The sequence below is a fragment of the Lagenorhynchus albirostris genome, chromosome 1 (genome assembly GCF_949774975.1).
Source record: "Lagenorhynchus albirostris chromosome 1, mLagAlb1.1, whole genome shotgun sequence".
Lineage (NCBI taxonomy): Eukaryota > Metazoa > Chordata > Mammalia > Artiodactyla > Delphinidae > Lagenorhynchus > Lagenorhynchus albirostris.
The window spans coordinates 8,083,752-8,227,753 of NC_083095.1; the positions used below are offsets into that span (position 1 = coordinate 8,083,752).

General features: G+C 40.7%; 1 protein-coding gene across 7 annotated transcripts; it reads right to left on the reverse strand.

The window, feature by feature from the left end:
- Nucleotides 1-28,207: 28,207 nt before the first annotated feature.
- VRK1 (VRK serine/threonine kinase 1) lies at nucleotides 28,208-106,263 on the reverse strand. Of its 7 annotated transcripts, XM_060165421.1 has the most exons (16): nucleotides 106,190-106,259; nucleotides 80,473-80,589; nucleotides 79,025-79,230; nucleotides 73,424-73,588; nucleotides 68,592-68,647; nucleotides 60,538-60,607; nucleotides 59,522-59,609; nucleotides 59,308-59,382; nucleotides 54,946-55,054; nucleotides 54,734-54,826; nucleotides 52,156-52,288; nucleotides 51,242-51,362; nucleotides 50,888-50,946; nucleotides 46,952-47,130; nucleotides 33,958-34,048; nucleotides 28,210-28,851 (listed from the first exon to the last, which is right to left on the reverse strand). In XM_060165421.1, the coding sequence occupies exons 4-16, from the start codon at nucleotides 73,581-73,583 to the stop codon at nucleotides 28,820-28,822; spliced, it is 1,266 nt and encodes a 421-aa protein (XP_060021404.1). In that variant the 5' UTR covers nucleotides 73,584-73,588; nucleotides 79,025-79,230; nucleotides 80,473-80,589; nucleotides 106,190-106,259; the 3' UTR covers nucleotides 28,210-28,819. The 7 variants fall into 7 exon arrangements, with proteins under 7 accessions (XP_060021420.1, XP_060021404.1, XP_060021395.1 ...); XM_060165437.1 differs by lacking the exon at nucleotides 79,025-79,230 and having other exon boundaries at nucleotides 28,208-28,851; nucleotides 33,958-34,045; XM_060165412.1 differs by lacking the exon at nucleotides 79,025-79,230.
- Between the last annotated feature and the right edge of the window lie 37,739 nt (nucleotides 106,264-144,002).

The window sequence follows — 144,002 nt, forward strand, 5'->3', positions numbered from 1 at the left end:
ATGTAGGTGTGCATGTTATAAACCATCTCGTACATAAAAATTGCCTAATTACTGGGAAGATATGGAAGAGCACATACTACTCTGAACAGCGAAGCTTCGGGGCTGTGCAGGAGGGGAGAGCATCTTGGGATGTTGAGAACTTTAGACTTCCTCCAGCCGCAGAGAAGATGCCAAAATTCTTTATGCCCCCACCCCACTCCCACATTATTACATATAAAGCAACCTCTGTACAAATAGCAGGGAAACGTCATGTATATTTGAATCTTTTGTATTCATTTCATACTTAAGTGATGTGACTAATCATTGCTTCTTACTCTTTGCTCTTGGATTTTCATTATGAAGATTCAAAAGGTATAAATTTCATATATTAGGTTTTGGAAGCATGTATAGCATGATACTTGGATGACTTACATTTTGTTGACTTCTGTCTATTTCAATCAGATTTTGAAATAAAATGGGTGAACACAGTGTTCCCCATCTCCTTTTATTTTGCTGGGTACCCAATCTCTCTGTGACCCAACTCAGCAAATATGGGTTCTTTACCATTCAATGATCAAATCCCTTCTGAAGCAATACAATTCTTCTTTTAAAAATAACTTCATAATTCATTTATCCCACCAAAAAATCATTTATTAAGTGTCTCTTATGTTCTAGACATTGGGCATCGTTCCAGTATTTCTGTGAACTTTTTGGAAAAAGACAACATATAGATACGTAATTATAAAAATAGTTGTTTATAAATGTAAAGCAGGGAGCAAATAGTAGGGACATCTAAGCCAGGTTGATGGGATCAGGAAAGGCTCCCTGGAGGAAGTGAAGCCAGACTCTTAAAGAATTAATAGGAATCAGTTAATTGCAAAAGACGAGAAAGGGCTTTGGGGGCAGCAGGAGTGTCCCATGCAAAGACACGGAGGTTAATGGCAGAGTAGAAGGACGTGCTCTCACTGCCTCTTGTGAGAACACCAGAATCACAACTAGCTGCTGGACAATCATCAACAGGAAGACACTGGAACTCACCAAAAAAGATACCCCACATCCAAAGACAAAGGAGAAGCCACAATGAGAGGGTAGGAGGGGCGCAATCACAGTAAAATCAAATCCCATAACTGCTTGGTGGGTGACTCACAGACTGGAGATCAATTATACCACAGAAGTCCACCCACTGGAGTGAAGGTTCTCAGCCCCACGTCAGACTTCCCAACTTAGGGGTCTGGCAATGGGAGGAGGAATTCCTAGAGAATCAGACTTTGAAGCCTAGTGGGATTTGATTGCAGGACTTTGACAGGACTGGGGGAAACAGAGACTCCACTCTTGGAGGGCACACACGAAGCAGTGTGTGCATCGGGACCCAGGGGAAGGAGCAGTGACCCCAGGGGAGACTGAACCAGACCTACCTGTTGGAGGGTCTCCTGCAGAGGCAAGAGGTGGCTGTGGCTCACTGTGGGAACAAGGACACTGGCAGCAGAAGTTCTGGGACGTGCTCCTTGGCATGAGCCCTCCCAGAGTCTGTCATTAGCCCCACCAAAGAGCCCAGGTAGGCTCCAGTGTTGGGTCACCTCAGGCCAAACAACCAACAGGGAGGGAACCCAGACCCACCCATCAGCAGTCAAGCAGATTAAAGTTTTACTGAGCTCTGCCCACCAGAGCAACAGTCAGCTCTACCCACCACCAGTACCTCCCATCAAGCCTCTTAGATAGCCTCATCCACAAGAGGGCAGACAGCAGAAGCAAGAAGAACTACAATCCTGCAGCCTGTGGAACAAAAACCACATTCACAGAAAGACAGACAAGATGAAAAGGCAGAGGGCTATGTACCAGATGAAGGAACAAGATAAAACCCCAGAAAAACAACTAAATGAAGTGGAGATAGGAAACCTTCCAGAAAAATAATTCAGAATAATGATAGTAAAGATGATCCAGGACCTTGGAAAAAGAATGGAGGCAAAGATCGAGAAGATGCAAGTAATGTTTAACAAACACCTAGAAGAATTAAAGAACAAACAGAGATGAACAATACAATAACTGAAATGAAAACTACACTAGAAGGAGTCAATAGGAGAATAACTGAGGCAGAAGAATGCATAAGTGACCTGGAAGACAGAAAGGTGGAATTCACTGCTGCGGAACAGACTAAAGAAAAAAGAATGAAAAGAAATGAGGACAGCCTAAGAGACCTTAAACGCAACAACAGTCACATTATAGGGGTCCCAGAAGGAGAAGAGAGAGAGAAAGGACCCGAAAAAATATTTGTAGAGATTATAGTTGAAAACTTCCCTAACATGGGAAAGGAAATAGCCACCCAAGTCTAGGAAGCACAGCGAGTCCCATACAGGATAAACCCTAGGAGAAACACGCTGAGACACATAGTAATCAAACTGGCAAAAATTAAAGACAAAGAAAAATTATTGAAAGCAGCAAGGGAAAAACGACAAATAACATACAAGGGAACTCCCATAAGGTTAACAGCTGATTTCTCAGCAGAAACTCTACAAGCCAGAAGGGAGTGGCATGATATACTTAAAGTGATGAAAGGGAAGAACCTACAACCAAGATTACTCTACCCAGCAAGGATCTCATTCAGATTTGATGGAGAAATCAAAAGCTTTACAGACAAGCAAAAGCTAAGAGAATTCAGCACCACCAAACCAGCTCTACAACAAATGCTAAAGGAATTTCTCTAAGTGGGAAACACAAGAGAAGAAAAGGACCTACAAAAACAAACCCAAAACAATTAAGAAAATGGTCATAGGAACATACATATCAATAATTACCTTAAACGTGAATGGATTAAATGCTCCAACCAAAAGACACAAGCTTGCTGAATGGATACAAAAACAAGACCCATATATATGCCTGTCTACAAGAGACCCACTTCAGACCTAGGGACACATACAGACTGAAAGTGAGGGGATGGAAAAAGATATTCCATGCAAATGGAAATCAAAAGAAACCTGGAGTAGCAATATTCACATCAGATAAAATAGACTTTAAAATAAAGAATGTTACAAGAGACAAAGAAGGACACTACATAATGATCAAGGGATCAATCCAAGAAAAAGATATAACAATTATAAATATATATGCACCCAACATAGGAGCACCTCAATACATAAGGCAACTACTAACAGCTATAGAAGAGGAAATCGATAGTAACACAATAATAGTGGGGGAATTTAACACCTCAATTACACCAATGGACAGATCATCCAAAATGAAAATAAATAAGAAAACACAAGTTTTAAATGACAAAATAGACCAGATAGATTTAATGATATTTATAGGACATTCCATCCAACAACAGCAGATTACACTTTCTTCTCAAGTGCGCACGGAACATTCTCCAGAATAGATCACATCTTGGGTCACAAATCAAGCCTCAGTAAATTTAAGAAAATTAAAATCATATCAAGCATCTTTTCTGACCACAACGATATGAGATTAAAAATGAATTACAGGGAAAAAAACGTAAAAAACACAAACACATGAAGGCTAAACAACACGTTGCTAAATAACCAAGAGATCACTGAAGAAATCAAAGAGGAAATCAAAAAATACCTACAGACAAATGACAATGAAAACACGACGATCCAAAACCTATGGGATGCGGCAAAAGCAGTTCTAAGAGGGAAGTTTATAGCTATACAAGCCTACCTCAAGAAACAAGAAACATCTCAAATAAACAATCTAACCTTACACCTAAAGGAACTAGAGAAAGAAGAACAAACAAAACCCAACGTTAGCAGAAGGAAAGAAATCATAAAGATCAGAGCAGAAATAAATGAAATAGAAACAAAGAAAACAATAGCAAAGATCAATAAAACTAAAAGCTGGTGCTTTGAGAAGATAAACAAAATTGATAAACCATTAGCCAGACTCATCAAGAAAAAGAGGGAGAGGACTCAAATCAATAAAATTAGAAATGAAAAAGGAGTAGTTACAACAGACACTGCAGAAATACAAAGCATCCTAAGAGACTACTACAAGCAACTCTATGCCACTAAAATGGACAACCTGGAAGAAATGGACAAATTCTTAGAAAGGCATAAGCTTCCAAGATTGAACCAGGAAGAAATAGAAGATATGAACAGACCAATCACAAGTAATGAAACTGAAACTGTGATTAAAATTCTTCCAACAAACTAAAGTCCAGGACCAGAATTCACAGGTGAATTCTATCAAACATTTAGAGAAGCGCTAACACCCATCCTTCTCAAACTCTTCCAAAAAATTTCAGAGGAAGGAACACTCCCAAACTCATCCTATGAGGCCACCATACCCTGATACCAAAACCAGACAAAGATACTACAAAAAAGGAAAATTACAGACCAATATCACTGATGAATATAAATGCAAAAATCCTGAACAAAATACTAGCAAACAGAATCCAACAACACATTAAAAGGATCATACACCATGATCAAGTGGGATTTATCCCAGGGATGCAAGGATTCTTCAATATATGCAAATCAACCAATGTGATACACCATATTAACAAATTGAAGAATAAAAGCCATATGATCATCTCAATAGATGCAGGAAAAGCTTTTGACAAAATTCACCACCATTTATGATAAAAACTCTCCAGAAAGTGGGCATAGAGGGAAACTACCTCAACATAATAAAGGCCATATACTACAAACCCACAGCAAACATCATTCTCAATGGTGAAAAACTGAAAGCATTTCCTCTAATATCAGGAACAAGACAAGGTTGCCCACTCTCGCCACTATTATTCAACATAGTTTTGGAAGTCCTAGCCACAGCAATCAGAGAAGAAAAAGAAATAAAAGGAATACAAATTGGAAAAGAAGAAGTAAAACTGTAACTGTTTGCAGATGACATGGTACTATACATAGAGAATCCTAAGGATGCCACCAGAAAACTACTAGAGCTAATCAATGAATAGTAAAGTATCAGGATACAAAATTAATGCACAGAAATCTCTTCATTCCTATACACTAAGGATGAAAAATCTGAAAGAGAAATTAAGGAAACACTCCCATTTACCCCTGCAACAGAAAGAATAAAATACCTAGGAATAAACCTACCTAGGGAGACAAAAGACCTGTATGCAGAAAACTATAAGACACTGATGAAAGAAATTAAAGATGATACCAACAGATGGAGAGATATACCATGTTCTTGGATTGGAAGAATCAATATTGTGAAAATGACTATACTACCCAAAGCAATCTACAGATTCAATGCAATCCCTATCAAATTACCAATGGCATTTTTTACAGAACTAGAACAAAAAATCTTAAAATTTGTATGGAGACACAAAAGACCCCGAATAGCCAAAGCAGTCTTGAGGGGAAAAAACAGAGTGGGAGGAATCAGACTCCCTGACTTCAGACTATACTACAAAGCTACAGTAATTAAGACAATATGGTACTGGCACAAAAACAGAAACATAGATCAATGGAACAAGATAGAAAGCCCAGAGATAAACCCATGCATCTATGGTGAACTAATCTATGACAAAGGAGGCAAGGATATACAATGTAGAAAAGATAGTCTCTTCAATAAGTGGTGCTGGGGAAACTGGACAGCTACATGTAAAAGAATGAAATTAGAACACTCCCTAACACCATACACAAAAATAAACTCAAAATGGATTCGAGACCTAAATTTAAGACTGGACACTGTAAAACTCTTAGAGGAAAACATATGAAGAACACCCTTTGACATAAATCACAGCAAGATCTTTTTTGATCCGCCTCCTAGAGTAATGGAAATAAAAATAAACAAATGGGACCTAATGAAACTTAAAAGCTTTTGCACAGCAAAGGAAACCATAAACAAGACGAAAAGACAACCCTCAAAATGGGAGAAAATATTTGCAAATGAGTCAACGGACAAAGGATTAATCTCCAAAATATATAAACAGCTCATGCAGCTCAATATTAAAGAAACAAATAACCTAATCCAAAAATTGGTAGAAGACCTAAATAGACATTTCCTCAAAGAAGACATACAGATGGCCAAGAAGCACATGAAAAGCTGCTCAACATCACTAATTATTAGAGAAATGCAAATCAAAACTACAATGAGGTATCACCTCACACAAGTTAGAATGGGAATCACCAGAAAATCTACAAACAACAAATGCTGGAGAGGGTGTGGAGAAAAGGGAACCCTCTTGCACCGTTGGTGGGAATGTAAATTGATACAGCCACTATGGAGAACAGTATGGAGGTTCCTTAAAAAACTAAAAATAGAATGGGCTTCCCTGGTGGCGCAGTGGTTGAGAGTCTGCCTGCCGATGCAGGGGACACGGGTTCGTGCCCCGGTCCGGGAAGATCCCACGTGCCGTGGAGCGGCTAGGCCCGTGACCCATGGCTGCTGAGCCTGCACGTCTGGAGCCTGTGCTCTGCAACAGGAGAGGCCACAACAGTGAGAGGCCCGCGTACTGCAAAAACAAAAAACAAAAAACAAAAAACAAAACTAAAAATATAATTACTATAAAATCCAGCAATCCCACTACTGGGCATATACCCAGAGAAAACCATAATTCAAAAGGACACATGCACCCCAATGTTCATTGCAGCACTATTTACAATAGCCAGGTCATGGAAGCAACCTAAATGTCCATCGAGAGATGAATGGATAAAGAAGTTGTGGTACATATATACAATGGAATATTACCCAGCCATAAAAAGGAACAAAATTGGGTCATTTGTTGAGACGTGGATGGATTTAGAGACTGTCATACAAAGTGAAGTGAGTCAGAAAGAGAAAAACAAATATCGTATATTAACGCATGTATGTGGAACCCAGAAAAATGGTACAGATGAACCAGTTTGCAGGGCAGAAGTTGAGACACAGATGTAGAGAACAAACGTATGTACACCAAGCGGGGAAAGCCGCGGGGGCATGGGGATGGTGGTATGATGAATTGGGCGATTGGGATTGACATGTATACACTGATGTGTATAAAACTGATGACTAATAAGAACCTGTTGTATAAAAAAATAAAATTAAAAAAATTTTTAAAAAGACACGGAGGTTAGATGGAGCAGCTCATTTGAAGAACTGCTAGCCATTTAAAATGCATGACATCACCATGAACTATGAGTGGGAAGCCCTTTCTGGTTAGTTTTTCCTGTGCAATAAATAGAGCTCCTTCTTGAGTCTTTTTTCTTCTTCCCCTCAGGGTGTGATGATGAATCAGTGTCAAAAGTCTATACCATTTTTTAGGAAATAGCCACTATTAGAGAGAATACATAAGCCAGGGTAACAGAGATTTCTAGGGAGATGGATGGGATTTAGAGGACAAAGGGAAATGGGAAGCTCTTGGAAGAAGGGCTGGTGAAATGAGAATCCAGAGGCCACAGGAAGCGACCCCCTGACCATCACAGGAAAAATGGCAGATGCAAAATCCACCATGAAAAGGAGCTGGGTTCTGCAATCCCATCTCCCCAACATGTGTGAACACACACACACACACACACACACACACACATCTAGGGGTCACCTGGGATGGCTCTTGGGCCATTTGTTCAGGTAGAGGGTTGATTAGACCAGCAAAAGTGATTGTGTGCTTGGGGAAGGAACCCCAGAAATGAGGGCTACTCTGTCAGAAAGGAACACTTGCAGAGCAGAGACTGAGTTGTATACATGCCAGGACTCACCAGGATCCTAGTCACAGTATCAAGGGTATCCCCAAGATCCTATCTGTCCACTCAGGAATGAAAGTGTCGTGGCTATGGGTGAAGGGGACAACTTGACCTCTTGAGGACTTCTGGAAATGTTGACTCTATGTGATGCCCACCCACAGACCATGTCTTGCAAATACCATCCAAGGCTTTCCATTCACTGGAACTTCTTAACCTGGTGGTGACTTTGAGCTGTTTTCTTTTTTTTTTAAATAAATTTATTTATTTTATTTTTATTTATTTTTGGCTGTGTTGGGTCTTTGTTGCTGCGCATGAGCTTTCTCTAGGTGCGGCAAGCTACTCTTCGTTGCAATGCGCAGGCTTCTCATTGCGGTGGCTTCTCTTGTTGCAGAGCACGGGCTCTAGAGCGCAGGCTCAGTAGTTGTGGCGCAGGGGCTTAGTTGCTCCGCGGCATGTGGGATCTTCCCGGACTAGGGCTCGAACCCGTGTCCCCTGCATTGGCAGACGGATTCTTAACCACTGCGCCACCAGGGAAGACCTGAACTGTTTTCTTAATTTCTAATATTCCCATTTACCCAAAGCAAAGGGAAGTATCACAACCAGAACTCTTCTGAAAGGTCAATCTAGCCGAGGGAAATTCCTTATCAAATGTTATCAATTACGCCTACACCCCACTCAAACCATCTCTCTCAGTGATGAGTGCTGGCGATGCTGCCTGCTGTGCGGATCACAGGAGAAACAGAGGGCCTGGGTCTGGTGCAAATGAACTCATCATCCCGGGTGGGGAAATGGGCTTTCACATAGGAAACAGCAACACACAACACAATGCAGACAAGAGCCTGAGATGTGTGCTGAACTGGAGCCGTGGTCATCAGACCTTTACTGAAAGTTCACTTGATCACTGGTTCATTCAACTCTCCATTATCTGATGTTTGCCAAGCATCTTCCAGGTGCCAAGAACCATGGGGGATGCAAGGGTGAAGCAGAGTGAACTGCTTCTTGCTGATGAGGGGCAACAAGTGAGAAGACTTGCCCACCCCGCAGGATGGGGGCTTAGGACAGCTGCACCCCCCATGCTGTGGAAACTTAGAGGAAGGAGAGCACCAGCCCGCCCACACCCCAGGCAACCCACGTCTAATGACAGGGTGACACGGGGAAGGGCATACAGGGGAGCACAAAGGTTCGGGCCTCAGCCCCTTTGGGACTACCCTGCAGGGTAGGCCAGCTTCCCGGAGCTGCTGGGACCTTTGTGTGACCGCAGCATTGTCTAACCTTACCCTCCGCCTCGCCTGGTTCCTTCACTCCCCACGGGCGCTGATGTGCTGGGGCTGATCCTGGGCACCTCTTCCCAAGTCTGCATCCAGTCACATCAGGGCGACAGCTGGAAATCGGCCATGGGGGTAAATTTACACCATGGGAATTAGCAAGCTGCAGATCACGATCCCTTCCCACCAGAAAGTTGTGGTTAAACTTGTACCTGCACATGTGCCCGACTGTCAGCCCCCACTCAGTGAACTTCCTGCAGCAAGACCCCAGTTCAGCTCAGGATCCCTTCCCCAGAGACCCGGCTTAAGTCACCAGGTGACCTTAGGTGGGGCAGCTGTGCAACCCAAACCTGACTCAACACAGGGACTTCAGGCATTTCACCTAATCACACTGAGCCTTCTTTCTGCTTCTCCAATGAGAGGCTCGGCCTAGATGGGTGCGTTTTAGGCTGTGTTACATGGAGCACGGGATGCCCAGTGTGTCTGCAAGGCGGTGGAAAGGACACCTAATCCCAGCGAGGCCTACCCCTAAGCCCCAGCGTCCCCATCTAGTAAATGGGGACGAGGCCCTCGGCTTGTTACAACAAATGGAGAAGACCAGCGCCCAGCCCAGGAGCGTCTCCCTGCACAGGAATGAAAGGCTCCCGGACAGTGCTCCCATGAGGATGGAATTCGTTATTCTCCCAGAACCCAGTGGCTCAAAAACATGCCAAGTGAGATGAAATAGCCGAGGCCCCTTCTCTGCAATGCAGCCCACAGCATAGAGAGAAACGGTAACCAACCAGTCCAAACGCAAGACTTTCACTCCCAACTTTTTCTTCTCTGTTGCCACTGTAAACAGAAGACAGAATTCTAGGAGAGGCTTTTAATGGCCAAAGAGGTCAATAAAACCATCCCTTTAGAAACACTCTGGTTTGCTTCTCACTGTCAGGCTACTGGCTAGTGCAGTGGAAAGGCCTGTCTTGGGCTTTGGCAATCACACTCTTGCTTCGGAGAGGGGATTCGTTTTACCCCATTTATACGCATCCAGCTATAGTTGAGGGTTCATTGTTACCTTGCAGCGTGTTTGCTGCTGTGGTTCTCTTCCTGTGGAGGGTAATCAAGAGGATTTCTAGTAACCCAAGACGCAGTATCAGGCCTTCCTTGGAAGCAGATGAAAGCCATTTGTCTTTGGCATTCCGTTGTGCACCTGATTCCCAAATGATGTGTTTGGGAAGATGGTCTGAGACGTTGCTTCCATGTGGCTGTTTGGCAGTGTGCCTTCCCAAGCTCTGTCTCACATAATTTGAAAATTAGCAGCAGTTGCATTTCAGGTGGGGTGTAGCAGAAACACAAGACACCCAGTTTCATTGGAACTTCAGATAAATAAGGAATCATGTTTTTTGGAGAAGCACGTCCCAGGCAGTACTGGGGAGATATTTACACTAAGCAGTTATGTGTTATCTGAAATTCAAATATAACTGGGCATCTTGTATTTTATCTGGAAATCCTCATGTTAGGGAACTTTCAGAAATCAAAAAGAGTAAGAGAAATCTGTGAGCTTCAACTTGACACAGCTGCAGCCAGTTTTCTGATTCCAGGTTATGGAAGATGTGCTTCATGTCCATTGTCTCCCCTGGCCAACGCTAACTCCTTGTATGCAGTAGCTAGAGGAGGGCCATCTATGAGAGAAGGTGGAGCATGGCAACATTCTCATGACCTGAAATGAGAACCTCCTAACTTAGAAACATCATGAACTTTAGAGGTATTGCTGGAGTAGTAGGGAGAAAGCAGAGGAAAGAGTCCTCCAGACTCCACACACGTTGAACATGGCTTTGGCCATATGGAGTGTCTTCTAAGTGATTTTAATTACTGCCCTGTGAGCAATTCCCGCCACTCTGTCCATCATTGCCATGTTCTTCCGGAAACAGAGGGGAGCTATGAGTTAAGAACCTCTGCCCTTTTCTAAGTTGGTTTATTTCTGGATTTGGTACTTGATTTCCAAACAAGGACAGTGTACCACGTTATACCTGAGAAGTCAGCAGTGGGGTAGGGGGTGGGAGGAAGGGGTAGAGGAGAGTGAGAGCCAGAGCTAGAGAGATGGAGAGGGAAAGAGAGACAGAGGGGGGAGTGCAGAGAGAGATCTGAAACTGTGTGTAGCACAGGACTTGCCCTCAGCTATGGACAGAAGATGCTTGATGGATTCCCACCTGTATTCCTGGACCAACTACCAGAAGAGATGGCGGGGGGCATCCAAAAGCTTCTATACTTCTGTTGACTACAGAAGCAGTGCTATCGTGGCTCACTTCTGCCACCAAGCCTTGCACCCAAGGAAGTTAATGACTGAGGCCGTTCTTGCAGCCCATTGGTAATTATAAAATAACAAAATCACTTTCCATAAGCTACAAGGAAATTCAAGTCTCATTACTTAACATTGTTACCATTTAGGCCATGATCTGACACCAATAATTTGTTATTTTCAACTTCCTCCTGCTTAGGTATGAAAGCCATTCATGTTCCTCACCAAGTATTCCCAGTTCTTCTTCCCATTGCAACCTGGGTCATGGAACCTGGAAAAGAACAACAACAACAAAACTGTGGTTTTTAAGCCACTGAGATTTTAGAACTGTTTAGAGTTGTTTGTTACCTGGCCCACACTAACTGATACAATCAGGGTTGAAAATATTTTGGAGGTGTGAGGGCCAGGTTGCAATGGCTGAGCACAGCACCGAGTTACCCTCAGAGATTGTGGCCACAGGGTACAGTGGCAAAAAGGGTGGCTCGGGAGGCAGACAAGTTTGGGCTCATATCATGTTGTATAACTCATTAACTGTGTGACTTTAGGCAAGTCATTTGACCTCTAAGCATCAGATTCCTGGAAAATCAGAGCAGCCTGATTTTCACTATGGTCACTTGTCACAAGGTCACTATGAAGATGAAATGAGATAATACATATAAAAGAGCACCATGCCTAGAACATAGTAAGCACTCAATAAATTAATAGTAAAATTTTATATTTATTATTACAAGATGGAGGCTCTAGGATAAGAACCCCACAACGATATTATTTAACAATCTCTCTCTCTCTCTCTTTTTGGCTGCAACACACAGCTTGTGGGATCTTAGTTCCCTGAAGAGGGATCTAACCCAGGCCCCCTGAAGTGAAAGGGCCAAGTCCTAACCACTGGACCGCTAGGGAAGTCCCATATTTAGCAATCTCTGCTTGAAGCTTCCAGAGGTGAGGCGTTTACTGCCTCACTAGGGCTGCTGGCTCCCTTTGGATCTGAGAGCTATCAGTCGCTTCTCTGTGTGGTGCCGTCTCCCTTTAACTTCCACCTCATCTGGCCTGGTTCTGTCTTCTCCAGGGACTGCAGTGACTCTTATTCTTCTTCCACACGACAGATTTTCAAATATTTTAGACACCAACCTTCTCCACCACACTCCCCACACTCTTCTCCAAAATAAATCATCCCAGTTTTTTCAGTGTTTCCTGGTGTGACATGGTTTCTTAAGCATTCTCCACCCTTCCCACCCTCTTTGGAAGCACCTCACGTTGTCCAGGTCCATGCAAATGGGGCACCAAGATGTGGTCTGTTGTGTGCAGAGTGAATCAGCCGAGCAGCCTCGGTGTGGACATCACCTTCCTGGCCCAGAAGATGGTCATCAGCTCAAGCCTCCTTCCTTTCCCCATGACCTGCTGCTGGGCCATGTCTTCATCCTATTCTTGGGTAACCGATTTTTTTTCCCGAATATTAACACTTGGAGGATTAATTTCATTTCCCAGTTTTCCTCATCCTCTAGCCAGTCATTCATTCATTCAGCAAATATTTATCCCACATCAACCACGTGCCAGATGCTGCGCTTATTACTGAGGCTCAAAGACCAAGACAAGAGGTTCACAGGCTGCTGAGGGAGACTGATGATCAGAAAGACGACCAGACTCTCCTGACTCTTGCTATCATCCAAAGTATAAGCTGCTACGGCTAGTAAATTATTTCATCTGTAGACATGATTAGCAGGTTTCTATGTCTTTATATAAAAGACAATGGAAATGTGGACAGAAGGACTGAGCATGACAGCAGGACAGAAGGGACTCCTCTGGGGGACCTCTGCCAGCCAGCTATGACACCACCTGATTATACAATGCCCACCTTTCTTTTTTTTTTTTTAACAGGAACATAAACATTTAATCATATATATACTACAGAGCTTTTTAGGATACCCATATATACAAATATTTACTTCAAATGTACCCTTTTCTTTTGGGAGTGTGAATAGGTAACACATTTCTTTTTCTTATATGTGGCACATATATATTTTTATGAATAACTAAACATATTCATAATCTTAGACCTAAATTGTATATATATATTTTTAAATTTTATTTATTTTTTATACAGCAGGTTCTTCTTAGTCATCCATTTTATACACATCAGCGTATACATGTCAATCCCAATTGCCCAATTCATCACACCACCATCCCCACCCCCCAACGGCTTACCCCCCTTGGTATACATACGTTTGTTCTCTACATCTGTGTCTCAACTTCTACCCTGCAAACCGGTTCATCTGTACCATTTTTCTAGGTTCCACATATATGCGTTAATATACAATATTTGTTTTTCTCTTTCTGACTTACGTCACTCTGTATGAGTCTCTAGATCCATCCACGTCTCAACAAATGACCCAATTTTGTTCCATTTTATGGCTGAGTAATATTCCATTGTACATATGTACCACAACTTCTTTATCCATTCGTCTGTCAATGGACATTTAGGTTGCTTCCATGACCTGGCTATTGTAAATAGTGCTACAATGAACATCAGGGTGCATGTGTCTTTTTGAATTATGGTTTTCTCAGGGTATATGCCCAGTAGTGGGATTGCTGGGTCGTATGGTAATTCTATTTTTAGTTTTTTAAGGAACCTCCATACTGTTCTCCATAGTGGCTGTATCAATTTACATTCCCACCAACAATGCAAGAGGGTTCCCTTTTCTCCACACCCTCTCTAGCATTTGTTGTTTGTAGGTTTTCTGACGATGCCCATTCTAATTGGTGTGAGGTGATACCTCATTGTAGTTTTGATTTGCATTTCTCTAATAATTAGTGATGTTGAGCAGCTTTTCATGTGCTTCTTGAATGCCCACATTTCTGCACATTCTCCAGGACCCTTTGCCTTAAAATAAAGTTTCACTCTTTTTATTCCTTCTAACTATTGGCAAAGTAAATATACAAGGGAGGGAGGGAGGGAGGGGGAAAGAAGGAAGGAAGGGAGGGAGGGAAGGGAGGAAGGAGGAGGAAGGAAAACTCAAAAATTTTAAAAAAAAAGGTTTAGGTTAGCATCATTTGTTTAAATAACTAAATCCAGAATATGGTGACAAATATGACATTTGAAGATTTGCCCATTCCCGGTCACTGGCATTTTTTACTTTTTTCATGATTACTCAAAAATCATTTCCACTACCCATGCCAGCACATTCTGGTGTCCCCTAGGGTGCAGGAGGTCAGTGCTTGGACACCTGGATTCATATGCCGTGTACAACTATTCCTCCCAACTCCACACTTCTCTTGAGCTTTGAGCATCCCTTAGAGAAGTATTTTTCCTTTAATAGTTCTGCTTGTCCTTTTATCTGCCAACACTTACACAGTGCCTGGCAGACAGTGGGTACCCACTGACCTAGCAGAGCAGAGGAAGCCCCTGAAGGGCTTCCCTGAGCAGCACAGGGCTCCAGGTTCCTCGGGGAACTGGAGAGAGAGCTGCAGGGGCTGAAAACAAGGTAGCCCACTTGGACCCTAGCCTTCCTTCCCCACTCAGCATGGCCTAAATCATTTAAAATCATCTCTAAAAATGTTTAAGGATAAAATGAAGGAAACATCCCCAAAACTGGGATGAAATACATAAAGAAAAAACAGGAGAGGTCCAACAAGTAACTGCTAAGAGGTCCAAAAACATAAAACAGAGAAATTGGAGGGAAGGACATAATCAAAGAATACTTCTCAGAACTGAGAAACAAAGTCTTCTGGTAGGAAAGGGGCACAGAGCCCAAGCCACATCATGTGAAAATCTGAAACAGCTTCCTCAGTGGTCACCGCTGGTTTCTACTCTTGTTCCTCTGCAGCCTGTTCTCCCAGAACAGCTCAGGTGGTCTTTTAAAAGGGGAAAGTGGAGCCTATCACTCCTCTGTGTGTAACTTTCCAAGCGCTTCTCATTTCAAGTAGAATAAAATCCCGACTCCTTTCTATAGCCCTGTGTGATGTGGTATGGCTTCTGCTGAACTGTCCAACTTCATTTTTGCGTCTTTTGTCCACCACTCCAGCCACACTCTACCCCCTGCACCTCAGACACACTGAGCTCAGGACCTTTACTCTTCCATTTGCCTCTATCTAGAACCGTCTTCTCCAGGTGGCCCCCTCCTTCTTGCCCTCCATGTCTCAACTCTGACATCATCTCGTCAGAGGGATCTTCCCTGGTCACCCTGACTAACATAGCACCCGCTGTCCAACAGACTTTCTCCAAATTCATTTTTCTCTTGTATATTCTTCACTGTACTGTCATAATCTGAAATTATTGTAGTTATTTGTATATTTCTTATCTTTTTTTTCCCTACAAGATTATAAACTCTGGAAAACCTCATCTGTCTTATTCACGCAGAACCTTCAGAGTTTTGAACAGTGCCTGGAACAAACTGAATGTTCAATATTTGACAAATAATTGAGTTCCCAGTACAGCAAATGACAAGAAGCCTCGCCAAGGTATGAAATATTATAACGGCAAGGGGGGTAAAGAGAAGATCCTAAGAGTCTGAAAGAGAAAAGGGAATCAGAATTCATTGGAATTCCCCTAAGCAACACTAAATGCCAGGAGACAGTAGTGCAACATTTTAAAATATGGAAGGAAAAGACTTTTCAACCTAGGCTTCTATACCTAGCCAAACTATCAGATGTAAAGAGACATTAAAGGTATCTATTTTCAGACATGCAAGGATTAAAAAAATTAATAATAACCTCCATCACATGTTTTTAAAGAAGCTTCTGGAGGATGTACTAGTGCAAAGAGAGAAAATCAAGAAAGAAGCTATAGAAACCAGGAACAAGAGATTCAATACAACAAAGTGGTAGAGAAGTTCAGTATTACAATGAGGGGGAGCCCTAGGTGAAGAGCTCTGCAGGAACTCGGGGACTAACTAGTATTCAACGGAGTGAGAAGGAAGGCTCCAGGAAGCAGGCCTCTAATTAGAAAAAGAAAGAATTTGATAGATTTTTTTGATATGATTGAAATAAACAATACCTACCTAATTGAAATAATATAAACACTGACTACCAATTTATCTAAAAACATATAATTTTATTGAGATGATAGGAAAGAGTAGAAGAAAGCAAAGATCTCTCATTTTTTTAACCATAACAAGAACACAATACTTGAGTTTTAAAATTGATAACTAGTAAGTTCATTGATGTCACAAGATTCAAGATCAACACAAAAAACTTAATTACATTTCTTTATACTAACAATGAACCTGTGGAAACCAAAATTAAAAACACAACACCATTTACAATTGCTCCAGAGGAAATAAAATACTTAGGTATACACTTAACAAAATATGTAGAGGATCTGCATACTGAAACTTAAATACTGATGAAAGAAATCAAAGACCTAAATAAATGGAGAGACATACTGTGTTCACAGGTAGGACGACTCAACATAGTAAAGATGTTGATCCTCCCAAAATTAATCAAAGTTTTAATGTCACTTCTATTAAAATTCCAGCAAATTTTTTTCATAGACATGAGTTTATTCTAAAATTTATTATAGAAAGGCAAAGGTTCTAGAATAATTAAAACAACCTTGGGCTTCCCTGGTGGCGCAGTGGTTGAGAGTCCGCCTGCCGGTGCAGGGGACACGGGTTTGTGCCCCGGTCCAGGAGGATCCCACATGCTGCGGAGCGGCTGGGCCTGTGAGCCGTGGCCGCTGGGCCTGCGCGTCCAGAGCCTGTGCTCCATGGCGGGAGAGGCCACAACAGTGAGAGGCCCGTGTACCACAAAAAAAAAAAAAAAAAAAAAATCTTAAAAATGCACAAAGTGGGAGGAATCATTCTACCTAACATTAAGGCTTACTATATCTTACAATAATCAAAACAGCACATTGTATTGACAGAAGGATGAACACAGAGATCAATGGAACAGAAAAGAAAATCCACAGATACACCCACTTAAAATATGTCCAACTAATTTTTGACAAAGGTGCAAAAGCAATTCAACAGAGGAGGGGCAGTCTTTTCAAGAAATGGTTCTGGAACAACTGGATATCTATAGGCAAAAAAACTGAATCTTGACTTAAAACTCAGACTTTACACAAAAATTAACTCAGAATGGATGACAGACAAATGTGAAACACAAAAATAAAACTTTAGGGAAAAGTAGAAAATCTAGGGCTAGGCTGAGTTCTTAGTCTTGATACCAAAAGCACAATCCATACAAGGCAAAATCCACAGTGGATGGGTGTTATAGAATGTTTGCATTCCCCCAACTTCATTATGTTCAATTCATACCCTCAATATGATGGCATTAGGAGGTGGGACCTTGGGAAGGTAGTTAGGGTTAGATGAAGTCATGAGGATGGAGCCCTCATAAATAGGATTAGTGCCCTTATAAGAGTCCAAGGAAACTCACTTCCCCTCTCTGCTCTCCTCAATGTGAGGATAGAAGCAGCTGGTAGTCTGCAACCCAGAAGAGGGCCTTCATCAGAACCAGACCATGCTGGCACTCTGACCTCAGACTTCTAATCTATTTCTCCAGAACTCTGAGAAATAAGCCACCCAGTCTATGGTATCTTTATTATAAGCAGCCCAAGCTAAGACAATGGAGATCTCTTAAGTTTAGCATTCATAATTCAACTCTCTGGGCAAAAGAAACTTCTCTATGGAAATGGACTAGTCCAAGCAGAAAAAACCTTAGGATAATCACATGGTAGTGCATTGCTTCAAATCCTCTCTCATTCCAGCCCAAGCTGCAGTGACAGACTCCACACAGGCTTCCACCAGCTCGTGAGTGTAACCTGATGGCCTCTCTTATATTTCCTTCTTTGGGATTTGTATGAGATGCCTGCCAGGAAGAGCGGACCTTCCACATGTGCAACTCAGAAGTGTGGGAAGCTTCACACCCAAAGGAAGAGAGATGGGTTGGAGATTGTGAGAGGCATTGCAATGGGCTCTTTGGAAGGTTCTGCAGGATGTGAGTGTCAGTCACTCTCAGGCGTAGCCAACTTGATGATGCATCCCTGTAACTGTGCTCCCTCCTTCCCTGTTTCCATTCCCTTGTCCCTCACCTCTGCTCCCTGGGACCACATTCACAAATAAATTACCTTCACATAAGCCTTCATCTCAGGTGCAGTTTTCTGAAGGTCTCAGGGTAAGGATGGGGTTCTTCTAAAAATGGCCGATTCAAGTCGCTCTCCATGGAAGCCCCAAAATGCCAGCTCTAAGCCCCTCCCCCTCACACACACAGACTCGGAACTCCCATTCACCTTTTAATGGCTTGCACTTATATATAAATAGACAGCCAAGGAAGTGCCAGACATTCGAAGAAACCATCTAAAATAAAGTACAGGAACTTCCCTCGTGGTGCAGTGGTTGAGAATCCGCCTGCAAATGCAGGGCACACGGGTTCGAGCCCTGGTCCAGGAAGATCCTACATGCTGTTGAGCAACTAAGCCCATGTGCCACAACTACTGAGCCTGTGCTCTAGAGCCCATGAGTCACAACTACTGAGCCTGAGTGCCACAACTACTGAAGCCCGCATGCCTAGAGCCTGAGCTCTGCAACGAGAAGCCACCGCAATGAGAAACCCACACACCACAAGGAAGAGTAAGCTGCACTCACCGCAACTAGAGAAAGTCCTTGCGCAGCAACAAAGACCCAACAACAAAGACCCAATGTAGCCATAAATTAATTAAATAGATAAAATAAAATAAAGGACAAAGATCCAAACAAGATGGGGGAGTGGGAATGCAATTTGTAGAAACAGAGACTATGTAGGAACAAAAAAGCTTCCAAATACTCTAATGAAAATCCTCAGCCATATAAGGAGATCCTGCACGCATGAGAAAGGACACTTGGAGAACAAAAAGCTCTTGGAAATTAAAAATATGACAGCAGAAATTTTTAAAAATCCTAAGAGTTAGAAGAAAATATTGAGGAAACCTCCCAGGAAGTAGAGGGAAAAAGACAAAAGAGACAGAAAGTAAGTGGGGGGAGAAGGAAGAAAGCTTAGAAGATCAGCCTATGATTCCCAATATCTGAACAGAAGCTCCAGAAAGAGAGAACAGAGTAGCTTCAAGTGCGCTCAACAGCAACTCTGGAACTAGAAGGTTATCAGAGTAATGCCTTCGAAACGTTGAAGAAAAATTATTTCCAATCCATAATTCTGTACAAGTCAAACTATCAGCCAAGAGGAAAGGTAGAACAAAGACATCCTCAGACATGCAAAAATTCAAAAAACTTACCTCCCACACACCTTTTTCTCAGGGAACTAATGGAGGATGTGCTCCTCCCGATAAGAGGGGTAAACCAAGGAGAAACACACTGGGCCAGGTAACAGGTGATCCAACACGAAAGAGATGCAAAGAGGAAACCCCAGGGTCAGCGGGGAAGAAGCGACCCAGGAAGACTGCTGCGCAGGTGGGTGAAGCTTTGAAAACCTGGGCCCCAGGCCTGCACTGGGTTCTAGAGCCAGCCACTTGCCTTCAGCATAGACAGGCAAAGCTGCAGTCTCTTCTACTGATGGAATCACTAAGAGATCTTCAAAAAGGATAATATAAAACCGACTGAATGAGATGATATACGCCCATTGTGAGCAGTTACATTAAAATAGGTGTTTGACCTCATAGCTTGGCTAGAGCCTTTATCCCAATAAATTGCAATATAGAAAAAATAAGAGTTTGCATTCTTTCTTTCCCCTTCCCCATCCCGCCCCCCTCCATTAATGGATATGCAGATTGTGGCTTTGGAAGGCTATCCAAACCTGTAACAGTTTTTATTTCTGGGGCGGGAACCTAGGGCTACGGAAAAGGAAAGGTTCTTAATTTTTTTGTCATGGATTCTTTCAGTTTTTCATGAAACAAAAACAGGATTATCTTCTATCCAGATTCCTTGGTGGTCCATAATCTTAAATTTAAGACTTCACCATTTACCTTTTTTGAATGAAAGTACTTTTATATATTCTTGATGCTGGAAGTTAATTTTTAGCATATATATTTAATATACATAATAGGTTCCCATATGTGATATGGTATGCTATTTTAAAATTTCTGCCAATTACTTTCTTTTTTCCCATCATCCTCTCTAGTTTTTTTTTTGCAGTTGATGTAAAATACTATATGTTACAGGTGTACAATATAATCACTATTTACCTTTGTTCCTACTGATTTTTGTATCATGTACCATACATGTATTACCTATGAGTATCTCCTAAAAATTAGTTTAAAATAAAGTATGGGTAGGTGAGGTCTAACATATATTGTAGACATTATCACTTAAAGCCCACAAAGGCCATCCATCAACAGCTAGAGGGTCCCCTGAAAAAACCACGGTAGGGCTGTTCCTGCCTTCAGTCTTCATGGGAGAAACCACCAACCCTGACCTCTTAAGAGAGTCTGTGACCCGATTTTCACAGCCAGTTCTATCTTTATCAAAGGCCAACTCGTTACCTATACATTTTTAATAGTATATCAATTTCACTGCATATCATCTAACACTGGATAAAATGATCTTGACCTCTTCCATCAGCTTCTGACAGAGGACAAAAACCACCAGAGAGGCCCTCCAGCATTTCTGGTCCTTTGTTAAGACAGGTGAAGCTCTTCATCTCTGTCAAGGAGGCCACACTCTCACTGATGGCAACCCAGCCATTCAGCCAAAGGCTAGAGAAGCAAATCCAGACAAAAGATCATATGTGAATGTGAGCCACTAAACATATTTAAAATGGAAATATAATTATAACGAACCCTTGGGTTTCACTAGAATTTGTCTGCCAGGTGGCCTTCGGTAGGGAGGATAGCACCACCAAAGCTTACAGCTTGACAGCAGTTCTGAGTAAGAGAAAAGCTAACCAGAAGAATGGCCAGACACTGGGGCGTGGAAAGTATTCCAACCTGCCGCTTACTGCTTTAAAAATTAAGATTAAACTACAATTCCTAATATCTTCTGAATGGGGAAATAGAAAAAGCCACCATTTGGAGTTTAAGAAAAAAAAAAAAAAGCCTGTATATTTTTGAGGCAGATAAACTCTTCATTTTAAAAGAGGACATCGGCAAATTCAACAGACTGGGGGTGGAGACGTTCTTCAGAGGCACTCAGCTGAGTCAGGGTGACAGGACCTATTTGCCTAGTAGTTTCTCTCCACATCTTCATTCCCGGGGTCCTGATGATTCAGAGAAAAAACGTCAACTGAACGTGCCTGCACCCGTCTAATTTCTTTTGACAGCCTGCTTCACAAATTCTAAAAAATTTTGAAATCAAGGATCTTTGAAAATGGAAAACAGACCCACTGTCCCAATATGGAGGGAGTGGGCACTCAATGAAGAAAGTAAAGTCTTGGCAAACCAATTTGCAAAGGGTTGGGGTGGGTGTGCGTGTCAGAGTTAGAAATGATCTGAATTAAAAACCACGAACAATGGGGACTATCAGTTAGGCACGAGGTCTGAGCCTATGTGCTGGCTCGTCTACAAATTTTTTTTTTTTTTAACGTCTGGCAGAATGTTTTACAGACTTAAACCCAGCAAGACTACAATTCCACCAGAAGGTGCCTCAGATGGTTTTGCTAATAATTTTGATCAGCTGAAATGGAGAAAAACATCATTTCAATTATTCACTTTTCAAACCCGTCAACTTTAAGTTGGAATATTAAATGCCCCTCTTCCTCCCTGTACCGCCATCAACCAAATAAAACCAAACCCCAAAGAACCCTCACGGAGAGGAAAAGGCAGTTGGCAGTGACAGTTTTGGATATGTTCATGTACTAAAAATCTTGTTGATGTTAATTTCTTGCCCCTCAGGAAGTTGAGTTCAGCTTATGTGTAACTCTGGGGAGAGAAAGTTCCTTTAGAGAACTAGGGGGGAGGCTGGCATTGCTCCTGCTGCAAAGATGCAAGTGCGAACCACCATATATTGGCTTTTGTTTTAATAGCCTTTTAACCAACTTTGTTAATGGACTGAGTGCAATTTAGATATGGAACTTGGCTAAAACGTAGCTTCAACTGGCTATTAAAATTTAAGAGCCAACTAAGATAGCTAATTACAAAAAAGCTCCAGTGATAATGCTAAGCAGAATTAGTGATAGCAAATGACAGTCTGTCTGGTCTTATTCCCATAGGGAAAGAAACTCTTAACTGAAGTCAACCAGACACTGTGCAGCCAACCTAATTGCATTACTGGTATTATGGGATACAAATCCGGCAGCTCGCTGGGACAAAACAGAGAGGGAAGTCTGTCAGGCTCGAGGCAGAAAGCAACTGACCCTCTTTTCCATACCAGTTACAGCAGGTTCCGGGAAATTTTATTTTTATTCACAGTTGATGGGGAAGTGTTCTTTCCTGAGGAAACTCCCTGTAAAACCCTAGGGAGGAGTGAGGACGACAGGAAACAGACTCCAAAAAGCAGTTCAAAAGGAAAAGATCCTTCACCGACACAGGATGAGATTCTCCTGTTAGATATTTAGGTCTGAAAAAGACAACAATAAATATCAGACTGCTAAAAAGTTGAGCTTGTGGGGGGAAAATGTTTCACTCCTTTGCTTCATTACAGATACCCTCATTATGGTATCAGTGGAAGTGCAGGCTAGCTCTCCTGTGAAGATTTATCATGTGTGGTGGCCACTTTGAATCGGAGGTGCCGGAGTCTTTAACATTCCCTAGTCAAGTGTCTCCCTGCTGTGCCTGTAAATGTCAGTCCAGTTTCTTCACGGCTGTGCGCACAGATTAGAAACAGCAGGAGAGCTGGGGAGTATGACTACACCAGTCAGGACACTTGTCTTCGTGGCACTGCTCAAGTGATTCTTGGAATGCAGGACCCTGCTGTTTTCTAATATTTACACACAACTGGAGTCATCAAGAGCAGTAAATGCGGTCTAAAGGCATCTTGCTTCTTTTGTTAGGGACTATACATTCAAATAGGGATATCAACAATAATACCACAAAAAAAAAAAAAACCCGCGGTTTTAAAAAGTTTCATATTCCTCCCCCCACCTCCAATTTTGCTGCTAAAAGACCAACCAGGTATTATCATGACTGTTCATTTAGCTCTTCTGTGTACATCACACAGTTCATTGGGAACAGCAGGGGTTCCGGATTCCTGACCTCAAATTGTGATTCTGCAGGCTGTGGCTCCTCTGACCTCCACAGGAACAGACAGGGCCTTGGGAACCATTTTGATATAATTTCAGCCACCTCTGCTTTCTGAACACTTTGCATGACAAATCAAAGACTTATTTTGGGCCTGTAGCACCTGGAATACAGATGACTTCTTTTTCAAAAGCATAGTTAGGAAGTTTAACAAAAGGTGTGTCGGTGGGAAGCCCACTGTGACTGCATGTGTATCTTAAGAAATGTCTAAATGATCCTTCCTATTTTTTTTTTTCTTTTTTTTGCGGTACGCGGGCCTCTCACTGCTGTGGCCTCTCCCGTTGCCGAGCACAGGCTCAGCGGCCATGGCTCACGGGCCCAGCCGCTCCGCAGCACGCGGGATCCTCCCGGACCGGGGCACGAACCCGCGTCCCCTGCATCGGCAGGTGGACTCTCAACCACTGCGCCACCAGGGAAGCCCTAAATGATCCTTCTTTAAATTATAAATTATAGGGTAAGTTACATATTTGTCTTAAGTTCTTAAACATCTGCCAAGGACTTTTACAGAAATTTGAGGGGTGCTATTCACCTTATTAAACCTATACAGTGATGTTTGTCAATTATTTCTCAATAAAACTGGAAAAAAAAAACTTCAGGGGGCTGGTAGGAGGTGATGGGGTGTTACACAGGGACCACATCACACACCTTTGCAACCAGTGTTAAGCAGGTTAGGATGTGCACAATACTTCTCCGGCTGGAGTGACTCATGCATCAGCCCCAAAATGTTCTACAAGAGTTAATGAAATAAACGAAGACAAAAAAACAAAAGCTCTTTTTTGGGGGGTTGGGGGGGAGAACTAAAATGTTTAGAACATGAAAGTTTTCTTAAGGATCTTAAAGGAACATTCCTCTATCTAGAAAAGTTCAAGACGGAAACCATGACTCTCTTGGCCAGGCAATCTAACAGAATCAACATGTACTTCCAATTGTAACCTTCCCTGGACACATACTGCCCTAGAACTCTCCAGCGTTCAGGCTTAGCAGACCCTTCAGTCGTTCAGAACTCTTTTAAGTTCATATCCGACCCTTATAAGGAAAGTGTGAGGTATCTCTCACATCTGAGAATTATACCGAGAAGGCGCACCATGAACTTCTGTACTGCGCTTTTTATGTCAAGGTCAGAAAAAATATTAAATACAGCAATTTTTTAGTTATTAAACAACCTGTAGTCCAGGTGTTATAAGGTCTTCATTTACATCACTGTGATCACTTTTCACTTGCTTCTAAAAGATACCAGAAGCAGAAAGACAACCTACAGAAAAATGGAAACAGATTTCAGACTACTGTCCCACTTCCTCCCCAGCCCCCCACCCAAGGCGGGATCCGTGCCTTTAATATTCCTTCCTGCCTCTGTACTCCAGGCACAAAGATTATCTTATAGACCAACTCCACTGATAACTCAGACCCTTAAAAAACGGTTGACTTAACCAAGCCAAAAAGAGGAAAGAGTGTCCTGAAGATCCTCTGCAGTGGTTCATAAATAAAACTGTACTTGCTTAATGGAGAAATTTTACAGGTAACTTCATGACGAGTCAAAATTACAAAAATTCAGGAACACTACTCATAAATTGCAAAATACTACTGCTATAATAAAACTCACCAATATATGAATAACACATTCTTAGTACAATGAAAATAGTAAGCATTTTATTTGTAAAGTAACACCCAAGTGATAAAGAGAGCTACCTAAACCATCTGGTCAGCAGTATACTGCATAGAATCACTTCTTCAGTGCGTCTTGTATTCTTTATACCAGTAGAGCTTAATGAATCAGGGGTATATACAGAATAAACTGTGGAACTTTAAAAGACACACACACACAAAAGTTCACCAATGCAACTATTACAACTAGGAAAAATTATGTAAGCATGAAACAGGACTGAAAAATAACACAGCCAAAGGACAAGCGTTTGATTTTTGTGGTGGTGGTGAGATCATAAATGAATTTTCTCTTTCATTTTGATTTCTGTTAATGTGGTTTGGGCAGTAAATAAGAATTAATAAGTTAAATGGCACTAATTAAATCAGTGTGGTGCTGGCATAAGAACAGACAGACAGATCAATGAAATTGAACTGACAGAAACAGACCCTGGTATAAGAACTTAATCTGTAATAAAACAGGCAACACAAACCAGGATGGAAAGGGGCTGAGGAAGAGAATTTATTTAACAAATGGTAATGGAGCTACTGGTTAGCTATTTGGAAAAAAATCCACTGTGATTCTTACTTCATGGCATACATACACCACATTAAATTTCATATGGATTAAAAATTCAGAAGCATTAAAACACAAATCCTAGAAAAAGCCCTGGTAAATATTTCTGATATCAGGATGGGAAACATTTTAAAACAGTAGCAGAAATTACAGTGAAAGACATCAACAGATTAAAGCGATAAGAATTAAATCGTCAACAAAAAATAAACTGGAAGAAGTCAGCAGCAAACATGACAGAGGTTAAGATCATTACTATACAAACAGTACAAACACACACATCAAAAAGCAAATAGAATGATTTGTTTAAAAATAAAAAATTGCTCAGGTTCACTAGCAATTAAAAAAAATTTACCTTATCAAATTATAAAAATTAGTAGCACTCAAGGTTGACAAAAATGTAAGCTGAGCACTGATTTCTGGGTAAAGTGTTAACTGACGGAGTTTTGCAAAGCAAGTTGATAATGTGCACCAATAACCTTCCATTTTCATAGTCTTTCACCCAATGGTTCCCTTTTGAAAATCTAAGGAAATATTTGTACATGTAGACAAAGACTTATGCCCAATTTTATTCAAGAATATTGTTTATAATATCCCAATACTGAAAACAACTTAAACCTCCAACATTAGGTAAATGGTCATGAAAGTATCACGAATCCATAGGAAAAAATATTATAGAAACATAAAAACTATATTTATGAAGTATTTGTAATAACATGGAAAGTATTTAATGTTCACTTTAAAGAGCAGAATATAAAGCTTTTATAAAGTATGATATTTAAAGATAAAAATGCATAGAGAAGGCTGGAAAAAAACATGTCAAAATGTTAACAGTGGTTGTCTGTGGGTGGTAGTAATATGGCTAGTGTGTCTTTTGACACTTTTCTGCATATTCTAAATTTTCTACAGTGATCAAGTACTATTGATACACTTTGATGACCAGATGAATATAGTTTTAAAGGATAAACAAGCACACATGCACACAAATACATATAATGTATTTATATTTCCACCACTAATTCATTGCTACACAACTTAGCTCTTGATATGCACATTTAAGTTAGTAATTCAAAGAAATAATTGGGGTTTTGTTACCCTGGCCTATTAGCGTTTGATTTGTCTTAAAAGATCACTATTGAAGAACACCCAGAAGATATTTTACATCAGGGCTTAGATGGTTATCAAAGACTTACCAGCTGCTGTCTAGAAAATATAGCACACATGTAGCTCCCATTGTCTGAAGGACAGGAGCCTGCACAGGGGTGGGTCCTTAACAGACTAGAAACCCTCACTAAGGTTTCTGTCACTAAGGACATAAGAAAATGGCAGAGAAGGCAGGACACATGGGGCCAGGAACACGTCCATAAGGATGTTGGATTGTGAAGGGAGAATAAAGAAAAGCAAACCCACTGGATGCAGGGATTGGAAAGAAAACAAAAACAACACAAGATAAAAAACAGTAAGTATGGAACTGAAAAAGGCAAGGGAAAAAGCATAACTCTGGCGGACAAGGAGGTTATTAAACCACTTCTTTGAAATAAGGGGGGGGGGGGTAAGAAAAACCAGAGTAAGGTAGGGAACAGAACAGCAGAACAAGGGGATAAGGGGATGCAGCCGATGAATCAAACTGGCTACTATGGCTATTAGTTTTTCATTTCTGCAGCCCTGCCAATAGAGCAACATTTGAGAAAATGCCAGCACTTATTAAAAACAATATGTGAGGAAATGTTTGTTTTCTTAATATTTAACCAACAGGTTTTGCTATGTTTTTGTGTTTTGAAAAATAAAAAAGGCTAAGGCACATACACAAAAACACACCACACACATTTTATCCTATTTTAAGCATCAATGTGTTTGAAACAGAACTTGAGAGTTGATTTAGATGTTACAAATAAACTTGGGACCATAACACTGATGAGGACTAAAATCCAACATTCTACAGAAAACAGGAGGAGGCTCTGCCCAAAATCTAGTTCTCTATTCTGTAAAGTCACAGTGCCCTAGAACTTCAGGAGGCATTTAAAAGATTAACCTTCAAAGGAAAGTCGGCAGATGTGCTTTGCGTTTTTCAGTATCCGACCACTGCAGTGATAAATGCTTCGTGTGACAACTAAATACCACATCAGAGAGCCAAAAGGTAAAGTGTGTTGGTTCAGAGTTGCTCAAAATTGGTACAACTCTGACAGTTTCTGACATGTCTACATCCACCTGTACTATTATTTACTTAGTATTTTCTTCAAATCAACTTGCTTTTCTAAAAACTGAAATACCTACTTTAGGCTTGTCCTAAGCAATAGAGAAATCTCCAGTTTAATGTGCTATTTATATTCTAAATACATATTAAATAAATGCTTACATATTTAAATAAAAGTGTACCTATACACCATCTAAAAACATTGTACAGGCTACAAGTGGTAAGGTGTACCACCCCTAGAAAATCCAATCCAATCCCAATTTCTCTAACAAAGTAAATCTTGAAATTGTTCATGTTGAAATTCCAAGCTTTTGTTCCCAAGGCAACTATATAGTCTATATTTTAAAATTTCTAATCACTAAAACTCTAAAGTGCTTGGTTTACTGTACAAATATTATACCATACCAAAAAAAAAACTTGGAAGAAAAATAATCTCTTGTGAATGAATAAGCCAAATATATATATTTGACGGTATTTCCTTAAAGGAAGCCAGTCTAAAACAATCTTTGATCTGGCCACCACTTGATAATTGCCTGTTTTCTTACCATACAGCTTGCATACTTACATAATTCTCAAGTAATCTTTCAAATACATGTATTTCATCTCTCACAGATAAACTTACTACTCCATTTCTTCTTTCATAATCTTTTCTCTTCTTTGTACCTCTCATTTCCTAGACCAGGTGCTTAACAAATGCTTGTGGAACTGAGCAAGATCAATACAAAACAAATCTTATGCCCACAACAAATTTGTATCAAGCAAAAAGAGACCTTTATTTTAAGTTGTGTATTTCCTTAAAAGGATTTTGCCAAACATTTTATGCACTGAAGGAAATATACAACGATTAGAAAAGTGCATGTCATAGTAATATTTCTTATATGTACCCCAGAACCTCAAACACACAGCATGGGACAGCTTCAAGGGTATAACCTTAATACTGTGAAATTTTATAAATTAGGCTTTAGTAAATTCTACAAAGTATTTAATAAAAAAAAGTCTGCTTTTCAAAGACATAGGTACTTCATTGTTTCCCCCACTCCACAAGACTCACATGAAAATAAAACACTTAATACAGAAAAAGAGGAAAAGTCAAATGAAAGAAGGAAAGAGTCAAATGAAAGGAAGAAAAGAAAAACTGGTTCACAGTATTTGATTTACTTCTGGACTCTCTTCCTGGTTCTTGAACCTTGAAGAGAAAACAAAGAGATTTAAATCACTAGTCATTAACTTACAAAAGCAAAAGAACAGAAATATAAGTATTTCCATATATGGTTATTAATATTTAAAAATCTAATTGACTATGATGATTTGTGGAGACGAAACTGATACACAAGTTATAACTGTTAATACCCTAAAAATCTTAGGAAATTGTGTTAATTTTTTAGTGTGTCAAAAAATATGCTAACAAAGCCGACCTTCCAGTTTGAAGTTATACAGAATGCATCCACTGGTAAAAACATACCCCATTTACACTGGTCCTGAACTATTTCTCCCCCAAATTTTTATTGTACAATTAAAAACATTATCTCCTAATGTAAACTATAGCAACAAGATAGGTACTCCATAAGCAACAAGGACCTACTGTATAGCACAGGGAAGTCTGTTCAATATCATGGGAAAAATATTTGAAAAAGAATAGATATCTGTATATGTATATATACAGATCACTTTTCTGTACACCTGAAACTAACACAATGTTGTTAATTACACTCCAATATAAAATAAAAAGTTAAAACAAACAAAGATAGGTATTCCTTGGGGGGAAGCACTGAGAATATGCATATTATGAAAAGCAAGGCATTTTTTCTAAATGTGTTGCTTTTTAAAGCCTGATCCCTCTACTCTTTAGGCAGAAGAGCACTGGGCTAATCCAAAATGCAAAGTCTTGTCCACTAGGGATTAAACAGACCCCAGCTAAGTCGCCTTCTAGAAAAGTATCACATCTGATACTGGCCTAAGTGCCTTATGACAGTTCCTCTCCAACTATTCCTGCGCTGGAAGAATGCAGTGCTTCTCTACCGGGAGCATGTGGATCCGCCTCCCCGAGGAGACTTTGTCTCCCACCCCACCCCAGGCCACCTCCACCGCGAGCACAGCAGAGTCAGAAGGACAAGCTTAGGCCCGATCACAACTGCCTGTGGTGGCAAGAGGAGTGTGTCTTCCATGGCCTCGGCTTCCCTCTGCCAGGAGAGAGCAATGGTACCACGGTGAGGGCAGCGTGGGGCCCACGATCAATCAATAAACACACTGAACAGCAAAGAGATCAGTACTTCTCTTCTGAAACATACAAAACATTCTTTGAATCTAGGACAAAATATCTACCACACATGTCTAATCATAAACAGTTTCTAAAGGCTTTCTGACTACAGGTTTATTTAGGTACTTAATTGGAAGATCAGTTTGTTTGTTATTTTTCCAAGTTCTAGTTTTTATTCAATTGCCATACATTTCAATTCATGCAAACTTCAAAGTTATATGAGTATCTTCTTTTCTCTGCCACTCATAGTGCATGGCCTACACTATGGTGGGTTTAAACTTTTGAGTTTTTTCTTCAATTTTTGTGATATAGCCTTCTTTTAAAAATATTCCATGGTAGATTTTTAGGTTTTTACTTCAACAATTTTGAAATTAATTTTCCATAGAAAACTGAGAACGCTGTGATTGTCTGAAATTGGAATAACAGGATATCGCAAGATCAAGGTCTATAATCAATACTATAGTACATCTCCCTTTCAATAAAATTCGAATCTATAGTCACATTAAAAAGGACACTAGGGCTTCCCTGGTGGCGCAGTGGTTGAGAGTCCTTCTGCCGATGCAGGGGACGTGAGTTCGTGCCCCGGTCCGGGAAGATCCCACATGCCGCGGAGCGGCTGGGCCCATGAGCCATGGCCGCTGAGCCTGCGCGTCCGGAGCCTGTGCTCCGCAACGGGAGAGGCCGCAACAGTGAGAGGCCCGCGTACCGCAAAAAAAAAAAAAAAAAAAAAGAAAAAAAAAAGGACACTAAAGTCAACGATTATCGCTATATTCTCATTAATGTCCTAATTTGACATTTTACTCTTAGATTAAATTCCGTTACTGCTTATCCCCATTCAATCTAGATTTAAAGTTTTTCATTGCAACTAAGAATGCCATCACCACCTGCAACTTATTATATAATCATATTATGCAACTTAGAGACTTTATCAGTTCAGTATTTTTCCTAATAATCAATTCTGACTGTTGCAGAAAAAAATCTATTTCTCCTCCCGTCCCATATATACTCATTTTCATAATACTTTACTAGTAAATATATACTCATTTTCATAATACTTTACTAGTGGTAAAAGGCCCAATCAAAAGACTAATGTGTAAAACTTAATACTTGAAAAATAAAATATACAAGGTTGGGATACTCTTCTATGATTTTATAATGCAGAAGGAAAAAAACAAGTGGGAAATTTCTTTGTAGGGTGCCTTAAAAATATCTCTTTCTTGACTAGACCGTAACTATTCAAGGGGTAAACATAAGTCACGCTTTCCTCAAAGAATCCTCAAGAATGGTCCAAAATCCAAGGTACTTCAAAAACACCACCAAGAGTAGGCTGTTGAGTTCTGTCTGTTGTATGAACGGTAGGGACAAAGTATACTGGCCATAAATATCATGGCTGTATTAACTAATTTTTAGTACAGTTCTGAAATATTGGCCTGGTTTTGAAATGCCAGAATATGTGTAGTTTTTAAAGGTTTATCATTTTGTGGGGAAAAAATTACTTGGAGCAAATTACCAAATTTTCTCAATTGGTAAAAATCATGCCTTGCTTAAAACTACAAGGATTAGAGGCCTCTGTTCTTCTTGAAAACGACCCCTCACCCCTCTCTTTCTTTGAGAAAACCTACACAAGACACATTAGAAAGCTTTCAGAATGTGTTCTTACACAATAGACGCCCAGCTACTCAAAATGAGTTTAGGTGTATCGAGAAAATTTTACACGTTTTTTAAATGGTCTAAATAGATATTAAAGGAAAGTTGTCCCCATTTTGCTAGGCACAGCATTCTGAGAGATCACACCGTGAGAAAAATCTCTTACCATATGTAAACCATAAATCGTGTTTGAAAATAAAATTGTTAATGAAGAAACTGACATTTCTAAAGCAGCTGTTAGAGGTGACCATTCATGAAACATGTTTGACGCAAAATCTTAAAGCTCTAAAACACAGAATTCACTGAATTATATATTTCTTTAAAAAACTTCAAATGTAATAATGTGCCTTCTCATTCAGGTTACTTTAAACTGATGAATACATAAACATACATTTTCATGAACCCTTGGATCGCTTTAGTTTTCTTTGCTAGAAGCAATAACATTTTACTATCTCAGGTAATATTTCTCTCATTTATGAATATTTAGATAGTAAAATACCTTAACTAGCCTTATACTTTAGGGGGGGAAAAAGAATTACAATTGGAACGGTATTTAATTAAAGCAATTTAGAGTTTATATGAATAAAAGAGAATTTGATTATTTTTTATCTTCATTTTTTAATATCAAAAAGAAATCTGGATTATTCTCCTTAAATTAGTGATGGGGTCTACTCTCTTCTTTTGTCATTAATAAATAAAACAAAAATACTAATATATTTTCTCACAGTAAAAACCATCAGTATAAGGACCTTAAATTAAAATTTTAGGTATAAGAAACAGTTTTCGTAATTACAGTCAAATTTAAAATCACGTATGTATCAAAACAAATACCTCTGATGCTCACTAAGCAAAGTTCGGATAACAAATGACCTCTAGGCATGAGGAGACGCATGAGTCTTCCCTATGCACAGCTGGAAACTGGCTTTGGTCTAAATGGGTATCAACCTTACTATAACAACGTAAGCCCTTTCCTAAACTAAAATCTCCCGTTTTAAAATGTAAGGGATTTGAGTAAGAATATTACTCTATCTTCATAAGCGCTCCTTAACTTTGCTCCCACTCACTGCCACAGCCGCTGCTGCTGCCTCTGGCAGAGACATGCTTTGATGTGCTGCTCCTTGGGACTCCCCACCTCCTAGTAACAGAATGAACAAGACAGGGGAGGAAGGGGAAAAAAAACAAAAACAGGAGGGAATGGAAGATGGCAGCAGAAAAGTAAGAGGGACTATTTCAAAACCTTTAGCTTCCAGAGTGACGTTATACACTCGCTCTTCAGTTATCCCAAGGATTCTCTTGGGTAAATTCAGATAAACCTAAGGACGTACTATCCATAATATATAATGAAGAAAATGTTAATAAAAGCAGGGTGAAGATGATTCTCTTTGAAAGTCAATTTTTGCCTTCCGCAAACATGCATGGCTATCACTGTCAAAGGGAAGGTAAAAATACATCACTGGCCTAACTCTACTGGGCACTTACACTTTGATGAAATTTTTACCAAAAATAAGCCTCTTCTATTAGAAATCAGAAATATTTCAGTACCAATAAACTAATAAATAAATAAAAGGCAGACAGATAGAAGAGATATCTGGCAGGGGGTGGAAGTGGTACTGTAGCCAGCTCTGAATCTCTCCTCACTGAGGCAAGTAAACCATCTCTCATGAAACCTGGAACACATTTTCCCATCTTCTGAGCCCCACAGGTGTGCCTATACACCACAGACTGGCCATTTATTAACCAGACCAAAGTCCAACCTAGTCTTGCCCTTTGCAGATGCTGCCTTTGCTAATGTCACTTCTGGAACTACTCCATACTAAAAGTGCCTTCAGCACCAGTACATAAGCCATTGAAGAAATGACTTTATACCTTGCTTTTTGCTTTAAGACCTTTGGGAAGTGATGATTCGAAGCTTTAATTCCTTGCATCCCAACTTGCTGAGAGAAAAGAAGAGTTGGCAGACTCTGCAGTAAGCCACGTACTAACCACCTGACTCCTGACATTCCCTCTCACGCCCAGAGTTCGGCGGTAAGTGTGGAGAACCAGAGAGACAGTAGCCTGAGAGGTAAGAGTTCTGGTCTCTACGTCTAACCCTTTCACAACAGTTCTGTCATTTAAATGCTCTGTGTCTTGGGCTCCATATCTGCAAAATGAGAGTAACTCCTGGTCTCAACTTCATGATTATAGACATGATTATAGTAAATAACACAATGTGAACAAAGGACATTGTGATACATACTGTATAAATATTAGATCTTCTCCTACATTTTTTAAATTATAAAATGAGAATGTTATGACCCAAATAGTTAAACCCTTATTCAGTGGGAGGAAATGAAATTTGTGTTTATTATACATAAGAAAAGAGCTAAGAGGCAAGACTGTTCAACTTACGGGTTTGTGTGGCCTCTTCTGTCTGTGTATCTGAGCATTCCATATCTTCGACACCAGGTTGTGTGCTCTGCTCTATTTCTTTCTTTCTCTTCTTACATATAAAAATTAAACAAAAAAAAAAAAAAGAAAAAGATGTGGCATGATGGTCAATTAAGAAAATATACAGGGCTTCCCAGGTGGTGCAGTGGTTGAGAGTCTGCCTGCCGATGTAGGGGACATGGGTTCGTGTCCTGGTCCGGGAAGATCCCACGTGCCGCGGAGCGGCTGGGCCCGTGAGCCATGGCCACTGAGCCTGCACATCCGGAGTCTGTGCTCCGCCACGGGAGAGGCCACAACAGTGAGAGGCCCGGGTACCGCAAAAAAAAAAAAAGAAAATATACAAACTTATCAGATATTAGCATATATATATGAATCTATACAGGTGTGGGTATGTCAAAACATACAGGAAGAATACACACAACTTCCTGGTGGGGGTCACCTAAGGAAAGGGGCGGGGGGTGAAAGAAAAGGGGATTAAGGGAACCTTCAACTATACAGTTAGTCTGGAAGTGGGTATATTTCTTATATCCACCTCTAACTTTTTATGCCTCATATAATTTATTATTGAAAGCCATGTTTTAACCATCAGGACTGATCATACAGAAACTCTCTTTGAAAGCTGATACTTGCTCAGGCCAATGATACTTATTTTCCCCATTTTACGCTGCATGTGTGGGGTGGGGTAAATGTACTTGATAAATAGGAAAATATGTGCCTGGCCCATGTATCGCATCAGTGGTTATGCCCTCTAAACTGATGGGGAAATTCTGTGGATCAATAATGGCAAACTTCCAATAAATGTTTTATAATTTAAAGTTTAAGAGGGCCATAAACCTTACTGTAAAAGAAGAGTCTTAAAAGTACAAAGCGCTCCTAAAATCTCAAAAACAGGTTGGATTTTCCACCACTCTCTCAGGCCTTTCCTATTTTCTACATATTTTTTAGTTGAGTGTTACTTAGGAGTTAATGCCTACGTTCTGTCACCATTCATTCTTCCCAAATGTTCATACAATTTCTTTTTCTTACTTTCTATCACTACATTTCCTAACTAGCTCAGTCCTGTGTAAAGTTTTAAAATACTTAACATCTCTATACATAGGTATAACTATAGAAGGACATTAGTAAGGAATTGAAAACTTTGCACTTTTCATGCAACTTTATCCCATGTAATCTCAAATTTAAATGTGTTAAAATCTACATCAGAATTCATTACTTCTGTAGGTTGCCTAAAATAAGTCTGTAGCATTCAGGAAATCATCTGATACTTCCCAAATTTCACAGATTCACGACACATCAGAATGTCCTCTTATATATTTTCCTAACAATATTAAGTTAAACTTTGCCTAAGAATTTTCCTCACTTCAGGCCATTTTGTGTACAGCTATAAAAGGGTATAATGTCTGCTGACAGGACATTGTTCTTTTGCCTAATGGCAACCATGGGTTCTGTTCCAAAGAGAACTACATGGGAAAGCACAACTCTACTCAAGCCACGTTATGTTAAAACCTCCGAATGGTCAGAACTGTTATTATCTATGTATTACAGTTAATCCCGCTGTTTCAAAATATTCTTAACGGTGGCTGTGGAAAGATTAAACCTCAGAGATTCCCATCATGGTCCTGAAGAAAATGCTTCACATATATGAACATAACATCTTGACTAAACCTTAAAAAACTTTCAAAGGCATTCATTTAGCAGATTTGTACATGGAGGTATTCCTTCTCAAAAATAGCTGGAAGAGTGGCTGTAACTTCATATAACTGATGAGAGAAGGGGAGAGTGCCTTACATCTTTCTTTTCCAAAGTGTTGCTTCATGATTACTAGCTGACCCCTGCTGGGCTGAACAGATTGGTTCGATAATTACATACAATAACTGCAGTGGGCAGGTAACCCTCAGCTGGCACAGGGCAGCTCCCCTGTGAGAACTTCCATATGCAAACTGCACTGATGGAGTGCATTAGGTACATCTTTCCTGCCGGTGCACAGGCCTGATTAACGCCAGCCAAGACTCCAAGGTTAGCATGTCAGCAGATTTGTGATGCATTAGGCAGGAATAAACACAGACACTTTTGTTCGTTCGGACCAAAATTAAGGAGGAATATTTCAGTACTATATTGCTTTCCATACAGGAGAGAATGCATTTTCCAGCTTTGGGAGGGCAGATTTTTAAATGCTCATTATAAAGGGAGCGATCCAATATGTTCTACCTAAGAGCCTAGTGCATTCATCTTGTTTTCAAGCTTATTTAATAAAAAGGAGCTTTCTTAATCTCCGTGCAGGTAAATTACATAGGAATGAAAATCAGACAGTATTCAACCAACAAAAGAAACACCTGTATTTCAGCAGTATGTACTGGGGAAAGCACTGAATTTCATTAATCCACACTTCAACTGGGTATCTCTTGCCCAACTTTTCTGACAATGTATATATCAATAGTTTGGATAGAAAGGACCAACAGTCTACAGACTAAGATCAATTAACAACAACCTTCAAGTTAAAGAATATCTAAGTCTGTTATTCATTGCATAAGGCGATGAGTAAAATTCCAAACAATTTGCTGCCAGCTTCTTTCTACTGATATCACCAAATGCTTCATTTTGTTATTTGTCAACTTCTTAGGCTTCAAATAGTACAGTTTGGTTCTCTTTAAACAGAAAATGGCTTCACAAAGTGCATTAATCTCTGATTTTGTCATATGCCATACCAGGTCTCACAGGTGCCTTTATTTACATTTATAAATGAAATCAAAATATTGCATGACACACAAGAATAATTCATAAAGTTAGGACAGAGTTTTCTTTTAATTCAGCATGGCTAAAATATCTTTAAAAACTAGGTTTATTTTAAAGGGCATTAGTGTATATATTACACATTGTATTTTTGCAGTGCTCAGACTGCTAGGCTAAAACTTAGTTAAATTAGCAGCTTCTCACTTCCAATTTAGAAACAGGAAGACAAATCAGCGAGATGCATCAGAGATTAGTTATAGACTTAAAGCTGTTTTAATGGAAAAGAGAATAGAAGTCTTCAGAGACAAAAACCAAAGACAATTCTTTACATCCCAACTCAAACATCCAAAGATACCCTCTAAATGCTTTCAACAGCATCTAAGAGAAGCCAATCAGATTCATGCTTGCATCAAAGGAGATGGGTACTGAAGAACTGTTGTTGGTTTTTCCCCCCTTATTACAAAAGTCATGAATGTTCATTATAGAAACTTAGAAGGTACAGCCTAAAATGTTTAAATGGTACTGCACGTGTGTGTGTCAAAGAACAAAGAACTCCAAACACAAACATGAGACTGCAATACACAGTTAATCTTATTGGACTCATTTGATTAAGGCCACTGAAATCATCATGCAAATGTATACCCTTTAAAAATTACTATTACGTTCCTTAATAGTAAGCAAAAATAGAATATGTTACTCAGTGTTAACTAAAAAGAAAAAGGACATATATTCTATGAAGGTAAAGAAACGTATGTGTTACACCACAATATTTACAAAACCAGTGGATTTTAGTTAAACTGCCCTATGTAGACAGAAAAAACTGAGGCTGGGGACAAAAGAAAGCTGGGAGAAGCCGCTCAGTGTTTCTAGCTGGTGGTGGTGAGAAGACAAGAGCTAAGGGTTCTTGGTTCTTATCAGAACTTCTTTCCACAGAACCACGCTGCCCCCCACGGGACTTTTCGGTGTGAAGTGGCAGTTTCCAGCCGTGGTGCTTTCGTTGTAACAGATCCCTTCCTAGAGAGCTAGCGCAAACATACATACGTGTGTACTTGGCAAGCCCAGGGTCACACTCTACTTTTCGTCTCTCCCACCCTGGACACTCCTGGAGGGCAAGGACTGGGGTTCTCCCCACACGCTATTATGTACCTTACACACACACAAATATCTAGGTCTGCACTGCTGAGCAACTAGTCCACTACTATTGTAGTAATAAAGAGCTGACTACGTGTTTTACCAAAAGCCCCTCAAAAACTGTGTAATGTTTAAATGGACATTAAGTAATTACAGAAATGTTTTGAGAAAAAGCAGGAAAAGGTCAGACACAACTGAAAAGAGAACAGATGAAAAGATGGGAAGTGGGTCAGAAAGTGAGTAAGTGACTTAAATGAGAGATGAATTTGAAGAATGGTCTAAAAAACTGTTATGATACACTGAAGTGATTTATTATTTTAAACAAGTTTCCATGGTAAAGGCTGCGATAAGAATAACGCACACTACAATTTCCTTCCACAGTAACCCTGATTCTATCGGAACAGAGGTAGGAATCCCATCATGTATTTTCTAAGCACCTACTGTGTGCTGGGCACTGTTTCAGGCTTCATTCTCATGGAGAAAAACAGACACTAACAAATCGTTAAAGCAAAAGAGTAATTTTAGCTTTTATAAAAACATTAAGCACACACAAGTTACATTTCTAAAACTATTTGCATTTATGTAAGCCCTATAAGAAGTCATTTCAGAGTTCCGTAAATGAGTCTTTTTGAGTAAGTGACCAATGTAATCCCACACACATGGGATTTCACTCTGTGAAATATCAGTCCATCTGTAAATGTAACACAGGCATGAGCGCATGGCCAAACCCTGATTTTTTTTTTTGTTTAAATTTAGATATCTCTCCTGTCCACATATTTAATTATCTATTCTGAAGGCAGTTAATAATTAACATATTACTCAAGCAATTTTATCATTTATTAGCAGGTCTGGGGGTTTAGCAAAAAAAAAAGCATGACTAACAAAATGTGGAATACCTGTGTCCTTCACCAGTTCAAGCTTTCCCACTCTTATGCCATGAAGAATGAAGAATTTGCTGTAATTATCTGAAAATGGTGCACCAAAGATTATTGCTAACTCATGAGTTAGCAAATGATACCGATGCATTTGTATACTCTGTCAGAATAAATAAACAAATGAAAAAACTGCACCTAGGTGGCAAGCAGAATTGACTGCTTGCTCCATGGGCAGCACACTTTTAGCAAAAGCACTGCTTTCACAAAGTACGCGTATTTGTCTACTTGCTTATCTGGAGCGAATGTGTGTCCCTTCTGAAGTTGGGCCTACTGAGGATCTAGAAACAAGCTGCTTCACAGCCCTACCGTCACCCATCCTCCTAGAAAAAACACAGCCACTGAGGAGATAATGAGCTGAAAGAAAAGTTGAACCTGGTCACATGATCTTCAGGAGCACTACATGACTGAGAACTGACTCTCATCGAATTTTCATGTAATAATGGCAATCACAAACTGGAACGGTCTCCCAACAGCACTTCTGAAAACAGTAAATCCACCTTCCAAAGTTGGCAACAATGGCCTTTCGTGACTCTAATATCATTCATATCACAAGGACCACGAAACTTCCAATACGATCAAACCTGTAGTCACTTAACAACTGAGAGATGTTTCCAGAGATTCAATAAACAAAGGTCTAAAGACTAATGGGTCACTGCATTCTCTTCTATGTTGGAATTAATATGACACTTCTTCATGCTTATTTTCCTCTGAAGGTTCCATGACCTGCACCATTAATATCAAACTTTTTAGCAAAGTTAAGGTATTTCAAGGGCAACTTATGGGGAGAGGCAAATGGGTAGCTAGTTATGGTTTAATTGTCTTTAATATTTTATACCTAAAATCACTAGGAAATTTTTAAGTGCCTTGAGCTCCTCTGAGGAAAAAAGCTATGTAAATGCGTAATAATAATTAATGGTTGCATGGCCCTGGACAAGTCATCTAACCTCTTCTGAATTTCACTTTCATCATTTGTAAGCAGATGTATCTCATTCAGTGCTGTAAAGTATATGTAAAATAATTTAATATTGACAGATTACAAAATACTATCAATACATAAATGTTCAATGATAACCTAAAGTAAAGGGTTGATATTCTATTACCAGCACCGAGCACCATCAAGTCCCCTGGAGAATTTTCAAACTTAAGAATTAAAAGCACAAGACTCTGAAGCTATAACACTGCAAAATGAAGAGGCCAGTATTTATAAAACTACATATTTCAATGAAAACGAAACCCTATGTATGTACTAGTGGGGAATTAAATGCTCTCAAGCCACACTTGAGCAAGTTTCTTACAAAATAAACCAAGCTACATTAGAGTTCCTATTAAAAACAGACTGCCTGACCTCCCCCCAATAAGGCTATGTCCACAAAATACATACTTCCTAAACTCATAGGGAGAAAACAGTGAACACAGAATTCTCTGGCACTCAGAAGTCCTCTGCTTTATGTCAACTACCTATGGTCCTTTAGTATCAATCAACAGCTTCAATGAAAAAAGTTAACTTCAAACTCATTAATGTGATTTGTCCATTTTTAATATGAGTAAGTTATGGAGCTGCATTTTGGAACCTTTATTTCACAGTAATTACCATCTTGTCTTTGTTGCAAAATCAACTTTTACCAATTCCCCATCATTTACTATTCAAAACAATCAATTTGAACACACATACTCACCAAGTGAATGTAAGCCAGTCTTCATTCACATCTGCCCAATATACTCTATTTCATAAACTGAATTTTTAAGGATGTATGATATTAGTTCAAAAGATTCAAATGAAAATGTTCTGCTATTTTCTTGACATCAAGAAACCAGAAAGACTTGAGAAAATGTAAAGTCAGTGAAACAACAGCATTAACAATAATATTGCAGTTAACATTTACTGATTACTTATATGTGTTCAGCACTGTTCTAAGCACTTTCTAAATCTCATTTAACCCACACAACAATCTTATGAGCAAGATAGATAACATTATTTCCACAGAAAGACAGCTTTAAAAAAATGTATCCCTTATTAAACAGAAACTCACACAAATGTTTAACATAATTCCTAAAAACTAGTCATGATATCAAAGAAAAAGGGAATCCTGCTCTAATACTGTCCTTTGTGATCTAAGTTTTGAACATATCTTATAAGCATATCTTTTTGTTATGTCAAAAATAAATTCCCCTGGGTACCATTCAAGGCATTTATATGACGCCAAATTTCCTTCTATATCTCTTACAATAAAGATCTCAACATGGCATGTGTGAATAATTGCCTACATACATACATTGGTCATGTGGCTGATAAGTACTATTATTTAAAGTCTTTTAGACTTAAATGCCCAATATCTGCTTTGCCTATTTGCAAAAGGGTTGTTTCCTACATAGAAGCTAGAATTCCAAAGTAACTCAAATTTTGGTTTGCAGTGGTTCTCAACGATGTCTGTACAACGTAATCACCTAAAAATCCTGAGGCTCAGGTCCACCCCCAAAGTTTTTGATTTAATTGGTCTGGGGTGCAATCCAGACAATGGGATTTATAAAAGCTCCCAGGTGATTTTAATATGCAGCCAAGGATGCCGCCCCTGCCTTTCATCTACATTAGAATCACCTGAGGCACTTGGGGTATGGTGCCCTCCCAGATCATAACATGCAAAAAATAGCTGAAGACTCCACTCTGAAAGAAAACACAGTCCTCCCCTCAAAAAGAAAATTTTATAAAATGCATTGGAGGCTTAAAAAAAAGATTTAAAAAATTGAGGAAATGAGAAATGATAATTTTTAAAAACCCAGAATAAACAAGGAAATGCAGAGCTAATAAATAGAAAAATAATCATTATAGAACTTACAAGTATACTAGAAACACTGAAAAACAGCAGACTGAGCTGACAACTAAATGACATGAAGGAAACGTGTGGGATGATTACAGATGATAAAAAGAAATTGACTAAGAATTAAGCAGTTAGACATGGAAGATGTATATGATCTCTATATAGTCAGAGACAACTACAAACATCACTGAGATAAATGAAAGAACCTATATAAATATAGGGGTATACCATATTCATGGAACAGAAAAGAATACTGTGAAGATGTCAGTTTTTCCCAAAACGACAGTCAGTACAATCTCAATCAAAATCCCAGAAGAATTTTTGTGGAAATTAATAAGCTGATTCTAAAATTTATATGTCAAGTCAAAGAGCCAAAAACAACAAAGACAATCTTAAAGAAGAATAAAGTTGGAGAACTTACACTATCAAATATCATTATGAAGCCAGTAGTTCAAACAGTGTGGCACTGACCCAAATACAGATGAGCAGGCCAATGGCACAGAACAGAGTGTCCAGAAACAGACCCGAACACATATGGTTACCTGAAAACCAGTTACATGCTGTGGGGACATTATAATCTTTTCAATAAATAGTTCAGATCAACTAGATATCCACAGGGGGTAAATAAACACCGACTCACACCATGCGCAAAATCAATTTCTGTTAAACTGTAGACCTAAATGAAAAAGATAAAATTTCTTGACAAAAGATTGTCTTCATGATCTTGAGGTAGACAAAATGTTCCTAAAATAGAATACACAAAGCACTAGCCATAAACAAACAAAAACCTAATAAATTATGATTAATTAAAGTGAAGAACTTCTGTTCATCAAAAGATACCATACTAAGAGAGTGAAAAGATAAACCACAAGCTGTAAAAAAAATATGTGCAATACATATATTGCATATATATACAAAGTGCTTAACTCTGCAAATCAAAGGAAAGCAGACAACCCCAATTTTTTTTAATGGACAAAAGACTTGAAATGCACCTCACAAAAAAAGGATAATCAAGACTGACAGGCGGGCTTCCCTGGTGGCACAGTGGTTGAGAGTCCGCCTGCAGATACAGGGGACATGGGTTCGTGCCCTGGTCCGGGAAGATCCCACATGCTGCGGAGCAGCTAGGCCTGTGAGCCATGGCCGCTGAGCCTGCGTGTCCGGAGCCTGTGCTCCGTAATGGGAGAGGCCACAACAGTGAGAGGCCCGCGTACCGCAGAAAAAAAAACAAAAAACAAAGACTGACAGGCTATGAAAAGGTGTTCAAAATCAATATTCTCAAGGAGATCAAATTAAAACCATAAAGAAATACTAGTAAACATCTACCAAAATAGATAAAGTTAAACATAATGCAATAGCTAGTGTCAGTGAGCAACTGGAACTCTCATAAGCTGCTGTGGGAGAGTAAACTAGGCAAATTGCTTGGCGGTATCTACTAAAGCTACTAAGCATACGTAAACCCTACGCCCCAGGAATTCTACTATGTATACACCAAACTTGAAATAATTATATATGTTTCCCAAAAGAATTTATAAGAGTGTTCTTAACAGCATTATTGCAATCACCAAAAACTGGAAACAATGCAAACATCCATCCACCAAGAGCAGAAGGGATAAATGAATCATGATATAGTCATATAATGGAGTACTACACAAGAATAAAAAAACAAAAGACTTTTGTTACTTGTGACAGCAAGGAAATTCAGAAATGCAAGGCAGAAATAGAGACACAGATGTAGAGAACAAATGTATGGACACCAAGGGGGGAAAGCGGCGGGGGAGGGGGTGGTGGTGTGATGAATTGGGAGACTGGGATTGACATGTATACATCAATATTTATAAAATAGATAACTAATAAGAACCTCCTGTTTAAAAAAATAAAATTCAAAAAGAAAAAAAGAAATACAAATGAATGAAAGACAGACACAAAAGTGTACAAAACGTATGGTGCTACTACTATGTTTTTCTTTAATAGCAAAACTAATTTATGGTGTTAGAAGTCATAAAATTGGTTACTCTTACTGAAGGGGTAATAGCTGGGAGTAGGGCATGAGAAAGGTTTCTGGGGTTTCTGCAATGATCCATATTTTGATGTGGGTGACGTCTAAATGCATACGTTCACTTTGTAAAGTTCAAATTCCACAATTATTTGTGCACTTTTCTGTACATATGTCATAATCTCACTCAAAAATTTAGGGAAAAAATTACTTGACAAAATCCAACCAAATAAGACAAGATTCAAAATAAAGAACTCAATAATGGGGTATCTAAGGAAAGAAATTCTTCGTAAACACTGAATCCACTTAGATACAGAACTAAGGCTAAACTACCATTAAAAAACAGAAAGAAATGTATCAACTGCAACAATCTAAATTTACATAATTAAAATACAGTTTCTATCATTCTATAACACAAAAACAGCTAGATAGATCTTCACCAAATTTAGATGGTATATTGGGGGCAATCTGACCTTAACTATAGGCTACATGGTATAAATTTAATACTACATTAGGTGTGATCATCTCAAAGAGATAGAAAGTTGTCCACCAGAGGAGCTGCAGGCCACTGATGTGCATTGGAAGACCTTTCTCTGCTCTTGTTCAACTCTTTGTACCATGTTCCAGGCTGAGTGCCAGCAGGAATTTATTTATTATTTACTTAATAATGATTTTTAAGGGCATGGTGATACTTAGTGTCTTTCTACTTCAGATTTATGTCATCCCCAAATTCTGTGCTTTAAATACTCCTCTTAGGTTATTGAGACTAAAACCAGTTCAAAGTGGATACATTCATATTTCAGGATAGTTTCCCAATCTACTGCACCATAATCAAGCACGGCTGTAAAAAAAATGGATAGAAGGCTTGCTTCATTCCACTGTCGATCAATTCTTATAGGTTTTTTACCGTATCTCTTAGGAATATAAAGAGAAATATATATTGAATTGATTAAACTTATCCCTTTCAGAGATATGAGTGTCCTAAATACAAAGAACATATACTTTTATTTTAAAGTTTTAAAAAATTAAGACAGAGGAAAAGAAGGAGCAAGTATGCAATTATAAGGATTAATACAGTTTCTATGATGAAGCATTATATTCAGCTCTGAACTTCCTAGTAACCAGAGCAAAAAAGAATCTCAACTACATACTCCTTCCTAAAAAAGAGAAGGAATACTAATTTCTCAAAGAAGAGAGCTTTCTCTTGTGGGAGCCCCCAGACTGAAAAGCTGGATGGAGCTCTGCTCTTATCTGTTTTAGCTGTGGCGTATTTACAATTTATTTGAAGAAAATGTTCTGATGCTTTAAAAAGAAAAAGAAAGAAACCTTAAAAAAAAAAAACCTGCTCTGGTCCAACTCTTTCACTTTACAAACAAAAAACAAAAGGCCAACAAAATTAACAACTCACCTACAGTTACATGGTTATCAAGGAGCTTCATGATCTTACCTAATCTTAACTTTTATTAGTTTCTTTTTAATACAAAAACAATCCTATATCAGCTCTGAGGGGAAAAAAAGCAGCAAACTAATGAAGGAAATCTAACAGTTCAGCTTTTTATTCATTTCCTCCCCCTAAATGAAGCTTTATACATGTAGGGGATGATCTAACAAGAAATTTCCAGCTTTCTGAACTACCCAAGGACACAAGAGAATTATAAGGTCACAGATGTTAGCTCTGCAGCAGACTGACCTACTCAGCTGTAAAGTCAGCCAACCCGCAGAAACCAAATTTTCTCTAGCATGTAGGTACAAACAACAGTGATTTGCAAAGGAAAGGGGAATGGTACTGGACAAGTTCTTACCTCAACAGAGATCTTTACTTTTCAATCAGCAAAATTTTAGAGAAAAACACTACAGAAGCCAGCTATAAATATTAACGTACAAAAATCTGTCCTGAGCAAGGAGACACATGCTGTATGTTTATATGTGTATGCAAACTGTAAGTTTACCACCTTACTCAAAAATTCCACTCAGCCTTCCATTTATCCTCTTCACTTAAAGCTGGATATGGCTTTCCACACGGTTGTTGACCACAAAAACACAAAAATGGAGCAGATGAAATTAAGACAAAACTTATGAAAGCAAAAAGATGTATATATAGATGCATATGTATAATTTCAGATTCTGTGATGAAATTACAAAGACACCTACTATTAGTCAAAAAAGTCAAATTCATGATCCAATGTCAAAATTCCTGTCTTCTTTGTAAGTTCTTTTAATATGCTGCTTCTTATTTTAAAGGGAGAAAATCTGTTTTTAACTCTTTATCTCATAGTTTGGAATATAAGATTTCCAAAGGAATCTACTGGAATTTACAGAGTTAACGACAATTAAAACAGTCAATAATGTAAAAAAATATTTTTCTTCTAAAAGCAGTTTTCCTTTCCCATGTAAAAGCAACTAGCACATTTTAGTAAACAGTTTCAGATTGAAAAGGAAATTAAGGGCTTCCCTGGTGGCACAGTGGTTGAGAGTCCGCCTGCCAACGCAGGGGACACGGGTTCATGCCCCAGCCCAGGAAGATCTCACATGTCGCGGAGCGGCTGGGCCCGTGAGCCATGGCCGCTGAGCCTGCGTGTCCGGAGCCTGTGCTCCGCAACGGGAGAGGCCACAACAGTGAGAGGCCCATGTACCGCAAAAAAAAAAAAAAAAAAAAAAGGAAATTAAGTTGATCAATAATTATTAAAAATGACCAATAAGTTGATGTATACCTGCAAAATCTGAATTTTAAAGTGATACCAGAAGTTATTTACATGCCTGTGCAATATTTCTACCATAAAGTTTATTATTTAACATTTCTTTCCAAAAAATTAATTCCCTTATATACAGATACACAGCTTTACATAATGACATTTCTGTAAAGAGCAAAATAATGTTCAAATGGGAAACACAACACGACAACAAACAAGGAAACTTTCAAATGGTAATTTTTCAAAACCAATTTTCAAATAGTAAATACTTGGACCACACCAATGAACAAGGGAAAAGTGAAAGACAAGATCAACCCTAAGGGGTGACGTGGGAGAAAAGAACACACAGACTATGAATTGAGTGCCCCGCCCAAATCCCTCTGCCAGACCTTAGTATCCTGAGTTAGAATCTCTTTAGGAATTTCCTAACTTGCTACTGGACATAAGAACCACATAAATATTCATTTTTCTACCACCCTCTACATATTTTTCCATATCATAAAGAGTTTGCTTTTACATAATGATGAAAAATATTTAACTGCGTAGCAATCTGTTATTATTTTCTTTACTGAGCTACTGGTTCTCTTACCTAAAATTAATACTTGTTGCAATTATAGTCACAGGACGCCCAAAGGAAAATTCAGTAACAAAACTCACCTTTGTTATTGTTTTTGCTTTCAAACTTCCATTCTCCACAACACTGAGGTCCAGCTTGCTGTCATCCTTACTTCCTATAGCTTTCAGTCCTTGCAAAAGAATATCTCGTAACTTTTGATAAAGAGGTTTTTCAGCATAATCCAGTAATTTCACTGTTTCCATGTACTTAGCAATTTCATCTAAAAGAATAACACAATTATTTTGTAATTTTTTGTCATAAATACAACATACTTTTCTAAGAAAATGATACATGGTTATACTAAAATTAGAATGCAAATGTATAGCTTGTTAAACATGTTTTCAATCACTTCTTCAATGGAAAGTATGCTTTTGAATTCAAGAATTGTCAGATAAGTCAAATAAAAAACGTATTTTGAGAAACAACGTAAAAAACATTTTTTAATTGTGAGATAGTAAGACAGAAGACATGCTTAACATTTAAATATATACAAAAAATAATTGCTGTAGTTTTAAAGCTATTTTTTAAAAGGACCTAGAATAAAGATTATAAAGTAAAATGTGCTTAAGTATACAATAAATATCATAGCCAGTATTTTTTTTTTTGCCACAGAAGCCATTAGTTCTACAGAAGACAGCTGCATTCTTTGCGTAAATAAGAAATAAAACACGAAAAACAGGTTGAAAAAAAGAAAAAGAAGCAAGGCCTGGTTTTCCCATAAGAGAAAAATCGACTTCTGAATGATGAAAGGTTTACTGTACACTGAGGCAGAACCAAACCCATAAATAGAAATCTTACTAGTCAAGATCAACACTTTTCAACATCCATCTAAAAATCCATCTTTAGGCTAATGACTGATACATGTTATATCCCCAGCCCAGCCTTTCCACTGCTCTCCAGACTTGTATATCCACTGATTTCCACTGACTCATATCAAATCCCAACAAATGCAAATCCAAACTCCCGACCAACCCCTAAAACCTGTTCTCCCTGTGGTTTTCCCTGTCTTGGTTACTGAAAATTCCATCCTTCCAGCACCTCAAGCCAAGAATCCTCTTCCCACACCCCACATCCAATAAATCAAGAGATCATGTCAGTGCTACACACACACACGTACATACATACACATTCATTCATTCAGGTATTCATTAAGCACCCACCACATGCCAGGCATGTTTCTAAATACCTGGGTACATGAGAAAAAAGAAAAAAAAAAAATCCCTCCCTTCAACTTTCTTAATCTGAAAAAGGGGATCTATAGAAAACCTAAAGCAAACATTACCAAGTATGGTAAAATACTGAACACTTCCCTGATGAGAGAAGGAAATGGCAAGGAAGTCCACTTGCCCAGTTCCCATTCTGCCTGAAAGTCCTGTAGTTTTTAGCCAGTACAGTAAGGCAAGAAAAGAAACAGAAGGCATCACGAGTGGAATGGAAGATGTAAAACAGTTTATTCATGAACATGACAGTGGATGCAGAAAATCCTAAGGAATCTATAAGAAAACTTCTAGAACCAATATGTAAATTTAACAAGGTCACAGGATATAAGGTAAATATTTAGAAACCTATTTTACTTCTATATACTACCAACAAGCAATTAGAAAAATAAATTTTAATAAAAATATATCACTTAACAATAGCATCAAATACCTAATAACAATTATAATGAAAGATGGGCAAGATTTTTTCCAGATTAAAACTATAAAACACAGGTAACACAGAAACTGAGACCAAATTAAACAGAAGACATAAAGTATCAATAGTATAAAGATGCCAATGCTCCCCAGTTAGTCCAGAGTCCATGCAATCCCACTCAGAATTCCAGCAAATTGCAGAGGGACAGGATGTGTGCAGAACTGACAAGGTGATTCTAAAATGTACACAGATATACAAATGATCAGGCAAAACAGAAAGTCAAGTATAAAGAAGAAACAGTGCTAGAGGACTTAAACTACCATGTATCAAGACTTAAGATAAAGCTACAGTAATTAAGACAGTGGGGCCCAAGAAGAGAAAAAAAGAACAATGAAAGAGCCCAGAAACAGACTCACAAATCCACACCTGATTTAACACAAAGGCGGCATCACAGGGAAAGGCTGGTCTTTTCAAGAAAGGCTGCTGTTAACTCTGTTAACTATGCAAGGTGATAGATGTGTTAAATTATGTCAATCTTGGTAATCATTCTCCAATGTGTATGTACAGACAGGCACACCTCAGAGACATTGCAGGTTCAGTTCCAGACCACCGCAATAAAGTATCACAATAAAGCAAGTCACTTTAATTTTTTTTGTTCCCCAGTGCATATAAAAGTTATGTTTACACTATACTGTAGCCTATTAAGTGTGAAATAACATGATGTCTAAGAAAATGTAGGTACCTTAATTAAAAAAACACTTTATTGCTAAAAAAATGCCAACAATCGTCTGAGTTTCAGCGAGTCATAATTTTTTTGCAATGGTAACATCAAAGATCACTGATCACAAATCACCATAATAAATAGAATAATAATGAAACAGTTCGAAATATTGTGAGAATTACCCAAATGTGACACAGATAGGAAGTGAGCAAATGCTGCTGGAAAAATGGCACCCAGGGCTGTCACAAACCTTCAATGTGTAAAAAACACAGTATCGACCAAGTGCAATAAAGTGAACAGCTATAAAACGAGGTATGCCTGTATATCAAATCATCATGTTATACAATTATATTTTCAGTTATTCCTCAATAAAGTTAAAAAGTAAATAAAAACATCCAAAAAATGCAACAGTGGGAATTAATTTCACAAATGCAATACTGAGTGAAAGACAAAGAACTCCAATAGAAACCAGAACGTTAAAAATCCCTGCCCTCATGAAAGTATCTATTTTGTTCACGCTATGATTCCATTTCTATATAGTTCAAAAACAAATCCTTAGTGTTGGAAGTTAGGCTAGTGATTCATTAGGCCAGTGGGAGAGCCTCGTGATTGGCAGGAGGCACCAGGGCGTGTTTCTGAAAAAGCCTATAACATTCTATTTCTAGATGTGGTTGGTAGGTTGCAAGTTTAAAAGGCATAAGGTCAGGGTGGACCTCCTGAAAAGGAGATAACTGAGCAAAGGCTTGAAAAGACTTCTAAATATATCCACACCGACCACTCCTCACTACCTGCACTGCTACTTCCCTTGCTTGGATTATTGCAGTAGCCTCCTACCAGCTCCTGTTTATACCCGGCCTTGCTTCCCTAGCAGTCGATCTTCACAACAGGAGGTGGAGAGAGTTCCCTTAAAGACAGACAATTCACGTCCCTCTCCTCCAAACCTCACATGCTCCTGCTCAAAGTAAAAGCCAAAGCCCTATGATGGCTTAAAAGCAGGCATCCCTCAAGTACACCAGGCACTCACGTTCCTTCTGCCTGGAAACGCTCTTCTCCAGACTTCCCCAGAGCTCGCTCCCTATCTCCTTCCTACAACTATTCAATTGTCACCTCCTCAGTGAGGCCATCCCTGGCCACCCTATTTACAATTCCAATCCACCTCCTCGCTTCACTCCCCAACCCATCCCCACACCCCCTAACTCTACTCGCTGCTTTCTTCTTTCTGCCACAGTACTAACCATGCAATATACTGTGAAATTCACTCGTTTGTTTACTGTCTACCTTTCCCAACTAGAGCTTCATGAGGATAGGAAGTTTTATTTAATTTGTTCACTGGTGTATCCCTAGTGCCTAGAATGTTCCTTCTCACACAATAAAGCCTCAATAAAAAAAACAGTTGAATTACTGAATGAAATTCAGTTCCATTACTGAAAGCACTGAATGATAACTGAAGAAGGCCCACCTGTGGAAAGGTAAGTACCTGTTTCAGGAGAGCAGGCTACAGTGGAATGATTACACTTAACAGTGCCTAAGCTCCTACATTAAGGGATATTCCACAGACCTCAAGACTTTTTTTCTTGCAGAAAACAAGATTCCTAGGAACATTCAAGAAGTCTTTTCTTACCTGGCTTGTTCTTCTCAGGAAAACATTTGTCCATCAAACCTGCAATATTTTCTCTGTATCTGTTAAAAATTAAAGGCTGAGTCACTGTTTGAAACTTGATGCCATGGAAAGTTATTAATATTTAATAACAGTAAAAAGCACATTAAGCAGCATTGTGCTACATCCTAAATACGCTTACGGACATTCTTCTAAAATAAGTTCAACAAAAGACCAAGGAATCTCACTGTTTAACAAGTACTTTCTTATTTCTACACCAGTATCAGTTAAAACTATAGTCCCCATCAAGAAGTTCTGACTAAACATCTGCCTTATCATGATTTTGCCCCAAATAATTTATTATCAGTTTTCCTTTACCTAATTTTGGAATCTCTAACATAGTTGGGATCTTTCAAATTATCCTCCCAAGGAAGATGGCCACTAAGCCACTGGATCATGCAATAACCAAGGATTTCCAGGTCACCACGTCTTGATGGGGCTGTGAAACAAAAGAAGCAGACTCAGCACACTGAAACAATGTTTAAGGTAGAATTTCAGGTATATCTAAAGGAATAAGGTAAAAGGGTCAACTCTACAGTCTTGTTTTTCATCATCAAATCTTGACTCCATTTTGAAAAAAGCACCAAATACTGGGCAGTGTAAAAGAAATAATTTACCTCCAACTAATACTTTACTTTAAAACCCAAACTGGCAAACTCTACAGTTTCACACTGAGACTATTAGCCTAGGAAATAAATTATAAAACAATGACACGTTAAATAGTGCCCTTGGAAAATGTGAAGATATTAAAAACGCTATAAGCTATTAAGAAGCCCAGAGAACTGGGGATTTTAGCTCCTCCACAGTGTTGGGTACAGAAGAAAAAGAAACGGACCGCTGAAGAAACAGGCCAACTTAATAGGTGACAAAATAAAAGTCTACCTGTTACAAAGTTGTAGCTGCATAAGAACCTTACAGACTTTTAGGGGGAAAAACCCCCAACATTCCAATTAAGCTAAATAAAAGCAAAAGAAAGCCTTATTGCAGCTGACTGAACTACCTCCTCTACTGAAACCCTGGTGATCTTTGAAGGGTGGGACGAAGACAGGGAGGAGACACAGGTGCCCTCACATTGCACAAATGTAGGAGCCTAAGCTCTCCCTTCTTCCCCCATCCTATCCTGCCTCTTCAATTCTGATTTACTTGTCTAAGTGTTTACTGCAGAAGAACTGTGTAGGAATTCAGTTGAAAGCACTGGCAATGTATCTCTTGTTCAGGTGCCACTGACGTACCCACACCATTGTGCGCATCGATGCTGGTGAATTCAATCGTGCCATCGTGACATCTTTTGGGGTCTTCTTTGTATTCTTTATGAATTCCTTCTGGGCAGTACCGATAAGCAAGGCCATAATCTACCAAGTACACCTGTAAATGTCCAACACCAAGACAAACTAAAGGCAAAATGACTACACATATACTCCCTTTAAAGCCCAGAAACAGAATACTGTCACTTGAGGGTAGATTCATCCACAAGGCCATACTATAGCACCCCAAACAAGTTAGATCCAACACGCAAACAACAGCAAGCACTTAATTCTGAAAGACTTTTTAAAGAAAAACGTTAAATGACCATGTAGCTATAGTGCAGATATCACCCGACTTCTTTAGACAAGTATGTGTTACACCTGTAAATAATCTTGTCTCCTCAATTTGAGCAAGGATTATAAATCTTATACTTTTCCTTCCAGCATCTAAAACAAAACTGAGCACAGAGTAAACCATCAATACTTGTTGCAACACAACTGCTACACGCTGACTGTAAGACTCCTAACTTAGTTGACACATGTTAGTTATTCCCCTCTGTCTTCACTTATAAAATAACCAAATATCAATTCACTTCATAAAGATATTTCACAGATTATAATAATGACCTGAAGACCTTTTAGATGAGGCTCTTAGCTACATTTAAATATTATATATTAAAGTCTTCATAATTAGAACTAAATTTTAGTATTATATATACACATATCTATGGGCATGTATGTGTATATCTGATTAGCATACAAAGCTAATAAATTTGGCTTTCCTCTATTCCAGAGCCACATATTACATCTCTAATTCTGGGTGACTGTCTCACAGATGTATGTATCTGGTCACAGGAGGGAACTGAAGTAAAAATTTGGGGCTGGATCTAACACATACATCTAATACTAGAAAAATTATCCCATCCAAAACATATGCCCAAAGGATAACCAAGCTGCAAAAATACTTCCATCTAAACAAAAGGCAGCATGTTTCAGTCAACTGCAAATGGAAATAAATTATATCTGTATTTATTACACAAGTGCCGTCTACTTCAACTAACAGCATCCTTCCCATTCAGGTCTCTAAGCTATGCTTTGTTTGTCTGCTTGCTTGCTTGCTTATTTTTAACCTAAACACATCTACAACAAGTTGCCTGAAAATTCTGTGATTGCCTTTAGGATTTCTCCATTAGCCTGCTCTAGACCAGAAACTTTCTTCTGTTCTGCGTATACAGATTCCTTAGAGCTACTGTAACAGAGATGGGGAAGGGGAGGCAAATATATGAGATGACAGGAAAACAAAGGGGAGCCAAAGGAAAAAGGGAAAACTAAGCAAGAGGAAGTCAAAGTTAGGTCTGAGACAAAGAAGAATAAAGTACGGCATATCGACATACACAGTTAAAATGCTTAAATATTCCTTTCTTATACAAGATCAAGTAAGAAGTGAGAACACACATGAAATGGATTAAATACAGTGGCCCAACTATGTCAACGAAACCTTACTTTTACCAAAATCATGGAATCAGCTTCAAGAAAATTACAAATCCCTCTACTCCAACTAAACTGACCCAAATAAAGGTTTAATAACATTAGCTTTTCTCCTTTCCTTAAAAAGTGGAAATTACAAAGTGAAGGTAATAGGCTTTAAAAATGCACATTTGAGGGCTTCCCTGGTGGCACAGTGGTTGAGAGTCCGCCTGCCGATGCAGGGGACACGGGTTTGTGCCCCGGTCCGGGAAGATCCTACAAGCCACGGAGCAGCTGGGCCCGTGAGCCGTAGCCGCTGGGCCTGCGCGTCCAGAGCCTGTGCTTCGCAACGGGAGAGGCCACAACGGTGAGGGGCCCACGTACCGAAAAAAAAAAAAAAATGCACATTTGAATTCCAAACCCTACAAAATTTAGACAGCTAGGACATTTCCGCAAATCAACTGATTTCAATAATCAACATGTTAAAGACCAAATTCTCCAAGTAACAGAACACTTACATTTGATGGATTTCCTGAACAAAGGAAATTTTTAAAATGACAAAGCAGAAAGGCAAACATAATTCATTGGTGCACTATATAATTTTAAGCTTCCACCCTCAGATAGCTATTTGAAATTCATTTTGTATCACAAGTACTTCTTCTGAATATTATTTAGGGCAAAATAGCCAACTTGATAAAGTGCCAACAAATCGCATCAAAAATGTAGAATGTTAACTAGATAAAAGTGTCAAGAAGAAATATTATTATTACCATATCTACTTGAAAAAGTAAAACTTCTGCATGGGTTCAAAAGTTCATAGCGGGCTTCCCTGGTGGCGCAGTGGTTGAGAGTCCGCCTGCCGATGCAGAGGACACGGGTTCGTGCCCCGGTCCGGGAAGATCCCACATGCCGCGGAGCGGCTGGGCCCATGAGCCATGGCCGCTGGGCCTGCGTGTCTGGAGACTGTGCTCCGCAACGGAAGAGGCCACAACAGTGAGAGGCCCGCGCACCGCAAAAAAAAAAAAAAAAAGTTCATAGCAACCATATTTGTTTTCAAACAACAGGTTTTAAACAGTAAAAATTAAAGTTACAAAACTACCTGGTCAGGATTCTTGTAGCTGAGAAGAAGATTTGAGGCCTTGATATCTCCGTGTACGTACTCATGCTCGTGAATATATTCCAGAATATCCAGCTATAAAAGCATCATATAGAATAAATTAATGCAGTACCTAACACCAACCAGCAGAGGACCGAGCTTCAACACAACTAGCCTTTACTGGATTAAAAACGAGAAGAATGTAGCTCACATACAATTCTTAAGCTTAGCTGCAAGACAGTTTTCCGAGAAAACCTTTTGGCATTTGCTTCATATATTTTCTGAAGGTCACTCCCAAAGCGATCCATTATCATAAACCTGTAACTAAAGACAAACAAGAAAAGTCAATGAACAAAATGTAACTCAGGAAAACCTATTTTGCACTGAGTACTCTCCTTTCAAAGTAATTTTTTTCAAGGCAATGTTTACTAAGAAAGTAGAAAGACAAGGAAAGAAAGAAGGAAGGAAAGACAAACATTTGAAACAAGTTCTTCCAACTAGAAATCTCAAGAGCTGTGAGAGCTTTCCTGTCTTGACTTTTACTTTATGGGCCTCCTGGTCTCAGCAAGCTACATGAGACAATATTCAATGTAAGAAAACACCCACAGAGAAAAGACGACAGACACTTCAAGGTAAAGATAAAATAATCTGAGTAAGATTGATGTCACTAATTTTTGTCATAGTTAATGTTAATTTATGTTTCTGTATATTAGCTTCCTGCCTGTGACTGTTCTCTTTTTTTTTTTTTTTTTTTGCGGTATGCAGGCCTCTCACTGTTGTGGCCTCTCCCGTTGCAGAGCACAGGCTCTGGAGGCGAAGGCTCGGTGGCCCTGGCTCATGGGCCCAGCCGCTCTGCGGCATGTGGGATCTTCCCGGACCGGGGCACGAACCCGTGTCCCCTGCATCGGCAGGCGGACTCTCAACCACTGCGCCACCAGGGAAGCCCTGTTCTCTATTTTTAAGGCACATTTTAGCAGTATTAACATTCTGTTAAAATCAGGACTGTCAAGAGATGCTGTAACAGTAGCTAAATGCAATAAAACTGCTTAAATGGTATAAAAGAATTGTATACTAAGTACTCAACAAATAAGATTTGGGGAACAGTAAATATCCTGGAACAACATGAAGATTTTTGGTTTTGCCACAAACCAACTCTGTCACCTTGGCCAAGTCACGTTTCTTCTTTGGGCCCCAATTTCCATAGGTGTCAAATGAGAGGTAGGGCCTCATGCTTTCTAAGGTCTTTTCCAGCACCCAAATTCTAAGATTCAATAACCATGTGTTATATTTCAGTGTGTACTGAAAAACATCACCTAGTTGCAGTAACATGGTTCACCTTTTGCTCTGTGGACCACTTTTATCTTTATAGAGTTTTCCAGATTCTGAATTGTCTAGTTAAACCATTCAATAAATCAATAAAAACCAAGAACACACTCAAAATGTATCAAAATATCTTCTAATGGGGATAAGATTAATAACCATCATAACAACAACAGCTGGCATTTGCTGAAGCCTTGGTATGAGAACAGCACTATTCTAAGCACTTTAGATGTTATCAGTGCATTTAAACCTCACATCACCCTTATGAGGTAGGAGGTCCCATGAGCCCCATTTTACAGCAGAAGAAAACTGATCATTAGTAGTTTGTCTTCTAGGAAGTGGTGGATCCATGCTTCTGACCACCACACCAAACACATCGAAATAAATGAACATAAGTAGGACCCAAAAACCCCATTTATATATTTTAGGTTTCTAAGATAAAAATACAATATGAAAAGTTCAGTAAGGAAGGAAGAGCTAACATTTAAAAGACAACACGCAAAATAAAAAATTCAAGATTCTACCTATTTTTGAAGTAGAAGAGAATTAGAGATCTGTCTAAACATCTTTTAATAAAATAATTAATGTCTATAGCGGTAAATTGATTTGTCCAAAGTCACAGAATTAGTCAGTGGCAAAATGTCTTCATTCTTGTACGATTTTCAGTACCCTGACCTCTAAAATATTAGAGGGAACAGTAATTTTGACTTCCTGATTTCCTCTGTACAACAGGTTTTGAGAGGTTGAGGGATGAGACCAAGGACAAATGTACACATTTGTTTTTACAAATAAGTGATGTGGTTGTGTAATTATTATGAAATAATATGTAGGTAACAAGAATACAATCTCTGCTGTTACTCTGAAAGGGAGCTAAAGCACACTTGGTTAATTCAACCAGAGATCTATTAATATATTACATGAAGTAGACCTTTGTTTTTATTCACAGATCACTCCACCACTGCTCTCAACAATCCCTTAATCGCCTCACCACGTCTAAATTATACACATCAAGTGAAGCATGATTCTGAATACTGCATATAAATTTTCACCACATTCTTCTGCAAGGATATGTCTACCACTGAGTACTAAAAGGAAAGCTACTTTTAAGTAACTTTTCTGAAGTAAAACCTTCGATGTATACTTTCCTGGGGACTTGGATAAAACAATGCAAATAATGGGAATATATAAATCAGTATAAATGATTTAATAATGATAGCAGCTAACATTTTTATGAGCCTAACACTGTTCTAAGCGCTTATATTCATATCACTTCAGATGAGTTAGAGGGGAAAGTAAGGATTTCTGGCAGGGGAGGGGGGCTGGAAGGACAATCTTACTTTCTATTTTTTTACTTTTGTAAGAACTTAAATGAGGGAATTCCCTGGCAGTCCAGTGGTCAGGTCTTGGCACTTTCACTCATGGGGCCCCAGGTTCAATCCCTGGTCGGGGAACTAAGATCCCACAAGATGTGCAGCACAGCCAAAAAAAAAAAGAACTAAGAGAACTAAAATGATTATTTTTAAGAGCTTCAACCTAAGAAGTAAATCAATATCTTATAGGTGATCAATGTTCCCGTTTAGGAAATACTTCTAGGCACTCTGTGTTACAGAAGACACAGGCTGAGTTGTAAGGTCACCACAAGTCAATGGTGAGTCAGCTGTACCTCGAGGGTGTCTGTCCCTTTGTTCAAACATGTGCCACGTGCAGTAGCTTCCAACTACCTACTGCACACAGGCCCCAAAGAGCCCTTTCCTCCCCATCTTCATTACCTACCTCAGCCTCTTTCTCCAAGTTATTTCCTTCTTTCTCATGTGTGTGCAAGTCCCCCCTTTCTTTGTTAAAGAAAGATGGCCAATTATGCATAAAATAATGTCATGTCTGAAAAAAAAATTCATTAAAAAAAAAAAGAAAGATGGCCAAGAGGCCAGCCAGCAGGCCAGAAGCCTATTATGACCCTATGTTCATGTTACTCCCGACTTGAGATGCTATTCCTTCTCTACAGTGATTTTTTAAACCAGCAGTTCTTAATATTTAAGGGATTAAAGACCCCTTTGAGAGTAAAAGCTAACACACATATTCTAAGAGCTTTGCATTTAATACCCCTTATTATGTGGATAGGTGTTACTCTATTTCACAGATGAGGAAACTGAGGCAAAAAGAAGTAACTTACCCAGTCACACACATTTTAAGGGGCAAAACACAGATTTGAAACCAAGTGTCTGCCTCTAGAATCCGTACTCTTAACTTAATCCTTGCTCTATACTATTTCTCCAGAAAATTTCTAAAAACTGTAGAAACTTGTCCCAGCAAAACCACATATAACAAAATGTTCTCTCGTCATTCCAGCGAGTTCCCACACTCCCTCAGAGGTGCCTGGGTTCCAGGATAAGAACTTCCTGGTGAACAACGCTGGCTGCCCCCCCAGCAGCTCCTCTGCTCTCCCTCTTCTCTGACAGAGCACCACTCTGGTTCAGGCTTTCCCCCCACTCATCACTGTGATCACTCTGCCCTTGCCAGTGGCTGGTTTAAGAATGAGCAGCGATAAAACTCTGACCAAGAAAACATGGGGGGAAGTCTGCTGCGAGACCCCTGGGAAAGGTTTCCCTGCCAGGAAAGTGAAACTCACAAGAAGCAATCCCATTTTCTGCTGTTGGGTACTGTGTCTGCAGGTGAAGCCTAGAAATGGGCAGCCACCTTGAGACCATACAATGGAGAATTAATAGACAACAAAGCCAAGAGGGCAAAAGGGCAAGATAAAGGAAGCTGGGCACTTGACAATTACTTAAGAGAGCTGAGTCAGTTTTATCTTTACCTGCAGCTGAAAGCATCCTAACCAATATACCCCAGTTCCAACTAAATCTACTCTTCAAATCTCAGCTACCAGCATTGCTGAATGATGCTCCATTCATTCATTTAAATATTTTTAAAGTGTCAATTATGCATCAAAAGCATTGGAGGTTTTCTCCAACTCAACTCTGCCAGCAATATTCTCTCCATTCTGAACTCCTAAGACATGTTAAGAGTCAGAATCACACAAGTTGGCACTGAACTGGCGTCTGGTTGTCTCATACAGCTTTGTTTTTTCTCTTCAGCTAGACTGAAACCTCACAAAGGTGGGCAGATTATGTATCTAACAGAAAATGCCAAATTGAAGCCTGTGGGCTCCCTTTTACATAAATAACAAGGAATTTTCTGTTTGTTTGCTTATTCATTTTTAAGGGAAAAAAATAATGCAGGCAAGTTGGCTTTGTTCCTACTTGTCAGCTGGGTTCCAGGCAGCTGCTTCCACTCGGTACAAGTCCCCCAGACGAGAGAGAACACCTTGTTCGTCTCTGTTGAATACATTCCACACAACCCAGGTGAAGGCCAAGCAGTACTGTAGGTAGGTGCTCAGTACATAATTGTTGACTAAACAACTGAACTGCGAATGCTCAAAAAGGGAGGAGAAACACAAAACATGCATATTTTTACCTTTTTCCATTTTTTTCATGTAGACCAGACCCCCAATACTTAGGGACACCCAGGTACTTCAGTTTATGGGTACGAATCCATTTCTGAACTACAAATTAAAACACATGCTTGTGATTTCAATTTTGTTATACATCAGCAATTTTTCTCAGAAAAATCAAGAACAGAACGCCTAAGATATACATGCAATAAGATTTCACCTTTATTCATAAAAAAAGAAAGTGAACAATACATTGTACCCAACAAATGAACAGTACTTTACAATCAAATCATTTTTATTAACCCACAAAATTGTGTTATCCTGTCCTAAACATTGTCTTTAAAATGAAAAACCTGCAGAAAACATTTTTTAAAAAGTCAAACCACATGCAATTACAATTAATATCTCCAATTATGTAAATGTTTACTTGTTTCCACAGAAAGACTTACTTTTTACACCTATCTAAATGTTTTTTTACCTCATTCTAAAATCCTCAACCAGGAAACCAAGTTCGAGGAGAGAGAGAAGCCCCTCGAGAGATTCCCAAGCCTGATACCATCCTACCAGGAGATTCCGTGGATTTTTAGAGGGGACGGAAGGTGAGAAGGGGACTGGAGGACAGGAGGACAAGGATAGCTAGAAGAGGTCCTGCTCTCTCCCTTGATAGTCTTCTAGTTCATAAGTGATGGAATGCCTGCAGGTTATGGTCTCCAGAATTTAGAAAAACACTCAAAAAAAGATTTGGAGACCCTTGAGGCATACTCATGGATTAGGGTTAATTCTCAACTTTTAACAATATTTCCTAAATCATATATTATTTATAAACTCTATATTATCAATATAAGTGAAATCTTATCATAATACACCTGTTAAGAGATCAAAATTCTTTCATACAAATCTCATTTAAATAGAATTTATCTGTGAAGTAAGAAGTAACAAAACATCATAATATAAGATCCAATGTTCTAGTCTTGGCTTAAACAAAACAAAACCAGTGGTCATTTTAAAAGCGCAAACGTATGTGTACTGTATTTCTTACTTTGTTCTGGTTTGGCAGCTCGCTGGTAGAACTTTAATTCAGTAAAAAGAGGTCCATTGTCACTGGGTTCCTTAAAACAGAAGAGTTCATTAGCACAAGCAGTAGTTAAAATTACTGAGTAATTTTCAATGAACCTTCAAAAAAGATTAATAAATCAATTTTCTTTCCAAACAATACGATTTTGATACTTCAGTTTATAAAATACGTTTAAGATTAAGTAAAACTCTTCAAAAATATTTCAGATAGTCTCAGAAGAGTCCGTAAGTCTTATATTTCTCTCAAGTTCCATTCCTACATGTGATAAACTATACAAAATCAGATATACAGCTCAGTCTTTGCAGAAGTTTAAGAAAAACTGTTAACCTTATTTTCATCATTATTAAGCTTTCTCTTAAGTAAAGATCAGCAACCATGTTAACTGTTTCACCAAAGGGCTACAAGATATTTCTGAGATTTACTGAATAATAAAATTTCAATACCTGATTTAATCAATTAGTGGCAAAATCCCATTCCTTTCCTGTTTCTCGTTACAATTTTATCTATTATCAAAACTGGCAGAAAACCAACCTTATCACAAAGAAGAGTGTTCTGGAACTCCCAGAGCAAACAAGCACTGTCCATGTAACTGTACCCTTTCCTGACGCGGATTCTCATGATTTTCAAACTAAGGAGCCCTACAATTTACTTCCCACATGATAATTTAAAGTCAAGAGGAAAATAAGGCTCAATAAGAATTGTTTTCCATCAACTTTACTAAACTACACTTGTTTCATATTCTTAAGGGATATTAACAGTTAAAATTATTTGCAAAGACTCTTATATTCACAAAAAGCTATTTGACAAGTGAGAAATATCAGCCTGTTGGGAGTTCTGCCTTGTTAAATAAATCTGGAGTGGTGAGAAAGATCTTATAATTTTGTGGACTTTTTATACAGCAAACTTTGTCTAAAACTGATTAATACTTGTTTGATATTTTATGCTGATATTATCTTGTTTATTGAGAATCTGAGAAAAATTTTGAAAAGTAGCAAAAACTCCAAATAAGGAAGCTAACATTTCTAAACTAATTTGGGGGCGGCTTTCCTTTTAGGAAGTACGGGAAGAAAGTTATTCTGGACAGAATATCGGTGTAACTGGAGTTCCAGGCTCAGTGATGCATTAGAAGTGATAAATGAGGTCTACTACCTTAACTGAGAGAAAATTTGTGAAAATATGTAGGCTTCTGCTACTGGAGATGCCTTTTGCAAATACATAAAATATGTTCACCTTTTTTTATTCAAGATACTCTCACTCTCATAGAAGTGAATTTTGCTCCTTAAGGTGTAAACAGAACTACTCTAAACGCACAGTTCTAATACCTCAGATTTCTTACAGTTCAGAAAAATAGGAATCCCTAGTTAAAGTACTTATAGGAAGATTGATTAGGCAATATGCAAAGAGTCAGGCCGCAACCAGTTAAGAATACTGGACAGCAAAAGAGCAACGTATATAGCCCTGGGATCAGAACCTGAAAATAAGCTAGCCTTGTCTGTTACAAGTAAGTATACTTTACAGCCCAGCCTTGGAAGAGAATGGTATACAAGGGTTTGGCATGTCATTACCCCTTAAGAAGTAAAAACTAACCAATCTACTAAGGTATGCCAAATCTCTAATTTGTGGACTCATTACCTGGAGTTTCACCATAACCTGTGGTTCCTTTCCTTGCAGCAGTGGGAGCTAGACAGACACTTGTGAATGTTTAGAGCCCATGGCTGAGAACAGGCCTTCAGCAGGAGTAACAAACTCAGTGTAAGAATGAAAAAAGAAATGGAAATTCAGGAAAGGAATTTTGGTAAAGTTACTCTCCAAAGGCTAACTTTTAGAGTAGCTCATTAACACAATTCAGGTCTGAAAGGGGTTTTCTTAAGACTAATCCTGGCTTATTACCATCAGTATAAAAGTCTGATTTATTCAGTTTCAATCTATGTCATATCAACTTTAATTCTCAAGCTTTCCTTCAGGCAATAATTTATTAAACTTATAGTAATGAGAATCAACCTATATAAATCAGGCTATTATATTGAAAGCCCCATTACAATGAAGGCTCTTTGAGCTCATTTCATACTTTTTCTAATCCAATAAGATTCCATTATAACAAAATAAAGGAGCTACTTCCTTGGCATTGCACTCGAGCCAAAGCTAGCTATTTCTGTTAAAGAAAATACCTTAACTCATAACTAAAATTTTATTAACATATTTCAAATCTAAAATACTTTGCCAACTCTGTAATAGCCAAGATTTAGAAAAGAAATTGGGACTGACATTTTAACTGGAATATCACTAAACATTTCTTTAAGACTTCTAAGTGTCAAAATGAAGATGACAACAGAAAAAAGATTAAAACGTGATATATTTCAATGGCACCATCTAAAAGCAACTGGCTGCCATTTAAAAATGAAGCTGTATAAAGTTTCTCCTTCCTACCAAAGAATTATGAGACATGAATTAAAAATTCAGGTCACTTCTCATAACATCAATGAGGGAAATTAAACATCAGTCTGCAAACTTTTTTCCAGAGAACTTCGGAACACAGATTTCTATCAGTACATGTTGGAAAAGGACTATGATATAAAGAACTGTTAGAATATAAGATCCAAAAGCCTGGCCTCCAATTCTGCTAGTAGCTCACTGGCATGACTGCAAAGGGTGATTGAAAGAACTAATTTATTATACAATCCATTAACCAGAAATCACAAGAGGAAATTTTTCTCCTTGCATTATCCAATATTATAATGATCAATTTACCATTTCTCTCTGCACATTTACTTTCCTGAACTAAAATACAGATAGTGTCTCCCAGTTATCCAGAGGCAGAGAATACAAGTTTGCCATCTCTTGTGACCCAGCACCACGACTCCAAGGCTGCTCCCGTAAAGCAGTAAGGATTAAGGCCCTAAACAAAACCAGACACAGTCATTCGGGAGGAGAGAAAATGTACTTAGTATGTACCGAAACACCTATCTTAAATATGTTAGTCTTAACTTCATTTCAAGACCAAATGTAAGAAATGTGTGGGTTAATATTTGGAGCTCTTTAACAGAGCAGATATCCGTATTAGAAGCAACCAAATGTTCTAACAAGTCTTCCACATTAACATGGAAGCCCTACCAGAAGCACAGGGTACTTGGTGCCGCTACTGAATAAAAGGATCCCCACACAAAGGTAAACATGAGCATGTGCACAGGAGTCCACTGAAAATAATTAAGGTGCTCTGTGCAACAGACTCTACCAGTGGTTCTCAACCTTGATGCACGAAAGAATCCCTTTAATGAGACTTTACTAAAAATACCAATAACCAGGCCCTGTACCAAGAGATTCTAATTATCCTGTAGAACCAGAGCTGAGAACCACTGTTTGATTTGATATGCTATTACACTATTAAGTCTAATTTCACATTAAAAATCAATTTGCCGGGGCTTCCCTGGTGGCGCAGTGGTTGAGAGTCCGCCTGCCGATGCAGGGGACGCGGGTTCGTGCCCCGGTCCGGGAGGATCACACACGCCGCGGAGCGGCTGGGCCCGTGAGCTATGGCCGCTGAGCCTGCGCATCCGGAGCCTGTGCTCCGCAATGGGAGAGGCCACAACAGTGAGAGGCCCGCGTACCGCAAAAAAAAAAAATCAATTTGCCTTTCATTATTTCTTAAATAACATTTGCTGAGTTTTTTTCTTTCTCTAAAGATAAAATACGTGCTCACTTTAGAAAATATGAAAATATTTTGATATATTTTCTCCATATATAGCTATTTTATAAAATTACCTCTATACCATAAATAATTTTGTATCTTGCTTTTTTTTGGTAATTAATTATGAAATTTCCCCAAAGAGTAGTACATGTTCTTTGAAAACATGATATTTAATAGCTTCTGAGGTTAAAATGGCAAGTGTTTGTAAATAGTTCTGATTTTAATACTGGAAAGAAGTGATAATCATTTTATATATTTGGTGAACCATTTTGACTTTTAATACTACAAAGCTCTGAGAATATAAGAACTGCAGAATAGTAATGGACAGAGCTATGGCAATGCCTATCAGAAGCGAAGGTAAATCATGCATACAGGCCTGCACTAAAAGGCATAGACAAGAGGCAGAAGTAGGTGGCATCAGGAAGTTGCAAGGTGGTAAGCAATTATGCTTAAAAAGTTTTCAAAAGGATAACATAGGCATTAAGGGTGGCATAAAGAAAACAAAATTTAAAACAAGGTCCTTATCATCAAAAACTTAAAATCCAGGGCTTCCCTGGTGGCGCAGTGGTTGAGAGTCCGCCTGCCGATGCAGGGGACACGGGTTCATGCCCCGGTCTGGGACGACCCCACATGCCGCGGAGCGGCTGGGCCTGTGAGCCATGGCCGCTGAGCCTGCGCGTCCGGGGCCTGTGCTCCGCAACGGGAGAGGCCACAACAGTGAGAGGCCCGCATACTGCAAAAAAGCAAAACAAAACAAAACAAAACAAAAACCTTAAAATCCAGTTAGGGAGATAAAATAAACACATAAACTAAAACAAGTAGTGGCCTGAAAGGATATTAGCAAGTGAAATTGTAAAATAAATGGAAATAGAATGAGTGCTACAGAGGTTTAAAGGAATTCAGAAAAGACAGGTATTAGGGAAGAAACAAGCAAACAGCAGTCACTAAACGGTCCCTTAGAGAGGAAAGAAAAAGTCAACATTGTTTTGTTTATGGCATTCTTCCAGGATCACAGACAAACCACAACCTTGAAAATGTTACTGAAATACTAAATGCAAAAGAGAAATCAACTGAATATTTATCATTGTCCTAATTACAAAGAGAAGGAGTAATATAGGCTAATGGAAACAGAACTAAATTAGGAGATGGGAGACACAGAGTACTGAACTAGGGTTGGTAACAACTGGTTTTAAACTTAGAAATGTAAAGTAATTTGCTACCTTAAGCAGTTAGGAAATACTTGTTTCTACCCATTCTCTTTCATAACTCTGTAAGTGAAAAAGATCGTAGAAGTAAAGCTACATACATTGAATAACAAATAAAACACTTAGGATTACTCATAATGAAGAAGAATATTGTCATTCTAAATAGAACACAATTTAAAGAAGCTCAGGTTATACAGAAGAAAAAAGACATGGTGACACAGCAGCCCCACCTATGAGGCACGGCTCAGGCACACTTTCCTTCCACGACACAGAAATGACCAGTGCAGGGGAAGAAGCTGCCGTGTGGTCAGAGGGAGCTGTGTTTTCTGAACCTCATGAAGGTGAGAAGTCATAAGGGGACTTGCTTTCTCCTCACAATGGACACTATTTAAAGATCCTAAAAAGAAACTAATCTTACCCATAGATTTTAATATTTTAATATTGTCATATCAAAGACAAATGCAGATAATATTCCATGCAAATTCCATGCAAATGACCCAATTTAATAGTAAGCACTTTTGTTCCTCTGATATAGCAGCAAACTAAATATTTCAAAAGGAATGTTATTCACTACTTCATGAAAAGGCATGAAGAAAAGTGAAATAGCAGGAGAAACAAACCAATAACCCGCCCCCCTAAAGTTACCAGCGTTACTTCTACCTACAGGCATGTGGAATAGCCGGCATCCAATTAGCCCTCCTACTGTAAACAAATACAAAAATTGGACAAAATATAGGAAATCACTATTCTCATACATTAGACAAAATAGGCAGTATAGGACTGTGACTTCTAAAGACAGGAAACAAGCAAAGTGAGCCCCATGACAGGACACTTACGATGCTGTGTGGCCAGAAGGGGAGACCAAACCCAGTGCACCAAAAACCCTGACACCAACACCAAACAATGAGATGGGAAATGTTTTAATCTTCAGAATATTAGAAAAAAACTAAAGACCAATATCCCTCATGAACAAAAAATAACAATCCTTAACAAAATATTAGCAAATCAATTTCAGCATTATGTAAAAAGCATAATACATCATAACTAAGTGGAGTGTATGTTAAGAATACAAAGTTAGTTCACCGCTCAGGTATCAATCAATATAACTACCACATTAACAGAATAAAGGAAGAACATCCTATGATCCACCTCAGTAGACGCAGAAAAAGTATTCAGAAAGTAAACAGGCAAACTACAAACTGGGAGAAACGATTTACAACATATATATCTAAGAAAGAACTTGTATCCAGAACAACTCTCTTACTACCAAATTATAAAAAGCAAAACAACCTAGTTATTAAAAAAAAAAAGGGGGGGGGTTGGCCACAAAAGACTGAAGAGGCACTCCACAAAGGAAAATATATGAATGGCCAATAAGCATGATGAAAAAGTGCTCAAAATCAGTCATTAAGTAAATATAAACTAAAACTATGAGACACTACTGTACTTCTGATATCATGGCTAAAACAAACACACCCGACAGCTCCAAGTGTTGAGGGGAACACGGAGCACCCAGAACTCTCATACGTTATGTAAAATGGTAAAAACCACTTTGGAAATCTGTCTGGTACTTCTTATAAATTTATAAGGTATTGATCCAAGAAAAACAAAAATACTTGTACAAGAATGTTTATAGAAGCTCTATTCATAACAGCCAAAAACTGGAAACAATCCATATGTCTATCAACAGGAGACGGAAAAAAAACTCTAGTATGGCTATGATATAATATTACTGAGCAGTAGAACTGACCAAGCAATTGAAATGCCAACAATATAAATGAGCCTTCAAAACACTATGTTGAATGTAAGTAATCAGAGACAAAACAGTAATGTACTGTATAAATACCATTTATATGACATTCTAGAACAGGAGTAACTAATCCACAGCAAAACAAAAACAAAAAAAAACATAAAAAACCTCAGACAAACCGTTTCCTCCAAGGGTGTGGGAAATTAGGGGTTTGACCAGAAAAAGACAAAAGTAGTATTTTGGGGATGATGGAAATGCTCTATATTTTAATAGGGGTTGGGGTATACAGGTATATGCATTTGTCAAAAGTATTCAAATTGTGTTTATTTATTTCCTTGGAAAAACTATGCCTGAATAAAAAGTTGGTGAAAACAATCACTAAAACAATTCAGGCCCAAAAGAGTTATTAACTCATAAGAGATCAAATATATTCTTTTTTAAAAAGAGAGTAAAATAAAACAAATCAAACCAAAAGACCTTGGGGTGATTCTAATTCGAAAATCTGTAGCCTTTAGGAAAATAAAGCAGGGTGAGGGGACTTATGTGGTAATTTGCCCAAATAACAGACCCTGTTACCTCTTCTATTTAACAAAAACATGTTCTTCACATGTATTAAAGAACTTTGAAAGAGGGGACTTACAAATGTTGGCAAGCAAGAAGATGCATATTACCTTGCATCCTAACAAAAAAATAGTAGTTAAATTAACTACTAAAAATAGTAGTTAAAAAACATTAAAATGTTTAAATAGTAGTTAAAATATTTAGTGCACCAATATATAAATTGACCTGGCTATTCAGAGTATGCCTACGTTAGACAGGATACTGTCTACCTTCACTCATTACAAACTAATTTCAACGTCAGTATAGCAAAAAGAAGTTTCAAAGTGGCCACAAATAAATAATTTCATTTACTAAAATGAAAGGAGAGGAAAGATAATTGGAAATAAAAAGAAAAAATTGACCAAATGTAAGTTCAGAAGCAAATGCAAGATAAAATACAATAAAATTTCATTAAAGTAGTACAGTCTTGCAGGATATAAATATAAAAAGCATCTCATCTGTTGTAAATATAGCTGAAATAAAAAGAATGAGCTGAATATTTTTATTCCACATCTGCAAAACTCCAGGCTTTCATTCATTTTTTTCCACAGATACTAGTGCCACTCTAACTCAAAAGAGAGGGGAGAGAATTTTTGAACTCAAATTATTTAAAACTATAAAGCTCCTTTTGTGTCTCATTTAGTATTTATGAAACATTACTAAAAATGTAGTAACTTATGGTTTAATTAATTCTAGTTATCAAAAAGAATGTTTTACAAAATAAATACTACAACTAAATCAACAGCAAAGAAAACAATCAGCTGAAATATTTCCTTACCACTTTTACAACACAGGGTGCATCGCTGCCCACCGATTTTGAAGAATTCACATCAGCTGTTTGAAAAAGTGACATATGTAATATCAGAACAAGAAGTCGCATTATTATAAATAGCCTGTTACTAACCCTTTATTAGTATTTAGATCTGTGTATCTATAACCTCTTAATAGAATAAATTTCAGTTCCCAAATGTGTGTCTCAGGATATCATTACTGTATATTTCATCAATTTTAAAATTTTTCACGATTTAATATGTCTGAAATTGGAAGGCATCTTACAATTGCTATCTTCAACATGATCAATTAAGTATGAAAAACTGAGTTAAAGACTTCTTTAATTCAAAAGTACTCATGGCCTTTGATATGCTAATGTATGCTGTGAATTCCCAAAAGGATGATGACTGATACAATTTCTTAAATTTAACAAACTAGGGAATCCTTTTAAGGAGCATTAGGAAGGTAAGAAAAGAGGGAGCTAAAGCTCTAAAAAACATTCGTTTGGGAGAAAAAAATTCATCAAGATCCACAGTTCAGGATACTGGCACGAGAACTTTGAACTGCCATCCAGAATAATTTTAATGTGGTATCATTTTACTTCATGCAAATAAAGGAGCACAGTTGCCCTGAAATGCTGAGTTAGGAATATAAGGTTGCCCATATTCATTAAACACATATTTTTTACCAGATACCTACTACATGCCCGTTTCCAGGAAATGGATTTAGCAGTAAACAGGAAAAAACAATCTCTACCCTTATGAAACTAACATTTCAGTGGTAGGACACAGACAACAATTAAAATATAAAGTATGTTTGATGGGAGTAAGTGCTAGAGAGGAAAAATTAAGCAGGAAGGGAAGGTAGAGAGTGTTGCAAGTTAGTAAGAGAAACCTCACTGACAGGGTGTCATTGAAGCACTGGTCTGAAGACTGTGAGGGAATAAGCCACGTAAATATCTGCGAGAACATTCCAGGCCGACCAGCACAAAGGCCCTGATGTAGCTGGAGAAGAGTAAGTGAGGTGGAAAGTAACAGGGGTCAGAGATCAGAAAAGCAGCAGAGAACAAATACAATGAAATGGATAGGTGACCTAAAGCTGTTGCTATGATTGAGATGGCGAGTCACTGGAAGGTTTTAAGAGAGGAATGGTAAGCTCAGACTTTGATTTTCTAAAGAATTCTCCAGGCGGCTTTGTGGAGAATGGAGGGTGGAGGGCAAGGGCAGAAGCAGGGAGATCAGTTAGGCTACTACAACACTCTGGGTGAGAAATGGTGGCGGCTTGAACCAGAGTGGTAGCAGACAAGGCGGTGATAAGTGGTCAGATTGTGGATGTATTTTTAAAGGAGAGCCAACAAGAATTGCTCATGAATTAGTTATAGAGGATAAGAGGGGGAAAAAGAGATAAGGATGACTCCAAGTTTTTGGCCTGAGCAACTGGAAAGAAAAAGTTGCTACTTACTAAGACAGAGAAAATTGCAGGAGGAGCTGGTGCTTTGGGGTGCCTTAAGTTTGAGATGCTTATTAAACATCCAAGTTCAGGTGTTAAATAGGCAGCTGACATACAAGTCTTGAGTTCAGAAAAGTGGTCCAAGTTGGAGAAAGAAATTTGAGAGTCATCAAGATAGAAATGCTATTCATTTAAAGCCATGAAAATGGAAGAACCCCTAGGGAATGAGTGCAGACAGAGAAAAGAAGAAATCCTAGGACTGAGCCCTAAGGCATTCTCACATTAGAAGCTGAAGAGATGAAGAGGGACAGGCAAAGGAAACCAAGAAACCACCAATCAGCTGGGAAGCAGCAGTATTGTGAAAAGGCTGAAGCTAAAATACTTCAGACTACAGAGGGAACACCAAGTCATAAAAATGGCTAAATGGGCAAATGAATAAGCCTGAGCTCCTTAAGGAACAGCCCCAAGGAACACATCACTTAGATACTGAATTAATAATAAAGCAAGGTTAAATTTTTTAAAATCAGCATTTAGTGCACAAAATATTAAAATAAGTATAGCATCCCAATAATACTGCACAATTCGAATGAGAAAAGGGGCAAAAGGGAAGTTCAATAGTTCATTCAAACAACACATACTGCAAAATATGGCAGGCACTAGGAAAACAATAAAAAGAAGAACTGTCTCACTGCCAAGGAGGACATGTTTATCCTGGAAGAAAGAAAAGTAATTCAGGGCAGCATGGAAAGTACTATGAAAGGGTTAACAGAGGGGTATTATACACAGATAGCACCTGCCCTAAGCTCAGCTTTGGAAAAATGAAGCAAAAGAAGAATCACACACAAAGATCAAGAGGCAAAGGGCAGCATGATAGTCAAAGAACAGATTTTTGAGGAAATAAAAGGGATGAAGAGAAAAGTTACATAGGGACCAAACTACGTGAAGGGTCTGGTATGCCATTCTCAAAGTTTGATACTTTATCCTAAGGGCACTGGGGAGCCATTAAAGAAGTTTAAAATAGACTAGATCACTCGAGCCACAGCGTGAATAATAGGATGCAAGGGGGCAAGGCTGAGCAGAGAAAATTCACAGCCATAGTGAGAATCCAGACAAGACATGAAAATGACCTGCACTAAGGCAGTATCAGCAGAGATAGAGAGAAATCAATGGATCTGAGAAGTCAGACAGTTAAAGCAACAGGACCAGATGAAGTACTGGGAACACGAGTGAAGCAATACTTGAGAATGCCTTCCCAGTCTGGCTTGAGAGGTGTCATTCATTCAGATACTCCTCTCCTGATCATAAGAGAATCACGAGATGAAAGAGGATGATATAAATTTTAGACATGCCTGTGGGTCATCCAAATAGAGATTCCTTATAGGCCACTCACTGGCTATGGGCTTGGACTCAGGGGATCACGTCCTTAGCCACAGATAAAAGATCTGGAAATCAGCAGTAAAGAGACAGTAACATAAGCCAAGAGACTCGATGAGATCACTTGGAGAGACTAGACAGAAGGAAAAGTGAGCCAAGGAAGGAAAGCTGGAGAACACAGAAGTACTTACCAAGATGACTTAGCATTGCCAGAGAGGTAGGAGAAAAACAGAGGTGAAAGTATTGTTATCATGAAAGGCAATGGAAGCAACTTTTATGTGAAAGAAAGATGAACAGTATCAAATGCTGCAGAAAGTATCTAAACAAAATTCAGAAGCAACCTTTCAGCAGAAAATTATCATTAGAAATTGCTGATGATCTTGAATACGGCTGTTTTGGTGTCAGTGGGCAGAGAGATAAAGTGGAGGCAGCAGTATTAAAGCAAATCCCTTCTCCAGGTTGATCGATCCAGGTTTTAAAAAGCAAAGTTTTGCCACAGAAATGTGTCAAACCATTTAGATTTAAAAAATATTATTAGGTGGCACTTTCTGATGATAAATACAAACACAAATAAAACAGCTAGCACACATGCAAAGCAAGCTGCAAATCTGCCAAAGGTTACAAAAGCAAACTAACTAATAATACAAAATGAAGAATTTGCTTGCTTTAAGACAAGTTCCCATCCCTAATACAGGATGTCCTAAGTCCACACATTCTGTGGTAGGGAGAGCTTACATTATCTGCCATCTCTAAATCACAAGGTCAAAAATATATACCTGGCTAATATAGCCCTAACCTTTCATGATTTATGAGGGCTTTCAGTTTAAGTCAGATAGCCTTGTTCACTGGAATGGGTTTGGTTCCAAACAAAACTAAAGAATCAACAACTATTTCCCCAAAGACAGGTGCCACTAACCTAGAGAGATTATAAAATACAGTAAAGTGCTGGTTTTTAAACTATGTTTCATGAACATACCTCTAGAGACTGCAGCTAACCAACTACAGCCCATTGGTCCCGGTTGAGTCAGACACCTCTTGAGTAAGAGCTGCTGCTCTTTCATCTATGTCAGTGGTTCTCAAACTTTCCCAGGCATTTGAATCCCCTGGAGGGCTTGTTCAATCACATTTCCTACAGGTGGGGATTTGTAGGTCTGGGGTGGGACCCGAAAATGTACAGCTCTACTAAGTTTTCACATGACGCTAATCTCGTATTAATATTAGTATTCTGAGTTAAGATGTTGCTTGAAAATAAAAAAGCGTTCACTGCTAAAAATAAAATTTTATAAACCGCATGGCAGAAATCAAACAATTAAATCAAGATTAGAGGTGGAGTAAGAATATATAACGGAAAAGTTAGAAAGAAATATCAAAAACAATCATGAAATGCACTGTATCACTACTAACACTCCTGGTGAAGCAGACAGCTTTAGAAGTCATCATGTAAAATATTTTTTAAATCAACCAATTAGTTAACTTACAGAATCCCAGGGTTCCACAATGGGTCCCCCCAGATTTCAGGGTAAGTATGCTAATTAAATAGCACATTTCAGGCCTAATATGCAACTTCTAGGTCATTCTCCTAAATTCCACTATGATGACTATTAGGGTTGCATCAAAAGAGAAGGTAAATCCACACCTATTAAAGATCTGAAAATCTCCAAATTAAACCAAAACAAAGGGAATACATCCTAATTGGGTGGAGGTGGGGAAAGAAAGCTATGGCTTTCTTTGGGTCTCAAAGGAGATTAATATTATATAGAATATCTTAAAAATCTAAAGCCATATGCTCACTAATGACAATATTACAGATATTTTATCCTGTTTCTACTGTGATTAAATCAACTGTCTTCTCCACTCCCAGGTCACAGATGCATTTTTGCCTAATTATACAATATTTTGTTGACTGTAGATTATTAGAAACATCCTGTAAAAGTCTGCAACTAAGAAACTATCAATATTTTGATAACAAAGCATATACATCTTCGGACTGACAATTAGAAGTAGTCATACACTTACCAAGATATATACAACCAAAGCCACCTTGGCCAATGGATGATCCTAGTTTCCATTCCTTTTTGTTCATGTCAGTGATTATCTCCCCGGCTGCAAAATGTTCTGCAAGACGTCTCTTTGCAGGGCCCTGTCTTCCAGCTTGAGCTGCTTTTACACGAGGCATTTTCACTATAATACAAAACAAAGCAACATTCAATACTATAATCCTAGAAGTGCTAAAAACCTTTTCACTAAGGAAAGCTTCTGTGCAACAAAGATGCTATTCAAATTCCTACTTACTCCAAAACTTAAATAAAGGACATCTGTTAATTATAATTTATACGTGCTCAATCCTTTTGATTATCTCTTAACTTAGGAGAGGAAGCAATAAATAAAATGATCCATGCAATTACTTTCAAGAAAATATTTAAAGTTCCAGTGGTATAACATCATCTATGACTAAAAATGCTATTTAGCAACAACAAAAGAATTGCTCTATGAAGCTGAGGGGGAAAGGTACATCCAATTAGAATGCATACTCTATACAAATGCAATGAGGAGTTTACAAAGGTCAATGTTGATGGGATAAGAACACAATAGACACTGAAAACACAAGACAGTTAACATGAGAGGAAAGGGAAAGAGTATTTATGGCAAGACAGTAGATGCTTTACACATAGGCTTCCATCCATCCTCAGGACTCCATGAAGATTACATTATCATCCCCATTTTACAGATGACAAAATTAAGGCTCAGCCAAGTTAAGCAACCTGTCCAAGGTCACATACCTACTAAGTGGCTGAACAATAGAAATCTGCACTGAGGATTCCCTGGCTCCAAAGCCTCACCAACATGACCCACAATTGCAAAAGTCACCATAATGAAGGAGTGACCAGGAGAAATTACGGCTGTTTAGTCATTTGGGTTCACAGAAAAGGCAAAGCTGGTGATATCCAGCATTTGTATGTTTCCCTTCTCACCAACTATCCTTTTGGAGATGAATTCCTATTTACTTTACTTACTAACAGACAAGCTGAGCATAGCATTCATGGAGAGCAGTGTTTCACTGCGAAAAGAGCACAGGTCTATAACGAAAAGACCTAGATTCGAGTGTAGGTATGAGGCCAGTTTTGGGTGATCTTGAACAAGTCACTTCTCTCTGGGCTTTAAGTGCCCTTAGACATAACTTACTTCACTGAGTGAAGGAAGGGTGGGTCAGGAATGGTGACCAGCAAGGCTAGCAAGCTGTAGAGTAAGGGCCAAGTTCTTGGGCAAGGGTATGAACCCAGTGGCCCAGAAAAAAAGGAAGTAACACACTTAAGACTGAAGAAAAGAAAGCATGAACCAGACTGTGTGTATGTGTGGTGTGTGTGATTTCAAACTCTCAGATTAATCTATTTTAATCTATTAATTGAAAAAGATTTAAAACAAATAGTTTTTAGGATCCTATAGTTCCCTAAAACTGTATTAGAGATACAGTAAAGAGGGTGATAAGAGTTGTAAGGTAGTCTGCAACATTTGAAATGGCTATTCAGCTGAAAGATGTCTGTTAAGATCCGACAATTTGCATAAGTAGTTTGGTTTTGAGCCTAGATATTCTAAATACATACATACTACATTAGATTGGAAATTGTTTTAGCAAATATCCACCCATATCACTCCACATACACAAACTCCGTTTATGCAAATGCTCTTTATTAATTTATTGGGGATTTTTAAATTTAACTTTTTCCTACAGAATACTGATGCATCTTCATTGTCTAAATCTTCTCTAAGTTAACAAAAGAATCTTCAAAATGAGTGTGTCCGTTATTTCTTCATATCAACTAATTCTCTTAATATGTTTGTAATCATTATAAAACTTTCCTGAATGGAATTTCAGGTGTAACCATGACAGCCCAGACTCAAAACACCAAAAAAGGTGACTTTTAGAGCTACAGTAGATTGCGTAAAAGAAATAACTAAGCCACACAGTACTTCCAAATACTAAAATGAATGCCTTCTGAATTTTATCCAGCTTTATCAAATCATCAGAGTAATGTCCTATTTGATGAGTTCCTTACTGTAAGAAGGAACTGTCTTCCTTATTAAGACAGTTTAAATGCTTTAATTCAAAAAGACTTTCCTGAACTTACAAAAAAAAAAAGTGAAACCCCAAAGTGAAAGATCACACCACATACTAATCAACCCAGAATGACCAACACTAAGACGCAGCCTAGTCTAGTAAAATTACTGAACTTAATAGTAAAAGAAAATATTCTTTGTGCATGCAGGCCAAAAAACGATAGTTTATAAGGAAAGTAAAATCATATTGTCATCACTTTGACAGCGACATTTTATGCCAGAAAAAAAAAAAGGAAGTAACATACTTAGGACTCAAGGAAAGAAAACCTGAACCAAAGAGTCTATACTCAGTTAAATTTCAAATCTAAAGACTTCAAAGTGTTATCAACACGGAAATGGGAAAAGGGAATAAGAATCTACTAGAGAACAAGCCTCAGATATCTAAAATCACTAAAGAAAAGCCACTATAAGAGCTGACAGTGAGCAGTAAATACTTATTTGTAGAACTGAGTTTCAACAAGGGTTATAAAGGAGAGGCTAGAATAGATAATGGGTATATGTTCTGACAATGTGGACATAGTACAATCGCAAAAAAATGGGAAAACATGCAAAAAAAATCAACTTTTCAGTAATCATATTGTGGTGATACTTAGTTTTGTTAACTGCAGCTACTGTGGTCACAGATGTGGAATAACGCAAATGAATAATTATGTGATGTTTTAATTCTATCATCACTGTGTCCTTAAAAATCAGGATTCAAATATGGAAGAAAAAGGATGCAGCTGAAAGAAGAGGTAGGATTATATTTGAAGTATTTTTTTAATTCAGAAGGTACGTTATCTTTTACAGAAACTATATACACACACACCTTTGTATTTCCTAGCCCCATTCACAAAAAAAAGCTTAGAAACAATAAACAACCCAATAGCAATGAGCATCCCTAGTACACAAACGGTATTCCTGAAATACCATTTCCTGTTAAAAGAAACCAGGTTCCTTGAAGAAATGACTGATTCCAGGTCTGGAGCTGGAAATGTACAAGATAAACCTGGAACACCTCGTCATTTCTAGATGTCAAGGAAGCTATCAAAAACTACTAGAGTTATGTCAAATATGTCTAAGGAGTCAACTTGAAAGATGTTCCCACTACCAAAGATGAGCCAATTTGAGTCAATAAATATAACCATAATGGACTGAAACACACAAAATGGGTAAAACCAAGAGTTCATAATAGTAAGAAAACTTAAGTGGTCATCTCTAGAGGATAACAGGAAACCACTCAATTTTGAAAACCAGTAAATAAAGGGAAAGAATCCAGCATCTATCCTTTCTTTCTTACATGAATTGTACCACTGGGTAACCAAATAGAAGATGAAGAGAAATTTCTCCTTACAGAAAAATTTCAGCTAATAAGTGAATAAGAATGGTTTTAGCTTAACACTAATTCCACCTCCTAATGCATTAATGGATCCAGACATTGTGCAATGATAGCTACTAACATCAAAATATGAGCTATCCAGACATTATATGCCTCCTGATAAAAAAACACGCCACTACCCATAAAGTAATCCTGCGAAATAAGAAATAAAAAATAAACGGACCCTGAATATGATTTAGCCTATCAAGTCACTGGATACGAAGGGAACAGAAGAATATGATAAACTAACACAGGAATGCAATCGGCAAAATCCTAACTGCGGGAAGCCCTACAGTGCATATAACACCATTTCTTCAACAAATAAAGGGGGGAAAAGAAGAGATGAGGGAGAAGAAAACTAGATTTAAAAAGACTTCAAACAGGGCTTCCCTGGTGGCGCAGTGGTTGAGAGTCCGCCTGCCGATGCAGGGGACACGGGTTCGTGCCCCGGTCCGGGAGGATCCCACATGCCACGGAGCGGCTGGGCCCGTGAGCCATGGCTGCTGAGCCTGCACGTCCGGAGCCTGTGCTCCGCAACGGGAGAGGCCACGACAGTGAGAGGCCTGCGTACCGCAAAAAAAAAAGACTTAAAAACAACATATCTAACAAAATCTGGCAAATCTAAACCACAGTGTTTAGGGATGCATATCTGAGTGCTAAAACTATAAAGAAAACGATTACCATAAAAGCTAGAACTTACTTTGGGGGAGCATAAGAAAGTTGTGATTAAGACGGGGCACATGGTGGGCTCAGTAATATCCCTTGACATAGGTGGTGGTTATAAAAGTACCTTCTAATTCATTTGGTCTATATTTGTTTAATAAGATTTTCTGTATTGTGAAATATTTTATGGTTTTTAAACATTAAAAAATTACTGCTCCTATAATTAACAATCTCCAAAGGATCAAAACTGGAAATCTTTTCATACTCCATGAGCTTGTCCAATCACACACATCCAAAAAAAAAGAAAGAAAGAAAAGTCTCCAAAGTAAAATCTGTACTTCATTTCCTGTGAACTATTAAGAGCCTTTTGCTTTTTTATTTATAGGCACTTCTTATATATTCTATATATATTAAAGAAATTAGCTCTTTACATTGCAAATACTTCTTCCAATTTATTTATCTTTTAATACTGTTTATTTTTAGCTTTTGGGTTTTATGTCATCCTTAAAAGACCTCTCCCAGTCAAATTTCTTTTTTCAAACATCTCCATGTTTTTCCTTTAGTTATTTTACGGTTTCATAAAATTTCTTGGTAAATTTTTTATCTGTCTACACTTATACTGGTATAAGACACGAGGTCGGAATCCAGCTTTTTTTCCTTTTAGTCAGCCTTCCATACACATTAGGGAGATCCACAAGTGTTTGAGGAACTTAAACATATCAAACCAACCCAAGTAAACTAAGTACAGAAAAAGTTCATATAAACTTGTACAATGTAAGTCCTAGATTACGTTTCTTTGGAATGGAATGGAATGGAATGGAATGGACTGTTGGTTTACTAATTACTACTTGAAACTAACTTTATGCTTGGGTTAAAACTTCCCTCACACTTCTATCTACTCCACAAGAACGTGAAGAAGTCATTGAAATATACTCTGCTGCTCTGGTAGAAAGGGGCCGCTACAACACAAAATTTTCTTTAAAATGCCCCTAAATGAAACTCCCTTCCTCCCTTTGCACAAGTGGCTTCTTGTGGAAAAAAGATGCGGAGGCCTCCCTTCTGCCAGCCCTACAATTTTAGGCTGGCCACAGACAACCGACAGCTCAGAGGCTGGCTTCTGCTGGATGCAAGGGGGTGGTAATGGCAGTGGATTAATAAATAAGCATTTGGTCAATAACTCATCTTTTAAAATGTAGAGAGACACAAAAGACTTAAACAAATGCAGCTGGAACACCACACAGTTATGCAGGGCAACTTAACATGATAACCACCCTTTAAAAAAACATACTACTACCTAATTAAGGTTATGATTCTTAGAGTGTGCTGCTGGATTCTATTCACTAATATTTTATTTAGGAACAAAATTGATATTCATAAGTAAGACTGGTCTGTAGTTTGCTTTTTTCTAACATATTTATTTGTTTTGATATCAATATTATGCTCACTTCATAAAAACACTTTTGAAGTTTTTCTTCTCTTACCACAATATAAAGAGTTTACACAGCATTGGAATTACCTATCCCCTAGAAGCTGTGAAGATCTCAAGCCCGAGAGGCTGACGCACTGAGCGCTGGTAAGGGGGTGGAGCAAGTGGAGTTCTCACACATGGGCCAGTGCTTCAGCCATTCTGAAATCTGTTCTGCAGCAGCTGCTACCTGACCCAACAATTCCTCTTCTATGTATATACCTGAGAGAAATGAAAACATGTCCACCAAAAGGATAACAGCACCTTTAATCAAAATAGCGAAACACTGGAAACCCACATGTCCATCAACAGGAAAATGGACATAATAAAATAGATGAACCTCCCAATGCTAAGTTCAAAAAAAGAAGCCAGACACAAGACGAGACACTCATGATTCCACTGCACTAATCTGTGACGAAAGAAGTCAAACAGCAGAAACCACTGGGAGGAGGAAATGACTATGAGTTGGAAGAAGAAGGTTTCTGGGGATCTGGTCGTGTTCCATACCCCAGTCTGGGTGATATCTGAACTGTATGTTCACGTCATTAAAATTAATCAAGTTATACACTTATGATTTATTTCATTCTATTTTTTCAGTTATGTAAAATTAACACGGTAAATTACACAAACATTAAGTGTTGTAACAGGGTCCAATCAGGAGAAAAAGAAAATGCACAAGTAACTTAAACAAGAACGCTTAATATAAAAAGCTATTAATTTCTAAAAGGTGGTTGACTACTAAAAGGAGAACTCTAAGGAACAGAAAAGGGAGGGAGCAGATACTATCTACAAGGTTAAGGGAGAGAACACAGAAATGAACTCTTCACTGGAAAGGCTGTGGCTACAGCCCACCGGGTGGCAGAGTTCTCTAGGGTGCCAGCCGGTCCATAGGAATCCACCCGCTGGGGTCCTGGTGGAAGCAAGATACTGCCTAGCAGGGTCCTAAAGAAAAGTCACAGAGTAAGCATGCTGGCATCCATACCTTAAGAGAGGAAAAAAAAAGCACACTACAACAGCAAGAGAAGCCCCTTCCCCACTCTGCCTGCCAGTGTCTGTCCCTCACCCTCTACTGACTAACCTAACCTTGTGCTGGAGAAGAAAACATGTTTACAGGGTCTAGTTCAAGTATCACCAACAGAGCAAAAACAAGTGTATTTGGAGTTGAGAAGCAATAAATTGATAACCTGCACAAATGTATACACAGGTTGACAAACGTTTGCACATGCATACACACTTGAGAACCAACCACACTGATCAAGATACAGAACATTTCATCATGCCATCAAGCGTCCTAGGGCCCTTTTCTGCCAACACCCATTCCTGTTCTTCCCAACAAAGGCCAGTGGTTGTGCCCCTCGGGGTGGGCCACTTCCTTTGGAGAACCCTGCTCTGCCAGTTTTGTCTGAGATGGGTCTCAGACCTGAGAGGGCCACCTTTCAACATCCTCCCACAACCCCATCTGACCTTCACTGCACTTGGCAGCCCCTCTTATTTTCTGGTTCAGAGTAAAAGAAGTCTCCGAGTTTCAGAGAATATGAAATCGATGTGTCTCAAATCTCCTTGTTCCTTTTCAGAGGATTTCTGAAAAGAAGAAAGGAGAATTATTTAAAACCAGAAGTCCTTGCTCAAAAACTATAATAAATAACATGACCATAAACATTTACCTCAGTAAAGAACTTAAAATACTCATTGGAATTAAACAATTGCTTTAGTACATTATAGGTTTCTCCTAATAATGAAACCAATACCTACATTAAGGTTTCTATTAAAGAATAAAACGGAGGGCACAAACCTCTACCAAATTAAATCTTTCTGCATAATTTCTGCCCACCTGGAGCAAAGCAGGTTATGACGGCCAATCCAACAGAGAGATTTCAAAGAAAAGAAAGTTTACCGTCACTGACCATTACATAAACTGACTACTTCTTTTCTCACTGATATTAAATGAAATTCAGATGCAAGTGAAAAGCACATGAAAATGCAAATCAACACTGCCCTTTACTGAAATCACTTGCTGGTATATCCCATATTAGCATATTCACCAAAATTTAATTGTAAACAGAGTAATTATGGTACTGAAGTTATTAAATACACAAAGCAAGCTTGGAACTATACATATTCAAATAGAATTTCAGTGGCAGATCAACTTTTATATCTGAAACAATACCCTAATTAATAGTCAGCTCTGGTAATAAAATGGTCCTCTGTTTTTCAGATAACATTCCAAAAAAAGTTCTACTGTGAATATTAAAAGTTTTGTGAAAAGAGTCTTAAAATTCCAATAGCTATATTTATCACAATATGGTACTGTATTTAGACAACTGGCATTTTCCAAGTCCTGGATTCAAGTTTGGAATATTTTTTTTAATCTTCTGCTGAGGAGAGAAAAAAGCTTGAATGAATCAAATAATTCCACTTACACTTAATGAGCTCTATGAATTCATCATACCCAAACTGGGAAATTACAATGCTGTATAAATCCTGTCACATACTGGATGACTAGTCATAAATTTTCCCTAAAACAGGTATGCACGTAAGTTCCTTTGAGGGGGTCATATATTTTTATGAAATTTTCTTTAAAGTCATAAGCTTCTCTGATGTTTTAAAACTGTATAGAGACACAGTGATTCAAGGATAATTTTCACCATGCCATTAACATGGTACCAGCATATTCTCAGCTCCACTCTTTGTAGTAGAAAGCACTTTCTCACCCTCCCCTATCTACACTTGGTGAAATCTTTTCCATATGCAAAGATCTAGCTCTTTTTTTTTTTAACATCTTTATTGGAGTATAATTGCTTTACAATGGTGTATTAGTTTCTGCTTTATAACGAAGTGAATCAGTTATACATATACATATGTCCTCCTATCTCTTCCCTCTTGCATCTCTCTCCCTCCCACCCTCCCTATCCCACCCCTCTAGGTTGTCACAAAGCACCGAGCTGATCTCCCTGTGCTATGTGGCTGCTTCCCCAAAAAAAACAGTCATGAAGAATCTAGGGGCAAGATGGGAATAAAGATGCAGACCTACTAGAGAATGGACTTGAGGATACGGGGAGAGGGAAGGGTAAGCTGGGACAAAGTGAGAGAGTGGCACGGACATATATACACTACCAAACGTAAGATCTAGCTCTTCTGCAGTCAGATATGACCTCTGAAGCTTCAGCACTGTTCTTACCTCTTACTGCATTTGATAAATGTTCCCTTAAGTTTATGAACTCACTAGGTAAGAGAGCTGTCTTACAATACATTGCACTTGGTAGGATTTCAATAAATGCGTAGAATTATACAGCAGAAAGGTTAAGTTTCTTTTCCTCAAGTACCTGACATCTAACTTTATCCTTAATATATAATGCCATTCCTTTTAAAAGCCCAGCAATTGAAATCCATGTTGAACCCTATTTATTCTCCTCAAAACTGTAATTCCCCCTCATAACTCTCAACAGATGACCTCATCTGCTGCTTTAGAGAAAAAAGCCACAAACTTCAAGTGGAAATTCCTTTTATCTTTCCAAGACTCAAACCTACAAACCACCTGCACCCACTTCAGGCCTAACTTTACATCCATCCTATCCTCCTTCTGTGATCACAATTTAGGGAAGCCCTCCTCCTCCATCAAACATCAGCTCCTTCTTCACCTGCATCCCATCCCCTCCGACGTCCTGACATAAACTATTAATTAACCCCTCTGTCAAATGTTCAACATCTCCCTCAACTAGATCCTTCCCATCAGCTTTTAAATATGCTCATGGCTTGCCCATTGGGGGAAAAAAAAATGTTTTTTAACCCCCCTGCACTATCATCCTAACTCTCTCCTCCCTTTCAGCACAAAACCTGTACTTATGAACACGTCCTTTCTCCTCACCCTCCCCACAACTCACTCCATCCGGACTCTCCCTTCACAAGCCCACTCAAACTACTCTTGCTCAGGGCACTGAACCCGATGACTCGAGGAAGCATCTCATTTGTTCCGCTCATTACCCAGCAGTGCTCAACACTGTTGTTAATTCTTTCTTTCTTGAAACGTTCTTTCCTTTTGCTTTCACAACACAACACTCTACTGGTTTTCACTCTACTGTTTCCGGCCACTCACAGTCTAGGTATTTTGGGAGACACAACAGTGAGTAACACCTCATTCTTTCAAGGATTTTGTTCCACTTTTTGATGTATAGTTTTCCAGGATTGTATCATGCTAAAAAAGCAGACCACTGTACATGGTCTTACACCAAATACATCAAAATACAAATCCTATAAGAATAAATTACATAAAATAAAAACATGCCATTAAATAAAATTAAGACCTCTGGAAATAAAATTAATAGCTTTAAAATTAAGACGGAGGCATATACAAAAAATATAATTGATTGATATGAATATTCTTTAAGCTAACAGATCTGAAAAGAGTTGATAGTGTCGAAGAGATATCTGCACACCCATGTTCAGAGCAGCACTATTCACAACCACCAAAATGTGGAAGCAACCTAGGTGTCCGCCCACAGGCAAATGGATAAACAAAATGTGGTACAGATGTACAACACAGTATTATGCAGCCTTAAAAAAGGAAGGAAATTCTGACTCATAACATGGAGGTACAAATACAAGTGGTATTATTTCAAAGACTGTTCTTATACATGCTAATTACATAAATCTACTTGTTTTCACAGCAGTAAATAAAGGTTAACTGTGAATTATGTGAACTTATGAAGAAGAGTAATGATTTGTTCATACATTCACTCAACAAACATTTATTGATAATCTGCCACAGGCCAAGCACTTGTTCTAGGCACTTGCTATACTTCAAGGAACAAAACAAAGGTCCTACCATTTAACACTTATATTCTAGAAAAGACAGATAATAAAAGCTAACATAATGGGTAAGTTTTAGAGAATGGGTAATATTTTAGAGAATGTAGATGCTATGTTTCAAAAAAGAATAAAGTAGAGCAGGTTGGGGGGAGGGGATAGAGGACGGGGAGTGCAAGGTGACCGGGGGCAGCATGCAGTATTAACGGAGAGGTCATGGTCAGCCCCACTGAGGAGGTGAGATCTGAGCAAAGATGGGAAGGAGGCCACGTGAGTATCTGGGGCAGATATCCTAGGCAGAGGGATGAGTGGTGCAAAGACCCAAAGTTAGGAGCCTGTCCCGCAACCAGAGAAGAGTAAGGATGCCAGTGTGACTGGTGTGGACTGAGCAAGGGGAAAGAAGGAGGAGAAGTCAGAGAGGGAACACGGGAGCAACAGATCAAATGGAGCCCCGGGAGCCACCATAAGGACTCTGACTTTAGCAAAAGGGTAAACATAATATTTGGAACGGGTTTATACTTGCATTTTAATTCACAGTCCTTCAAATGAATCAAAATGAAGTCAAAATGAATCAAAATGAAAATCATACTCTGAACACTCAAGAAGAATTCTCCCACTGACCAATTTCTCACCAAAATTTTTACTTTTTTTTTATATTTCTGGTTAACATGTATTATTCCATCCTCAAAATCCATTTCATCTGTAGGCTAAACTTGATATCATGATTACCAAAATCTTAAGTGCCATTGTCACTAAAGTCACCTCAAGGTAGGAATGGTTTTATAATGGATCAACTTCCATTTCTCAAAAGTACGGGACAGGACTAGGCCCTATTCTCCCTTTAACTTAAACTAAGTTATTTGGTAGTGCTACTTGAGTAGATGGTTGCAACTTTTTGACAAGAAATATAAAACTTTTACCATTCTATGCCTCCTTTAAAATTTAAAATAAAAATAACACTCAAGGGCTTCCCTGGTGGCGCAGTGGTTGAGAGTCCGCCTGCTGATGCTGGGGACACGGGTTCGTGCCCTGGGCCGGGAAGATCCCACATGCCGCGGAGCGGCTGGGCCCGTGAGCCATGGCCGCTGGGCCTGCGCGTCTGGAGCCCGTGCTCCGCAACGGGAGAGGCCACAACAGTGAGAGGCCCGCGTACCGCAAAAAAAAAATAATAAATAATAGTAATACTCAAACCCACAGAATTCTATATTATTACAAGTCATAGTGTCTGCTTCATTAACTCATTTACTCAACAAATATTTATTGAGCACATACTCTGTGCCAGGAACTGTCTAGAAGATGGGAATAAAGCAGTGAACAAATCAGACAAAAATCTCTGCCCTCGTTGAGCTAATATTTTGTTTAGGAGAGACAGATAATTTTTTTCAAAATTAAAACATGAGCTACATCCAATGGTAATAAGTGCTAAAGGAAAAAAATAAAGCAGGGACATGGCGGGGGGTGGGGGGGCAGAGATGAAACCGAAAAGATGATCTGGTAAAGCGTCACAAGAAAGTGACATTTAAGCAAAGACCTGTAAATAAAGTGAGTGAAGTCAGCCATTCAGTGATCTAGAGGAAGAGCACCCCACACTGAGGGAGCAGCGAGTGCAAAGGCCGAAGGCCAGGACATGCCCAGCCTGTCCTAGCAGCAGCAAGGTGGCTGGTGCATCTGGCAGAGAATGAGCTCAGGGAGAACACTAGCTGGTGTCAGAGACATAAAAGGGCAAGGTGTGGCCATCACGTCCAACATGGAGGCCCCCGTAAGGACACTGACTTTGAATCTAAGTCAGATGGGAAATCACGGGAAGGTCTGGAGCAGAGAAGTGGCATGCTCTGACTTAGGTTTTCAAAAGATCACTCTGGTTGATGCGTCAAACAGACTGGAAGGGGGCAAGGCAGAACACCTACCAGTTATTACAATGGCGTTGCTACTGGAATAACCGCTGACTGCATTCATCCTTACTGAATAGTAAGGATGTCAACTTTTTACAAACTGACCTGATTTTAAGCAGCTAAAGAGAGGGGTACAGAAGAATGTAAGAGGTTTTTTAACTTTACACAAGCTACCCACCCCCAGAAAAACAAGTCTACAGTACCAAGTGGAAACAATCAATATTAGTGACAGATGGTCTAGGAAACATGCTAATCATCTCATATTCTAGATTTTCTAAGTTCTACCTTTATGGCAATTTAGTTCACCAGGAAATTAAACATTTGAACTCATTTATTCCAAAGGCATTTATAAAACACCTCCAGAATATGTGCTGGAAACTGTGCTAGGGACTGGAAATATAAAACCAAATAAAATGCAACCTTTGGCTTCAAGAAGCTGCACTTAGCTTCATGCAAAAACACGATCACACAGTTATGATTTAATATTACACCATCAGCTTCAAACAAGGATCAATAAAAAGCCCTCCAGGTAAAGAATGTTTCTGAATCCTTTGATAAAACTATTTATTAAAGACAGTGAGCAGTTGTACACATCAACTCTATTAGTTTCAGGGTGGGGAAAAAGTGCCTCTTCCAGTGATGCAACTTTTTAAGATATTAAGAGCTATGAAACTCCTGTTTCCCCTTTTTCAGTGGGTGCCTGGAAGTTCAGAGCAAAAGTATAAACTCGATTACATAACTATCCATTGTCAGAGGCAGTAATTCTCAATCCTGGCTATACATCATGGTTACCAGTGGAACTCTGAAACAGTAAAGGCCCTACTCCACAAGAGCCCCAGCATCTTCTATTTTAATCCTGCACAGGGGGTTGTGATGCACAGACTGGACCACTGGTCTAGATATAGTCATCCCTCATTATCCTCAGGGGACTGGTTCCTAGATCCCCTTGGATACCAAAATCCACTCAAGTTCCTTATATAAAATGGCATAGTATTTGCATATATTCTACGCACATCCTTCCATATACTTTAAATACTATCTAGATTACTTATAATACCTAACACAATGTAAATGCTATGTAAATAATTGTCCATGTGGCAAATACAAGTTTTGCTTTGGGGAATTTTCTGGAAATTTTTTCTCAAGTATTTTTTTTTTTTTTTTTTGCCGTACGCGGGCCTCTCACTGTTGTGGCCTCTCCCGTTGCGTAGCACAGGCTCCAGACGCGCAGGCTCAGTGGCCATGGCTCACGGGCCCAGCCGCTCCGCGGCACGTGGGATCTTCCCGTACCGGGGCACGAACCCGTGTCCCCTGCATCGGCAGGCGGACTCTCAACCACTGCGCCACCAGGGAAGCCCTCAAGTATTTCTGATCTGCAGTCAGCTGAATTCACAGTTGATTGAACCTGTGGATGCAGAACCCACAGATATAGAGGCCAACTGTATTCTGATACATCTTCCTTTCTTCATTAAGTCATTCATTTTCAATGTAAGGGCTCTATTACATACAACTCTATTGTATTAGAGGATTTTAGAAGTTGGGTAAAAAATATAAAATAGTGAATGAACGATTCAGAAGGAGCCTCCCCAAAAAACACCCTTTTCCCATCCCATCATATCCCAGGCCAAAAACATTTATCCATATTTCAAACTTATTTGAAATTAAGAAGTAATTACAGGGCTTCCCTGGTGGCAGAGTGGTTAAGAATCCACCTGCCAATGCAGGGGACATGGGTTCGAGCCCTGGTCCGGGAAGATCCCACTTGCCGCGGAGCAACTAAGTCTGTGAGCCACAACCACTGAGCCTGTGCTCTAGAGCCCGCGAGCCACAACTACTGAGCCCACGTGCCACAACTACTGAAGCCCGCGTGCCTAGAGCTCGTGCTCTGCAACAAGAGAAGCCACTGCAATGAGAAGCCCACACACCGCAACAAACAGTAGCCCCCGCTCGTCACAACTAGAGAAAAGCCTGCATGCAGCAACGAAGACCCAACGCAGCCAAAATTAAATAAATTAAATAAATAAATTTTAAAAAAAGAATTACATATTTTGGTGTAAATGGCTTCCTGCCAATCTACAGTAAGTCAAAGAATAAAATCAAATAGGAGATAATCAGTCAATAAAGAACTTCATCACCTCTTTTGCTAAATTACATTGTGAACAATTTGAAAGCAATACATCTAAGGACAGTCCTCTTACAAATGAGCCAGTTAATCAGAAGTTGATTAATGCATTGGTTTAGTGCTAAGAAATCATATGCAAAATAAAATACAGAATCTTGAGTTTTTATAGCCACTTCACAACAATACACAGGGTCTTCTTCATATATTTACTTTTACCCCACAAATCCTACAGTTGAGACAGAACTATAAGGATGACCACAGGAATAAAAGTAGAGTTACTACCAATACCATTTAACACAAACAACTGAGACACAGGAAGGTTAACTCAGTTCTGTTAGAGACACCCAATCAGTCCCCTGGTTTCACTCAGAGAACCAGGCATATCAATAAAAGTATGAAAAACATTCACAGCTGTATGGTACCCTTAGTAACACTAACAAAATAAGAGTCAAATGTAACACAATGAGAATTTAGACGTGAACCTCCAGAGATAATGATCCCATCAATTCATAGATTTATTTCTGAAAAACATTAAGCTAAACTCAAACTGTGATACAATCTTTAGAAGCAATTGTCACACTAGTCATGTTTTCACACTTAAGCTGGAAAGAACTAGGTGAAGACTCAAACTTCTAACTTGGAAAAATAAAGTGGATATCTTCACAGGAGAAAAATTTCTTCCTAGTCAGATTTTTTAAACTTGTATTAAAAAAATGATTAACATTAGATTATAAAAAGTTTTGGTATAGTGAATAAAATGTTTAAAATACAGTATCAAATGTACTTCTTCAACTTTTATTTCCTTTAAATGATTTCCAAAAGTTCTAAAAGAGGAAGACTAACTGCAGAATTAATTTTTAACTGAGAACACATAGTATGGTACAATTTCAAACACAATCCCGAGATACCTCACTGCCACCACTTGCCCCCAAAAAGGAACGATGTCATGAAGTTTTTGCTGTGCACTTCTTCTGACTTTTGATGCAGTGATTAAAACATCCATCCATGGAGTCCTAACAGGTCTCCACGAACCAACTATGAATAAGACACTACAGTAATATTTAGAAAACTTCCTGCTCTGCCCAGGCAAAGGCATCAAATCTAAGAGAAGAACAAGCTTGAAGATGCCAACCTCAAAGGGAGGTGGGTGCCTAGCTCCTTGACCCATAAGCCCTACAAAAAGAGCTGAAAGGAACGCTTTTTTTTTTTTAATTAAATTTATTTATTTTTGGCTGCGCTGGGTCTTTGTTGCTGCCGTGCAGGCTTTCTCTAGTTGCGATGAGCGGAGGCTACTCTTCATTGCGGTGCACAGGCTTCTCATTGCAGTGGCTTCTCTTGTTGCGGAGCATGGGCTCTAGGCACGCGGGCTCAGTAGTTGTGGCCTGCAGGCTCTAGAGCGCAGGCTCACTAGTTGTGGTGCACAGGCTTAGTTGCTCCGCGGCATGTGGGATCTTCCTGGACCAGGGCTCGAACCCGTGTCCCCTGCACTGGCAGGCGGATTCTTAACCACTGCACCACCAGGGAAGTCCCAGAACACTTCTTTATGTAAAGCAATCACAGGAACTTTTCTAAAATTAGAAATTTTGAACTATATTGCTAATATTTTTTATAACATTTAGCACACTTTGCCAATCCTGTAAATGACAGCTTTCCCATTAGTTCTCCTATTTTGGGGGCGGGGGGGCGGGTTGCAAAATTAACTACCAAACGTTGCTCGTGGTTAATTCTCCGGGTGTTCTGTATTAAATCTCTGCAAGATAGCTGCTGAACAACATCTTTCCTTATATATTCTTGCAGCAGGGCTCAAAGGAAGACTATTTCTAAATACTCTAAAGGAAATTAGGATGACCAAATAATCAAAGTAAATCAGAAGAGTACTATAGACATAAAAAATTCTGCATGAAAACAAAAGAACTTTGCAGAATCTCAGAAACAAGAAGGGTTTTCTAAGCAACACATAAAATAAAACACATAAGGCCTAAAGAAAACTGATAAATTTGACAAAAATTCTCCACAGGTTAAAAAATACCATAAACAAATTCAAAAGACAAATAAAAAATACCTACAAGGCCTATGACAAAAGGCTAATTTTCTCAGTACATATTCAAGAATCCTTTAAATTATAAGAAACAAAAGACAGAAGCCCAACAGAAAAATGGGAAAGTGACATAGAGAGGCAAATTCATGGAAAAAGAAATAAAAATGACCTAAAAAAAAAACCTTATTAGAGGAATTTTCAAATGCATACAAAGCAGAGATGTGATATAATGAACTCCCATGTACACGTCACCCAGCTTCAACAATTATCCACACATCACCAGTTTGTTTCCTCTGTATAAACAATCCACTAGCCCCTCCCAAGACTAGTTTAAAGCTCACCTCAAACATCATATAATTTCATATGTAAATTTTTCTAACAGGGACTTTTTAAAAATACACTCACCATATATCATTGTTACACCTAATAAAATTAACAATTCCTTAATATCACCTAATAAGTGTTCAAATCGCCCCAACTTTTTTTTTTTTAAGAAGTCTTAGAGTTGATTTTTTAGTCACTGTAACTGGCTGATGTGTCTTTGAATCTCTTTAACAGACAAGTGCCACCTCTCTCTTTAATTTTTTTTCCTTCCCCTTGTCATTTGTCCTGTAAAATTTCCCACACTTTGAATTTTGCTGATTATCTTAAAATTGTCACGTAACCTTTTCTCCTATATTTTTTGTTATTGCAGTTGCTCAAAGTGTCCTATCTCTGGTGTCTGCCTTTCAGCAATAGACCACCAGGAACAAACCTGTAGTTAAATAAATTGGGAGAACACACACCACAGGAACAGTGGGGCATCTCATAAGAGAATGTTGTAAAGAATCTATGATAGGATTTGGGCTTTGGTTGGGTAATTTGGGGGAGGGCTAGGGAAGCAGGAATTTCTCTAGTTTCTTTTGGATGCGGTTAGAAAGTGGGGTAATTCTATGTCGGGTATCTCAATAAATCTTATCTGAGGGGAGACTAGAACCAAGATAAAGCAGTAATTGGTAAAGAAGCTGCGGTCACTCATTCTGGCCAAGTATTTTGTGGGTGGCAGCAACCTTGCTCTTGTTTGTGCTCTGTCTCATTTTTCCGCGCTCTCAGAGAAACTTTGAGGCATTCTGTGAGATTGTTTATGTTTAAATGGAGAACAGCGTGGTCTAGCGGTGACACCAGGCCAGCTTCTGAGTGCCAGGGCCGCTCTTCTCCTTTTTCTTTTGCACTAGACAATGAAGCCCTTCAAGTTGACCACCGTGTCCCTCTTACTCGACCCCAATAGTGCTGGGTATTTTCCTTGCCTCACAACCATTGACAGGTAAGTTAACAGGGTCAAGATTCAAAAAATATGTATGGCAAGTGTAATTTTTGCAAAAATGCCTTTTTTGCTAATTAACTTCGAAGTACTGAGAGTGTGCATACTGCAGAATCATTTGCAAAATGAAACGTCTTAAAGTGGTAAAATATTTGCTTTAATGACTAATAATGTAAATGTCATAAAAAGAGTATAAAAGACAAAACAGAAACATATTCAATGTTACTATAAATACACAGCCTAACTATTAAATAAAAAGAAGGATGACTTCCAGTGATCAAGAGGACAAAATAATGAAATAAATAACTGACGTAAAGCTCTTCAGAAAAAAGTTTTTAGTTCTTGTTTTACTAATACAAAATGTTGACAAAAATTCAGTTGAAAAACCTTGATGTGATAAACTACTGCAGAATATATGAAAAAATAGTTAAGAAAATAATGTATAAAAATAGTACCATTATGAGACTACAAAAGGATCTATTCCAATAACGAGCAGATGTACATTTTCCCGTCTAAGGTATTCCACAGTTACATATTTTGCCAATGGAGGCTGTTGCCAAGAGAATGCAAAAGGGCTTGAGAGCACTCTCAACCCTCCTGCTCATTATAGAAAGAATGAATGGTCCCTGAACAAAACGGGAAAAAAAAAAGGAAGGAAAACCAAGGAAAAACATGCTTCTAGTTGAAAATAAATCAAAGTGAACATTAAAAGGTTAATGAACTCAATAATAAAAAGGCAACCCAATTTAAAAACGGACAAAGGATCTGAACAGACACTTCTCAAAACAGATAAACAACTGGCCGATAAGCACACAAAAATATGCTCGACCTCACTGGTCATTAAGAGAAATAGAGATCAAAACCGCAAAGAGATACCACTTCACACACGCTACCATGGGTATAAACAAAAAGACAGAAAATCACAAGTACTGGTGAAGATTTGGAGAGATCTTCATTGCTACTGAAAATGCAAAATGGTGCAGCCACTTTGGAAAACAGTTTGGCAGTTCCTAAAGAAAAGTTAAACACAGAGTTACCACATGACCCAGCAATTCCACTGGTACGTATATACTCAAGAGAAATGAAAACATATGTCCACACAAAAACTTGTGCATAAATGTTCACAGATAGCAGCATTACTCATAATAGTCCAAAAGTGGAAACAACTCAAATGTCCTTCAAAGGATGAATGGATAAATAAAATGTGACATACCCATACGCTGGGATTTTAGTCAGCAATAAAAAGAAATGAAGTACTGATTCATGCTACAACATGGATGAACCTTAAAAACATACTAAGTGAAAGAAGCTAGTCACAAAAGACCACATATTGTATGACTCCAATTATGTAAAATTTCGAGAATAGGTAAATTTATAGAGACAAAAGCAGATAAGTGGTTTCTTAGGGCTCTGGGGGCCGGGCGGCAGTGGGTGATGGCAGAAAATGGAGAGTGACTGCTACTTGGTAGGGGAGTTCTCTTAGGGTTGATGAAAATATTCTAAAATTAGATTATGGTTACAGTCCTGTGAAAATACAAACACTGAACAATACCTTTTAAATGAGTGAATTGTATGTATGACAACTGAACTGTATCTCAATGAAGTTTACTTTTTAAAAAAAGATTAATGAGAGGGAAAATGTGATATCAATGACAAAGGAAGGAACAATAGCTATCCTGAAGTTATGACATTCTGTGTAAAGAAACTATACCTTCTGAAAGAAGGGTAGATATCACCCCAACGCAGGCTACTAAGAACACAGAGGAGCCAGCAAAGGGTACACTTTGTTATGTTACCAGTGTGGTTCACTGACTACTCCACGGAAGAGCACAAGTACAGTATGCAGCTATTTGGAGGATATGCCACCTTCCAGAGCACACATGCAACATGAGAGAGAATTCACTGAGACCAGAACTCATTTGATCATGAATGACTTCTGCTGATTCCTGAAACTCTGCATTGTTATCTGTGATTCTCAGAAGTTCAAGTAGGAAACTGAAGGAAAGGACAAGCGAAATGAATAGTATATGTATATGACATTCAAAAATGGAATTGGCGTCCTGAGCCATGGCTTACTAAAACAGAATGATGAGCTCCTGGCAAGGGACAGAGAATAACAACAAGATCAGAAGAACAGGTGCGGGGGCGAGGACTTACCACCGTGATCAAGAAAGCTCTTTCCTCAGTAGCTTAGATGACAATCTAGATGGCATACTCATCATAACTGGTGATAACATAAAGCTGGGAGATATCAAGAACACATCAGATAACAGAAACGAGTTCCAAGAATATTCTGATAGGCCTAAATAAAACTGTAAACTAGGGAGAATAATCTAACAAACTAGAGCAAGGATGAAAATCAGAAAACATTTCATTCAAATCCTTCATTTTGCAGGTGAAGCTGAGGCCACAAGGGTTTAATAACATGCCCAAATTCAGAAGGTGCATTAAAGGTAGATTAAGGCTGAGAATACAGGAACCCTAACTCCCAGACTGGTGTTCACCTGACCCAATGCTACCTGCTACTACTCATATAGATTAGCATATAGGGAAAAAGAGAACCTTGACCCTTACCTCACAACACACAAAAATCAACTCCTGAAAACTGAGACCTAAATGTGAAAGGTAAGATGATAAAACGTCCTGAAGATAACATAGGAAAAGATCTTCATGACCACAGAGTAGCAAAAACTTTTTAAACAAGACACAGAAAACACTAGCCATAAAGGAAAAGATGGGTAAACTGAAATTGATTAAAATTTAGAATTTCAGTTCATCAACAAGACACAAGAGTGAAATGGCAAGTCATAGATGGAAAGGGATTTTTACAATTCATATTTTCAACAAAGGATTCATATCCAGAATATACAAAACTCCAACATTTCAATAAGAAAAAAAGACAACCCAGTTTGTTAAAAATGGGTAAAAGCCTTGGAACAGGCACTTTACAACACAGGATACCTAAAAGGCTAGTAGCATATGAAAAGGTGCTCAAGTCACTAGTTATCAGGGAAATGCCAATTAAACCACAATGAAATCAACACAACCACAGAATGGTTAAAAAATTTTTTTTAATGTTTAAATGACAGTACCAAGTGGAAGTGAAGTTGCAGAGCAATGGGAACTCTCAGTTTGCTGGTAGGAATATGAATTGGTACAATCATTTTGGACAACTGTTTGGGAGTAACTACCTATTAAAGCTAAAGATACATATGCCCTATGACTAGCAACTCTACTCTTAGATCTACACTCAACTAAAATGAATATATATATGAAGCAAGAAATATGAACAAGAATGTTTACAACAGCATTATTCATCAATTGCTCCAAAGTAGAAACTATTCAAATATCCATCTACAACAGAATGGATCAATTGTGGTCTATAATTTGAGGTAGTTTTAAAAAATGGTCACAAATTTTTTGACACACCTTACATAAAGATGTGAGGTCTAAGTTCCCTCCCCTTGAATCCAGGCAGGGTTGTGTCTATTTCAACCAATAGAGTATAGTGGAAGTGATGTTATGTGACTTCCAAGGATAAGTCACTCTCAGGAAGCTTCCTCTGGGAACCCAGCCAACGTGTTTGAAGAGCCAAAGCCTCGTGGAGAATCTGCAACCAGGGCACACCCACCTTTATAGCAACCACCATACTAGTGATAAGGTGATAAAACTTAGTCCCAAAACAGAAGAGGAAGAATATGCACTGAAGAAAATAAATATAACACCAACCTAAGCTCCTACACATGCAATGTCCAATTTAAGCTTGGTTTCTTATTACAAGGGCCCAGAATGAGGATGCAGGAGCTCATCTCCAAATTGCTGTGATTTTATCCAATACCAGAGAGACTGTGCTCACTGGATATTTCCTAAACCTCCTCTCCTTCTCAAAGGAATCTCTGCTTCTGGAAACAAACATTGACCTTCCTCTTGTTATATATGATCATCAACCCCATTACAGCCTTTTCAGCAGCAAAATCTGAACACTATCCAAAGAGTCCACTATCCAAAGAGTCTTTTGAGTCCAAAGACTCAGAAGTTGCAAAGAAGCAAAGCAAATTTTAAGTAGAAGTTTCTGACTCCATTCAAACTGTTTTAGATATACCGCTGGAAAAATAAAATAGCCACTTTCAAAAAAAAAAAAAAAAAAACAACAAATTAGGTGCTCTGATCAACAATCCCAGATGAGGATTTCTCTGGTGGCGCAGTGGTTAAGAGTCCGCCTGCCAATGCAGGTGACACGGGTTCAAGCCCTGGTCCGGGAAGATCCCACATGCTGTGGAGCAACTAAGCCCATGTGTCACAACTACTGAGCCTGTGCTCTAGAGCCCGCAAGCCACAACTACTGAGCCCACGTGCCGCAACTACTGAAGCCTGCTCGCCTAGAGCCCGTGCTCCACAAGAGAAGCCACCGCAATGAGAAGCCCGTGCAGCAATGAAGAGCCAACGCAGCCAAAAATAAATAAATAAATTTATAAAAAATAAAAAATTAATATGGTGGTTGTTTAACCCCAACTAAGTTTGGAGTGCTGCGTTATGTAGTAATCAATAACCAAAACTAATGTATTATGCAATAACAGATAACCAGAACTACCGAGCTATTAAAAAAAACCACAACATACTATATATGCAACAACATGGATGAATCTCAGATACAATGTTGAATAAAAGAAGCCTGGTTAAAAGGAGTACGTAATATAATTCCATGTACATATAAGTTCAAAACCAGGCAAAACTAAGCTATAGTTATAGAAATCAGAAGAGTGGTTACCAGGGTGGGAATAATTACTAGAAAGGGACACAACAGAGACTTCTGGAGTGCTAGAATAGCAAATGTCTTGATCTTGGTGGTAATTACAGTGTGTTCACTATGTTAAAAAAAAAAGAAAAAAAATCATTGAGCTAGCTAAGATTTATGCACTCTTCCCACTATGTATTTTTTTGAATAGTAGAACTTGGTAACCTAACAGTTAAGGGTATGAAGGCAAAATAAAGAATGACTCTAAGTTTTCAGGCATAATTGACTAGGTAATGCCATTAACTGAACAGTTAAACCATGGGGCAAATAAAAACAGAAGCAGAAAGCAGAGACAATGTCCTATTCATTTTGTATTCAAGTACCTACCCCAGTACTCAATACACAGTCACTCTGGCTTCCAAGATACTCTTCTCATTTCTATCCTACCTTTCTGCCCACCCCTTCTTGGTCTCCTTTGTTGCCTCCTTTGTGTCCAGCTGCCTCTTAATATTGGGATTCCTCAGCCTTCCGTCCCCAATTCCCCTTTCACAGACGTGCACACGCACAAACGCACACACCTTGCTCCTGTATGTTCAATTTCAGTTGACAGCATCATCATCACCTACTTGTTCTTTTGAACTAGAAACTTCAGAGTTGACCAAGAATTGGGATTACAGTTAGCTAAATTAAAAAAGAAAAATTTAACAGGATAAACGTAAGTTCTCATGCTTGAGCACCAAAACCAATGCATAAAAACAGAATGAAGAAGATATGGCTTAAACAGATCTAGGGGTTTAATTCAACTCTAGGTTCAACTATGATGTGGTTATCAAAAGGATATAGCTGATAATAAAAATGTAGTATGTAGAAGAAAGGCAATATTTTTTTCTAGCCTAATAGAAGAAAAGTGTTGTGTCTAAAACCAGAGATGCAACTCCATTTTTTACTAATCAAGCCGTGCCTGGAGTACTGCATTCAATTTTAAGCAGTACAGTTTAAACAGGGGATTAAATCAAAGGAAAGTCACCAATGTGGTGAAGTGACATGAAATCATGCCTTGTAAGGAACAGTTAATGAACTAGATGGAGGTGTTTCAACTCAAAAAGACTGAGGAGACTAGATGACGGTCTTTGAGTATTTGAAAAACCATTACGTGGAACAGGAATTCAGCTTGTCCTACATGTCTCCAAAAGACAGAACTGGGTGGGAGAAATAAGAAAGTAGACTTCCACTCAATCTAAGAAAGAACTTACTAACAGTCAAAACTTTATGAAAAACAGGGACAATTTTGCCTGCCTGGCCAGGGATGCTAAACACCCAACAATTCAGAGAACAATCCCCTACAACAAAGAACGACCCATCTAAATGTCACCAGTCACATGGTTGAAAAACTCTGTTCTAAAAGTAGTGAGGCATTCCATTATAGACCAGACAATGTGATGATATCCAATACATGACTTTCAAGAATGGTGGGAAATGAGTGGAATAAAGATTTTCTGTTTCGATAACTCTCCAGAGAAAAATACCCTCAGGCATGTTACAGTGATGATGATATGGTGATGATGATAAACACTTACTGAACACATACAGTGGACCAGACATGATACCAAGTGATTCATTGTACATATTTCACAGGTCATTCTCAAAACCACCTATGAAATAGCTACTATTTCACCTTGATGTGATGGTAAAATTAGGTTGCCCTGATATCATACAGCTGTCAATCTTGGAATTCAGATCTACCTGACTCCAATTATGTACATCACTGTCCCAACCATAAATACTAATGACTTCAAAGCTTTCGTACTCTAGAAAACAAATGAAACAGCACGTATTCTAGAAGTATCGGGACAATGTCTGAACAGGTTTGTACTCACTGCAAACCTAGTTGGCTGGGAGAAAGAGGAAAGGATTATTTGAAGTAGTCCAGTGATGAAGGAGAGATCAATTATACTGACTGTCCCCAACTGCCTACTTTTGTAAGAGCCAAGAAGCTCTTATATACACCCATGGAATCTCAGTCAGAAGCTGAGATTAATGATGACATCCCTTTATCCATAGGCGTGAAAGCTCAGGATGGACAGACGTTTGAACATCCCCGACTGGGAATCCTGCCCTTAACAAATACACTAGATGCAGATACATGGTTTCTTGGCTGCCTCTACGCAAGCCCATCTGTCAGGATGGCAGTGTGCCTGCTCACATGTTGGTCAAACTGTCACTAGGGCATAGGTGCCAAGCAATGATAGTTTTAAATGGGCAGCTTGCATAGCACTGTAAGAGCTTGCTCTTCTGCAGGGAAAAAAAAACCAAAAACAAAAAACTCCGCTTTAATACTGAAGGGTTGCAATCACAAGTAAAACAGTCTTGGTCAATCTGAACATTTCAGTGGAAAAAAGATCCAGACTTGTGGAAAAGAATCAGACTAAGGAAATTAAATCAAACAGAAAAAGTGCTTTGAAGGCAAATAAGTGATTGCACTAAAGCTTTTCACATTGCCAACCTTTCATTAATACACGTCACGGTAATCTCTTATGCAGTAAAATCCTTTGCTCAACAAGTCATCATTGATGTTTTATAAAAATGGAATGATATGGCTTCCCATGTTCTAATTAAAAAGTAGAAATGCATATGGATATTTAGCAGTTTGACATTAAATAAGTTCTATTTGTTAAGTGGCTATTTTTTAAATGACAGAAGTTTAATCCACATCCAAGATAATCTTTTAAATGCACAAAAGAAGGCAGAAACCAAATGAGTTTCCCAAAGGTGAACAGAAAAAGAAATATAATTTCTTCGGGGAAAGAATCAAGAACGGGAAGTGGATGTTAAAACAGAAACTGAGTATTCTGGGTCACAAATTAATAAATTAGGACTCGGGGGCTGTCACGTATCACATCCACCGGACTATAAGCAAAATGTCCCTAAACTACATCTAGGTTCCTATTATAACTCTAAAGATCCTTTGGATCACTGGCATGAAGTATCTAACATTCTTATTGCTTGGAAATTCTTCCCTCAGACTAAAACTCTAATGCTGCAGTTTGAGCTGTGTGTCCTTGTTCAGTCCTCGGTGATTTTGAAGAACAGCTGGTCATCATCATTCTCCATGTGGTTCTTCATATACAAGTATCAGGACATACTGATTAAACAACCCCTAAGTCTCCTCTTAGCCATGATAAATAAAAGTGATTCCATTAACTTTTCCTCACTGGACCAATTTATCAACTCTTTACGTTTTTATCATTTCAGTTGCTCACCCCTTGGACCCTTTTTAGGTCTGATAAGAAATGTCACCCACATCAACAATGAGCCAACATGTACAATTTACTAAAAGAAGCATTAAAATGAAGGAGTTTGAAAGTCCAGCAGAGTTCCCAGTATCCATCACAGAGGACAGTGGCAAAAGTCTGAAATCTACTATTATTCTTCTAGGAAATACAAAGGACATTGTTATAAAGTGACACCACTGTTTTGGCTTTGTGGTAGACGTCTGTAACACAAAGTACTAAGTCAAGTTCAGGGTCCTGGCTATAACCTGTTCTTCCTACCAACATATTACTGTACTGCTATACGTGCCCCTAAAACAACTTCTCTTGAAGACCATCTCTCCCATATCATTTTTCCTGCTCAAGAACCCACAGTACATTCTAGTGGCCAATGAAACTGATTATAAACTGGCCAGCAGTTTTCTAGACTCATGAACCAATTATCCTCCCCTTCACTCCCATGACTCCCCAGAACAGCCAGTTCTTACCTATTTTCTCTAGGACCTAACTTTGCTCATGCTATTCTCTAAAATGTGTTCCCATTTCCTCTCAAATCTATAAATTTTTTTCAAGACTTAAGGCATGAGTCTCCATACCTTCATACACCTTCATAAATCTGTATTAATTTTCATCCTTACTTGCTTACTCATTTCCTCCTATCTTCATTTTGTATGCAGTTTACAGTGTACAGCCAGCTGATTTTTGATAAGGTTAAAAAAAATGATTCAATGGAGAAAGGGTAGTCTTTTCAACAAATGGTTTGTCACAGTTGGACATCCATAGACAAAAGAAAAAAAAAAAAAAAGAACCAAGACCTAAACGTCAAACCCTCTGCAAAAATTAACCCAAAATGAATTCATTGATCAAAATGTAAGACATAAAACTGTAAAACAGAAGAAAACTTGGAACATCTACTTGACCTAGGGTTTGGTAAAGCGTTCTGAGACATGCATGACACCAAAAACGATCCATACATTGGTAAGTAGAACTTCATCAAAATTAAAAACTTTTGTGCTGCAGGAGACACTGTAAGAGAATGAAAAAACAAGCCACAGACTGAGAGAATATACATACAAATCACATATCTGGCAAAGGACTTGTATTCAGAATATATAAAGGATACTCTAAACTCAACAATAAGAAAACAAATTAGAAAATGGGCAAAAGATTTCAACAGACAAATCACCAAATGAGATAGGAATGTGTGGGAGTGAAAAAAAAATTTTCCACTACTCTTCTAGGTTCTTTTGGCTGGTATATTAATTAAATTGACATATGACAGATTAGCAGGAGAAAAACAAATTTAATTACCTCCATAAAAATATGGGACCCAAGGGTAAGTTGGGCAGTTGAGGCTAATATACCATCCTGAGCTAAGGAAGGGGACAGGGGCCTGGGACTTCAAAGGGGAGGAAGGTAATTCAGACAATAAGATCAGATGTTTTGTTATTAGATGCCAAACAGAGAGGGCTTTCAGATAAAAGTTAGCTCTGGTAATAGCTCTCTCGGAGCCAGGCTCCCTATCTAAATTCATTTGGCAGTTGAAGTGGAGGTAAAAAGCTCTTGAGTCTTGGGTCTCCACTGTCTTTGGCTTACGATAATCTGCATGCCATAATGGCACATTTGGGGGAGGCTTTTTCTGAAACCCTTCAAATGGCAAATAAGCACATGTAAAGATGTTCAACATCATTAGCCATTAGGAAAATGCAAATTAAAGCCATTATGGAATACCAATACACACCTATTAAAATGGCTAACATAAAAAATACTGCTAACACCAAATGCTGGTAAAGATGTGGAGAAATTGATCTCTCTTGTAGTGATGATAAGACTGTAAAATGGTACACCTCTGGGAAAGTTTGCAGTTTAAACACACACTTACCCCTACAACCCAACAGTTGCACTGGAGTATTTATCCTAGAAAAGTGAAAACTTATATTCATACTAAAACCGGTACATGAGTGCTCATAGCAGCTTTATTTGTAACAGCCAAAAACTAGACAAACCACAACCTTCAATGGATGAATATTATGTGGCAAAGCCATACAAAGGATGAGCATAATACAATGATCAAAACTAGGAAACTGACATTGATAGTGTTAGTAATAAAAGTACTTACTCAAATTTTAGTTTTTACACTGTGTATGTGTGTGTGTGTGTGTGTGTGTGAGTGCACGTACACACACGTGTATGGTCCTGTGACATTTCATCACCTATAAAGATTCTTATAACCGTCACAATAAACAGGACATACAACTGTTCAATCACCCCAAAGAAACTCCCTCAAGCTCCCCCTCTATAGTCACACCAAGCCCTCACCTTAGCAAAACTGATCTCTTCTCCATTTCTATAATTTTATCATTTTGAGAATACTATATAATGGAATTCTAATCACACAACCTTTTGAGGTTGGCTTTTTTCACTCAGTACTATGCCCTTAAGCTCTATCCAAATTGTTGCTTGTGTCAATAGTTTGCTCCTTTTTGTTATGAGTAGTGTTCCATTATATGGCTATACCACATTTTATTTGACCATTTACCCACCTAAGGACGAGTTGGGTAGTCTCTGAGTTTTGGCTATTATAAACAAAGCCGCTAGGAACATTCACATACAGGTCTTTCTATGAACATAAGTTTCTATTTTCTGAGGATAAAGGCCCAGGGGTGCAACTGCGGGGTCATGTGTTTGAAGTATATCTAACTTTTTAAGACACTGCCAAACGAATTCCCAGAGTGGCTGTACCATTTCACATGTGCAGCAACACATGAGGTAATGAAAATTTGAAAGTCACAATTTCTACAATGCTTTCTAAAAGCCTGTAAAACAAGTAAGATTAAGCCTCTTAAATGTTATAATCTGATCTTAGTATTTTTTAAATGGATTTTTAAAACTTTTTTCCTGATTCCCACAAAAAGACTTCTTCTTTATTACCGCTAATGAAGAATGTATAATCAGATATAATCTGTATGTTGACAGCTCTGTTGCTGTATTATATAATAAGCTGCAATAAGAAGTGGAACAAAAGCAACATTGCCAACAGAAACAGCAAGTTTGTTTCTCTGTGTTCCTGCTGCAGTCTATGAAGACTAAAGGCCTAACAGCACTTTCTAACACACAATGTGATCACAGTCCATTTATACACAGTATCAACAACGGCAGTTTGTTCAGCTGTTACTTGGTAAGACAATTTGAGGAAAGCAACTAATCTGAAATAAAGCTGTAGTTATCTTAGCTATAAGATTCCTAACTTCATGACTTTTTAAAAAATTGTGGATATAATTGACAATTAGATAGATAATGGAGTCTCTCTGGGATTCCTGAAACAAGGAGCTAGATCTGAAGCAGACATATCTATCCCAAATGTAAACAGCAATAAGTCTGCCAGTCTGCAGAGAAAACAAAATAAATGCACAGAAAGAAACTACAAAGCCGTGAAAAGAGTGGGATGGTGCTGCCCTTGTGCCCACTGACTTTCCAGTTCTCATCAGTCCTTTTCACGACCAACTATGTAATTCTGGATATTGAGCTCCATCAAGACAAATGTGTCCTTACAATATGACAGAACGTTGTCAAATCTCAAATTAATAACCTTGCAACTTAATTACATGACTTCCATCTAGTGTATCTTCCCACTTAATATATGTGGCTTATTGATAAACATTTTAGTATGTATATATATTTAATATTCATCCTAAATATTGGCCAGTGTGGACAGCATTTATATAATTTTCAAATCTGAGAGTACTGGCTTCTATCCCTTGGAGAGAGAGGAGTTATTGCAAAGAATCATCAAAATCCATGTACCTACACTAAGACTAAATAAATAATATAATTCAAACCAAGCTGACAAAAATGTTGTGGCTAATAAAATTCCCTTTTTTTTTTTTTTTGGCCTCACCGCACAGCATGCAGAACTTCCCTGACCAGGGATCGAACCTGTGCCCCCTGCATTGGAAACATGGAGTCTTAACCACTGGACCACCACAGGGAAGTCCCTAAAATTCTTAATAAATTTACTCACCGATGTTACTAGAAGTAGTTTCTTGTCATTAGTATATACTGGTGAATATTAAAAATCAAATTCTAATTATGGGGGGAAGGGCAGACTTAATACCTCTCCAGACTCTCTAGAGAGCTTTTCTTTCATCAAGTGTCCATATGTCATCCAGGAAAGAAGAGCAGAATGTGCTTGAGTTTGAGTGCAAAGATTTAAGATGACATTGGGAGAGATGGAGCAGGAATAATTGGGCAAGTGCATGAAATTATTTCCAAACAACCACCTCATAATGTTAGGTACTTAAATATCATTCAGAAGCTAAGGGGACAAGATATTAAAGGGCACAGCCCTCTTTATAGCTTTATAATGGCAAGTACGAACATATTCACAGGAATTCGGGTCAAAAGGGCCAAACATGCCCTAGAGTATTTAGCTAGGTTACACCACCTAGCTAAATGCTTTGTCAGGATTCTACCACCTTTCTAAATTAATACTACACCCTTATTAAAAATTCCATATTTTCTACATTTTATCACTAAGAGTATAGTTTTCCAAATGTGCCATACACATTTGACTCCTTGTGTGGTGGTGGCTAGACAACCGAAGTCAAAAAGAATGACCTTTATTAATCTAAAAGAACACTTGCTTCGACAAAACACGATAGCAAGAACAGACTCTGCACCCAGCACAATTCCTGACATACAGTAGCCACATGACATCTGGTGAATAAATGACTCCACCTCTGCTTACTCTGAAAAATAACCTTGGCAAACATGTAAAACGTCCTACCAGTCTGAAAAATATTCTCCAGGCCTATTCAGTTACCCATCATTCTTAAAACCCATCAAGACCAATTTCCATGAAAGCCTCACTCACACACAGAGGCAGCATTTACTTTCCATTAGGTTCAGTGCCTGATACATGGAGATATCAACATTTGCACACTTGCATAAATTCAGGAGTCATCCTTCTTCTTCATTTGATATAAGGTAAATTTTTAAGCTTTGCCTCATTTCCAGTAAGTTTTATTTATCAAATCAAAAATACTTTCAAAGTTTCATTTTTTAAATCAAAATTCTATTCATAGCACATTATATCTTCTTAGGGATGGTTTTAAGGGAAAAAAAACCATATAGCTGTCAAAATAAAAATCTTGTTTTTCTTTCCTAGACATCTGGGACATTCACTTATGTATTTATTATTATTTCACATTAGTTCTCAAATTTAAAAAAAAAAGCTGGCTTATTTAAGAAATTTAATTTTAGGATCTGTCAACATTTTGAATGCACTACTGTTATTTTTAAAATATACACTTGCATCCTGGAATAAAACTTAGCATAAGCTTTCCATATAACCATTTCCTGGGCACTAACTAACTTACTATATGCCAGGTTCTGTGCTTGACACATTCCTCCATTTTCTCATTTGTTTAACAAATATCCTCTCGCGTTTTTTGCAGCGCTGAACATTAAGAAGCCATTATACTCTAAACCTGATATTTGCACTAGATACTAGTACTAAACGGACAGTAATGCTTAACACAAGTTTACTGTCATTGGATTCAAGTTGTGTTACCATATTAACTCAGAATCTGATCAGCAATGATGAGATGCACAGAGAATAGCACCTGTGGCAGCTTCGGCAGAAGCTAGCGTTAAGTGACAACTTAAGTTGCATTCCCTTCCACAGGTAGCTGATCAACATCACCTTACCCACCCAGAAATTTAATTCCAATTGCTACAGGCCATTTTGAACAGCACAAACATAATTTGAATAAGATGATTATATAAAGAACCCCTGCCCCCCCTCTGAAACTACTTTAAAATTGTAGATTAAATTCTCCCCAGAAGTAACACACTCAGCATGTCATGGAAAATAAGGGGCCTTTATTCTGAACTCTTAAAAACAAATGCTGCCCTACATTTTTTTAAAACTCTTGCAAATTTCAGACTCCACAGATGGGCAACTGCAGTTTAAAAAAAAAGAAAAAATAATAATTAATGAGACTCTTTGACAGTTCCCTGAAACCGCCACCCTCCCAAGAGCAAAACTGGTATTTCCAAGTTGTTCCAAGAAGGCGAGACGGGGGAGGGAAAGGAAGAGTCAATACAAAGCAACGGGGGGAAAAAATGGGTGACCTGATAGAAAACAAGTTAGAAAAATGGGTGGCCTCAGTAGGAACCCAGTGGCTGCTTCCCCTTCCTCTCTCTCTCAACCCAGCGACGCTGGCGCTGTTCGTCGAATTTAAATAAATCACCTATGAGTTTTAAGACCGGAGCCAAAAATTATTTCGACAGAAGGAAAAACTATTTGCTGCCCTTGAATACAGCTGCATCAGCAAAGGGAGCCAGCCTGCAGCTACGGAGAGACAACAAAGGACAACCGTCAGAAGGATGCGAAAATCCCTCGTATAACTCCCCACGGAGCTCCACCGCCTTGAACCCTGCGGTTAAGTGCAAGCTCTCACCCGGCCTCAGCCGGACTCTGCCAGGTTAGAAAGGCCTGGAACGCTATCCTCCGGGGAGCGGGCTCCTTCCCCCAACTCGGATCTCAAGACCAACGTCACCTCTCCTGAGATGCCCTCCCTCAACCCCACCACTGTGGCCCACAGTCGCCTGTCCTCATTTTAAGGGAGCTTTTCAGCATCTGCAAAATGTCATATTTGCTTCCATTCAGTTTCCTCTGAAAAGGGTGAGCTCCAAGACGGCGTAGGGAGCCCGGCGGTCTAGGCTGGCCTACAGAGGTCATCTCCCAGACCCAGCCCGAGAAACCAGGATGCGGTGCAAGTATGACCAGCCTACATGCCGTCCAGAACCGGGAACTGAGCCTGGGAGACCGGCCTGGCCGGTGCAGGCAGCCCAGGGCCGCAGCGGGGCCTGAGGGAGCCCCGGCGGGAGAGGACGCCAGCGGCACGCCGTCCGCAGCCCACTGCGCCGCCCAAGGTCACGGCCGCCCGGCCGCCCCGCGCCGGCCCGGTCCCCGGCCTCCCCCTCCACGGCGCCCGCTCGGCGCACGGCCGCCCTACCCCGAGCTGCAGACCCGTTGCCTTCCGCTCAATACGAACTTCCCGCCGGTTTCGCCGACTCGCAACTCTTCAGCTGCTCCGGCCCCTTCACACCCCGCAGTATGCGGCCTTCCCATTGGCTCAGGCGAGCGTGAGAGGCGGGGCGAGCGGGAACGCGCGGAGCGGGGCGGAGCCCGATATGGCCCCGCCCCCTCCCCAGAACCGCCTGGAGCCGCGGGCCGGCGCTACCACTGCATGCTGGGAAATGGAGTCTTTTACTGGCAAAGCGAGATCCCGGTCCCTCTGCCCCCGTGGGCTTCTGGGAAATGTGGTCTACAGCCTCGGAGTCCGTCCTTCTGGTCAGATGCTGTACCCGGCAATGCTGTAGGAACTGAAATAATTGTTGCCAGTGTTCGCAGTAGCTTTATTTATTAAATTATAATAAGTGTGTTGACAAAGAGTTGGATGTAAAAGAAGTCCTACGTTCTCCTTTGGCCGAGTGTCTCCTCTGCCTACAGGCGCTTGCGTTTTCCCACCTTCTGGTCCACACCCTGAAGCTCATCCCACAGCAGCTTGGTTCAGTATGCTGTGGCCTGGCTCTGGAAGCAAACAGCTCGCGATCAGATCCTAGCTCTTCCACTCTGTAGCTTTGTGACCTAAATGACTTAACCTCTGTGAGTCTCATTTTCCTGTTTCTGTCGTGATTAAATGAGTGCCTTGTACGTAGAGACAGTGCTTTGTATGTAGTAGATGCCCAATAAATCGTAGAGTGTTAATATTATTCTGTCCATTCACAGCCATGAGTCTAAATCCTACCTGTCTGTCAAAGCCTATGTCAATGCCTACCTAACCTTCTGTAGTATTCCATCTGTAATTCTCTTATGTCACAGTTTGCTTTGTAATTCTAATCAGTTGTCCACGCCTCCATTACCCATGAGACTGTAAGCTTATTGAGGGCTGGGATGCTGTTCTAGGTCAGAATCACCAAAGCCATAGGCAGAGGGAGATTTACAATGAAACTACAGTAATGAAGTTTAAGCACAGGTCTCTTCCAAAGCCTTCTGTTAATAGCTTTGGGGTTTTTTTATTTGCCAAGGTAAGATATTTTTGTATGATTTTCTTTGAGTGGACCCCAAAATTGTGTGAACTCTGTCCATTGGACAGTGCAGTATTTTGCCTGATGACCCACATTTGCCCCTCCAGATACCCCCACGTGCTCCAGATGCTCCTCCAGCCTGCCCTCAACCCCAGGAGGCTGAGCTGTACAAACCACTTCCAGGTTCCTGTGCCCCTGGCTTCTGGTGGATTTGGCCAGTAGAGAACCCCACAGAGAAGTGGAAGGGAAGAGAGTAGTTGCTGAAGGTAAGGATTTCCCTGGATCCTTGTTGGCAAGGTCACCTCCAGTTGGCTGGGGCCCTCGGCTGAAGGCCACTGCTGCCTGGCCCTCCCCTCCAGCTTGCAAGGACAGCTCCCTCCCTTCGTGCCTCAGACCTGCAACTGATAACACCACAGCTGCTGCTGAGACAAGGTTACTGCCCCATCCCCGTGGTTCCCACCCTCACGCTTTGGCAATACTCTCATTACAAATAAACTCTCTTCAAATAAACCCTGTTTCAAACATGTCGTCTGCTTCTTGTTGAGACCCTGATGGAAACACATGCACAAGGTGAGCACCCGATGATTAATTGTCGGCAAAGAGGTCTCAAGGTTCACCCATGTCACAGGTGTGGATTCCCCAGCAAGAATCTGTGGCCAGAATCCATTGAGAGAAAGATATTCTTCACACACACACACACACACACACACACACACACACTAAGAAGACTTGGAACAAGACTTATCTGTCACATAGTGACCATGTTCCCCTAACTTCACCATACACGTGCAGAAGAAATGTCCCTGACTCCACACTGGGTTGACAATTGGCTGGCTTTGAAAGACACTTAAATCAGCAACAGTGTCTGGAGTTTTCCAAGGTGAGAATGGAATGTATTGATTCTGGAACTCATGGCTCCCTCATCCTAACTAACTAATGACTTACTGTTAAACGATGCTTAAATGCAACCACGTCCCAAGGCAATTGCCAACTTCTCTGGCACCATGCACACGTGCTGAGATGTCCTACCAGTGCAGAGCATGGCAGGACATTATTCCAAGCTGCTGTCACAAAGACTGTGTATCTGAGGTGCTGTAGGTGGGGATAAAGTGCTGGGACACAGGAGGCCCTCGATGAATGTTTATGAGTTGATAGCTTGGTATCAACATCAGGATTCTGCAGAAGATTGACCCGTGAGGACTTGCTGGGGCTGGGCTTTAGAATTTAAGAATTGAACTTGGGAGGAAATATTCACGAGTCCTGCCATATATTCAAAAATATCTATAGTCCTGCCATATATTCAAAAATATCTATACAGTCCAAACAAATGTTTACTGAGCACTTACTGTGAGCCAGGGATTGGGCTAACCTCTGGGAAATCTGGGGGTTCTGGTTTAACGAACGTTTAAGGAGGCCTTGCTATGTATTACACACTGTGCTTTTTCACATACGGTATCTCAGTTCTTAAACAGGAAAAAAATTCAAAACGTTTAAATGATTCCAGGCCCTCAAATCTACTTCCAAATGTTGTTTTTACTGGCTCTTTATGCACAGCCTCAGTACATGAGGATACTTAGAGCGTAATAATGTCAATACTGTGATAGAGATTTGTGCAAGAGGCTGGCATAGTCAGGTAAAGGGATTCTGTGACAAAGGACTATCATGGATAAAGCAGTGTGGACCATGACTGGGTTCAGCCCAATTAATAAATATTGTTCCTGCTGCCCATCAGGGGCAGACCAGCTGAGGATCTATGCATGGGATCTGTATTGATCTGCCACATAGGCCCCGGAGTGTCCTCTTTTACTTCCAGGAACTCTCCAACCCGAGTATAAAGGCACAGAATGGGAACTGTAATACAGGGCACTTTGGAAAAGGGAGAGGAGGTTGGTAGTAGCTAGACCATGGCAGAAACTCAGTCTGGGAAATTCAAACAAGCACGATAGTCACTAGGAAGCGACACTGCCCAGGCAGTCTTCAGCAGACGCTGGATCTACCAGTGAGTCAGTTCATGAGTCCTTGTCCTTTTCATCTGTAGAATGGGCGCAGTCATCCTGGACCAACAAGTTCTGCGCCTCCCAAGGCTGATGGGAGGTAGATGAGGTCGTGTCTGAGAAGGGCTTTGCTCCTCCTGGAACAAAGCTGCTAGGGTATCGTTGCTCAGTGTACGCAACCTAACAACAACCCAAGGAATTATTACCTCTTGGGAGGAGGGGAGAGAGAGAGGAATGAGGAACAGAATATGTTCAGAAGTCTTCCGAGTACGCTGATCCTGGTTCCTACTCATCCATTCCCTTTTGATGTCTCATCTCATTCCAGGGGCCCAGAGCCCCATTTCCATTTTAGCAAGGGCTTTTGAGCACTTATTATGTGCCAGTCACAGTGTCCTTACGGATTCATAATCCAGTGGGAGAGCCAGACGTGTTCACAAATTCTAGCAACTATGATTTTTATGAGCATTTATTTATTATGTGTTGGGAAAACCATTTCATGTAACCCTGAGAGGTGGGTAATATAATCCCCAGTGTCCAGATGAGGATACAAAATCCCAGAGAAGTGAAATGATTTGCTCAAGGTCGTACTGCTAGTGGTGGCCGATAGAGCTGGCTGACTGCAAATCCATCCTGATATCAATCACAGCTGCTGACTCTTGGAAAATGTAATGAGATAATACGGTAGCACTTAGACTCCGTGCAGTGAGAATGCAGGAAGCAGAACAAATTGTTCTGCCAGGCCTCATAGACAAGGTAACACTGACCTAGTTACTCTGCTGAACTTATCTAGTGACTTCCACAATAGTAGAGATAGGTTCTTTTGGATTTAATGATACAATAATTAATGATTATAGATTGTTCTGAGGTCAGAAGTGGATGAAAGAGGTTTTAAAGTCCTAGGCAAATGTTTCCTGCTTGTCCTTTCCTTTGTCCTGATGATGATGATGATGATGGTGATGATGACAGCTTTCATTTATTAAGTTTTAAGCACTTTCAGGAATTTACTAATAATTTGCAAACAACATTTCAAGAAATCTTCACAATAACCCTTGGCATTTGATATTATCCCTCTCCTGACTACAGAGATAAGGAAATTGAAGCTCAGAGAAGGTAAGTAACTGATCCAAGTCACATAGCTACTAAGTGATACATTTGGGCTTTAAGTTAAGGTTTAGGCTAATTCAGAAGACCAAACACTTAACCACTCTCCATGCAGTGCACCAACCATTCATTTCATGTGTTTATATCTCCTGAGCATGTTTTCAGGATGCCACGGTTATTCGTCTTCCCCAAGATTTGAGAGATTAATGGTACAGAAAAATTTAATGTGCGAGCCTCCAAGAATGACTGAAATGTTTCACAGTGTGCTGGTGAAACTCCCTGAGCTAAGGACGATGTGAGCTGCCAGCGGATGGGTTGCTTTCTGCCCACTTATCGAGAGGAGTGGCAGATATGGTCTACTGACACTCACACACATTTCTACTGCCTTCTATTGTCATTTCCTGCCGCAGAGGCTACAAAGCTAAAACCTGCATTTGCCAGGCACCCTAATGCTTAGGACTCTGGATGCAAATTATGTTCCACCAGTGAGATTCCTCAAGGAAGATTTGGAGGCAAAGTGAGGTGTCAACACAGTAATGAAGTCTTGGGATTTTTCTGCAGCAGTGTTCCAGTGCCATTTGTCTAATGCCATCAGTGTCAGAAAGCAGTTGTGTTGGTGGCAGTAGGAGCTTCCTGATCCCTGGGTGGCGCGTACAGTTGTGAGTTTGTGTAGTAAAGAATTTAACCTTGCCCAAGAAGGGCTCTGGTCTTCGTTCTCAGCAAGGTGATCTCCAAGACCTTGGAATGTCAGATAGGAGTGTCTTTGTTTCCAACAATATGACACAGGGTAGACGCTGGCCGTGCCAGAAGGACCAACAATGCAATTTACGATGGGTGCTTTGGGTAACACAGTATAAGTCAAACTCCACAGGGACTGGAGACTGAGATCAGCATGTGGGCGATGAATCATACTTTTGCAGTGGAGTCCCAGTAAAAACGCTAGACACTGAGGCTTAAGTGATTGGTTGGCAATTACTCCACATGTATTGTCACAGACTGATGCTGGGAAGGTAGCACTGTCCTAACTCCATGGGCAGAGGAGCTCCACATTCTAAGCCCTCCTGGCCTCTGCTTCTGCCCTTGCAATTTTAATCTGCATCCTTTCCCCATAATAAAATATATCCGTGGGTATAACAGCTTTCAGTGAGTTCTGTGAGTTCTTCTAGCAAGTTGTCAAAACTGAGGGTGGTTTGGGGAACCCTCTACTAAATTTGCAATTGGTGTCAGAAGTGAGAGTGGTGGTCTGTGTTCCCTCTAACTGTGCAAGTGACGAGAATTCCTAACCTCTCTAGTCCCAACGGCAGTCTCCTCATTTCTTCCCCCTTTTGATTGTGGCAGAGCTAGTGGCTTCCTAGGTAAGGCAGTTCTGTGTTGCTCTCACTAGTGCCTGCTAGTCTAGCCCTTCAGTGACTTTACAAGTACCTAACTCCCTATATTAAATCCCTTTGTACTTAAAATAGCTAGAACGGTCATTGTGTCCTGCATTAAACTTCAGCTAATACAGGAGAGGACCTGGCCTTGCTAAATGACATAGCAATTCGAACATGCAAGCTTTTTCACATTTTAATGTCTCTGAAATCAGAGTATGTCTTACAACCAATGCCAGTTGTAATTGGTGGTGATTTTATTTTTTCTTTATTAGTAGCACATAAAATAATGGGGCATCTTACAACTGATGGAGTCTTAGAATTTATTAAATTCTAGGATACCTGGTGCTTGCTTCCTCAGAACTTCTCTCTGGATCATCTCTCCCCTTCATTCCGCTCCCCACATTGCACACTGGATCTGACACTCTCAAACACCCAAGGATGTGGCGCCTTCCTCCTTTTTCCCACTCCACACTTTTTGAAAGTGAAGACCAACATCCTTAGAGAAAGAGGGAAGCAGGGTGGTAATGTGAGAGGAGGAGACAGACCTGAGTCTGGAACCTCCCTCTGCCATTTAATTGCTGTGTGACCTTGGATAAATTATTAACCTCACTGAGCTTCCGCCCTCATCAGTAAAGGCTAGCAGTTGTTGGGATTGAATGTATCTCATGTGTGAAATTCCTGGCCCCTGGTAGGCACTCAGTAAAGGTTTTGCCTCCCCCTTCTGTTCATCCCTCTCTTATTTTCCTCCTTCCAAACACCATGAGGTCCACTTCTCATGTCACTCCGTCTCCAGGAGCCAAGCTACAAGCAGCTGTCATCATGTATTGTCAGTGGTTTGCCATAGACCCAGGTCAAATACACATACGTGTTCACAACCAGCTGCCAGGTTGTAAACCACGAAAAGAAGGAGAGCTTTTCCAAAAACAAAAGCAAATTGTTGCTTTTATCTTTGCAACCATCCAACTCGTGTTATGTTTTGATTTCAGGGCTGCTCCAAGATTCTGGGACAAAAGGCACTATATATAAGCATTATTATGAGACTCAAAGGGGCTCTGAGCAAAACAGAATCCTTTTATCACGAGAGAATTGTTGCCAAATATAGTCACTGTGTGGAAGATGCATTTTTCCTTTATTCCACACATCCTCACCATCACTAACTCCTTGCTTTAACTAAACCCATAGCCTATCAATTAGTCTATAGGCAAATATTTTAAAATAATAGCAACCAACATATTTTGGCAGTTACCATGGGCCAGACATGGTCCCAAGTACTTTACATCTAGAATCTCCTTTGGTTTTCCCGGCTGCTCTATGAGGTAGGTACCATCATTAGCTCATTTTACAGGTGAGGAAATTAAGTCTTAGGGAACTTAGGCAACTTGCCCAAAATCATATAGCCAGTAAGTGGTGGAGGCAGGATTTGAACTCAGCTCTATGATGTCAATGATTATGGTCTTCCTTGATGTCAAAAGGAATGTGGGATGTTACACAATGAAGAATGCACATGGCCCCAGATCTTCAGAAATCTGGGATCTGATCATGAGATAAGTGTCGAGCTCAAGTGTAGATTAACAGAATTCCTAGAAAATAGCAAAAGGGGACTGGAATGAAAAAGCAAATCTATTATGGGAAGGCTTGAGAGGACAGTGACTTATTTAATCCTCATTATCAGCCCCGAAAGGCAGGTCTGATTATCATTACCTAACAGGTGAGAACAGGAGATTTAACTGTGGTTGTGACTGTTAGTGACAGAATGCGGTTTTATACCCAGGACTGTCTGACTCCAAAGCCATGATAACTCCACACTGCCTCCTAAAACTAGATCAGTGGACGTTTTTTACCCTCTTTTTCTGCCTATTCGTCTCTGGTGAATACCTTGAGAAAGAATGAATAATCAGGCTGTTGATAAATTATACGCATGTCAAGCAAATAAGTCAATTGTTTTGCCTCTAACAGGTGTGTCTTGATTGCGAACCATTAGTGACCATTAATAAAAGAAACCCAGGTTGTAATTTCCCAGGATTTGCATTTCACACCAGGGAGCTGAGCTCAGCCAATATTTTCATAAGCTAACACCTGCAGCAGAGGCAGAAAGCATGACCTGAGGTAACATTTATCTTTGAGAATTAAAATGTAAGCCACAGGACAATTTGTGAACTTGATCATTCTTTCCCCTGACTGTCATTGGTCTTAGCTTAGCATAGAGATAAGGCCTCAGGTGTTTAAAAAATCTGTTGAGCAGCTTTGAGAGGATTCAGGACCTAGTGCAGAGCCCTTCGAGGTATCCGCTAGTTTAAACTGAAGTTTATTCATTTACTGTTTAACAAAGGTTTACTGAACACCTACTAAGGCCCGGGCGCTGCGCTAGGTTCTCAGGATAGGGATAAACAAGACAAGATTTCTGTTCCACCGTTGCCCATTCTCTCTCCTTAAAGCACTTTCTCCTCCTGGTCTCTATAACACTATTCTGCCCAAGGTTCTCTTTCCTTTTCTGAATGCTCCTTTGCGGTGCTTCCTGCCAGCACTTCTTCTTTGGCTCCAACTTCTAGGTCTTCAAGGCCCTTTTCTCTACCTTTATGTTCACATCTACACAGATTTCAGAGGGTGGAGAGAAAAGCTCGGGAATCATCAGCATATAGTCAGCTTGTTGTTAGAAATGAGAATGGATTATCCAAGAGACAGATGAACTAACCCAAGGACCAAGTGTGGACTAAAAAAAGAAATCAGAGCATTCTGGTGGTGATGGTGGAATTGCTTATTCATACTCATCTCCCACAGGACAGTAGCCAACAGCAGGCAGAAACTGAAGGGGATTTGACCCTTGAAAACAGGGAGCCACCCTGCAGGAGATCCATGTTTATCTGACTTTTCCACTGAGGACACTCCCCAGTCCACAGGCCACAGGGTGGCTAGAACTCAAAAAGAAAGCCACAGTCCTTTTAGCCTGAAGAGTCAGAGGGTGGAGTCTGAACAAACTGGAAATTGGGGAGGGGCCGAGGATCTCAGAATGGAGAGAGCCACAGGGCAGCCCTAAAGCTTCTATATAAACACCCCTAAAATCTTTGGCTGATCAATGGATCGCACCTGCATGAGCAAAACTCCAAGGCTGCCCAAAAGGGAAACAACAATTGGAAGGTTAGAAGAGCAGGCGGAGATTTCAGCTGCTAACTGCTGCAAGGGAGTTTGGAGTCTGAGCCCTACCAAGTCAGAGGAGGTTGGTTAATTTCTAGTTAATTTCAGGCTGTCCAATGAAACCCAAAATGTACCTGAAGAAGAAGGGCTATGTCTAAGGATTAGGGAACTAAGAAAGGGAGACCCAACAATGTCAGTAGCTTATTTTAGGCATACAGGTAATGAGTGGCAGTGCTGGGATTCAAATCCAAGGGCTCTGCCTCCAGAGCCCATGCCCTCAACCACTGCATTCAAATTCGCCTCTCTCAGCACCCTGCATCCTTCGTTTAAAGCACTCACCACCAAAGTCAACAACCAACGTCATTGCACATTCAGCTGTTTGTCTCCTGCACTAGAAAGATTCCTAAGAGCAGAGGGCTTGCACAGTGCCTGGTGCACAGTGCCTGGTACACAGTCCAAAAAAAATTTGTTGAATGAACAAATGAATCATTTGGGATGGCTGACTCACCAAAGCCTATGCGTGTATAATTTATTAATATATTTTCTATTAGTAAACGTATATCATTAAATATGCATTCCTGCCATATAACTTCACCCCCGTTATGATCCTGGATGGAATTAAATCACCAATAATCACTCCAGTTTGTAGTTGGGTTTATTTGTACATATCTGTTACTGACTGTTTTTAAGCACGATCAGGAATTTCTAAGTGTAATATGAATGACTCAGTATTTTGATTAATCAGCTCAGTAGGCGAAATTTCCATGGTTAATCAGACTGAACATAAAGATAGGGCACATGCTGAGAATGAATAGAGGGGAGGGGAAAGACAGAGAGAGAAAGACAGAGATGAGAATTTTCTTGTAGTCAGAAAGGCAGTTTTGGGCTTCCCTGGTGGTGCGGTGGTTGAGAGTCCGCCTGCCGATGCGGGGGATGCGGGTTCGTGCCCCGGTCCGGGAAGATCCCACATGCCGCGGAGCGGCTGGGTCCGTGAGCCACGGCCGCTGAGCCTGCGCGTCCGGAGCCTGTGCTCCGCAACGGGAGAGGTCGCAACAGTGAGAGGCCCGCGTACCGCAAAAAAAAAAAAAAAAAAAAAAAAAAAAGAAAGGCAGTTTGAGTCAACACCACAGAACTTACAAAGTTTCTGTTTTCTCATAAACTTTGGTTGGTAGCTGTATTAGTTTCCTGTGGCTGCCACAACAAATTGCCACAAATTGTGACTTAAAAGAACAGAAATGTATTCGCTCATAGGTCTGAAGACCAGAAGTCCCAAATCGAAGTGTCAGCAGGATCAGAAACTAGGGGAGAATCTTTCCTTGCCTCTTCCAGCTTCTGGTGGCTCCAGGCATTTCTTTTTTTGTTTGTTTTGTTTTGTTTTGCGGTACGTGGACCTCTCACTGTTGTGGCCTCTCCCGTCGTGGAGCACAGGCTCCGGACGCACAGGCTCAGTGGCCACGGCTCACGGGCCCAGCCGCTCCGCGGCATGTGGGATCTTCCCGGACCGGGGCACGAACCCGCGTCCCCCGCATCGGCAGGCGGACTCCCAACCACTGTGCCACCAGGGAAGCCCTCCAGGCACTTCTTGGTGCTCCTTGGCTTGTGGCAGCATCACTCTAATCTCTGCCTCTGTCTTCACATGGCCTTCTCTGTGTGCATCAAGTTTCCCTCTCCTTTCTCTTTTAAGGACAACAGTCATTGGATTTAGGCCCCACCCTAAATGATCTCATCTCAAAATCTTCAACTTGATTACAGCTGCAAAGACCCTATTTCCAAATAGTGTTACATTCGCAGGTATGGGGGTTAGGACTTGGACATATCTTGTTGGGGACAGGATTCAGCCCACAACACCAGAGATAGCAACGTCACTGTTGTAATTTCCTCTAATAGGATACAGAGAGGGGGCTGTGCCGACAATTTCCCATTGACCCCAGGTGTTGCTGGGCATGTCCCCTGCTGTCACGTGCCCTCCCAAATTGGAGCCTGCTCTGGCCCAAGCACAACAACTCTGAACAATCCCCACTCTCCAGAGATAGAAACAGAGGCTGAAAACGTTAGACCAGCTGCTCAAGGTCACACACACGGAGGAGTCAAGATCTGAACCCAGGTGTGTCTTCTCCAGAACCAGACATGTGGCCATCCCACACTGCCTGAAACACTCCCATTATTAGAGAGCCACTGTACTCTTTAAACTCCTTTGTTAAAATACAAACTCTTCCTGAGGGGGGGTTAGCCAAGCCTTCACAGAAACCCTGATTTTGGAGGAATGTATTAGATGACCTTCTAGAACACAAGAGATCCCAGGGGTATCTATGGGGAGAGAAGCAATAAGGAGGAACTTGATATCAGGGTAAATTCACACATTGAGAAATCAGTGCCCAGAGAGGTTAAGTGATCTGACCAAGAGTACACAGCAAATCAGTAGCATAATCAGAAATCACACCTGAGATTCCTGACTCTGCATAAGGAAACTTGGAAGGTATCAGTCACCCTGAAATATCCTAAATTGGCTGGGCCAAAGGGTTGCTGTCAGCGGAAGCAAGTATAAACAGCAAAGCCCTAACCAGACATTGAGAAGAAGCTCCCTTGGGTCAACCCTTCCCAGGAGGCCTCCCTAGCTGCATAGTTCAAAGAGGAGAGTTCAAGAGCATGGAGCTGAGGGTAAGAGACCTGAATTTTCGTGGTAGGCCTGCTACTGAAGACTCGAGAGACCTTGAGTAAGTCACTTCTCCCCTCTGAGCCCCCGTCTCTTTAACTTGAAGGAAAAACATTGGATTTAATCATCACAAAAGTGCCTCTGGCACTAAGCATTTATTATTCATACGCTTCTAGATCTTGAGCAAGCCTCAGGGCTAGCTAGAACTAGTTCTAACCCCAAATGGATATCTGTTGTTTCCTCTGCCCGACATCCTCTCCCCCTTCCTCTATCAGCAGCTTCCCACAATTCCAAAGGGAACCATCCTCTATAACTTTTACTTCACAGTTGGAAGGCGCTGACACCACTCCCTGCTTCTACTCTAGGTTGTCATGTAACCCAGGCCTGGCCAATTAGTGTAGCTGTACCTGAAAACTGTGATTGGCTCAGGAATAGACACGTGATCCAATCCTAGCCTAATGAGATTCAATCCAGGGGTTTTGGTTGGAAATTCTGGGAGAAAGAAGTTCTCCTCCTACTGACTTGGCCAAGCCGCCAGAATGTGAACCTGGGGCAAAGGGAGGGAGTATGACTGACCCCAATGTCAAGAGACAGAGGGGAGCCAAGTCCTGGTAACATTGCTGGATACACCCATGCCTGAACCTAGAACACTCCTGAGATTCGTAGTGACGTGAGCCAAAACAGTCACTGTTTTTTTTTTTTTGCTTAAGCCACTTTGAGTTATCACTTGCAACTAAAAGTTTCCTGATTGATTCAAAAGCCCTCATTTTAAGGATGAGGGAATGGAAACCAAGAGTGGGAAAATGGCTTTTCCATGAAATCTGACAGGAGGAAGCACCTTGGAGCCCATCAAGTCCAATTCTTACTATTTACGGGTAAGGAAACTGGTGTCCAAAATGAGATGGAACTTCTTATGTGTATACAACACATACACACACACACACAGAGCAGTGTGAGTTGTCTTACTGTAGTGCTGAGAAACTCTGTTTATCATCAAACATTTCATACATCCTATTACAGGTGAGAGAATAATTATCTAGCCTGGTGCCGTGAAATGCTTTTTCCCATAATGGAATTTTACTCTGGAAGTGTATTTTGGTATTAAAAGGTTCCACTTTATAATGTCGATGGTTCAATCTGTGATCTAAAAGGCACTTAAATGCTTTGAACAAGAGGCATAAAAAGCTTTTATTGCGAAAGCCTTGCTGGATCTACCAATTTTGCCATTGATCCTTTTCCCCAGAAGGCTTCTCTGGAAGCAGCCCAGGCAACAGCTAATCCCACGGTGGGGCTGGACCTCCAGCTAGTGAGTAAGACATGTTTTAGAGGGCTGCACTTTCCATACACCCATTTGCAGATATTGAAACCATTTCTGGTTGGACTGCAACAAGCCTCTTCAGGCATGTGACTCAAGCAAAGACATCCAAGCCATCCAGAATTTAGAATTAAGCCCAAGGAGCTTAATTCTAACTCCCTTTGTTACTCCCAGTGTGTGTCCTTGGTTGTACTTCAACAAAGTACAACCTTGGTTGTACTTCATCTGTGACATAAGTTCCATAATATTAGTTCCCAGTGTTCTTGGGAGCGGCTGACTTATTACAGTTGCCAAGAAGCCTGATACATGGAGGTGCTCGGTGAACACAGGTTCCCTGTCCCTGGTTGACCAGATTCTTCAATAACTGAGGGATTTGGGTCCCACTGAGAGCAGTGGAGCAGTGGAAGAAGCCCACACTTAGAGCACAGAGACCACTGATCTCTCGGCTTTACCCTGGGCAAGCCATTCACTTCTTGAACTCTCCACTTCCTCATTGTAAAGGGACATTTGAATACGTCACAGAACTGTCATGGTAAGATGCTCAACATCGCTACGCATCAGGGAAATGCAGATCAAAACCACAATGAGATATCACCTCACACTTGTCAGAATGGCTCTCCTCAAAAAGAACACAAATAACGAATATTGGTGAGGTTGTGGAGAAAGAGGAACCCTCCTACACCGTTGGTGGGAATGTAAGTTGGTGCAGCCACTATGGAGAACAGTATGGAGGTTGCTCAAAAAACTAAAAATAGAATTACCAAATGATCCAGCAATCCCACTCCTGGGTATATATCTGAAAAAACGAATTTGAAAAGATACCTGCACCCCAATATTCATAGCAACATTATTTACAATTGCCAAGATATGTAAGCAACCTAAGTGTCCATCAACAGATGAATGGATAAAGAAGAAGTGGTCTATATACATAATGGAATACTACTCAGCCATAAAAAGAAGAAAATGTTGCCATTTACAGCAACATGAATGGACTTAGAGAGTATTATGCTAAGAGAAATAAGTCAGACAAGAGAAAGACAAATACTGTATATCACTTATATGTGGAATCTAGAAAATACAACAAACTAGTGAACATAACAAAAAAAGAAGACGACTTACAGACATAGAGAACAAACCAGTGGTTACCAGTGGGGAGGGGGGAGGAAGAGTACAGAGGTAGGAGATTAAGAAGTACAAACTATTGTGTATAAAATAAGCGACAAGGATATATTGAACAGCATGGGGACTACAGCCAATATTTTATAATAACCATAAATGAAGTATAACCTTTAAAAATTATGAACCACTATATTGTGCACCTGTAACTTATGTAATATAGTTCATCACTATACTTCAATTTTTTAAAACAGGGGAAAAAAAGAACTGTCATGGTCACTTATGTTGTGCTTGAACCCATATGATTGTCTCCATCCCCAATTCCATGTGACCTCGCAGCTCAGTCACCTGCCGTGGAAAAGAGCATATCATGGGCACCTCTTGGTAACTGACAATTGCCAATAGCTGGGTCCTGGGACATTTGGTCCCCTGCCGGGTGGTCAGGAGCTAAATGCAGGAGTATCCCCTGAAAAAGGCTGTGGGCAGAGCGTCAATGGGAAGCTGGGATAATAAAACAAACTTCCCAGAGTGTGGACCATGGGCCAGTGGTCCTAGTAGGGTTCCAGAGTAAAGTAAGTTTGGGAAACATGGCATCCTGTACTTTCTGTTAGGAGGTTTTCAATGCCCATCAGCTCATTTTATTCAATCTTGGGCTTCCCAAACTTATTCCACCACTGAACATCTTTCCCACAAGCAGCATCTATCCTCATTCCATGCCACTAGTGGGAGGCAGAACACACCTGGAAAGCAGGGCTCCAAGATTCCAGAGGCTGAAACAGACTTTTCAGCTATTTCTTAGCTCTGATGCTTCATATGCTATCACTCTGAACTTCTAACATGAAGCCATTCCTCAGGCCACACCATCCACCTGTTCTCAAAGCATTAATTCCTACACCCATTCCACATTCACAGAATGCACACTGCTTCCAGGTTCTCTCCCAGGCAAAGACAACCCCCTCAGAAATACAGCTCCTGATTGCAAGGAGCTCATCATCTAAAAGGGAGGAAGGACGCCTGAACAGATGGTTACCATGCAGAGTGACAAGGTGCATAAGATAAAGGTGCACCTTGTAGGGTGGGATGGGGTGGGGCGGATGTCAGAGAAGCTTCGTCTGAAAGATGAGTTGCTGCCAGAGGAAATCGACCGAGGAGCAGGCATGGTACGGAGGCAGCACATGCAAAGGCCCTGAAGGAAGACAAGGGGATTTCTGGAATTACAAGTACACTTGGCCCTTTGTATCTGCAGGTTCCAAGATGATTGAATTCGTGGATCTAGAATCCATGGATATGGAGGGCCGACTGCACTAGGCCATTATATAAAAGGGCCTTGAGCATGTGAGGATTTGGTATTCACAGTGAGCGTGGGGGCCTAGGACCAATTCCCCCTGTGGATATGGAAGGACCAGTGTAATTAAATCAGGATGGAGAACAGGGGTTGAGGGAGAGGAGTAGAAAGGTAAGTAGAAACCAGGTCATGCAGAACTTACAGAGCCATGAGTGCCAAGAGCTTAGGTATCCTTCAGAGGCGATTGAGGAGCTCCGTACTTGTGAGTGTGTGTGTGCGTGTGTGTGCATGTGTGCGTGGGTGTGTGCAAGGGGCAGGAGAATGACGTGGTTAGATCTGTGGTTAAGAACGGTAGTTCTGAGACCCCGAGGAGAAGGGCTTGCAGAGACCACCTGGAGCATTGGTCAACGGCTGACAGGCAGGATGAGTTTTAAAGCTTAAATGTGGCTGCAAATTCTGTCAATCTTCCGACAGAGAGGTGGAGTTTGTTTCCCTTCCTCTTGAATCAGGACTGGCCTTAGTGACTTGCTCGGCCAATATAATGTGGGAGAAGGGACACCGTGAATTCTAAGTCTAGGTAATAAGAACCCTTGGAGTTTCCGCCTAGCCCTGGAATATTCACTCTGGAAGGGGGCCAGCTGTTCAGTTCACCTAGGACCACCATGCCGTAAGGAAGCCCAAGCTAGCCACTTGGAGGTAGGTACTGAGAGCAAGATGCCTAGCCAGCCAGCCCCAGCTGTTCTAGTCATCCCAGCCCAGTCATCAGACACGTGAGTGCAAATGTCCTCTTGGATAATACAGTCCTAGCAAACACAAGGTGGAGAAGCATCAGGGAACACAGCCAACAGCCAGGACCAAGCCCCCAGAGATGCAGACTTGGTGGAGCGGCTCAGCGACCTCTGATTGTTCAAGTCATCTGAGCTGAGGCCAACGCATCGTGCAGCAGAGATGTCTCACATTCCTGCCCCCCTTCCTAAACTCACAAAATTGTGCATATAATGAAATGGCTGTTGTCTTATGCCACTAAATTTCGGGGGGGGGTTAGTGCCCAGCGAGAGATACACAGAACACTGGACAAGCTCAGAGCGTCAGATGGAGTAAAAAAAATAACCTGTGAAAAGATAGGAAGCAGTGTGTGCGCACACACGTGTGCGCACACACGTGTACACACACACACACACACTTTTCAGGCTCGTCTCCTGGTTCACAGTTCATTCTCACCCTGTCTCCTGCCCCAGCAGGTGTCACTTCATTTAGCCACAATTCTGAAGTCACAGGAACAGTGGCCCATTTGAGGAAGAACACAGCATAAATATGAAGAACAGGTGGGTTTCGTTAATTAATGAGAACTTCACGCAACTCCAGGAGCCAAGCAATAACGCCATGTCAGTTGGTCTTTCGTTCCCACGGCAAGATCATCTCTGTGGCGAGTCTTTCTGTTCCTGAGTTAAATCCAAGACCTCACGGCAAAGCCAGCAAAAACCTCCATTTGAGAAAGGCATTCGGGGAATTTCAAGCCATTCATCTCCTCCCAGGGCTCAGAGTCTGCCTGGTACAGCTAAAGGTGAAGCTTGGCCTCCCCTTCACTTTCTGACCGGATGTGCCGGGGCTGAGGGGCCTTGGGGAGGGGAGCCCATTCCCCAGACGGAGAAAGAGAGTCCTGGAGGCCTAGTGTGAACATCCTCACCAGGCCACTCCTGGAGAGGCCCGGGCCCTGCTCGGGGAGGGGAGACTGGCACTCAGATCCTGGTTCTGAATCTAAGAGTCTCTGCAACGAGTGGCTATCTGTCTCAGGGTGGGTGTGGGGTCATAGTGACCTTGCAAACTAGTCTGTTAGGTCTGGGAGAAGGAACCTTCAGACCAGCTTTCTAAGCAGTTGCTATGGGTTGAATTGGGTCTCCCCAAAATTCATGTTTAAGTCCTAACTCCCCGTACCTGGAAAGATGGCCGTATTTGGAAATGGGCTCATTGTAGACGGAATTTAAGTTAAGATGAGGTCCTACTGGAGCAGGGTGGGCCTCTGCTCCAGTGTGACTCGTGTCCTTATAAAAAGGGGAAATTTGGGGCTTCCCTGGTGGTGCAGTGGTTGAGAGTCTGCCTGCCGATGCAGGGGACACGGGTTCGTGCCCCGGTGCGGGAAGATCCCACATGCCGCGGAGCGGCTGGGCCCGTGAGCCATGGCCGCTGAGCCTGCGCGTCCGGAGCCTGTGCTCCGCAACGGGAGAGGCCACAACAGTGAAGTTCTGTGACCACAGCCAAGGAACACCCAGCAGCCGGGAGAGAAGCTTGGAACCTATACTTCCCTAGAGGCTTCAGAGAGAGCACGGCCCTTCTGACACCTTGACTCCAGACTTATGGCCTCCAGAACCGTGACAACGACTTTCGGTTGTAAACCACCCAGTTTGTGGTACTTTGCTACGGCAGCCGTAGGAAGGTAAGACAAGAGGTCATTTGTTTAACAAACATGCATCCATCAAGATCCTTCTATATCCTGGGCCTTATGCACAGAGGTGAGTAAGACACAGTCTTTCCTTGCACTCAAGAGCCTTCTTGAGAGAAAAACTCATTACAAAGCAATGTGCTAAGTTCAAAACAATGGCAGTGCAACAGTGCAGAGAAGAGGCTCCTAACCCAGTCCAGGGAATCAGGGAAGGCTTCTGAGAAGAAGTGACATCTAAGATTTGGGTGATCCCCGGGGCTGTGAGGGACCAGGTTCCCATTTGATAAGGGCCACGGTTGTGTCTCACCCGGAGGATTTGGGCACTTGACTCCTTCTCTCCACTTAAGATAAAACCCCAAACGGCTGGATGTGGCCAAGATAAGAATCCTTTTTCCGCATGGGGGTTCTTGTTAGCATAAGAACAGCTAAAACCATTGGAGAAAGTCAGTGAGGGCTTCCTGTGTCTTCACAATTCTGTATGAATTCCATGGGGCAGGGAAGGGTTGTAATTTCATGGACTCCAAACCCAGCAGGGTCCAGAAAAGAGCCTGGCACCTGGTAGGTTCCCTGAAAGTGCTCATTGAATGGAAAGGAGACGGGACTATACCCCAGCCCAGCCCATGCCTGGGGTCACACTGACAGCTGTGACCACCTGCTCCTTCACATCTGGCAGTGGACCTACTCATCAAGTCCACACTTCTGTGGCCAATGCCATGGGTAGGAGGTGAAAGGAAGGAAGTCGCATCATACAAAACGGCAGCCAATTGGGCATCTGATTGGACGTCTGACCCAAGGTGAGCTAATAAATTCCTCCCTCCAAGGGTTTTGAATTGAAAGATGGGGAAAAGAGATGATGAAAGAGAGACAGGTGGACACCAAGAGAGCCTGAGACAGAGAGTGAGACAGAAAGAGAAAGAGAGATGGAGAGAGAATTTAAATGGTCTCTGTCCTTGGTACTAGCCCCTGAGGCTGGCAAAGTTCACCTGTAAGAGACAGGAGATGGGGATTCCTTTTATCTCTACCTCCAATCCCATTGGCTCCTCTAAGGAAGACTATGAAGAATGCCTACCACCAGGTGCCTTGGTGGGTTATTTGATAATAACACAACGGAAACCAAGAGAAATCTTGGCAAACTTTAAAGAAAATACAGTTAATTGCCACTGACATTCTCCTTTTAGTTTCCCAAGCAGGCCCTGGGTTTAATCACATGCATTATTTTAATCAGCCTGCCAATCACATTTTGAAATCTTTCATTTTTAACATAATTACAGTAGAATACCCACAACCCATCAATAATATGGATAAGGCAAGATTGATATTGTGTTTCCAAATGGGGCCTGACAAAGCCATCACTGCTTTTGTTCAGAGGAAGAAAGGTAGGCTGGCTAGCATCTCCCTCTGCCGTCAGGACTGGGTTGAGTGTACCTGTCTAGCTCGTCACTCACAAGAGGCTAGAAAACCTCACTCGTCGGAACTGTAATTGGGAATTTTCAGTTATTCAAGCCTCACACGTGTGATTCTCATTGAGTAACAAATTCAAACGAGTGCTCAAACCAGGGGCCTTTTTGCATCAGTACTGTCTGGTATTGTGAAATGGAGGCCTATTATGACTCTCTGTTTTATGTTAATTTGCCTCATTTTACTTATTAGTTCCTTACTGTAGATCAGTTTATCCGCATGCACTACTCTCAACAGATAAAACACGAGCACTAGAAACTGTAAACTTTGAACCTGCAACTTTTCCAGGTAATTCGCTCATATGACCACCTTCCCCCTCGCCCAGCTTTTGGGTCTTGTCTTTTCAAGGTAGAGCCTTGCCTTTATTCCCAACAATGAGTGTTAGAAGCTCTGGACAAATTGGCAGACAAATTGTTAAAAGAAGGACTTTTTTTTTTTTTTTTTGCATACAGAGTTCTGTTCCTTCAGGAGAGGGAACCTGATCCACTTGGCTAAAGCACTGAAGATGGGAGAAAAGAAGAACAGTCAGGTCTTAGGAGAGCGCGTTCTCCCTCAGACCTCTTTATTAGAAGCATCCTTCCTTAAGAACATACACTGGGTGTGTTTGACCAACCAAAGGGGGTGTGAAATAGCTTAAAAGCAAATTCTGGGGGTCTAGGACAGAGGTTCAGGGGGTCAGCAGTATGGCTTCCAAGCAAGAAGACCTCGAATATTTTCACACAGCACTGACCACCCACCCTGGGACTTGAACCCTTTTCAGCAAGGCCAGGGCACCGGCAAACCTCCCCTCGGGCCCACACCCTGACCTCAGACTTCTAGCCTCTAGAACTGTGGAAGAATGCATGTCATTTAAGTCTCTCCATCTGTGGTGCTGTGTTACCACAGCAGTCCTAGGGAACCAGTACAATCTTTATGCGACGTGACCCCTCCCTTTCCTGCCTGGGCTCCAGCCACTTGGTTCTCCCCGCTGCGTCCAGCTCAGGGACTTAGCACTGGCTGTTCCTTCTGTCTGGGATGTTCTTCCTTCAGGTCTCAGTTTAAGTGTTATCTTAGTGATGAGGGCTTTCCTGACTACGCTTTTTAAAATATAGCAAAAAAAATAAAAATAAAAAATAAAATAAAATATAGCAACACCTGCCCCCCACACTGCCCCCCGCTTCTCTTCCCTTCTGCTTTATTCTGCTTCCTGCTTTATTTTTCTCTAAGATAACGTTTACCACTCTGACACACTGTATCATTTGCTTATTTATCTGCTCCTTGCCTGTCTAGCCCCTCCTCCCATAAAATGTAATCTCCTTGAGGGCAGGGACTTTGTGTCTTCTGTTTACGAGCCTAGCAGTCATGGACCCGTAGTAGCTACTCAAGTAATATTTGGCAAATAAATGAATATATAAAATACTTACTATAAAAGAAAGAAGAAACCCTGACAGAAAATAGACAAAGTGTGTGAATTGTCAAAGGCAATTCACCAAAGAAATAGAAATGATCAATAAATATATGAAAGATACACATTACTATTATATAACTAATAAAAAGTAAAACAACAATGGAACATCATTTTTCACCTAAAAGCTTAAACACTTCTTTTTAAGATTAAACTTTTTGTGTGTATTTTGTGTCGATGAGGGAGCAAGAAGAGGCATTCTTGTCTCCTGTTAGCTGGAGCATCAGTGGTAAGACTAATAGAGGACCCCTGTGGACGTATCTACCAAAACTCTCACGTACGTAGCCTTTAACTAAGCAGTTCCACTTCTAGCACTCCATCCTAGAGAAATAGGTGCGCATGTGCACAGAAACATACTTCATAAGCATGTCCACAGTAGCACTGGAAACAGCCTGCCTGTCTGTCAACACTGGAGGGTAAACGACTGTAGCTCTGTATTATTGGAATAGTATGTAGAGGGTGAAAAGAATAAGATAAACTGGAGTTGCTCACAGAGCAGATTTTCAAGAAAGATGCAAAAACGGGGTCACAGAATCATACACGAATATGGTCCCATTTATGTTTTTAGAAATTTTAAATATTTTCACGTGTATTGTATATGTTTATAAATAATTGTAAAAAGGGCCAGAGAGGTAAGTGGGAAATTGAACAGATGGTTATCTGGGGAGGGTAGTGGTAGTGAGAGGGCACGGATGGAGATTTAAAAATTGTACTTGCTAGTTTAGCAGCCCCGGACAAATACTTCACTTGCGTGTGATTGCACAGCTAATCCACGTGGGATCTGGGACAAAACTCCAGGTCCCTGGATTCTTAGTCCAAGGAGTTTTCCCTGTTCCACAATGCCTCCCCAGAATATCAACTTGAACAGCAGTGTTGATGAAAAAGCTAAGTGAGATGCCACACCCTTCCTGCAAAACCTATAATAGGATAGGTAAGAAGCATCAGATGCTAAATACAACCAGTTATATTTTCTGTACACCAAATGAATTCTTTGAAATAACTATTGGCCCCTTTATCGGCAGTTACTTCTTTCACTGGAGGCCATGTTTCAGTGGACAGGATTTGGACATCTGAGCCACAGAGACATCAGTTTAAGTCTCTGTTCCACCATTTATTAAGGCTTTCTGAGCTTCAACTCCTTGTTTACAAAACGGGGATTATCATGAAGATAATCATAGGATTATCATGAAGATAAAACAAGAAAATAATTGGAAAATGCATAGCACCGTGCGTGGCATATAGTTGTCATTCAGTAAATACATTTCTTCCCTTCTGCTTCATTCAGCTATAATTGGGAGCTTCACGCATCTATCTATTACAAGAGAAGGAAAGATTTCTTTCATAAGGCACATTGCATTTCTGTGCTGAGGCAAAGCTTTACAGGAAAATAATGGAATAGGGGCCTTCTATTGGAAGAAACCTAACAGATTAGTTTGTTCAACAACCTATCTAGGTCCTGAAGTCTCTCTTGAATGCTTCAAATGCCAGAGAAAGCATTATCCTCTAGGAGGATCTGCTCTTCCATCCACCAACCCATCCATCTATCCATCCATCCACCTCATCCATCCATCCGTCCATCCATCCACAGTACATTCCACAAACACTTATTGAGCAAGTATTATGGACCAGGCATGGTGGTAGACACTGGAGCTTTTGAACTGAACATACCACAGTTGGGCTGTCAAGGAACTCAAGAGTCTAGTGTGTGTAAACAGATGACAATTAACACACTGTGACAAGTGCTATCATAGACTCCTCTTTATTTATTTATTATTATTTTTTTAAAGAATCAATTTTATTTATTTATTTATTTTTGGCTGCGTTGGGTCTTCAATGCTGTGCATGGGCTTTCTCTAGTTGCAGCAAGCGGGGGGCTACTCTTCATTGCGGTGCATAGGCTTCTCACTGTGGTGGCTTCTCTTGTTGTGGAGCACAGGCTCTAGGTGCACGGGCTTTGGTAGTTGCAGCACGTGGGCTCAGTAGTTGTGGCTCGCGGGCTGTAGAGCGCAGGCTCAGTAGTTGTAGCACATGGGCTTAGTTGCTCCGCGGCATGTGGGATCTTCCCGGAACAGGGCTCGAACCTGTGTCCCCTGCATTGGCAGGCGGATTTTTAACCGCTGTGTCACCAGGGAAGTCCCTAGACTCCTCTTTAAATTGCTGTGGGAGAATGGAAATAATAACTTCTGGGGGTATCAGAGAAAGTTCCAGGGATGGCATTTTATTCAGAAGCTGAAGAATGTCTAAGAGATATTTCCTAAGCAAAGAAGAGAGAAAAGACATTACTGACAGAGGGAACAGAAAACTGATTACAGAAAGGTACATACACGATATGCTCAGAAGATTGCAAATAGTGGGGCGTGGGAAGGGTGCATGGTAGGGAGGAGAGTGGGCTGGGGGAAGAGTGTCAGACAGTGGGCCCAGAAAGGGGACAGGAGGCGAAACTCTGCAAAGCCCTGCAATCCCCGCTGAAGTTAAAGTTTTGATGAGTAGGATAGTTACTCTCTAGAATTCTCCTTAAGAAAATATGCAGAGAATCCCCATGACGTTCTTACATTAATCTGTGCTGCCGGCTTGGCTTTAGATGCAGCTCTGCAGAATATATTTTTTAAAGTTTCATTATGCTACTGTACATCAAAATAGACCAATATAAATTATAATATGGTCATGCCAATAGGACTCGCAAACACAATATTTTAAGTTTATATTGCATTCCAAGACCCATAAAAATTATTCCGAATGGCTGTTTGCTTTTTGAAGCCAAATGAAAAGGTATTTGCAATTTGATTATTAACAAATCAAATCACTGATACCATATTGGATTCGGTACATCTCAAACTGACTGAGAGCGAAAAATCCTCAGTGGTCAATTATGTAGCATGGCTGGTTTATAGTTTCCTGTGAGTCATTGGGAATAAGCACCACAGCCAGCTCCGATTTTATTTTGATTTATTTTAACCATTTCCCTGATCTGAGGATTTCTCTCTAGGCCTCTGCCACGCATTGGAGCTTTTCTCTGACTGAGGCTGATATGGGTATAACCAGATGGATAGTTGACTGAGTAGATAGAGCAATGTGTAGATAGGTAGGTGAATGAATGAATGAATGAAAGAATGCATCATCGTGTGGATCAATGAATGCATACCTCTTTAATGCACACCAGTCTTTTAAAAATATTTTATATATATATATATTATTGAAGTATAAAATGTTGTGTTAATTTCTGCTGTACAGCAAAGTGATTCAGTTATACATATATTTACATTCTTTTTCATATTCTTTTCCATTATGGTTTATCACAGGATATTGAATCTAGTTCCCTGTGCTATACAGTAAGACCCTGTTGTTTATCCATTCTATATGTAATAGTGTGCATCTGCTAATCCCAAATTCCCATTCCATCCCTCCCCCAACCCTCCTCCCCCTTGACAACCACAAGTCTGTTCTCTATGTCTGTGAATCTGTTTCTTTTTCGTAGATAAGTTCATTTGTGTCATATTTTACATTCCACAAATAAGTGATATCATATGGTATTTGTCTTGCTCTGTCTGACTTACTTCACTTAGTGTGATCATCTCTATGTCCATCCGTGTTGCTGTAAATGGCTTATTTCATTCTTTTTTATGGCTGAGTAGTATTCCACTGTGTATATGTACCACATCTTCTTTATCCATTCATCTGTCGATGGACACTTAGGTTATTTCCATGTCTTGGCTACTGTGGATAGTGCTACTATGAGCATAGGGGTACATGTATCATTTCGAATTATAGTTTTGTCTGGATATATGCCCAGGAGTGGGAGTGCTGGATCTTATGGCAGCTCTATTTTTAGTGTTTTGAGGAACCTCTATACTGTTTTCCATAGCGGCTGTATCAACTTACGTTCCCACCAACAGTGTAGGAGGGCTCCCTTTTCTCCACACACTCTCCAGCGTTTGTTATTTGTAGGCTTTTTAATGATGGCCATTCTGACTGCACACCAGACTTCTGAGGAGTAGAACCTCCAGAGCTGAGCTGCTTCCATCATGGTAAGAGTGCTGGCATTCTCACCTCCAGGATTTTGCCTTTTAAAAAATATATATTATAAAATACAATATAATTAAAATGTAAAATACCTTTTCTTTAGGTGTGTTCAGGGCCTTTTGAGAGCAATGGCTAGAGAGAAAACAACCTATCTGCCCCCAAGTAAAAGGGATCATCCTGGATTAGGGTCCCCTGTGCCGTGTCTCTGATCTCTCAGAGGGTTCGGGAGAAAAAACCCTCCTTCCAGCAAAGGCACCTCAGCCTTGCAGCAGGGTGCGTTTCTGTCTTTGAGAAAGTCTCTTCCCACTTACTTCAAGCAGAGACCTCGATTTCAGGGACTCCTTAGCTGACCCAAACTCTGCAAATGCACAGAAATACATGACCTGGGAAACGCAGGGCAAAGGTCTCTGTGGGCGGAGTGTCTGGGGACCTAACCTCCTGCTTCCGGATCTGGAAGACTTGTGTTCGGTTCCTTTCCTCGCCGTGGACAGGATTTGGGTTTGGGGAGCCACAGCTTGTCCTGCTTTGCTCAGCTTTGAAGCTGCCTGTAGGTTGCTACCAGTGCTGATGGCCAGCTCTTCAAGACGGACCCTGGGGACAGCTCTCCCAGGCTTCCTGCCACAACGTTCCTCCTCCTAAGCCTCACGGTAGATTAGACAGGACAAGAGTTGTATCTTGAGTTTTTCTAAAATAAGAGGAAACAAAGCTTTAGGGAAGTTAAGTGTCTTACACAAGGTCACAGGAATGAACGTCTATTTGTGTCTATTAGGGGTCCATTTTCCCTTCTTTGGCAATAGTCCCTTAAATATCCTCTTGGGAAATGACATTCCCCGTGCTCAAGCCATGGTTTGGGCAGGGCTGATGCCTAGTCCTGCTTCTAGAGGTAAAGAAGGTCCCTTCTGCATCACTTCCCTCCAGCCACATCAGGAAAGGTTTAAGGAAGATCATGTTACTTGGCCAATGGGATGTATTTCCAGGAATTTTGTAAGGGCTGAGAAAAAGCGGGTCTGTCCACTGGTATTGCTGGAAGCAGGGGTGATACAAGTCTGGAAGTTCTGAGGAATATCACTGGAAAGAGGTGGTTTAGAAAAGAAGCAGCACAGAAGAGAGCAAAACATGAGAAAGGGAGAAAAACTGGACCCAGAGAATTATTTGAGCCCCTGGATCCAGCCATGCCTGAAACTAGACCTCCCTGGACTTTTGCATTATGTATGTGTTCTGGTTATCTATTGCTGCACAAAAAACCATCTCAAAATTCAGTGGCCTAAAGCAGTCATTTCTTATTATCTTCTTGGTCCTCGGGTTGATGGGCTCAGTTGGGTGGGCCTCACTTTTATTCAGATGTCAGCCAAGCTGGATGTGTAAGGTGGCATCTTCAATGACGTGTCTGTTGACTGGGTTAGTGTAGCTGGACCACCTGGGAGCTGGCTGGGCATCTCTTTCCATGCAGCTTCTCCATATGACTAGCTTGGTCTCATGACAGCTGGACTTCTTACATAATGTGCGGCTTTTCTTTACGGTGAACGTCCCAAGAGAAGGAGGAAGCTGCAACCCTTCAGCCTCCGAAGTCGGGCAGCATCGTTTCTGCCACTTCTATTGGTTACAGGTGAGTTTCAGGGTCAACCCAGACTCAAGGGGATGCACCTCAATAAGGCATGGATACCAGGAGGCAGCATTCACCAGGAGGCCGCCTTAGGGACGAGCTCCAGGACAGGTTAGAGTTAGATGCACTGAGATGATGTTTCCTTCACCCACAACCCCAAAAGCAAGTTTAAGCAGAGCCTGGATTAGGATGTAGGCCTGCTCTCCTCTGCCTGTTGCAATCCTACCAGATAAGCCCAAACCCAACATGCTTCTTGGTGTGCCCCTCCCCCAACTTCTACCCCCCCGCCCCCCTCCAATTTCTCCTCCCCAATCAGAAGTAATTGCCTTCTCTTGGTTATACTGCATGGTTGGAAATCAGTTGCAGGAACTGGACAGAGCCTGAGACACCACTGAGTCTCAGCTCCCTGCTCCAGCAGCTCTGGAAACAGGCCCAGAGAGGTCATGAGTAGCTACCGAAGTCACACCGCAAGTTAGGGGGCTGATTAGGGAAATGTTTACAGCCCGTGCTGGTAGAATGGATACTGTGTAGGCATCTTATTCGCTTTCCTGGATGGCAAACACCTTAGAAGCAGAGACCACACCTTCCATCTCCATCGTGCCATGGCTCCTTGAACAGGTCTTGGACAGGGAAGACCTTCAATGCTTAAACAAGCATTGTTGAAAATTTACTGAGGCAACTCTTACACCGGGAATGTCCCTGGCCGACTCTGCTTTAATCTGCCGTCTGGTCCCTGAGGAGCCACCCCTCTGCTCCTGCCGCCCTCCAAGAAAGGAAGGCAAGGAGGGACAAAAGGCAGCTTGAGGACGTAAAAGGCAGCCCCAGGGCTTGGCATCCCAGGGCTGGCTTCTAACAGAGGTTCTGCCAATTGCCCGGCAAACCTCCATTTCCTTATCTCTATGGGAGATACACTCCCAGTCCTGTGGCTGTTGGATGCAATCGTGTGTACAAAAGGGCTTTGAAAACCCTAACAAGCTACACAAAAGCAAGGGGCTGGCACCGTTAATAGACTGGGATGCGCAGACTCTAGTGAGCTGGTGGGGCAGGGAGGGGAGGGCGAGAACCCAAGAGGGCCCTGATCCTCGCAAGAGATACCAGCCTCCCCCTCGCCTACCCTGCACCCCTCCCCAGGCCCAAAGGATGAGCACTGCCCCCAAAGCTGCCAGTCACAGCCCAGGGCGCAGGGAGAGGCCAAACCTCATCCGGTTTCCTCCCCCGCCCCTCAGACCCCCCACCCATTATTAGCCCCGAGTGGGGAAGGAGACATGACTAATTGTGCCCACAGTTGCCTCCTGGCATGGACAATTAGCCACCTGCATCTCATTCTGAGGGACCCAGAGGCTAATTGCATCTGCCAGACCCCATGGGCTGTGTGTGTGTGTGTGTGTGTGTGTGTGTGTGTGCTCGCACGTGTCTCCTTGAGTTACCAGTGGGCACCAAAGCAGAGGTTGCTAAAGTAAGTGGGTATTATTTCATTTAACATCCGCCAAGAGCCTGCTGGTCCCTGAGCACAAAGGACCAGACCAGGGCATGGTCCTTCCCCAAGGAGGGGGGACAAAGGAGGCTTTCACTGGTAAATGAGAAAAGCAGAGTCCTACGGCTGGTGAGCACCCTGGGAGTCATCCTGGGGTGCGGCAGGGTCTGATCAGAACCACCCTGCCTCGGGTTTCTGGAAAGATGCCATCGGGACCCTCCTCTACCCTATCTCCTCCCTGTCGGAGCAGTGGGCACACTCTGCTTTGACATAGATACACCGGCCTCGGAGCCTCCAGGCTGGGTTGGGAGCATCTCAAAGGCAGAGCCCGTGTGTGTCAGGCTCTCTCCCTGGGTCGGGGTCAGGCACACAGGGTGTTGAGGAAAGGCGTGCAGAATGAATAAATGAATGGGCGAATGAATGAATGACACCTGTTGCCCCCAAAGTGCTTCACATGCTTTCAATCCTGTGCTGTTAGGACACCTCACACCCTCTTGCCTCACACCCACCCTCGGGGACAGTAAGTAGAGACCTCCCGTGGCCCTGCTTTCCATACTCAGCCCTGGCTCGACATTCTCATGACCCCATCCTGCCCCCGACCCACGCTAAGCTCCTAATCTTTGCTCTCACCCCCGAGGACACTGGACACCATCTAAGGGCTTCTGGCTGGGATTCCCACCCTCCTCTTTCTACTTTATACCTCCTTAGGAAGGGTGCCTGCCCTGGCCAGTCGCTGGGGACTCAACCTTATCAGGCCATCTCACCTGACCCCAGAGAGGCAGGATTAGGGGTGCTGAAGACCACCTCCTCTGGACCACTTGAGCCCATGCCTGGCCAGGCCCGCACCTGCTGTCCTGCCTTCTCTCCCCTCCCCCAAACTCCATTCAGCCTTTAGAGTCACCTCAGAGGCTCCTCCCCAGCAGAGCTCTCGCCAGCCCCCACTCCCAGGAGAAAAACCAACCCGCTGTCTCTGCCATCACATGCCTTGCACCCACCCACACTCACTCTGCTCTCCATTGCCCCCCTGGAAATCACTTGTACTGGGTTGAACTGTGCCCCCAGAAAAGATATGCCCAAGTCCTAACCCCAGGACCTGCAAATGTGACTGTATTTAGAAACAGGGTCTTTGCAGAGGTCATAAGTCGATCTCGAGATGAGATCATCCTGGATTTAGGACTAATGTCCTTACAAGAGAAAGGAGAGGGAGATTTGACACCCAGACACAGGAAGACTCAGGGAGAAATCCACGTGAAGGTGGAGGCAGAGACTGCAGTAATGCAGCTGCAGGCCAAGGAACACTAAGGACTGGGGGCAGCCGCTGGAAGCCAGGAGACAGGCCTGGGACAGATCCTCACTCAGGGCCTTCAACAACAACCAAACGTGCTGACACCTTGATTTCGAACTTCTGGCCTCCAGAACTGGGAGACAGTGAATTTCTGTTGTTTTAAGCTACCAAATGGGCTACAATTGCTACAGCAGCCCTAGGAATCTAATGTCCCACCCGTGAAGGATCTGACGGCTAAAAGCAAGTTGCACGTGTATTTCCAGGAGCCTGATTACATGTGAGATCAAAGAGAGTGCCTGGGCTTGTGTTGTGCATGAGAACATACGCCTCTCTGAAGAACATTCAAATTCATTTTAAAAGGAAAAGAAAGCTGAAATGAAATGCTATGACAGTAAAACAAAACATATCAGCATTAGGGATTTGGTTTGTAGCTAGGGTGACCATATGTCCTGGTTTCCCTGAGACAATCCTAGTTTATCCCTATTGTCCCAGTGTAATGATGAACAGGACCCCTTCACTCTCAGAAGTATTCAGTGTGGATGGCAAATTATATGGTCACCCTGCCCATGGACCATGAGTTTTCTGTTCCCTTCATAATAACCATTCAGAACCTTACCCTACTTCTAATCATGTCTCCCACCCCATTGATAGTTTAGATTACTGTTCAACAAAATTCACTGCCTCCTCACCCCCACCTCCATGGGAGTATTTTTCTCTGTCCAGTAGGTGTAGGGCTTGGTCATTATGACTCTCCTTAACCTCATGGTACAAACGGGTAGGCTGTACTTCCCTGCTGCTGAATTTTGGTCCTAGCCATGTGACTTGTTTTGCCTCAGGGGATGTTATTAGACGTGACTGAGTTGAGGGTTATAAATTATTTGCACAAGTGGGGTTTGCCTCTTGCACCTATACTGTCACGTGAGAGTTTTTCCCAGGTAGCTGCTGCCCCTTCAGCCTGGGCTCTGGCATGAATGCCCTTGGAGCAGACCTGAGCCCAATCCTCAGAGAGAAGCCAAGCCCAGCCTAGGTCAGCTGCACCCCAGCCAGTCTGCAGAGGTGTGAGTCAAAGATGTATATTGTTGTATGTCTCTGTGGTTTTGTGATTGTTTGTTACACAGCAAAAGCTGACAGATACACCCTGAAACCACCATTTGATCCCAGTATGTTTGTGCTCACTCTCAGTTCCCTGGATCTAACTCCAGACTCCTGATCCCAACTTCAGAGCCTTTGCTGACCCCTCCATCCTGCCTTTCGGAAGTCCTCTCCAAATCAGGCTCCAGGAGTAGGGGGATCTGGAAAATTATAACACTCCTTCTGTTGTGTCATAATTAAACAATTACATACCTGTGAACCATCTAGACCCCTGCTGCCCAACAAAAATAGAACGTGAGCCTCATATGTAATCTAAAAGTTTCCAATAGCCCCATTGAAACAAAACGTGAAAAAAAGCAGGTGGAATTCACTCTAATCATAAATTTTATTTAAAATAATATATCCAAAACACGATTATTTCAACACGTTACCAACATTAACTTTTAACTCTACTTTTATATATTTCTAATGCATAATAAATATATATTATTTAAAAGATATTTTGCTTTCCTTTCCATACTGTCTTTGAAATTTGGTGTGAATTTAACATGTGCCCCACAACTCACTTCAGATTAGTCACCATTCAAGTACTCAACAGCCACATGTGGCTTGTGGCTACCATATTGGATACCGCAGATCTAGAACATGGAACCTAGAACCCAATGCTGCCAATGTTTAGCATGGTACCTGGCACGTAGGAAGGACTCAATAAATTACTATTGAATGAATGAACTCATGATAAACACACAGACATTGTTTTCAAGCTGGTGTTAGTAGGCAGAACTATTACGCATGTTAAGAACAGCCATGGCTTATATAAATCAAATTTTCATTCTAAAGAGTGGTGCTGTTTCGAAGGACCAAGTTGGCTGGTGCTTCATCTGAGTTTCAACATAATAATCTTGCCCAAAGGGGGCATACTCAACTAAAATATAACCTCAGGCAGTATTTCCCAAACTTGTTTGACCATGGAATATTATTTAAATTGTACCATTTTGTCAGGGTGCCCAGAGGAGGCTCAAGAGATATTGTTTAAATTAAAGTCGACAGCAAAAAAATGGTCTCACAGTTGAATTAATTGTGAAAAGAAATGATCAAAATTTGATCCATATGCTTAATATAAAGTAAACATTGAATAATTGCACCAATAAATGTTAAAATCATGAGATAAAATGCATAACAAAGACAGGCAATTTTCAAACAGAAAACACACAGATTGGCAGTAGGAAGGCAAAATGTACAACCCGCTGCTAAACATCACGCTTCCTGTACCAAGCGATCTGTCACATGACTTCCTCCTATTGTCAGGGGCAGGAGAGCTTTTCCCAAAGGGAGATGATCACTCTGAAGTGAAAGCTACCACTAGTCAAAGGTTTCCTGAGTCCCAGGCACTGTTCTAAGCTTCCGAGGCAGGTACTACAATTAACCCATTTTACAGATAAAGAAACTGAGTTGCAAAGAGATGGAGTCATTTCCCAGGTCACCTTGTGCCTGGGGACTCAATAACACCATACAGCCTCTCTCGTTTGATGGTTAGAACAGCTTTACTAAAAAGCTTAGCATTTTTCTAACATCTGCTTTAAAATGAATTGAAGATGAAAAAATGCCCCCAGCTGGGACTGCTCCTTTGCTTGGTAACATCTAATGGAACCTCTGTGCACCATGGAACAGAGTTTGGGAAATGGCGTTCAGGAGCCGTACTCAAACGCAACGCTGCCAGAAGCTATGGTAAGCCGTTTACTGATTGACTTAATCACCAGGTTTCCTCCCCACTCCATTCCCAAAAAGGCAGCTTCTACTAAAACTAGAATCAGATCAAGCAGAAGGGTATAATAGTCTAGGTAATGCTACAAACATGAAGCCCAAATTTAGCTCTGGGCTTCCCAACACCTGGAGTCCAGAGGGAAGGATGGCAGGCCATGGGGCTCTTATTGTCTAGAGGTAGGACCCAGGCTGTATGTCAGGAGAACCAATTTTTCTTGGCCCAGAGCCCTAGAATGCATTTGTCATAAGGACATTTGCATAAGTGGCAATGAGCAGTGTAATGAGTTATGTCCCCAATAGTCATTTTATTAAAAAAATGCAGTGATGTTCCTTGGGTGGCTTTCCTTATATCATTGTGTAATCTTTGCTGAGGGCAAAATATTAAAGTGTTGTTCTGCATAGGCACTGCTAAAGAGGAATTTAAGTGACTATAATGCCTTAGTTTATACAAAAGTGCACACGGAAATCATTCTGGAATTTCAGTTTAAACTGCTTTCAGAGCTCTCCCCTCCCCCTGACCCCTACTGCCAGGGCCCCGAGCCAGCCCCTCCCCATCTCCTTCTAGCCTTTCTCAGGAGTTTCCTCAAGGATCTTCCAACCCCGTCCACCTCCAGCCCCTCCTCCGAATTGTCGCCACAGTGATTATCCTAAAACTCAGATCTGAGCGTGCCCGGTGTTGCTCAAAACCCTGCCACTATTCTGCTAGAGTATAAGATCGACCACCTCGACTGCTTTGCTTAACTCTAACCGCCCCCCTCCCCCAGGGTCTGGCACATAATAGGGGCTCCAAAAATGTTTACTGCTGTGTAAAGGTATCGTTCAAAAATAAAAAATAAAAGTGAAGTGCAAGGCTTCACTCCTACCAAGGTGTTGGTTCCCAAACTCCGTATCCACTTGCCTTTCTCTGTGTCTTCTCTCTTACTGGTCAAGCTCCACCTGTGAACATCAAAGTCAAATGCCATCTCTGCTATGACATCTTCCTCTCTGTCCCCAGAAAGGAGGCAGGAACCCCTCCTTGTTAAGGTCTCTGCAGCCTCCAGTGCAACAGGTAAAAAGACATGAGTTTCTTTTCTATGAAACAGAAACAGACTCACAGACATAGAGAACAGACTTGTGGTTGCCAAGGGGGAGGGAGAGTCGGGGAGGGATGGAGTGGGAGTTTGGGATTAGCAGAGGCAAACTATTATATAGAGGATGGTTAAACAACAAGGTTCTACTGTATAGCACAGGGAACTATATTCAATATCCTGTGATAAACCATAATGGAAAAGAATATGAAAAAAATGTATATGTATGTAGAACTGAAACACTCTGCTGTACAGTAGAAACTAACACAACATTGTAAATCAATTCTACTTCAATAAAATAACTTATAAAAAAAAAAAGACATGAGTTCCAAGGTCAGGAAGCCCGGCATTGAGGGACTCAGGGAAGTCGTTTAAGCGATCTGAGCCTCAGTTTCCACATCTAGAAAATGGCAGTGGTGTAGGGAACCACATCACTAGGCATAAATTAGGAACAAATGCGATAGCTTTTTAAGTTACAAAGAGCTACCTTCTTGTCGGCTGGCTCCTCCAGCCTGTTCCCCTCTCACCCACAGGCTGCTCCAGAGCACATGGTCCAGACTCACCTCGGCATCCACCAGGGTGCCTAGCAAGGGCCCTCCATCAGAAGAATCTAAACGCCCGCAGATTCCGACATGAGGGATGCGACACGTGCATGGACTTTATGGCAGGTGTCCTAGGTCTCGAACCCAAATTTTCTGGGCAATATTCATACCTATCCAGCATAACTCCCAAAGCTTCCAATCTCTTTGATTTCATGGTTCTAAGTATAGAAATAGCCTTCTGATTTTAAATAGAAACTGGGGAGCTGAAGACCAGGGATGATAGTCTTTCAAGACATCCGGGCACAACTGCAGAGTGCAGGCAGGGCACGCAGCTCGGAGCGGGAATCTGCCTGACAATCTCTGAGTGAATCCTGAGGCGGGGAGAGCGTGGTCTGAGCATGTGCTCTACTGGAAACAGGCTCAGGCTGGGCAAGAAAGATGATTAGCAATAAATGGAGAGCACCTCAGGGGACCCTCCCACAGACAGTCTGTCACCCAGTGTTTTTACCATTCCATTTCAAAGTTTAATTAGATAATCACTTTCCAATGCTTAGATGCAATTAACCCCTTTGGAGCGGCCCTGAGATGCAGTCACCTTTCACAGGCCACAGAAGCTGAAATGCCCACGACGGTCTTCAGCATGCAGATTTGAGAAAAACATTTCTCAAAGAGAAAAACAACTGACAAATATTTGTGGGCTCTCAGAAGAGAGCTTTTCTCCTAAATGTCGGAAGAAAACAATTTCTCATCCAAGAGTTCAGCCTTCACCACCACGCAACTCCAGAAACAGAAAGAACACTCCTCTGCTGTAGCTGTCTTAACTTCCCTGTTAAGGGGGATAAAAGGAATTGCAACCTCTCCTTCAAGGCTGCTGCCTGGTTAGCTTCAAAGACACACACCCTCTCGCTCACTCATTGGTTGCTGCGCTGGTCCCATTTCAGTTAAATCAGTGGGAGACTGTAGACCCCCTTTGGTCCCCTCTGATGCCCCAAGCTAAGATGGCAAAGAACCAAAGAGAATTCAAAATGTCCCTGGACTTCTGAAAGCAATTTGTTTATGTGCATGGCTTTTGACCCTTACAAGGTGGACAGGAAAGGGACTGTTATGTTCATGTAACACGCAAGGACACTGACTCGGGCGGGGGTGGGGGGGTTACATACTCAATGCCACACAACTGGGAAGAAAGAGCTAGAGAAAGACTCAAACCCAGGGCCCCAGATATGAACTCCCAGCCCCAAGCTCCTTCCACCAAGCCTTTCTGTTTATCCAGCAAGTACTTATCAAGCACCTACCATGTGCTAGGCCCTGGGGATTCAGCACCCAGCAGGACACAAGAACTACCTTCGCTCAAGGAACTGGAAATCTAATGGAAGAGGTAAACACACACGAGCAGTGTGAGAATGGCTGAGAGACGTAAGCCCTGGAATGCACCGGATCCCAACGGCAGGCCCAGTCGGACGCTGGGAAGCCAGTGGGAAGTTAGCTCCGCAAAGCCAGGACGAGGGTGAGACAAGGGAGGTGCCCAGGGAGCAAAAGTTAAGGAGACACCTGCTCTCAGGGGCATGCTCTGTTATACAAAGGTGTGCTGGTAAATGTTTAACAACCGGCTCCGTGGAGAAAACACACTTGATGTGCCCATTTCCGTGGTGTAAAGACTTTCATGACAACTGATTTCAAGCTCCCCACGTGACGTCACTGCAGAGTTAGGAAGAGATATATCCATGCACTCTTGGGGGTGGGGGCGGGCTGGTGCAAGCCGGCTCCGACACACCCCTGAGGTGACATCTAGACCGAGGCCTGAAGAGCTGATGACGTTTGGATATAAAGGATGGATTTGAGTTTGAGGGAGACCAGAAGCAGAACTGAGGACAGGTGTTTATAGGGCTGCCCCATCCGATACTACAGTGACCTGCCATATGTGGCTATCTGATTTAAATTTAAATGAATTAAAACGAAAGGAAATGAAAACTTCAGTTGCTCAGTGGCACTAGACATGTTTTAAATGTTCAACAGTCACATGGGGCTAGTGGCTACCGGATCAGACAGCACCGATTATGGAACATTTCCAGCAACATAGAATGTTCTACTGGAAAGTGCTGTAGGGTAGAAGGGAGAGAGAGCGTGAATTTCTGGCAAAAGAAGAGAAATTCTGAAATGGGAGATGAAAGGTCATCTAAAATAAACTTCCTCAATCTCTCCATTTTACCCACGGTCAGCCTTGAATGAAGGATGGAAAGCAAACGAGAAAGAAAGAGCAAAAAAGAAAGAGCAAGAAAGAAAGGAAGGAAGGAAGGAAGGAAGGAAAAGAGAGACAGAGAAAGAAAGAAGGAAGGAAAGAAAGAGGAAAGAAAGCAAGAAAGGAAGAGAGAAAGAAAGAAGGAAGGAAAAAAAAGAAAGAAAGGGAGGAAGAAAGGAAGGAAGGAAGAAAGAAAAGCAGGGCGTCCAGTGCCTTGTCTGCAAGGAGACTCCTGGGTGAGTCTCCTCCCTGTCATAGAGAAATTTACAGCCCTGGCACAAATAGGGGCTTTGCACGCACCAAGCAGTTTGGACCATTTCCGGACAGCGTACCACACAGCACGCTTGGGGAATCACTTACATTGCTGTTTGTGGTACCTGGAGCCCAGAGCTACTGCTATTGCTGAGAGGATGCTCAGGTGCGGGCAAAAGAAGGTCAGGTTTGGGTTAAAACCCCAACGAGAAGCAGCTTTCTCGGACTTCCCTGGTGGTGCAGTGGTTAAGAATCCACCTGCGAATGCAGGGGACGCGGGTTTGATCCCTGATCCAGGAAGATACCACATGCCGCGGAGCAACTAAGCCCGTGCACCACAACTACTGAACCTGCCCTCTGGAGCTCGCGAGCCACAACTACTGAAGCCCACGCACCTAGAGTCCGTGCTCCACAGCAAGAGAAGCCACCGCAATGAGGAGCCCATGCACTGCAACAAAGAATAGCCCCCGCTCGCCTCAACTAAACCCGCACACAGCAGCGAAGACCCAACGCAGCCAAAAATAAATAAATTGGTTTTTTTTTAAAAAAAAGTAGCTTTCTCTCCAAAGAGGGTGTACTATGCATCTTCCTCACTGTGGCATCAGCATAAAGGAAGATGGTGAGGGCCACTGAGGACGTAGCCGCAGACAAAGAGGTCGGGGAATGTCGAAGGAACCAGCCCCACATTCAACAGCTAAGGTGACAGAAGATGCCCAGAGCCCAGCACTGCCCAGGTCAGGGAGTGGAGGCAGGATTCCAACCCAGGTCCACTCTCCTCCAAAACCTATGCTCTGTCCTTTATCCCTACATCATCTCAGAATCTGAGCACGCCAACACTTCTATTTCACAGCCCCAGTACATCCTAGGACTTGGTTTCCTTTCCATCAGTAATATTAAGTTTTCTTCTCCAAGCCCTTGTCACTTTCACAACCACTTTTAAAAAGGAAAAAGAAAAGCAACTGTTTTATTCTATTCTAAAGGGAAATTCATGCTCCTTCTAGAAAACGAGAAGTCAAAAGAGGGCTAGAAGGATAAGGGGAAAAATCACCCCTAGTTCCACCATGCAGAACTATTCACTGTGATGGTGTTTACTGTGTGTGACTTTTACTTCGTTGAGTGTCATTGTGATCACGCTGTAGACTCAGCTTTGCATCCTGCTTTTGTTTCGTCATTGTGCTCTTACAAACATGATTCTCTATGCCAGCATCAATTTAAGGCAATGGATAGACCATAGTCTACTTAAACAGTCCACTTCTATTGGACATTTAGATTATTTCCAATTTTTCTTTCATAAATGGCAGCTCGATTTACATCTCTGGGGATTATTTCTTTGGGCTAGATTCCCAGAAGTGGAATTACTGGGTCAAAAGTTATGAGCATTTCAAAGTTTCTTGGTACGGATTGCCAAATTTCTTTCCAAAAGGGTTGTAACCGTTTATATTTCCGAAAACTCTGCATGCATCCCTCCTTCTCTCCTCTCTCACCAGCCCGGAGTTTGATTGTACTAATCTTTGCTCACTTTATAGGCTAATGTACTAATCCATTGTTTTGATCTGAATTCCTTTGATTATTTGGGTGCTCAAATAATCTCAAATCCCAACAGCCTTGAAGAGTTTCGTGGCAAATGTAACTGGACCCATCTTTAAGAGAGGTGTGCCTGGCTCAGAGGCTGCCAGATCTCCAGGTAGGAGCCCTGATTTTCCTAGGAAGTTGAGAGTCTGCCCAGGGGCCTCTCCCTGCCCACTGGCTCCCCTCCCCGGCCCCCATCACCTTCCAACCACGTTTCCAACCTCACTAAATGCCACTCCTCGGATGGAAACAGCGGATTCCAAAAGAATTCCTATACACCGTGTTTATAGCAAAGACAAAAACACAAAACACTCAAAAACAAACCAAAGCCAGGCCAAGCTGGGCTGCAGAAGGCTCCCGTGACCCAGCAGACCAGCCGCTCCAATTCCAAGGTTTGGAACGCAACTAATTCGAATGCGGTGGATGAGGACGAAGTCGGCTGGCATTAGAGATGATTAAACGGGAGGCCGGTGATTTATCTGTGAAACTCCCCGGGGAGCAGGAGAGAGAAGGGGGTGGCGGGCGC

Coding starts and splice junctions, on each gene's coding strand:
- VRK1 (XM_060165429.1), bottom strand. CDS start 73,583: ATGCCTCGTGTAAAAGCAGCTCAAGCTGGAAGACAGGGCCCTGCAAAG. Junction 59,610..60,537: donor AGCTGCCAAACCAGAACAAA/GTAAGAAATACA, acceptor TTTAATTTGTAG/TTCAGAAATGGATTCGTACC. Junction 28,852..33,957: donor AGAAGAGGCCACACAAACCC/GTAAGTTGAACA, acceptor TTTCTCTTCAAG/GTTCAAGAACCAGGAAGAGA.